Genomic DNA, 144,179 nt, shown 5'->3' on the forward strand with positions numbered 1-144,179 from the left:
AGCCCAGCAGTCCTGTTTGTCCTTGAGACAGTTAGCAGCACAGATACCACCCTGCTCTCAACACACCTAGCTTCAAATATGATGGAGAGAGATGCCAGAGGAGAAAATAAATAAATAAAATAAATCTCAGTAGAAAATTAAACAACTGTCTCTGCCAGGGTCTGAAAACTTCTCAGCCCTCTCTGACTTCCCACAAGACTACCCGACCCAGACAGGCCCTGGCAGACCCAATCACTATCCCACCATTCTGAGCCTCAGATGTCCTGGGCTCAGCCAACTTATGATCCCAAGATCTCAATGCCAGTAGAATTTGGAGAGAAATCACCAGGGATAAGAAATCCTGAGAGACAGTAACTAGATGGCAGCAACTCACACTCCCACGAGAAAGTCCCCAGTTGCAGCCAAACCTGCAGGCACCCTGACACTGAATCTCCAAGTCCTAACTGGTGTCCACAGACAGGGGTGGCAGTGACAGCAAACCGAATGGCACCCCAAACAAACCCCAGACTCTGGTTGGCATCTCAAAACGGATGTGACTGCATGCAACCAAACCTGGATTCTCCCTGGCAGTGGACCTCTGGGCAGTGGTGGAATCAGTAGTAGCAGGGGTTGGTGGCCACAGGTAGAGGGTCAGCAGCAGATGCAGTTGTTGGTGGCATTGGCAGTGGGTGGGAAGACTGTGGCAGCAGTGAAGGTGGCAGTGGTGGCTGTGACTGGAGCTGTAGCCACACCCAGAGAGAAGACCTACTGGTGACCTCGGGGGAGCATCAGCTTTGGTAGCAGCAGTGTCAGTGGTAGCAGCAGCAGCAGCAGCGTAGATGGCAGTCATACCCTGTGCCAGGAATGAAGACTTCCAGCTGTCCGGGTTGCACTGTGGGCAGCAGACCTCCAGGTGACTGCAACAGCATCTACAGCTGCACAGCGGTGCACCGGCAACAGCACCCAGTGAAAAGACCCCTGGGAACCTGTGGCAGTGCTTCCAGGAGCAGCTGTGCCCCAAGAGAAAGCCTCTGGGTGAGAGTCATGGTGAGTGGAGAAAATACCTTTGGACATTTGCAGTGGTGTGAGCAAAAGGGGCACACAGAGAATAGTCTCCAGGCCTCTTCAGCAGTGACTTCAGGGGCAGCTGTGTGTAGGGGACATTCCTCAAGCTTGTCTGATAGCAGTCACTGACACCATGGTCTAAGTAAGCCAAACAGTCTGGACAGAGAAACTGAGGTAATGGTAAAGACTCACCATGCCATGAAGGTTATTGCAGTTCCTGAGGCTGAGTTATGAGCTGAGGGAAGGCCACACTTATCAAGCATCCCAGCAAGCTGTGATGAGAACTCACGCACGCTGCCTTGCCTCATGCTGTGTGCTGGAGCTTACCATCCCCCAGTTCTTTGCCTCAGACTTGTTGCTGGGCAGAATTACTTCGGCATACTTGGTTTGTTTATACTACCTCAATATATAGTTCACCTATAGGCTGATTCTGTCATGCTTTAACAAGAATGTTAACCTGATTGGATACTGTGTCTATATATGTCTTGTACAATCATAAGTAAAATTAGATCTGTGCCTTCAGAGCCTGGTCTCCAATGTCTGAATGAACTGGGGTAGACATTGTCATCCTCACCCTCAGCGGGACCCCTAGTCTCCAAACATCGACAGCTGTGCCCAGTCTCAGAGAAGACCTCTGGGCCACAGCAGTGGCATCTCCTGGAACAGTGCCCAGAGAGCACAAAAGATTATTTCAATAAAGAGATAGTGATCTGGGGGCGGGGGAAAAAAACCAGAAATCTTTTAAATGAAGGAAACAATAAACCAAATTAAAAACGCAATAGGCAGCACTGTGAACAGACTAAATCACTTGGCAGACAGAACCTCAGAAAATGAAGACAAATATTTAATCTTGAAAATAAAGTTAACCACATAGAGAATATGGTAAGAAACTATGAACAGAACCTCCAAGAACTGTGGGACATCGTGAAAGGACCAAATTTAAGAATTATTGGGGTTGAGGAAGGAACAGAGATATGAACCAAAGGAATGAACAATCGATTCAAAGAAATAATATCAGTAAATTTCCCTGACCTGAAGAATGAAATGGAAAATCAGATACAAGAGGCTTACGGGACACCAAATGTACAAAATTACAACAGATCCACAACAAGGCATATTATAATAAAAATGCCTAGCAACCCAAATAAAGATAGAATTTTAAAGGCTGTGAGAGGAAAGTATCAGAGCACATATAGGGGGAAACAAATATGGATTTCAGCACATTTCTCAGTAGAGGCCCTAAAGCTAGAAGGGCCTAGAGCAACATATTTGAAGCTCCAAAAGAACATGAATGCCAACCAAGAATCTTATACCCAGCAAAACGTAACTTCATATTTGATAATGAAATAAAATCCTTCCATATCAAAAGGTTAAAGAATTTGCAAATAGGAAGCCTAAAGAATTTGCAAATAGAAAGCCTATTACAGAACATTCTCAGCAAAATGTTCCACGAGGAGGAAATGATAAACAACAATGAAAGTGAGCAAAGTGAGGAACTACTCTAAAGGAAAATTTGGTCAAAGGAGAAACTAAGTCAAGTTTAAAAACCAAAAATAAACCAAAATTGTTGGGAGAAATCCTAAGTCTTGGCTAGCAGTTGTGAATGTCTCAAGTGTGTAAGGAAAACCTTCACACATTCACACCCATCAGGAATACCTACGGAGAGGAGCATTTCACTCTGGTCACTTAAGAAAGTAAACAACTGGCCCCAAATTTACCTAGTGTTACCAAGGGAACCTGTATAGGGGCCTGGTGGTCTGATCCCCCGTGGCACATTGTGATTGGGTTAAAAGTCTATAAAACGTATGGTTTCTTCTGCAATAAATGAGTTTGCAGGTTGCTCACCACAAGCCTGCTTTTACCCAACTCCTGGGGTCTGGGTTATGACTCCATCGGCTCTTACCTGTGCCTGAGCTAGCCTGGCACACCCTACACAAAATGACAAGGAATACAAATCATATTTCAATAATAACTCTGAATATTAATGGCCTAAACTCATCAATCAAAAGACATAGACTGGCAAAATAGATTTTTAAAAAGATTCAAAAATATACTGCCTTCAAGAGACTCATCTCATACAAAAAGATACCCACAGACTAAAGGTGAAAGGATGGGAAGAAACATACCACACACACAGACTTAGTAAAAATGCAGGGATTTCCATCCTCATATCAGATAAAGTGAACTTCAAACCAAAGTTAGTCAAAAGGAATAAAGAAGGACATTTCATGCTGCTTAAGGGAACCATAAATCAATAAGACATAACAACCATAAATATTTATGCCACAAACTATGGAGTATCTGTGTACATCAAACACTTCCCAATTCCAGGAATTAAATGGACAACACAATAATAGTGGGTGACTTTAACACACCTATCTCACCAATGGATAGATCTTCCAAACAAAACCTGAACAAAGACCATAGAACCCAATAACACAATTAATAACTTAGACTTAACATATATACATAGAATATTCTATCAATGAGCAAATACACTTTCTTCTCAGCAGCACATATATCCTTCTCTAAAGTAGACCATATGTTATACCACAGAGTACCTCTTAGCAAATACAAAAATATAAAGATAGTACCTTGTATTCTATCAGATAATGGAATGAAATTAGAAATCAATGATAAAATAAGAAATAGAAACTACTCCAACAACTGGAGGCTAAATATTATGCTACTGAATGATATATGGATAGCACAAGACATCAGGAAGAAGATAAAAAAAATTTTAGGGGTCAAAAAGAACACTGATATGACATATCAATATCTCTGGGACACTATGAAAGCAGTACTAAGAGGAAAATTCATTGCATTGATCTCATACATTAAAGGATAAAAATTCAAGAAATAAATGACCTAACATTACAGCTTGAAGTTCTAAAAAAAAAAAAAAGAACAGATCAATGCCAAAAGTAGAAGACAGGAAATAATGAAAATCAGAGCTAAAATCAATGAAATTGAAACAAAAGAAACAATTGAGAAAACAAAGCGTTGGTTCTTTGAACAAAGTACAAAATTGATAAACCCTTAGCCACACTAACAAAGCAAAGAGAAAACCCAAATAACTAAAATCTGATGAAAAATGAAATATCATGACACACACTATTGAAATACAAAACACAATTAGAAGTTATTTTGAAAATCCATACTCCAACAAATTAGAAAATCTTGAGACATCAAATTTCTAGAGACATATGATCCAGATGAACTGAATCAGGAGGTCGAACACAATTTAAATAGATCAATTTCAAGTAATGAAATAGAAGAAGCTACCAAAAGCCTACCAACAAAGAAAAATCCAGGACCAGACGGAATCTCAGCTGAGTTCTATAAGACCTTCACAAAAGAATTAATACCAATACTCCTCAAAGTATTCCATGAAATAGGAAATGAGAGAACCCTTCCAAACTTAATCTATGAAGCTAGTATCACCCTGATACCAAAATCAGACAAGCACACATTAAGGAAAGAAAACTTCACACAATATCACTAATGAACATAAATGCAAAAATTCTTAACAAAATTCTGGCAAAGTGCATATAAAAACATATTTAAAAAGATAGTGTACCATGATCAAATGGGGTTCATTCCATAAATGCAAGGTTCTTTAAACATCTGGAAATCAACAAATATAATTCATCACATCAATAGACTTAAAGTGAAAAATCATGTGATCATTTCAATAGATGCAGAAAAAGCATTTGATAAAATATGGAACCCCTTCATGCTCCACACACTAGAAAGACTAGGGATAGTAGGAACATACCTCAACATTGTAAAGGCTATGTATGCTAAACCCACAGCCAGCATCATTCAAAATGGAGAAATATTGAAAGCATTCCTTCTAAGAACTGGAACAAGATTGGGATGCCCTCTTTCACCACTTCTACTTAACATTGTCCTTGAAACTCTAGCCAGAGAAATTAGACAGACCAAAGAAATTAAAAGGATAAGAATAGGAAAAGAAGAAATCAAACTATCACTATTTGCTGATGACATGATTCTATATTTAGAGGATCCAAAAAATTCCACCGGAAAACTTCTAGAACTAATAAGTGCATTCAGTAAGGTAGCAGGATATAAAATCAACACTCATAAATCTAATGCATTCCTTTCATAAGTGATGAATCTTATGAAAGAGAAATTACCCCAGTCACAAGAGCCTCAAAAGTAAAATAAATGGCTGAGGAGATAGCTCAGCTGGTAGAGTGCTTGCCTCGCAAGCACAAAGTCCTGAGTTCGATCCCCAGTACCGCCAAAAAAAAAAAAGTAAAATAAAATACTTGGGAATCAATCTAACAAAAGAGGTGAAAGATCTCTATAATGAGAATTACAGAACACTAAGGAAAGAAAATAAAGAAAACCTTAGATGATGGATAGATCTCCCATGTTCTTGGATAGGCAGAATTAATATAGTCAAAATGACCATGCTGCTAAAAGCACTATACAGATTCAATGCAATTCCTATTATATCCCAATGATGCACCTCATAGAAATAGAGGAAGCAATTATGAAATTCTTCTGCAAGAATAAGAGACCCAGGATAGCCAAAACAATCCTTAGCAGGAAGAGTGAAGCAGGAGGTATCACAATATCAGACCTTAAACTATACTACAGAGCAATAGTAACAAAAATGGGTTAGTGTTGGGGTTGGAGTTGGGTTTAGGGAGGGTGGCAGGAATGGAGGAAGGAAGGACTGTATAGATGGAGGGGAAGGGTGGGAGGGGAGGGGGGGAAGGGAAAAAATGGCAGAATGAATCAAACAACATTACCCTATGTAAATTTATGATTACACAAATGGTATGCCTTTACGCCATGTACAGACAGAGAAACAACATGTATCCCATTTGTTTACAATAAAAAAAAAAATGGCATGGTATTGGCACCAAAATAGACAGATATACAATGGTACATAATAGAAGACACAGAGTACAGTTATCTCATACTACCACATAAGTACAGTTATCTCATAACTAGACAAAGTACAGTTATCTCATAAGTACACATATGTACAGTTATCTCATACTAGACAAAGGTGCCAAAAATGCACAATGGAGAAAAGATAGCCTGTTCAACAAATGGTGCTGGAAAAACTGGAAATCAATATGCAGCAGAATGAAATTAAACCCCTATCTCTCACTCTGCACAAAACTCAACTCAAAATGGATCAAGGACCTAGGAATTAGATCGGAGGCTAAGTAGAAGAAAAAGTATGCCCAAATCTTCATCATGTTTACTTAGGACCAGACTTCCTTAACAAGACTCCCAACACACAAGAAATAAAAACCAGAGTCAAGAAATGGGATGGAGTCAAGCTAAAAAGTTTTTTTCAGCAAAGGAAACAATCAATGTTGTGAAGAAAGAGCCTACAGGGTGGTAAAAATTCTTTACCACATGCACTTCAGATACAGCACTAATTTCCAGAACTTATAAAGAACTCAAAAAACTTAACACCAAAAATCCAAATTACCCAATCAATTAATGGGTGAAGGAACTGAACGGACACTTCACAGAAGAAGTTATAAATTTGATCACAAATATATGAAAAGATGTACAACATCTCTAGTAATAAGATAAATGCAAATCAAGCCTACTCTAAGATTTCATCACACTTCAATTAGAATGGCTATTATCAAAAATACAAGCAACAATGGATATTGGCGAGGATGTGGGGAAAAAGGTACACTCATACATTGCTGGTAGGATTGCAAATTGGTGCAGTCACTATGAAAAGCAGTATGGAGATGCCTTAGAAAACTTGAAATGGAAACAGCATTTGGCCCAGCAATCCCACTCCTTGGACTTAAAATCAGCATACTACAGTAATACTGCCACATCAATATAGCAGCTCAATTCACAATAGCTAGATCATGGGACAAACCTAGATGCCCTTCAATAGAATAAATGGACAAAGAAACTGTGGTGTATATATACACAAAGGAATATTACTCAGTCATAAAGAAGATAAAACTTAGCATTTGCATATAAATGGATGGAGTTGGAGAATATCATGCTATGTAAGATAAGCTAATCACAAAAAACCAAAGGCCAAATGTTTCTCTGATAAATGGATGTTGATACATAATGGGGGCAGGGAGTAAGGGAATAATGGAGGAACTTTGGATTGTGTAGAGGAAAACAAGGGGAGGGGAGAGGGGAGGATGAAAGAAAGAAGGTGGAATGAGACAAACATCATTACTCTATGTACATGTATGATTACATGAATGGTATGACTCTATATCTTGTACAACCAGAGAAATTAAGTTAAACTCACAAAAATAAAATATATATCACAATGACAAAGTTAGATAAATAACCAAATACCGTGTATTTTCCCAACAATCCCATGTAGTTCTTATGAAATGGATGAGGATACCATGGTAGTGATACTGCTCTTTACTGGTGACGAGTCCTGCTTCCTCAGGTGTTGAAGTATAACGCCAGAAAGCATGCCGAGGCAAATGTAGAGTGGAAAATGCAGCTTTATTAAAGAAAAGTAAAAGCAGACTTCTCCCTGGTGGAAGAAGGGGACCCAAAGGCAGAATCCATGGGATGAGCAAATCTTGTCCTTTTTATGGGTTTTATTCTCCCATTCTTTCTCCCTTATCTCTTCCCTTCCTGCCTATGGGATTAGGCCTGGTTTTGCAGGTGAGATGTAAAAAGTGAAAAGCGGATGGGGCAGGGGGAGGGTCAAAGTGATTCAGACAGGCAAGGGCCCAGGGGGCATTAATCAGCACCTTCCTGCCTGTAGTCTCTGACAAGGGCAGTTAATTTGGTTATCAATGGGTTCTGCAGGTCCTTAACATTCCATTCTTTCAGGGGCAGTCTCCAACTTCCAGAGGTAGATGGCTTTATGGCCTCCATTTTCTTGATCTGACCCGATTTCCTATTTCTACACTAACTGTCTGTCCCCAATTGTAGGGGTGTGACTCACAATAGTGGTCACAAATGTAATGAAAGTAGAGGAGATTAATAATGGTAAGGGGCACCAATGGCATCCCTCAATCAATGAAAACCAGGGGATTCTAAGAACAAAGTTAGATGTTGCAATAATAAAACCCCAAATGTGAGAGGGCTTTGTAAACAGGTAGTATCTTTGAAGAATGGGTTAGATAAAAACTTAAAATTGTTTACCTGCAGTCCACAGAATTATTTAAACCTCTTAGTATAATGGAAATCTATGTGGCTGATGAAACAATCCAATGATGCCTGCTACCCCACTTTGACATACTGAAATTCAGTGAAGCACTATCTATTTTCAACCACAGTTATGAATATCAAAATTAGAGAGTCCATTGTGCATAGTGAATGCACATGTGAAGCAGTGGTGACATTACTTCTGCCTATTAAGAGTACTTTTCTCATTGCCTTTGAAGTTCTAGAGAGGTATGAGACTTCATGCCCTATACTCCTCAGAATAGAATTTCATGATATAAAAACATGCAGACTAAAATTTTATGCTCATCTTTGGGATATCTCATTTTATATTTACTCTGTCCATTGATAGCATCCTTTGTGTTTGTTGGAGGACAACATAGAACTGGCATCTAGATAGTATTCATTTCACCCTATAAAAAAGCTAACCTAGTTCATTTTATCTGTAATGTCTGCATCAGTCAGACTGTGATCTTCTGCTACAAGTTTAATAAAGAGACTAAGATTGACCTCTTGGAATTGATACCGCCGTTTACCGGTGACGAGTTCTGCTCCCTCTAATGTTGAACTCTGAACACTAGAGAAGCACACCAAGGCTAGCATATTAAGCAGGTTTTATTTAAAGGTAATAGTACAGACTTCTCCCGGCAGGGAGAAGGGGGCCATGGCTGATGTTCTAAAGTCCCAAGAAGTGAGCGCACCCTACATCTTTTATAGGTTAAGGTCTCTTTTGTTCTCCACTTCTCTCCCCCTTTATCTCTCCTTCCTGTTTACATGACTAGGCCTGATTTTGCATTAAGTGGGAAGCAATGGGCAGGCAGAGGGCCAAAGTGATTCAGCCAGGCAAAGGCCCAGGGAGCAGTAATTAGCAGCTCCATGCTTGCAGTCCTTGATAAAGGCAGGTAAATTTGGTAATCAATGGGCTCCGGAGATCCTTGACATTTCATTCTCCCAGGGGCAGTCTCCAACTTCCAGAGGCAGATGGCTTTCATGGCCTTCATTTTGTGGCCTTCATTTCCTCGATTTGACCAGATCCCCTATTTCTACACTAACTGCCTGTCCCCAATTCTGGCTTCAGTACTATACTTTGAACATGTAGGCTTTAAGGGAGACATTTCAGATCCAAACCATAAAAACCCCAAGGGTACATCCTGAGTGACATATTGCCTACAGGTTCCAACACTTACAGCAATCCATTAAGCAGTCAGTGAAGATATCAGAGCCCTCATGATCTAACCATTTCCCAAAAGCACCACCTCTGAACATTGCCAAGACTTCAACATATGATCCCTTAGGGGACATTTCAATTCAAACTGATAGGTATCAGATAGACATGAGTGGTGGAAACATTAGAGTTGTTTTTAGATATTTAGCTTGTCATTTTAATTTTATCATAATAGTACCCACCACAGGTTTTGCTTGGGCACCTCTGGGTAAAATCATGCACAGTAGGGGCTTAAAAATCTGTTGCAATCCTCCTGTCAGTCAAAAGTTGAGAGGTAGCACCTACCAGAACTGATACCGCTCTTTACCAGTGACAAGTCCTGCTTCCTCAGGTGTTGAAGTATAACGCTGGAGAAGCACGCCAAGGCAAATGTAGAGTGGAAAATGCAGCTTTATTAAAGAAAAGTAAAAGCAGACTTCTCCCGGGTGGAAGACGGGGACCCAAAGGCAGAATCCATGGGATGAGCAAATCTTGTCCTTTTTATGGGTTTTATTCTCCCATTCTTTCCCCCTTATCTCTTTTCTTCCTGCCTATATGACTAGGCCTGGTTTTGCATTAAGTGAGAAGCTATGGGCAGGGGGAGGGCCAGGGTGATTCAGGCAGATAAGGGCCCAGTGGGCACCAATTAGCAGCCCCTTATTTGCACTCCTTGATAAAGGCAGGTAAATTTGGCAATTAATGGACTCCGGAGATCCTTGACATTCCATTCTTCCAGGGGCAGTCTCCAACTTCCAGAGGCAGATGGCTTTATGGCCTCCATTTCCTTGATCTGACCCGATTCCCTATTTCTACACTATCTGCCTGTCCCCAATTCTGGCTTCAGTAGCACCTACCAGAACTCTCTAGAAACATCTCTAGGATTCCAACACAAAACTAGGAACAGAGGGGCACATAATCACCCTTCTCTTTGAGATGACCCATCCTCTCCCTTGACATCATCTTTCCTTTCTCTTCCAATAAATTTTCTAAACTTTTATTATATTTTGTGTCTTGCTTGATGTGTTCTCCTGAGAGGATACATGCATAGAAACACAACACAACCCCTCAGATTCCCTGATCCCTGCTAACACAAACCATAATTAAAGCATGCCAGGATGGGTAGCCTATTCTCTGAGAGATCAGAGGTTTCCACTCTCTTTTCCTCAGTTTTTTTGCTGCTGTGACCAAAAGACCTGAAAAAACAATTTTAGGGGAGGAAAAGTTCTTCAGGGACTTGTGATTTCAGAGGTCTTAGTCCATAGATGGCTGACTACATTGGTCTGGGCCCAAGGTGAGGCAGAATATCATGGCAGAAGAGTGTGTTGGAAGAACAGGATTCAGGATATGGTCACCAGGAAGGAGTGCTTTCCTTGAAAGCATGAGGCATGGGGTTCAATCACCAGCACCACAAAAAAAAAAAAAAAAATTTCTCTGGCACTCTGACACACACTTATGATCCCAGTGGCATGGGAGGCTAAGGCATGAAGACTGCATGTCTTCACAAGGAATGGTGTTCTATTTTTGACCCAGAATTTGTCCCTGTTGCTTGCATTTTGACATTCAACACAGGCAGTAGCTGGTTCAGACTTGAAGAGTGGGAGCCAATGCTGCTGGTCTTAGGCAGGGTCTCAATTTATGCTACTATTTGTACAAGACTCAATTACAGATTTTGGGGTAATGAATTAACCTTCCTTAAAATGTGGATGCACCTTTGAAATCTTGTGATGAGTACAGGCTGGAAAAGTTTTGATGTGCAGATTATTAAATGCTTAAATTGCCTTGAATGTATTGTTGCTGAAAATAAGTGTTAAAGATGATTCTCATGAAGGTTCAGGAAGAAAATGTGAGAATTGTGGGGAAAGTTTCTACCAATTTTGAAAATACATTTACAATGAAGTCAAAACATTGGCAGCGGTATGAACATAATTGATGATTATGATCTACATTGTGTCACTGGTATGGAGAACTAAGGTAATATTTCTAAACAATGTGCACACAGCCCAGGTGTTAGGGGCTATATCATGAGGATAGATCAGGAGTATAAGTGTATACTATTGCCCATACCATGTGAACATGAACTTCATTCTTTCTCATTTTTATTCTTAAGGAAAGCAAAGAACACATTCCATAAATAGTTTCACACAGCATGACGTGGGACCTTGTAAATTTGCAAAGTTAGATGGCACAGCAGCTCCACTGAGGCTAATGTTTGGTTCTATTTCTGAGAATCTATTGTGTACTCAAGAATCCTTCAACTCCTTTCGTATGGGCCATGGTGATGCATTAAATGAAGACACTCTGTGAATGAATGACTGCCCCCATGTCCTTGAGGCAGGTTAGGTGGGGGATAACCTCTGTTATTAACCAGAAATTCAGCAATATTTGACAGAATATCTCAGGTGTGTCCATTAGTGTCTCACTTTCCACTTGGCCTTTTCTGGTTTGATTGTTATTACTCCACTGGTCAAGGAGTTAATGTGAATTTATGTTAAGTCATTATTGATGTAGAAAATGACAAAATAATCAGTTTTTGATTCACAGATCTTTTGGATACACTGTGAGCAGGCCTTGGATATGTCATCCTTTATTTTCTGTTTCCACAAAAACATCAACACTGAGAAGGGTTAATGATTACTTGATTACTAGTAGTACCCATTGAGTATTAATTCCAGGTTTTCCATTTTCCATTTTCCCCCAGGGGATATTAACTGAAGTAACCAATGTTAAGTTCATTGGGAATAAATGTATGAGATTCCTGTTTGGAGCAGTGATTTGAATCAAAGTCTCTGATTGTCCTGTAGCAGGAGGGCCTGCACTGGGAACTTACTGTGCAGGTTAGGACTGCCCAGTTGCTATGGTGATGCCTGCTCAAGGGAGGTTCAGTGCTAGGCACAGCATTATCATTCTTGACACTGGGTTCAGACACCAGATGCCAAGGGTAGAGAATTATGAATCAAAAAGATAATTATGATTGAACATTGTCCTTAAGCTGACTTGCATTGCAAAATCTTTCTCACAGAAAACCCTTTTGATGTTAAAATTTAAATAATAAATGTGCTGATCTAGCTCTGGATCACTCATCTTCCATCAGAGGGTAAATTCCCAACTGGCCCCATCTTCCTCTCTTTGTGTGCTGTTTTTCTTTTCTCCATCCCCCTCCACCCCTCCCCAGTTACTGAATTAACAGCCATCAGATTGCTTCAGTTGACACCTTTGCAGGGATTGGACACAGAAGAACTTCAATTCTGAGATGGGAGAACCCTCCTGGGGATGCACATCAGATAAAGGTAAATGAGAAATGCAAGTTTATAGCCAGGTATAAAACAAGGACAGCTAGAATCCAAAGAAAGAGATCTCTATGTTCTATGCTTATGCTTAAGACTATGGTTAAATCATGAGAAAGGCCTTCAAAGAAGACATACTTGTCACAGTTTTAAAAACTTTATTACTGAAACTTGCCCATGGTTCCCTAAAGAGGGACTAGTAAATGTAGAGACATGTGCAATTTGTACCCTATTTAAAATAGTGCCTAATGCTCAAGGAATAAAAGTAAAAAAGGGGGTTCTCCAAAGAAAACTTAAATTACAGCACCATAGTTTAAGAGAATAATTTTACAACATAAAAATAGTTGAAATGCTCTATGCATGAGGTTTTGCCTATCAAACTCAAAACAGCACATTTCCTCACTTCTTAGCTTTTGCTAGATGTCTGTCTCTCCTAGAATTACATTTAAAATGTAAACTGTAGAAGCCTGCAATATTTGCAAGGCTTATAGAGAGTTGGTTAAGATGAAAGGAAGAAAACAGTGTTACTTTTCAATCCAAGCCATTTCTGGCTTCACTGCCTATATTTTCACATACTACCATGCTGTTTCCTAACAATTTCCTCCCTAATGCTATATAGTACTTGTATGTCCAAAATATATAAAATTTCTTTTTCTTACAAACCTTTTAATAAGGACTTTTAATAAGAGTTTTAATAAAACTCTCTTTTTTTATATTTAAACTGACTATAATCTAAGCTAAAAGTAAACTCTGATTCAATAAAGATGTTCTACATGCTCTTTACTTAAATGTTAGTGTCATGTAATTTTTTTAAAAAACTCTTGTTTAAAATTCTGTTTTGAGCTCATGATTTTATGGTACCTTCACATTTGATCTTTCATGCCTAAATTAATGTATCTTTATGATCAGTCTTATTTTATCAAACTATAGAGGATTTTACACTCTACCTTTGTTCAAAGGTCAATTCTCAAGGGTTGACTCTCAAGTACATTAAAAAATGTCCTCATACTAAATCCTAAAAGGGACATGGGCATGGTGGTGCTGGGAATAGATCTGATAGGCATCAATGACAAGTAACCAGCTACCCAAAACCTTTAATTTCAGTGTCCACCATGGCTATTGGATTTTACACCTGGCATTTCCAAGTGTACATGCCTGCTATATATTTAGTCATAATGTAAATAGGATCTATTCTAAATTCTAATAGAGACTTTAATAAACATCTGTAACATTGTAAAATCTAATAGAGACTTTAATAAACATCTGTAACATTGCCTACTACCTGTGGACCTCCACTTACAAAAAGTTACAAGCTCTTTGTTTCCTGTCTGTTGCATGTATATTGTGCACCTGTGTATTGTACTATTGTGTAAACATATGTGCTTATATAGGTCATGTACATGGTATATCATGTACATCATATCAAAATTGGCATATACATTAATGAGTGCTCACAAATCAAAATTTAAATTAGAAGTGGATCCAAATATCTTTTGGTTCACATGACTTTAAAAAGAAGGTTCAATTTAAAAACAGATAAAAATAAAGATGTCTTTAAAATTACTAATGCACAAGTTTTTCTAGGTGGTCAGACACCAAAGTGTTTGTTGGTTTCTAAAAAATGTCTAAAATGTAATACTCATTGCTTCTAGGAGTTTTCTTTAACAGGGAAGAAATGGAGCATACTGTTAATTACACTTCTTTGATATCTTTATTTTTATAGTTAAAATTCATAAATTAGATTTAATATCAACATCAATGGGATTAATCAAAATGTGTTTAGGAGACATCTGGTTAATTTACAATGTTAAGTTGCTAAAACATCAACTGCTAAATATAAAATCAAGAACTCCTGACTTCTTAAATTTCATAAGGTAATATATATAAACACTAAATATGTTATCATAAATTTGCATGTGAAAAAGATTTAAGATTACTTTGTTTCTGTGTCTTCCTTAAAAATACAGTTACAGTTAAGAGAATTCTTTCCAGTGTAATTTTATGTACAGAGTACAAATGTTCTAAGTTTCAATTAAAGAACTATAAAATATAAAAAATCACATCTTATTATAAGGGAGTACTTTCTCTGCATTCAGATATTTCATAAGATTTTTTCAGAATGTAAATTTCTTATTAAATGAAGTAATTTGTCTAAATGAAAATATTTCACAAGCAGTATTTCAGAATTTCAATTTAAAAAGGGACCAACAGTAAAAAGAGATAAAAGGGTTCTAGGCATGGCAATATATTTTAATGTGGAAAGTATAAGGAAAAAGTAAATGTTTCTTAATGAGAAAGTCTTTTGTAAGGCAAAGTAAAAAGTTGTGAAATGTCTAAGTTACAAAAGATTTGTGAAACATAAGTTTCAAAATGTTTCTGTGTAACTAAATTGCTTATATATAATTAGCATAATCAGTTCAAAATATTTAAGGCTTTTTCCTCTTTCAAAAGGAAAATTCTTAATCTGTAAGGTTGAATTGAATTTTGCACAGGGCCTCTGGCATGGACCTTTCATTGTTTATGGAAACAGATAAAAAGAAATGGGTCTTCTTGCAGACATCTGTTACATTTCAGGAGGGAGTAGTCAGACTCCTAGGGAAGTTATTTACAATACAAAAGGTAAGGACCCATGATTGATTAGCGTTTCTGGAGAAAGGCTGGGAGAGGAGAGGGGAACTGACCATTTCCTCAGACATAAGTCAAATATTAATGGACTTATATAAATCAAAGCTTGATCCTCTAGTTGTGAAAGTAGTAAGGATTTCTTAAAACTTGAACCTGCTCTTATCTATCAGGATAATTTTCTGTCTGTCGAGTTTTATTATTTAAAGAAATGGTTCTTCAAGAAATTAATGTTTGCACAACTGTGATTTAAAAACAACTGTTATTTTAATGTATTATGCTACATTACAGAGTTTAAATTTTTTGTTGAAAGCTAAACTTGGTTGATATAAAAACATCAGTGTAATCATGGTGCTGTTACTGGCCTCTTTTCATGTTGGATGCATTCATAGCTTCCAAGTACACAAGTCTTTAAAGTATAAGACTTAAGAGAACATTTGACCAACCCATTGCTCTTCAAAATAATGTTTGAAGTAAACATTTGGGATTTTAAAAATCATGTTTCTTGGTTCATTGCTATTATACAAACTCAATATGTTTTTACTCTTGTGAATCTCATTTTGCAGTTTCCTTACAAACTTTATAACTGTTGTCTGTTAGTGCCTTACAAAAGTACAATTTCTAATAAAACAACCCTTGTTACTTTGAGGTAATAGACTATCACCTACAAGACAAGATGTAAGTACTTATACTGACCCCATTTCATGATCTCATTGCTCAGCATATTATTAGAGATAGAAGTCAAGGCACACAACTGCTGGGACCTGAGCCCCCTTCACTGTATACCCCTTTCAGTTCCACAACAACTTGACTTTGACAATTCTCACCTGCTTAGCAGGTGGCTTTTGCCAATTTTCATGGCCAATTAGAATATACCCATCAAGTCATTTCTCACTGTTTAGCTACTTTTACTGTTCTAGGCCGTCCACTACAAATTAAAATGATAATGCTCCTGCTTATACTTTGAGAGTTTTGTGATCAATATCATATTGATCACTGAACTGATCCCTTATTATCCCCAAGACCAGGCCATTATAAGGTGGGCTCACTTGTCCCTTAAGTTACAATTAAAGTATAAAAAGGGGGAGATAGAATTCCACAAAATTGTTTGAATCCTGCTTTCTTTGTTTTAAATTGTTTGAATTGTGACACTAAGGGTTACATTGCTGCAGAGCAACACATGTCTCCCACTGCAGTAGGCATGTGAGGTTTAGTTTGATGGAGAGACATATAAACAGGACAATGGAATGGACCAGATCCAGTGATAATGAGGGGTAGAGTCCATGCTTGTGTATTTCCAAAAGGTGCCATTTATCCTATCTAGGTAGCTAAATGTACTGTTTATCATCATTATGGAGGATCTCAAGCCACAGTTCAGACAAATGAAGAACCTGACACATCAGGCTGAGCACGGTCACACAACAGGGATGTACTAAATCTCCAGCCACAATGTTTGGGGCTATGCTAGTTTTATTGAGTTGTCAGGTAAGTAGGGTTTGTGGCAAAACTTATTGGACTTATTTCCCAGATCCATCTTCAGTGCATCCACATTGACTGGAAAATCCATCCCAGTCTTTACTAATGATACACACATTATGGGAGGTTTTTCAGATAATCACATTGCCTCTGGTCACACAATTAGTTTTAGTTATACTGGGTATAGTTGGAATCTACCTATATGTTAGTTCCACAATGAGAATACTGGCTGTTTAAAAATGACTCCAGAAAAAAGGACAACATATAGGGAAGCCAGGGTAGTTAATATTATGGTCACTTGGATTTAAGATTGTTTGTCCAGCCAATTACACGTATGGGAGTTTCCAATCACATAATCATGTCTAAATGAAATAACATAGTTTGGGGTATGTGCACATTACTTATAGGCTAAGCACTGTTAGAATGCGAGATATTGCCCTCATAATTTTGAGTTTCATTCACCATTCAGTTTTCCAAGAGTCTACATTTCAAAAGAATTCCTCTTTGGAATTCTAGCTAGTGCTGTAAATTGAGTCCAGCCAAACCAACATCTTATTTTTAGTAAAAATGGGTATGTCTTATCTCCAATGTAAACCTTTTTAATGGAATTATAAAAGCTATATCTAACAAGCAGTGTATTGTGTGTTGTAACTATGATATTCTTCACCTGTGATTTGTGATTAACAAGAGAGTCAATGCTCTTGGACTCTGGAGCAAATGGGCTCTGGTGAATAAGACTCAACTAAATTCTACTTAAGTTTTCTGAAAATGATGATGATGAAGTCTTGTCATGGTAAAAGAGAGAGAGAGGGAGCTTTAATCAATTCTATGACTGGCGCACATGGACTAGATGTCTAGTTTTCACATAATTCCTCTTCCTTGACAAAACAACATCTCAAATTTCAGCAAGGTGGAAAAAGGACTCACATACAGCACTCTGTCTGTAGCCTTAAAAGGCCATGAAGACCTGTGATATATTCTCTACTATGGAACAACATATTTTATGAATTGGCCATTATATCTTGTTGTGATGTACAATTGATGTCATTGAGTTCTTCTCATGATGGATCATTAAACAAGTCTTTAGGTGGAAGGAGCAGGACGAGCCAACCATACTGATACATTTCTTTGGGTGGTCATTTCTGTGCCTTTTGATAACTTGGAAGGCATGTGGTAGGAGAAAACTTAAAGTGTTAAAGATTGATCAAATTTGCTTCAAAAAAGCTGAAGTCTCTTGGATAACTAGAAGGCATGTGAACTAGACAACAGAAAAGTTTGTAGAAAGTAGTGAGGATAGAGTAGTCTCTGTTAGTCCTCAGTGATCAAGGATCAAGAATTCCCATTGGCAGAAGCAAAAAACCTACAGCAGTGTGGGTGCAAAGGGAGCCAAGCAGACAGCCTGAAACTCAAGTAAGCATCCTGGAATCTCTGACCAGAGAACCAATACCCAGTGCAACCCTGCCTTGTTACCATCTCATCCCTTACAATAGCATGTGCTCCTGAATATAGATATCACTAGGATACAGCTTGTGGAAATAATCTCTCAAACTAACTGATTCACAATTCCCCACTAATCTGGAGGGAAAGAATAGTTCAAAATGAAATTTAGTTGCTAGTAAGAAACAAACATGTGATGTCACATACCTGCACACATAGAAAATTTCTGTTATATCTGTTATTATTCCCCATTGTTGTTTGCACTCCTCAAGTATCACAAAATATTGTTCAATTAATGAAAGGTTTTTAAAGTTCATCCACAATGACACCCATCTGTTTCAGTAGTTTATAGTATATATTCTTTTATAATTCCAACATTAACTAATGAGTTTCAGTTTTACTGCACTATCACCAACATTGAGAATTGACACAATAAGAAATTCTTAGGAGAGAACCAGGCAGAGCCGAGCACTTCCAGGTGAGATTTTTCACACCAGGAATGCAGGCCCAGAGGCCCAGGCCTAGACCAGCTGGGCCCTAGCCGTCTAGCGCCCGTGTGGCCATTGACCATCCATCAACACATGGAAGTGCCTCTGCCCACTAGCAAGGATTATACCACAGGTGGAGGCCACCATCCCTAGAGGGGCAGTATCCTTTTTGGATCATCACATTATCAAGTTCCTCCAAGACATCAGGCTACTGAAGACTAGGTTTGAAGAGTAGTGTATAATATTATTGTAGGTTTTTTATTAGTAATATTATAAAATTCTTATTATATCTATTATTCCTACTTTTCTTTTATAAATTTTTTTATTTAATTTTATTGTAAACAAATGGGATACATGTTGTTTCTGTTTGTACATGAAGTAAAGGCAAGTCATTTGTGTAATCATACATCTACATGGGGTAATGGTGTTTGATTCATTCTGTTATTTTTTCCTTCCCCCAAACCCCTCCCACCCCTCTTTTCCCTCTATACAGTCCCTCCTTCCTCCATTATTGCCCCCCTCCCACCCCCCATTATGTGTCATCATCCCCTTATCAGTGAGATCATTTGTCATTTGAATTTTGAGATTGGCTTATCTCACTTAGCATGATATGCCCCAATTTCATTCATTTGCCTGCAAATGCCATAATTTTATTATTCTTTATAGCTGAGTAATATTCCATTGTGTGTGTGTGTATGTATGCATATATATATATATATATATATATATATATATATATATATATCTCACAGTTTCTTTATCCATTCATCAATTGAAGGGCATCTAGGTTGGTTCCACTGTCTGGCTATTGTGAATTGAGCAGCTATGAACATTGATGTGGCTGTATCTCTGTAGTATGCTGATTTTAAGTCCTTTGAGTATAGATCAAGGTGTGGGATAGCTGAGTCACATGGTGGTTCCATTCCAAGCTTACTGAGGAATCTCCACACTGCTTTCCACAGTGTCTGCACTAATTTGCAACCCCACCAACAATGTATGAGTGTTCCTTTTTCCCCACATCCTCTCCAACACCTGTTGCTGCTTGTATTCTTGATAATCACCATTTTAATTGGGGTGAGATGGAATCTTAAGGTAGTTTTGATTTGCATTTCTCTTATTACTAGAGATGTTGAACATTTTTTCATGTATCTGTTGATTGCTTGTAGATCATCTTCTGTGAAGTGTCTGTACATTTCCTTAGCCCAATTGTCAATTGGATTATTTGTATTCTTGGTGTAGAGTTTTTTGAGTTCTTTATATATTCTGAAAATTAGTGCTTTATCTGAAGTATGAGTGGCAAAGATATTCTCCCACTCTGTAGGCTCTCTCTTCACATTGCTGATAGTTTCCTTTGCTGAGAGAAGGCTTTTTAGTTTGAATCTATCCGACATATTGATTCTTGCTTTTTCTTGTGCTATGGGAGTCCTGTTAAGGAAGTCTGATCCAAAGCTGACATGTTGAAGATTTGGACCTACATTTTCTTCTATAAGATGAAGTATCTCTGGTCTGATTCCGAGGTCCTTGATCCATTTTGAGTTGAGTTTGTGCAGGGTGAGAGATATGGGTTTAATTTCATTCTGTTGCATATGGTTTTCCAGTTTTCCCAGCACCATTTGTTGAAGAGGCTATCTTTTCTCCATTGTATATTTTTGGCACCTTTGTCTAGTATGAGAAAATTGTATTTATTTGGGTTTTCCTCCTTTCTGTACCATTGATCTACCTGTCTATTTTGGTGCCAATACCATGCCATTTTTGTTACTATTGCTTTGTAGTATAGTTGAAGTTCTGGTATTGCATACCCCCTGTTTCACTCTTCCTGATAAGGATTGTTTTAGCTATTCTGGGTTTCTTATTCTTCCAGATGAATTTTGTGATTGCTTGCTCTATTTCTTTAAGGTACATCATTAGGACTTTAATTGGAATTGCATTGAATCTGTATAGCACTTTTGGTAGTATGGCCATTTTGACAATATTAATTCTGCCTATCCAAGAACATGGGAGATCTTTCCTTCTTCTAAGGTCTTCCTCAATTTCTTTCTTCAATGTTTTGTAGCTTTCATTGTAGAGATCTTTTACCTCTTTGGTTAGATTGATGCCCAAGTATTTTATTTTTTTTGAAGCTATTGCAAATGGAGTTGTTTTCCTCATTTCCCTTTCAGATGTTTCATCGCTTGTGTATAAAAATGCTTTAGATTTATGTGTGTTGATTTTATACCCTGCTATCTTGCTGAATTCATTGATGAGGTCTAGAAGTTTTCTGGAGGAGTTTTTGGATCCTCTAAATATAGAATCATGTCATCAGCCAATAGTGACACCTTAACTTCCTCTTTTCCTATTTGTATCCCTTTAATTTCTTTAGTCTCTCTAATTGCTTTGGCTAGAGTTTCAAGGACAATGTTGAATAGAAGTGGTGAAAGAGGACATCCCTGTCTTTTTCTGCTTTTTAAAGGGAATGTTTTCAGTTTTTCTCCATTAAGAATGATATTGGCCATTGGCTTAGCATAAATAGCCTTTACAGTGTTGAGATATGTTCCTACTATCCCTATTTTTTCTAGTGTTTTAAGCATGAAGGGGTGTTGTATTTTGTCGAATGCTTTTTCTGCATCAATTGAAATAACCATATGATTCTTATCCTTAAGTCTATTGACATTATGGATTACATTTACTGATTTATGGATGTTAAACCATCCTTGCATTCTAGGATGAACCCCACTTGATCGTGGTGCACGATTTTCTTAATATGTTTTTGGATACATTTGTCAATATATTGTTAAGGATCTTTATATTTGTCAATATATTGTTAAGGATCTTTATATTCATCAAGGATATTGGTCTAAATATTTCTTTCCTTGATGTGTCTTTTCCTGGTTTGGGAATGAGAATGATATTAGCTTCATAGAATGAGTTTGGTAGGGTACCCTCGTTTTCTATTTCCTGGAATACTTTGAGAAGTATTGGAATGAGTTCTTCTTTGAAGGTCTTGTAGAACTCAGCTGAGAATCCATCTGGTCCTGGGCTTTTCTTGGATGGTAGGTTTTTAATGGCTTCTTCTATTTCATTGCTTGAAATTGATCTGCTTAAATTGTGTATGTCCTCCTGGTTCAGTTTGGGAGGAGCATATGTCTCTAGAAATTTGTCAATGTCTTCCATAGTTTCTATTTTGTTGGAATACAGATTTTCAAAGTAGCTTCTCATTATGTTCTCTATCTCAGTTGTGTCTGTCATGATATTTCCTTTTTCATTTTAGTAATTTGAGTTTTCTCCCTCCTTCTCTTTGTTAGTGTGGCTAAGGGTTTGTCTATTTTGTTTACTTTTTCAAGGAACCAACTTTTTGTTTTGTCAATTATTTGAATTGTTTCTTTTGTTTTAATTTCATTGATTTCAGCTCTGATTTTAATTATTTCCTGTCTTCTACTACTTTTGCTGTTATTCTGTTCTTCTTTTCCTAGGGCTTTGAGCTGTAATGTTAGGTCATTTAGTTGTTGACTTTTCATTCTTTTCTGGAATGTGCTCCATGCAATGAATTTTCCTCTTAGTACCACTTTCATGGTGTCCCAGAGATTTTGTTATGTTCTATCGTCATTCTCATTGACCTCTAAGAATTTTTTTATCTCCTCCCTGATGTTTTCTGTTATCCATGTTTCATTCAATAGCATATTATTTAGTCTCCAGGTGTTGGAGTAATTTCTGTTTTTTATTTTGTCATTGGTTTCTACTCTCAGTCCATTATGATCTGATAGAACACAAGGCAGTATCTCTATTTTTTTGCATTTCCTAAGGGCTGCTTTGTGGCATAACATATGGTCTATTTTCGAGAAGGTTCCATGTGCTGCTGAGAAGAAAGTGAATCTGCTTGTTGATGGATGGAATATTCTATATATATCTATTAATTCTAGGTTATTGATTGTGTTGTTGAGTTCTATGTTTCTTTGTTCGGTTTTTGTTTGGAAGATCTATCCAGTGGTGACAACAGTGCATTAAAGTCACCCAGAATTATTGTGTTGTGGTCTATGTGATTCCTGAAATTGAGAAGGATTTTTTTGATGTACAAGGATGCACCATTGTTTGGGGCATAAATATTTACTATCGTTATGTCTTCCTGATTTATGGTTCCCTTAAGCAGTATGAAATGTCCTTCTTTATCCCTTCTGACTAACTTTGGCTTGAAGTCCACTTTATCTGATATAAGGATGGAAACCTCCACTTTTTTACTGAGCCCATGTGCGTGGTAGGTTTTTTCCCATCCTTTCACAGTTTATGGATATCTCTTTCTATGAGATGAGTCTCTTGCAGGCAGCGTATTGTTGCGTCTTTCTTTTTAATCCAATCTGCCAGTCTATTTCTTTTGATTGATGAGTTTAGGCCAGTAATGTTCAGGGTTATTTTTGAGATATGATTTGTATTCCCAGTCATTTGGGCTTATTTTTGGTTTTTTAACTTGGCTTGGTTTCACCTTCGAGTGGGTTTTTCTCTAAGGTAGTTCCTCCCTTTGCTGACCTACATGTTTGCTTTTCATTTCCTCCTCGTGGAATATTTTGTTGAGAACATTCTGTGGCACAGGCTTTCTATCTGTAAATTCTTTTAACTTTTGTTAATCATGGAAGGCTTTTATTTCATCTTCAAATCTGAAGGTTAGTTTAGCTGGGTATAGGATTCTTGGTTGGCAGCCATGTTCTTTCAGAGCTTGAAATATGTTGTTCCAGGCTCTTCTAGCTTTTAGAGTCTGGTTTGAGAAGTCTGCTGCTATCTGTATTGGTTTCCCCCTATATGTAATCTGATGTTTTTCTCTTGCAGCCTCAAAATCCTATCTTTATTTTGAATGTTAGGCATTTTCATTATACTGTGCCTTGGTGTGAATCTGTTGTGATTTTATGCATTTGGTGTTCTGTAAGTCTCTTGTATTTGATTTTCCATTTCATTCTTCATGTTTGGAAAATTTTCTGATATTATTTCATTGACTAGGTTGCTCATTCCTTTGGTTTGTATCTCTGTGTTTCCTCAATCCCAATAATTTTTAAACTGGTCTTTTCATGATGTCCCATAGTTCTTGAAGATTCTGTTCATGATTTCTTACCATCTTCTCTGTTTGGGCAACTTCATTTTCAAGATTAAATATTTTGTCTTTATTGTCTGAGGTTCTGTCTTCCAAGTGGTCTAGTCTTTTGGTGATGCTTTCCATTGAATTTTTTTATTTGGTTTATCATTTCCTTCATTTCAAGGATTTCCATTTGGGTTTTTTTGAGAATCTCTATCTATTTGTTGATATGATCTTTTGCTTCCTGCAGTTGCTCTTTCAACTGCTTATTGGTATTATCATTCATTGCCTCCATTTGCTCTCTTATCTCATCCTTTGCTTCGCAAATCATCTTAATCATGTATAATCTGAAGTCCTTTTCTGACATTTCTTCTAACATACTGTCATTGGATCCTATTAATATAGAATCTAGATTTGTTTGGATCATTTTCTTCCCTTGTTTTTTCATGTTGTTCATGTATCTTTCCCTCTAGCAGTGCAGATATGGGGTATTGCAAATTCCCTCCTATAGGCTTATCGTGGCCCTGTAGGTTTCCAAAACCTTTAAGGGGAGATCAGAATTAGCAGAGCCCAGTTCAGACAGTATGCAATCCTAGACCAAATAGCCCCTATGAGGATATTAACAATATTGTCATAATAAACAGAATGAGTTCAAATGTTATCTTCAGTATAACAAACAGATTTGCAATAAGGTCTTCAGTTTCTAATGGAGGACAAAGAGGATGCAGAGGGATGTAGGATGTAGCTGTTAATGGGATAAGAAAAGAATATACAGAAGTTCTAGATTATAGAAAGGGTGAGAGTGTAATCAAAAGCAATTGGATGGTAGCATGCAAAAAAGGGAGAGAGACTCTGAGGAAACAGGTAAACAAAAGGAAAAGAGAGCCAAAAGAAGTAAAGAAATAAAAACTTAAAATTGTTCAATAAGGAGAAGAAAGAAAATCTACACTATAACAGTCATATAGTATTCAAACCTCCCAGTCTTCAGTAGCCTGATGCATGAGAGGTACCTGACAATGAGCTTCATGTCTCCAGCAGGCGTCTCAGGATAGGATTTGCCCCACCTAAAGATCAGAGCTACGGCTTCCAGGATTATCCAAGATGGCCACTCTGGCTTCTAAATGTGTTGGCATATGGGGAGCTGCAGCTCAGGGTGTGGACGTGGTCGGCTGTAGGTCCTGGATGCGGGGTGCAGTTGGTGAGGCAGGGGTCCTGGAGGTCGTGTGTGTTTGGTGTGGTTGTGGAATCCTGGAGGCCTGGTGCAATTAGTCAGTCTGGGGTCCCGGTGATAGGATGCAGTCAGTTGGTCTGGGGGTCCTGGCAGCAGGGAGCAGCCAGATGATGTGAGGGCCCTGGAGGCAGGGAGTGATTGGTCGGGCTGAGGGATTCTGGAGATGGGGCTCTGTCAGTCCGGCCAGGGGTCCTACAGGGCCTGGCTGTTGTCTCAAAATGGCGGCAGCCACATGTAACCAAACCTGCAAGTACTGTCACAGTGAACTTCCAGGCAACAGCAGACAGCTGGTGCTCCACTGGCGGTCAGTGATCAGCTTGCTGTCATCAGACGATCAGGAGGTGAACCTCGTGCAATGGGTGATGGATAGGTGTAAGGCAGGTGATGGACAGACAAGGGGCAGGCAAATGGCAGGTGATAGGTGCCTGACAGTGAGCAATATGCACTCAAAAAAGGCATTGATATGCTGGCAGACTACAGGTGATCACAGTAGACAAATGGGGTAAATAGCAGGGGATCAATAAGCAGCAAAAACTGCCTCACCAAGTAATAGATATCCTCTGCTTAAAACCAGAGTTATGGAGCGACAAGGAATGCAGCCTCCCTCTAGTCCACTATCTTGGATCCTCCTTATTATTTTCTTTCTCATCCTATTTTCCTCTTATCTGTCTGTCTCCTTGGAGACTCTCTCCCTTCTCACATGCTAACAACCAATTTCTTTTAATTCCACTTTTACTACTCCTATGATATAGTATCTCTATAGACACTCTTCTTATCTCATTAATGTTGTATCCTACACCCCTCCCCATACTCTATGTCCACCTTTAGAAATCATAGTTCTTATTCCAAACCTATTGGCTAAGCTGTAGGTAATAATGAAACTCATAATCTCTGTTTATTAAGACAATATTGTTAATATCTTAAAAAGGGACTATTTGAGTTAAGGATGCATATTGTTTGTATGATGTGCTGCTAATATTGATCACTCACTTCAAGGTGAGTTATTAGAAACCTGCAGGGACACTGTAAGTCTATAGGGGGAAAACTGCAGTACCTCAGATTTGTACTCCTAGAGGGGAAGAAACATGAGCAATATGAGAAAACAAGGGAAGAAAGTGTCCCACACAAACCTAGATGTTACATCGATAAAATTCAATGATAGCATGGCAGAAGAAATGTCTGAAAGGGAGTTCAGAATGTACATAATTAAAATGATCAGAGAAGCAAATGATGATATAAGAGAGTAAATGTAAGTAATGAATGATGGCACCAAACAACAGTTAAAAGAGCAAATGCAGGAAGCAAAGGATCATCTCAATAAAGAGATAGAGATTCTGAAAAATAAACAAAGAGAAATTATTGAAATGAAGGAAACAATAAACCAAATTAAAAACTCCATAGAAAGCATAACCAATAGGCTAGAACACCTGGAAGACAGAACCTCAGGCATTGAAGACAAAATATTTAATATTGAAAACAAGTTGATCAAAAAGAGAAGATGGTAAGAAATCATGAATAGAACCTCCAAGTACTATGGGATATCATGAAAAGACCAAATTTAATCATTATTGGGATTAAGGAAGGCACAGAGATACAAACCAAAGGAATGAGCAATCTATTCAATGAAATAATATCAGAAAATTTCCCAAATCTGAAGAATAAAATGGAAAGTCAAATGCAAAAGGCTTGCGGAACACCAAATGTACAAAATTACAACATACCCACACCAAGGCACATTATAATGAAAATATCTAACATACAAAATAAAGATAGAATTTTAAAGGCTGCAAGAGAAAAAAATCAGATTACATTCAGGGGAAAACCAATACAGATATCAGCATATTTTTCAATCCAGACCCTAAAAGCTAGAAGGGCCTGGAAGAGCATTTTTCAAGCTCTGAAAGAAAATGAATGCCAATGAAGAATCCTATACCCAGGAAAACTTACCTTCAGATTTGACAATGAAATAAAATCCTTCCATGATAAACAAAAGCTAAAAGAACTTACAAATAGAAAGCTGGCACTACAGAACATTCTCAGCAAAATATTCCATGAGGAAGAAATGAAGAACAACAATGTAAGTCAGCAAAGGGAGGAACTACCCTAAAGGAATAGCCAAATAAAGGAGAAACCAAGTTAAGTTAAAAAACCAAAACTAAGCCAAACTGACTGGGAATACAAATCATATCTCAATAATAACTCTGAATGTTAATGATCTGAGTTCATCAATCAAAAGACATAGAATGGCAGATTGGATTAAAAAGAAATACCCAACAATATGCTGCCTTCAATAGACTCATCTCATAGAAAAAGATACTCACAGAGTAAAGGTGAAAGAATGAGGAAAAAAAATACCATACACATGAACTCAGTAAAAAAATCAGTGGTATCCACCCTCATATCATATAAAGCAGACTTCAAGCCAAAATTAGTTAGATGGGATAAAGAAGGATATTTCATACTGCTTAAGGGAACCATCAATCAACAAGGCATAAAAATCACAAATATTAAAAAAAATTAAAATTTAAATTTAAAAAAAAATCACAAATATTTGTGCCCCAAACAATGGCTCATCCATGTACATCAAACAAATCCTTCTCAATTCCAGGAACCAAATACACCACAACACAATAATACTAGGTAATTTTAACACACCTCTCTCACCACTGGACAGAACTTCAAAAAAAATTGAACAAAGAAACCATAGATCTCAATAACACAATCAATAACTTAAACTTAACAGACATATATAGAATATATCAACCATCAAGGAGGAAATAAACTTTCTCCTCAGTAGAATTCATAAATTAATTCAGTAATGTAGCAGGATATAAAATCAATGATCATAAATCTAATGCATTTTTATTCATAAGTGATGAATCCTATGAAAGGGAATTTAGGAAAACTACCCCATTCACAATAGCCTCGAAAAAAAAATAAAATACATGGAAATCAATCTAACAAAAGAGGTGAAAGACCTCTACAATGAGAACTACAGAACACTAAAGAAAGAAATTTTAAAAAACCGAGAAGATGGAAAGATCTCCATGTTCTTGGATAGTCAGAAATAATACTGTCAAAATCGCCATACTACCAAAAGCACTAATCAAATTCAATGCAATTCCAATTAAAATCCCAATGATGTACCTCACAGAAATAGAGCAAGCAATCATGAAATTCATCTGAAAGAATAAGAAACCCAGAATAACTAAAGCAATGCTTAGCTGGAGGAATGAATCAGGGGGTATCGCAATAGCAGAACTTCAACTATACTACAAAGCAATAGTAACAAAAACAGCATGGTATTGGCACCAAAATAGGTAGATCAATTGTAGAATAGAGGACATGGACACAAACCCAAATAAATACAATTTTCTCATACTAGACAAAGGTGCCAAAAACATGCAATGGAGAAAAGATAACCTCTTCAACAAATGATGCTGGGAAAACTGGAAATTCATATGCAACAGAATGAAACTAAACCCCTGTCTCTCACCCTGCACAAAAATCAACTCACAATGGATCAAGGACCTTGAAATCAAACCAGAGACCCTGCATCTTATAGAACAAAAAGTAGGTCCAAATATTCAACATGTTGGCTTAGGATCAGACTTCCTTAACAGGACTCCCATAGCATAAGAAATAAAAGCAAGAATCAATAACTGGGAAAGATTCAAACTAAATAGCTTTCTCTCAGCAAAGAAAACTATCAGCAATGCGAAGAGAGAGCCTACAGAGTGGGAGAATATCTTTGACACTCATACCTCAGATAGAGCGCTAATTTCCAGAATATATAAAGAACTCAAAAAACTCTTTCACGAAGAATACAAATAATCCAATAAACAAATGGGCTACAAAAATGAACAGACACTTCACAGAAGATCTACAAGCAATCAACAGATACATAAAAAAATGTTCAACATTTTTAGTGATAAGAAGAATGTGAATCAAAACTATCCTAAGATTCCATCTCACCCCAATTAGAATGGAGATTATCAAGAATACAAGCAACAACAGGTGTTGGCGAGGATGTGGGGGGAAAGGTACACTCATACATTGCTGGTGGGGATGCAAATTAGTGCAGCCACTGTGGAAAGCAGTGTGGAGATTCCTTAGGAAACGTGGAATGGAGCCACTATTTGACCCAGCTATCCCACTCCTTGTCCTATACCCAAAGGACTTAAGATCAGCATACTACAGAGATATAGCCACATCAATGTTCATAGCTGCTCACTTTACCATAGCCATACTGTGGAACCAACCTAGATGTCCTTCAATTGATGAATGGATAAAGAAACTGTGGTACATATATACAATGGAATATTACTCAGCTATAAAGAATAATAAAATTATGGCATTTGCAGACAAATGGATGCAGTTGGAGAATATCATGCTAAGTGAGATAAGCCAATCTCAAAAATCCAAAAGGCGAATGATCTCACTGATAAGCAGATGACACATAATGGGGTATGGGAGGGGGGCAAGAATGGAGGAAGGAGGGACTGTATAGAGGGATAAGAGGGGTGGGATGGGTGGGGGAAAGGAAAAGAATAACAGAATGAATCAAAAACTATTACCCTAGGTAAATGTATGATTATACAAATGGTATGCCTCTACTTCATGTACAAACAGAGAAACAAGATGCATACCATTTGTTTACAATAAAAATAAATTTTAAAAAAAGAAAGCAACCATGAAATTCATTTGGAAGAATAAGAGACACAGAATAGCTAAAGCAATCCTCAGCAGGAAGAGTGAAGCAGGGGGTATCACAATACCAGAACTTCAACTATACTACAGAGCAATAGTAACAAAAAAGGCATGGTATTGGCACCAAAATAGACAGGTAAACAGAGGACACAGAAAAAAAAAAAACCCCACATAAATACAGTTTTCTCATACTAAACAAAGATGCCAAAAACAAAAAATGGAGAAAAGATAGACTCTTCAGCAAATGGTGTGGGGAAAACTGGAAATCCATATGCAGCAGAATGAAACTAAACCCCTATTCCTCACCCTGCACAAAACTCAATAAAAATGGATCAAGGATCTTGGAATCAGACCAGAGACCATGCACCTATCAGAAGAAAAAGTAGGTCCAAATCTTTATCATGTTGGCTTAGGACCAGACTTCCTTACCGTGACCACCAAAGCACAAGCAATAAAAGCAAGAATCAATAACTGGGATGGATTCAAATTAAAAAGTTTTTTTTCAGCAAACGAAACTATTGGCAATGTGAAGAGAGAGACTACAGAGTGGGAGACAATCTTTGCCACACATACTTCATATAGAGTCCTAATCTCCAGAATCTATAGAGAACTCAAAAAACTTTACACCAAGAACACAAATAACCCAATCAACAAATGGGCTAAGGAACTGAGCAGATACTTCAGAGAAGATCTACAAGCAATCAACAGATATATGAAAAAATATTCAACCTCTCTAGTAGTAAGAGAAATGCAAATCAAAACTATCCTAAGATTCCATCTCACCCCAATTAGAATGGAGATTATCAAGAATACAAACAATCGGTTTGGCGAGTATGTAGGGGAAAAGGTACACTCATACATTGCTGGTGGGGTTGCAAATTAGTGCAGCCACTCTGGAAAGCAATATGGAGATTCTTTAGAAAACTTTGAATGGAACCACCATTTGATCCAGTTATCCCACTCCTCAGCCTCTACCCAAAGGACTTAAAATCAGCATACTACAGTGATGCAGCCACATCAATGTTCATAGCTGCTCAATTCACCATAGCCAGACTGTGGAACCAACCTAGATGCCCTTCAATTGATGAATGGATAAAGAAACTGTGGTATATATACACAATGGAATATTAGCCATAAAGAATAAAAATATGGCATTTGCAAGTAAATGGATGCAGTTGGAAAATATCATGCTAAGTGAGATAAGCCAATCCCAAAAAACCAAAGGCCTCTGATAAATGGGGGATGATACATAATGAGGGGTGGGAGGGAGGCAAGAATGGAGGAAGGATGGATTGTATAGAAGAAAAAGAGGCATGGGGGAGGGAAGGAGGAAGGAAAAATAACAGAATGAGACAAACATCATTACCATATGTACATGTATAATTACACAAATGGTGCAACTCTACTTCATGTACAACCAGAGAAGCAACAGTTGTACTACATTTGTTTACAATGAATCAAAATAAATAAATTATTTTTTTTAATAAATGAAATCCTTCAAAATAGAAAGGTGGATCAATGGTACAGAATAGAGGACACGGACTCCAACACCTGGAGATTAAACAATATGCTATTATATGATGAATGGATAACAGAAGATATTAGGAAGGAAATTAAAAAATTCTTAGAGGTAAATGAGAACAAACATCATATCAAAATCTCTGGGATACTATGAAAGCAGTACTTAGAGGAAAATTTATTTCATGGAGTGCATTTAATAAAAGAAGTAAAACTCAACAAATAAACGACCTAACACTACAGCTCAAAGCCCTAGAAAAACAAGAACACACCAACACCAAAAGTAGTAGAAGACAGGAAATAGTTAAACTCAGAGCTGAAATCAACGAAATTGAAACAAAAGAAACAATACAAAAATTGACAAAATAAATAGTTGGTTCTTTGAAAAAATAAACAAAATTGATAATAAATGAAATCCTTGGTCTTTTGGAAAATAGCTGCTATTATTTCTTTTTTTCCCTTTTTTATTGTGCATTATAATTATACATAACAGTGGGATTCATTATACCTTCCCTATATGCACAATACACAATTAGGTCAATTTAATTACCCATTACCTTCCCTTTTCCTATCCTCCTCCCTCCCACAATCCACTTGCTATGTTCTACTGTTCTCCCTTCTATTTTAACTAGTGCATTGTAAGTACATAGATAATTATTCATTGGGGTGTATTGTATGTAGAGATAGTATATTTTGGTGGATTTCATTCTCCAGTACTTCTGATATTTCATTTCAGTTTATAGGGCTTTAATTTTCAATCAGTTCATATCATTTTTCATTAGTTATGTTAGTTAATGCTATTTATTAGTTAATTCTTTATTTGGATCAGTAATGTATTATCACTTCATAGTTGTTTATAGCCACTGTCTCTTTCCTGACTTCTTGTGACTTTAAAATGCAACTGAGATTCCTATTTTGAGCTTATCCTCCTGTTCCACCCTTACTCCATGAACTTCACTTTTCTGAATCACTGTGTCTACTTCGTTTGCATCATAAATGTCTCCCAAAGTTTCACAAATTGGTTGCTTAGGCCCCATCCAGTGGTGCTGTGGGAAGGTGGCAGAGACTTTAGGGCATGGGCTTACTTGGAAGACATTGAGTCACTGGGTGTGTGCCCCTGAAGGAGATATTAGTAGGCTGGTGCTTACCTCTCTTTTTTTCACTACCTGGCTGCCATGAGGTAAGCAACTCTGTTCAACCATGTGCTTTTACCAGGAAGTTTATCCTTGCAACAGGCATAAAAGTTATGAGTCCAAGCCTCCATGATCTGAACCCCCTAAAACCATGACCTGCAATCAATTTTCCTCCTTTTTAGGTGCTTATCTCAGGTATTTTGTCACAGCAACAAAAAACTGACTAACACAAAAATTTGGTACTGATAAGTAGACATATTGTATCTATATCAGATGACATGGTTCAGAAAACTTTGTAACCAGTTTGTGGAAGAAGTTTGGAAAACACTTGAGGAATGGGTTACAGAACCCCTAGAATGCCATAAACAATCTCAACAGGTGACTCCAGTGGAGGCTCAGAAGACAAGAATATGGATAGAAATGTGGACAGTAATGGCTATGCTGATGAGGTTTTGGATAGAAATGAGAATTGTGTTGGAAATTGGGCAGGGGTATGCATTTTATATCCTAGAAAAAAACATATCTACATTTTGTGCATGCCATGAGAGTATGGAAGGCTGTTTAGAGTTCACAGACTAATTAATAAGATGGAGGAAACTTCAAGGCAGCACAAATTTCAAGCAGTTTCATGGGTATTGCTGGATGCTTTAGTCATGTTTACAGTAAGAAGCAGTAGTAAAAACTAAAAAGTAAAAATTTTTTAAAAAAAAGCAGAAAGTTTTGAAAAAACTTGCAGTTTGGCAAGAAAAGAAGCATATTAATTGTGGTCAAGGAGACCGCAGTTGCTCAAGAGATGAGTGACATTCACAAGAAATCATGTTCAGTAGAAAAGATGCTTTGTGGACTTCTCAGAAATTGACAAGGCCCCACCTATTCCAGGATGAATGGCATAAATATATGAACTCATTTCAAAGTTTGCTTTGAGAAGTAAGCCCCAGCGTGTCCTGGTCAGTGATCTAAGAGAGTGGCCTTTTGGGCTGCCACCAGACAGGCCATAAGGATAGGTCTGCTCCAGTCATTTTGAGCTCATATCACACCATGTGTCTGAGATACTGGACATAGGATTTAATCTATACTTTGATGAATGTTAGGAAGTTGTAGAAACATCAGGAGGTTGTGCCTAGTTGGAGTGATTTAAGTCACTGGGAGTGTGACCTTGAAGGGACATCAGAACACTGGTACCTTCCTCTCTTGTCTTCAATGAGGTAAACAGGTTTGTGCCACCATGGACTCCCCACCATATTTTCCCTTTTCATAGGCCCAATGGATGAGGGTCAAGCAACCATGGAAAGAAACTTTTGAAACTGTTTGCAAATATAAATCTTTCCTTGATTTAAGTTCTTTACCTCAAGTACTTTCTTGTGAGATATAGAGCTACATCAATACTGGTATTAATTTTTAGATTTACTTGGAAATATGTTTCAAGTTGTTTCAAGAGTGTGGAGTTCTTTGTTGTAATTGTCCCGTAAAATAATATTCCTATCAAGTCAGAAAGAAAACTGATTTTAACTAATTCCATCTTCCTATCTAAAAACATTTTAGATATCAACAACTATGTGAATATTCTGTCATGATTTTAAATATTGTAGTTTCTTTGAACTTCTTGTGATTCATAAAGTATCTTCTATACAAAACCTTAGTATCACAACTGTAAATGGGATTTATTATTTCTATGGCACTTATTTCAATTTTTTTTTTTGCTAGAGTCCAAGAGTGATCTTGATTTTTCTTCCTTATTCTTGCTCTTTGATCAGTAGTCAATTCCTGGAATTCCTTAGAAGCGTGTCACTTTGATGGAGAGATCTTCCTGCTTCGTTTTTCTGGAAACTTTCCCCCTAGAACAGATATGGTAAAAACCACAATGAAATAAACACAAACATGAAAGGACACGGAGAAAGAATGTATGTCCTGCATTCTTTAGAGCAGGCTGATCCTTTCCCCACTGACCTTGGTAAAAAACATGACACTTGCCCGAGGACTTAAGTAAATCATATGAAGTAAAAGACAAAACTTCTTAGGAGTATTTGGAAAGCAGCTTTGATAGTTTCTACTGCCATCCTTGGGTATCATGTCATTCTCTGAAATTGTCTTTGGAAAAACCAGGGAAGTACACCAAAGTTTAAAAACCTTCCCCAATCCTTCATCATTATATACTTCCTTTATTTACCATGGCATTCTGCTCTTTTGTGAACACTTTCAAACCTAGTGAAAACTAGGTGGTCTGAATCTCACAGGCAACACAAAAAGACTCCTTCCCTTAGATATATTGTCACCTGTGGAAGGGGCCCTAGTCCTGTCCATGATCTCCCCTGGGTTCTGCAGTGACCAGGGAACAGCTCCAGCCTATAAGAAATGATAGTGCCAGACAGCTTACCAGCACTCAGTGGGTTGCATTATAGTAAGACACGAGGGTGCTATTTGACATTAACATTGGGCATATTTGTAAAATACCTGCAGGAGTCTGTGTCTCACTGGGATGGGGAAGGCAGGGGAAAACTAATTTTGTACCATTTACCATGGAAACTACTGGTATAGGCTGGATAAACATGGTCTGTACGATCTAGAGGTCTGCAGGGGGACATCTGAGATCACTGGTGAAAGGATATTGCTTTTACTAAACTAAAGGCACTGACCACCTGGAAAGGGTGTAGGTCTAAGCTTTCCAGAGATAGAGTGGCCCCAGTGGAATCCATATTCCCATCTCAGACCTATCACACATGACTCCTCTAAGGGACCATGAGAGGTTTCACTCACTCTTTCTCTATATCTTGGAGGGAGTCAGGCAGAGGCTGATTCCTGGTTTCTGGAAGGAGAAAGACAACAAGACCAGAAAAGAAGGAGGAGGCTCCATAGATGATCCAGGGCAAGGGTGCAGAATATGTCTCCAGGATCATCAACAGGGGTGCCAGGGCTGCCCCCAAGCTTCCACAAACTCCAATGATTCCTAAACCCGTTGCCCTTTGAGCACAAACAACAATGCAAAATTAATCTTTTGAAATTTTGTTTGGTTTGCTAGCAATTTTTCTCAAGTTCACAGACTATTAGGACATGTTTTATCATTTAAAAATATCATTACCCATTTATGATATTTTATTTTATTACCCACTTATTTTATTGCATTACCCATTTATTTTATTTTTATTGGTATATTACAATTATACAAAATAATGGGATTTGTTGTGATAAATTTGTATATGAACATAATATGGTCAAGTTCACTTATACAGTTCCTCTCATCCAATCCACATTCTCTACTCTAGAGGTCTTCCTTCACTTTTAATGAAAATTCATGTTCCCCACTTTTTTCTTTCTATCTTCCACATATGGGAAAACACTGAACCCTTGAGTTTCTGAGTCTGGCTTATTTCACTCAGCATGGTCTTCTTCAATTACATCAATTTACCTGAAAATGACATAATATTATTATTTTTTATGGTTGGATAACACTCCAGTGAGTAAAATGTACCATATTTTCTCTATACACTCATCTGTTGATGGGCACCTAGACTGGTTCCATAACTTCACTATTGTGAATTGCACACTAGCATCTCCAATTTAGGTGACTCCAAGAATACATGACATGTACATGAATTGTATATTAGCACTCCTACAAGTACCTAGCATAAAGATAACTTTGGAGAAACTCTGGCTATAATGCTTATCATCACCATTATTACTTTTGTTTTCTTCCCTTGATAAGTCATTGAGTTAAAAGGGATGTTTTAACCCTGAGAGGGAACTTGTGAGACTTTGTACCTGATGATGGTGGGGAGCAGTTCATTTGTATGAGTAAAACAACAGGAAACAGAGGCAAAAGAAAGTCCTCCTCCCAATGTTGTCAAAATCATATGCATGGTCTGCATTTCTAGAAAGAGGAAGACCCAGAAAAGTCAGGAAATCTGAGATGAAGGAATCTGCATCCCCCAAATTACAAACAGAAAACACCCTTATTGGAGATCTTCACAGTATAATGTATACTGTGGAGAAACTGTACTGAGGTGAAATTTGTGACTGAGAGATGTGACTTATCTGCATAGTTTGGTTTATGGTGAATAAAAGGTTCTGAATAGTTGTATTCACTCACCTTGTCCCAAGATTGGTCAAAAAAGCAGAGAAGATGCTGAATGCAGGAGGAACTCACTTTCTTAATCCATCCAGTCTCCTCTACCCTTCATGTGGAAGGTAAGGCTGTCATGTGGGAATTACTAGGGGGTAATTCCCCCCACCTAGGCACTCAAGGAGTTCCCAACCATGGTCCATGGGTAGTATTGACATGAAGTGCAGATTGTAGAAGACAGCCATAAAAGGACAGAATCCCATATTAATGGACAAGCTGGAAAGTAGCCTGACCTAGAACCATGTTTTAAGACTCAAGAGTAAGGACTTCTGTTATGAAAAACATATCATACATTGCAAATCACTGAAGGAACCTTTTATAGAATCAGTTTTCTACTCAACTAAAAGAAAATCTCATAATAGCTTTAAACTTTCCAGTGGACTTCATTACAGGCCAGTAAACTAACATCATTGTTCACATTCAAGAGGAGTGGAGCCTATAGCCAGGCATGATGGTGTGTGCCTGTAATCCCAGTGATTAAGGGTGCTAAGGCATGAGGATTATGAGTTCAAAACCAGCCTTAGCAACTTTATGAGATCCTAAGCAAATTAGCAAGAACTTGTCTAAAAATAAAACAGGCTAGGAATGTGACTCAGTTGTTAAGTGTCTCTGGGTTCAATCCCTGCAACCAGAGAGAGAGAGAGAGAGTAGTGGAGCCCAGCAATGTGGGATTTTATAAAACACATTATAACACAAGAAGCTGAGAAAAGCATGGTGATTGATATGTTGTCACTGCTATACACCTCTTCTCTACTTGTACATAAGGAATTTTATTTCTTTAAGTCAAGATGACTCCCAAAACCAGTTTTGCTTTTCTGGTGACCTAAGATGAGACTCATGTGTAGACAAATAGAGTTCAGGGAAAATTGTCACTGAAGGTGAAGTAATAAGAGAGTCATGCAGAAGTGACAGTATGGTGTGGTCATGTTAGCTCATAATGCTGAGTCTAGTCCTACATGTTTGCAAGGAAGTGTCTTTGTCCAATGAGCAAATGATGTATGCTGACCTAGAGAAATGCAGGACTCAGTGGCACCAGTTTCTGGGTATTTCTTGACCATAATGATGACAATTACATTATCTGAGCCAAACTGTATAGGCCTTCAGCTGCTTTCCTAGTAACTCAATGGCAGAATCTGTCCTAAATGCCCAACTGGTGTCAGGGAACCCTTCGAACCCAATTCTTGTGATTCCTATAGGTTCATCAAGAAAAGTTCTCAGGAAAGTGGGAAAGATAGTTCCTTTTTTACCCTGTGCTCTTTCCTCACCTTCAGGCACAAATGTTTTGGCCAGAAAGGAGATTCCCAGCATGGACATGAAAATAAAATGACTTATTCGACGACCCTTGTAATTGAGTGCCAAAAATGAAAGATAATTGGCTGGGAGGGTGACTACACCAAGGAGAATCTGGACCAGGAAAACATTGCTTCCCAGGTGCTGGAGGTGGATAATCAAGCCAAAAGTGGGTAGCCAAGTTGCAAATCTGTAGCAAACAAACAGGTAAGACACATGTCATAAGAGTTAGCACTTAAAGTCTTTAGAGATGGTAATACTGGATCAGTCATTTGTTGGTGTTTGAGTTTTTCTGCTCTGATCAGAGTGATGGATATATCTTTACTTATGTAAATACTCATTGAGTTGCATATTTTATGTAATTCACTCTTTCAAATATTACCTCCTTTAAAACAAAAGTAAACCACGAAGAAAATCAGGGACAAAGGCTGTACAGGATTGAAGTTTGCAGCACCAGTCTCCAGTGTGAACCTGGCAGTGTGATAGGATGAACAGAACTCCTCACTATGCAATGGTTCTGTGTCAGTCTTTCCTTCACCTTTTGACTTCAGTCATAGCAAGCTTTTTATGTCCTCCTCACCTTTTGTCTCCAAAGCTGTACTCCCCACATATTGTTCACATTGAAATAAGAAATACACTCCTTCTCCACTACTTTCTAAGGCATGGTGTGAAGCCTACCTGATCAAGGACAGGAGACAGATCCGTTTACACAGGTTGGGTGTACGGAACAAGTCACACAGAGAATGCTTTTTCTGTGCTGCCTTCAGCTCCTCCTTCATTGTGGATCTCACAACCTTCAATAATAAAAGAGACAACTTGTTCAGTTGTCAGAAAATGACAGGTATTGTGGATGCACTGAGCACACACAGAGGATAAGGTGGATAACTATCCTATCTAGTGGAAAATATAGACATTGAAAGCATAGCAGGCATAGAAGTGGTGTGATAGGAGAACTCAGGAGTTCAAGGAACCTCAGGGAAATTGTGCAAGGAGGACATATTAAGAAGAAATTGGAGAGAACTATAGAGCATTGAAAAGAGAGTGTATGCCAGAGATTTATATGAGGAAGGAAACCAAGTGATGAGTTAGTGAGATTACAATTCAAATCCCCATTCATACCAGAGGGTTATAGAAGAGTTAGTGATGGAGTTTTGTTCTCCACTAGTTACTAATGGTAGGAATACAGATTTCTTGTCTCAGGAAGAAAAATTATTTCCTGGTAATTTATGTTTTTTATTTTTTATTTTGTATTTTAGTTTTTGAGTTGTCCTAGTTTGTAGAATACCTTGCAGGTTGTGTCTCCATGAAAGAGGAGTCTGGAATTAAACTTGAGTTTGGAATCAGGGGATGTCTTAGTTTAATTTGATTTAAACTCAGACTTGGTTTTATACTGAAGTGCTACATTTGCCATGCTACTTACTAGTGGTATACCCTGGGCAAGGCGACTGATATTTCTATACCTCAATTTCCTTGTCATTGAAAGAAGAAATAAAAGAATCAGGATCAGGAGAAGTAGGAAAACAAACAAAACAATAATTCCTTTCTCCCAAACATTTTCTAGGCCATTTAGTAGGTTATAAATGTGCATATCAGACTACTTCTAGCAGAACACTTCTACTTGTTAATTCATTAGTTATTCAGAAATACTAACTCCATTGTCATGCCTCCTCTACAAATGCAATAATACTCTAAAGGTCATCAGAAAGCATTCATGATGAAGGGAATTCTGAGAATTGGACCTACTCCCCTGTCTGAGGAACCCTACACCACCAGGAATTGCCTTACAGTTTCTATCCCTAGCTGCAGCAGCAGAATGCAGAATTTATGCTTGTGTTAGAAAGGCAATCATGGGGATGCATCCCAAACATAAACCCATGACTACTGTCCATTTTTATTGTGGTTTATCAGAATTGGCCCCAGGAAGACCTAAATCCATGTCAGATGAGGGCTGTAGTGAATGACACATTTCAGACACTACAACTTTCAAGATGCATTCAGAGCCTCCATCCTTACATTTTGGTTAGGTTTCCAGCCTTGGAATTCACTTTGCTCCCTTACTTGACTAGTCAGGGGTTTTCAAGCCCACTGACCTGGTGAGGGTTGGTGATATTTCTGAAGACAGGAGTTGTAAAAGTTTCTGCCCCCTATCTGTCAAAGAATTTGTCATGGGGAATCATGAAACATGCTCAGAAAGGAAGTGCCAAGAAGGAAAAAAGGTATGGGAAGGAGGACAAAAGGCACAGACCCAAGGCAGAATGCATTTGGAAGCCTAGTGAGCTGACATTCAAGAACCAGTAGAGAAATAAAACAGATCAACTGAGCTTTGGGCTGTTTGGGAACATAATCATAGAGGATGTCAATATCTATTTTTTGCTCCACAAATTACTTTATTAATATATAACTAATATTTTAAAGCTGCCCATATTTAACAAGGAATCCTAATGATTTTGGACATAACTGCATACCTGTCACCAAAACCTACCCATCAATATATTGACTCCCTTAAAAATTTCTTCCTGCCCTCTGTATTCATTTTTATTATTTAGAAATTTAGAAAGTTTTTAAGAACATACAGAATTGTTTGTTATTGTCACCATGCCTTACAGTGGCTCTCTAGAACTTACTCATCTCATGTATTTCCACAATAATCATGGGAATGCAGATATCTCCTTGCGATCCAAATTTGAATTCCTTCAGATATATACCAAGAGGTGGGACTGGTGGATCAAATAATTCTATTTAAGTTTTTGAGGAATTCCCATATTGTTATTCATAGTAGTGGGATCAATTTACATTATTATCAACTGTATGCACAAGGGTTCTTTTTTCCTCCCCATATTCACCATTATTTGTCCTTGACTTAATAATACCTGTCCTAATAGGTAAAAGGTAATATCTCAATGTGGTTTTGATTACTAGTTCCCTGATGTTTAGTGATACTAAGCATTTTTTCACATAGGGCTTCCCTTTGTGTCTTTCTTAAGACTTGTCCATATTTCAAGACAATAGAAAACAGAAACAAGATAAAAAAAATTTATGGAATATAGCAAAATCAGTAATAAGAGGGTACAGGAAAAGCATCAGATGAAATTCAGCATTCTCTCACCATAAAAACTCTCAACAAATTAGGTATATAAGGGTCATACCTCAACAGAGGAAAGGCCATTTGTGAGAAACTCACAGCTAACATTACACGGATTGGTGTCAAGGAAGTTGAAAGCTTTCTTGGTAATGTCTAGAACAAGACAGGGATGCCAGTCTACCATTTCTATTCTGTATAGTACTGGAAGTACTCAGAGTAATCAGGAGAGAAAAAGAAATAGAAGGCATCCAAATTGGGAAAAAAGAAGTTAAATTACCCTGCTTGCAAATGACCTGAGTTTATAGAGAGAAAATGCTAATAACTCTATCAAAAAGCTGTTAGAAGTCATAAACAAATTCAGTAAATGTGCATGATATAAAATCAACATGCAAAAATTAGTATTATTTCTATAAATAATAATAAAATATGTAAATAAAAGAAGTCAAGAAAATAATTGCATTTATAGAAGCTACCAAGAAAAGTATCTAGGAATAAATTTAACCTTGAAAGTGCAAAATCTGTACAATGAAAATTATAAAACATTTTGTGAAACAAATTGAAAAAAACACAAATAAATAGCTATATGTCCTGTGTTCATGTACTAGAAGAATTAACATTGTTACAATGTTCATATTCTCCAAAAGTAGCCACAGACTCAATGTAATCTCTACCAAAATATCAATGACATTTTTCACAGAAACAGAAAAATATTTTTCCAAATAAATTTCCAAAATACTTTGAAAACAGGAAAGATCTTGAATAACCAAAAAAAGGGGGGGAAGGGGAACAAAAACCAAACCAAACACAAAAATCTAGAAACAAAGCTGGAGGTATCACACCACCTGACTTCAAAATATACCACCAAGTCTTAGTGATCAAAACACCATGGTACTGGCAAGAAAACAGACTCAGACCAGTGGAGCAGAGCAGAAAGCCCAGGAATAGATCCACACATTTCCACTGAACTCATTTTCAACAAAGGTGCTGAGAATACAAACTGGAGAAGAAAAATTCTCTTCAATAAATGGCTAGGGAGACTGGATACTCACATGATTAAGAAGGAAGTCAAACCCATGTCTTCACCACATAGGGACATCAACCCCAAACAGGTGGAAGACTTAAATGGAAGGCCCCAAACCATTACACTACTAGAAGAAAACATGGGACAAATCTCCATGAGGGCAAGGAATTTTTAGAGGAGACCTCAAAAGGAAACAAAAGTCAAACTTAATAAGTAGGATTAGGTCAAACTAAAAAATTTCTGCACAGAAAAGGAAGTAAGGAACATAGTAAAGGACCAATATACAGAGGGAGGAAGATATTTGTCAACTATGCTTCTGGCAAGTCATTTTTCTCTAATATGTATAAGGAACTCAAATGATTCAATAACCAAAATTTAATGGAAAAAAATAAAACCAATCTGATATTAAAATGGGAAAACAATCTTCAAAACCATCTGTAACACTTCAAAATACAGCTCCACCTTCCCCCTCCCCAACATATACACACAGGGATTCTTATGAGCAGTCAGGAGTGGGAATGGGAACCATTGCTTTTTAAAAAATTGTGCAAAAGATCTGAACAGATACCTCTCAAAGGAATACCTGTGAATGGTCTATAGGTACAAAAAAAAACACTCACTATCACTAAACATGCAGTAAATGCACATCGGTCTTACAATGAAGCACAGCATGGCGGCATGTGCTTGTAAGCCCAGCCACTAAGAAGGCTGAGGCAGGAGAATTGGGCAATTGAGCTTGGGCAATTGAGTGAGCATTCTCTCAAAATAAGAAAATGGAGGAGATACTGAGGATATAGCTCAGTGATGGAGCAACGCTGGGTTCAATCCCTAACATCAGAAAAAATAATTACAATGATATATTGACCTCTCCCCACTTAGAATGGTTATTACCAAAAAATCAAAGGATTACCACTGTTGATAAGAATGTGAACAAGAGGGAACCCTTGCACACTGTTTATGGAAATGCAAATTAGTTCAACCATGATGGGAAATAGTATAGAGTTTCTTCAAAAAAATAAAAATAGAATTGCTATATTCAGAGTACATTTCCAAAGGAAATTAAATTAGTGTGTCAAGGAGACATTTGTATTCACATGTTTATAGAATCATTATTTATCATAGCCAAGATATGGAATCCAACTTAAGTGTTCGTCAATAGATGAGTGAATAGGTTGGGCATGATGGTGCATGCCAGTAATCCAAGCAAACCAGGAGGCTGAGGCAGGAGGATCATAAGTTTAAGGCTAGCCTCAACAACTTAAACCCTGTCTCAAAATAGTGCTCACTTTGGCAGCACATATACTAAAATTGGAACAATACAGAGATTAGCATGGCCCCTGCGCAAGGATGACGGAAAAATTTGTGAAGCGTTCCATATTTTAAAAATTTGTTTACAATAAAAAAAGAAAATGTTTAAAAAAATTAATTAATTAAAAAGAAAATGACTGGGGGTGTAGTTCAGTTGTAAAGTATCCCTTAGTTTAATTCCCAATATTAAAATAAATAAATAAAAACCAGATGAGTGAATAAATAAACTTGATTATATCACAACTGAAGATGATTCAACTTTGTCAGAATGCAAAAGCAATATACTTTCTATAGAAACTACACTTCGAATTGTTATCTTTTCCAGTGGGATACTGCATGATATTCATTCAACATGTTAGGCAGCTGCAGTGAGCCATAGTTCCCACCAGCCACATGATCTTTAGGGTAACAACCAATACTCCATCAGGTACTGTGTTGCTAAGCCAAGATATTCAGTAAGTTAAATTATTAAATGCATTTTTGACTTGTGACATTTAAACTTTTTATTGGTTGTTATGGTTTGGATTATGAGGGGTCCCCCCAAAGTTCCTGTGTGAGGTGATGAAATGTGTGGGAGGTGAAATGATTAGATTATGAGAATCATACCCTAGCCAGTGGATTAATCCTTTTGAATGATTAAAAAATTTGAATGGATTACGAAGTGGTAAGTTGTAGGCAGGTGAGGTGTGGCTGGAGGAAATGGGTCACTGGCAACATACCTTGGGGCTTATATGTTTTGTTTTTGACTCCTTCTCCTTGATATTGTTTTCCTGGTTACCATGAAGTGCACAGCCTTCCTCTGCAATGCCCTTCTGCAAAGGATGCTCCATCCTACCTCTGGACCAGACCTTTAGAGTCAGCTGATCATGGACTGAGATCTCTGTAACTCTGAGCCCAAAATAAACTTCTCCTGCATGAAATTGTTCTTGTCAGGTGTTCTGGTAACTGCCACAAAAAGTTGACTAACATGTTAGTTTGCTAAGATATAACTCTAGAACATATAGAGAAGTATCTCTCTACAGGAGGTGGAATACTACTCATTCATGTGAAAGGATGAGTCCTGTTGCTTGTGACAACAGAGTGAACATGGGGGACATTACTTGAAGTGAAGTGAGCCAGAAGCAGGAGATTAATGCCATATAATGTCACTATATGTAGCATCTAAGAAAGTTGATCTCATAAAAGTAGAAATTATGATGATTTCCAGAGGCTGAAGTGACTGGGGGTGAGGAGGAAGAAGGGGATGAGGAGATGTTGGTCAAAGATGACATAACTATACTAACATCAATGACAATATACTCTACTCTTTTAAAAATGTAAAGTGGGGCGGCCTAGAGGGAGACTGCACCTCCGGTCGCTCCACAACCCAGGAGTTAAGAAGGGGAGGCATTGAGAGACTCGGACTGAAGTGGAGCCACGGGTGAGTCTGCCCACTGGGTAAAGCTCGGCCCGGGTGGCAGGCCCAGATAGAGGTGGCTTATCGGAGCCGGGCAGGGCAGCTAGAGTCATCCACAGGCAGTCCTGCGCACTCCGGCGGTGGGCCCCGCCCACACAGCCAGCTTCTCCAGGTTCTCGGAACGGAACTGGCCCCCTAGTGAGAGCCTGTCTGAACAGAGCACGCTCCGAGTCCCGGAGCCCCTGCAGTGCAGTGTACTCCTGCAAAGAACCAGCGGAGAGCCTCGATCTGCAGTCAGCCTCAGGGATAAGGGCAGGGCAGCCGGAGACCTCTTCAGGCGGCTCTGCCCACTCCGGCTGCGGGCTCTCTTCACGGGGCGATCCAAGATGGCGGCCTAGAGGGAGACTGCACCTCCGGTCGCTCCACAACCCAGGAGTTAAGAAGGGGAGGCATTGAGAGACTCGGACTGAAGTGGAGCCACGGGTGAGTCTGCCCACTGGGTAAAGCTCGGCCCGGGTGGCAGGCCCAGATAGAGGTGGCTTATCGGAGCCGGGCAGGGCAGCTAGAGTCAGCCACAGGCAGTCCTGCGCACTCCGGCGGTGGGCCCCGCCCACACAGCTAGCTTCTCCAGGTTCTCGGAACGGAACTGGCCCCCTAGTGAGAGCCTGTCTGAACAGAGCACGCTCCGAGTCCCGGAGCCCCTGCAGTGCAGTGTACTCCTGCAAAGAACCAGCGGAGAGCCTCGATCTGCAGTCAGCCTCAGGGATAAGAGCAGAGCAGCCGGAGACCTCTTCAGGCGGCTCCGCCCACTCCGGCTGCGGGCTCTCTTCACGGGGCGATCCAAGATGGCGGCCTAGAGGGAGACTGCACCTCCGGTCGCTCCACAACCCAGGAGTTAAGAAGGGGAGGCATTGAGAGACTCGGACTGAAGTGGAGCCACGGGTGAGTCTGCCCACTGGGTAAAGCTCGGCCCGGGTGGCAGGCCCAGATAGAGGTGGCTTATCGGAGCCGGGCAGGGCAGCTAGAGTCATCCACAGGCAGTCCTGCGCACTCCGGCGGTGGGCCCCGCCCACACAGCCAGCTTCTCCAGGTTCTCGGAACGGAACTGGCCCCCTAGTGAGAGCCTGTCTGAACAGAGCACGCTCCGAGTCCCGGAGCCCCTGCAGTGCAGTGTACTCCTGCAAAGAACCAGCGGAGAGCCTCGATCTGCAGTCAGCCTCAGGGATAAGGGCAGGGCAGCCGGAGACCTCTTCAGGCGGCTCTGCCCACTCCGGCTGCGGGCTCTCTTCACGGGGCGATCCAAGATGGCGGCCTAGAGGGAGACTGCACCTCCGGTCGCTCCACAACCCAGGAGTTAAGAAGGGGAGGCATTGAGAGACTTGGACTGAAGTGGAGCCACGGGTGAGTCTGCCCACTGGGTAAAGCTCAGCCCGGGTGGCAGGCCCAGATAGAGGTGGCTTAGCAGAGCTGGGCAGGGCAGCTTGAGTCTTCCCAAGGTAGTCTTCCACACTCCGGCAGTGGGCTCTTCCCACACGGCCAGCTACACGGTGCAGGCCCACAGTGAGAGCATTTCCGCACAGAGCCAGTTCCAAAACGTGGAACCAGTAGGAGGCTAGGGGCAGTATTCTTCGAATGAGCTGCTTTATCAGATTCCTCCAAGACATCAGGCTACTGAAGGCTGGGAGGTGATACACTGGAAATCTACTGGGACACTATAAGCCAATAGTGGAAAACTGCAACATCTCAGGGTCCCACTGACAACTGACCATTATGAGAAAACAAGGGAAGAAAATGTCCCAAACAAACCTAGATACTACATCAATAAAACCCAATGACAGCACAGCAGAAGAAATGTCAGAAAGGGAGTTCAGAATGTACGTAATTAAAACGATCAGGGAAGCTAATGAGGAGATGAAAGAGCAAATGCAGGCATTGAAGGAGGAGATGAAAGAGCAAATGCAGGCATTAAATGATCGCACCAATCAACAGTTAAAAGACCAAATACGGGAAGCAAGAGATCATTTCAATAAAGAGTTAGAGATACTGAAAAAAAACCAAACTGAAATCCTTGAAATGAAGGAAACAATAAACCAAGTTAAAAACTCCATAGAAAGCATAACCAATAGGATAGAACACCTGGAAGACAGAACCTCAGACATTGAAGACAAAATATTTAACCTTGAAAACAAAGTGGAACAAACAGAGAAGATGGTAAGAAATCATGAACAGAATCTCCAAGAACTATGGGATATCATGAAAAGGCCAAATTTGAGAATTATTGGGATTGAGGAAGGCTTAGAGAAACAAACCAAAGGAATGAACAATCTATTCAATGAAATAATAACAGAAAATTTCCCAAATCTGAAGAACGAAATGGAAAACCAAGTACAAGAGGCTTATAGAACTCCAAACATACAAAATTACAACAGACCCACACCAAGGCACATTATTATGAAAATACCTAACATACAAAATAAAGACAGAATTTTAAAGGCCGCGAGAGAAAAGAATCAAATTACATTCAGAGGGAAACCAATAAGAATATCAGCAGATTTTTCAATCCAGACCCTAAAAGCTAGAAGGGCCTGGAACAACATATACCAAGCCCTGAAAGAAAATGGATGCCAACCAAGAATCTTATACCCAGCAAAACTTACCTTCAAATTTGACGATGAAATAAGATCCTTCCATGATAAACAAAAGCTAAAGGAATTTACAAAAAGAAAGCCAGCATTACAGAACATTCTCAGCAAAATATTCCATGAGGAAGAGATGAAAAACAACGATGCAAATCAGCAACAGGAGGCGCTAGCCTAAAGGAATAGCCAAATAAAGGAGAAACCAAATCATGTCAAAAACAAATATGAGTCAATTGACTGGGAATACAAATCATATCACAATAATAACCCTGAATGTTAATGGCCTGAATTCATCAATCAAAAGACACAGACTGGCAGATTGGATTAAAAAGAAAAATCCAACAATATGCTGCCTGCAAGAGACACATCTCATAGAAAAAGACACCCATAGACTAAAGGTGAAAGGATGGGGAAAAACATACCATGCACACGGACACAGCAAAAAAGCTGGAGTATCCATCCTCATCTCAGATAATGTGGACTTCAAACCAAAACTAGTCAGAAGGGATAAAGAAGGACATTACATGCTGCTTAAGGGAAGCATAAATCAGCAAGACATAACAATCATAAATATCTATGCCCCGAACATTGGCTCATCCACGTACGTCAAACAAATCCTTCTCAATTCCAGAAATCAAATAGACCACAACACAATAATACTAGGCGATTTTAACACACCTCTCTCACCACTGGATAGATCGTCCAAACAAAAATTGAATAAAGAAACTATAGATCTCAACAACACAATCAGCAATTTAGACTTAACGGACATATATAGAATATACCATCCAACAAAGAATGAATACACTTTCTTCTCAGCAGCACATGGATCCTTCTCTAAAATAGACCATATTTTATGCCACAAAGCTACTGTTAGTAAATACAAGAAGATAGAGATACTACCTTGTACTCTATCAGATCATAATGGATTGAAATTAGAAATAAATGACAGAATAAAAAACAGAAACTTCTCCAATACCTGGAGACTAAATAATACACTATTATATGATGAATGGATAACAGAAGACATCAGGAGGGAAATAAAAAAATTCTTAGAAGTAAACGAGAACAAGGACACATCATATCAAAATCTCTGGGACACTATGAAAGCAGTACTTAGAGGAAGATTTATTTCATGGGGTGCATTCAAAAAAAGAAGTAGAAATCAACAAATAAACGAGTTAACACTACAGCTCAAAGCACTAGAAAAAGAAGAGCAGACCAATACCAAAAGTAGTAGAAGACAGGAAATAGTTAAAATCAGAGCCGAAATCAACGAAATCGAAACAAAAGAAACAATCGGAAAAATTAATAAAATAAATAGTTGGTTCTTTGAAAAAATAAATAAAATTGATAAACCCTTAGCCACACTAACAAAGAGAAAGAGGGAGAAAACTCAAATTACTAAAATTCGGAATGAACAAGGAAACATCACAACAGACACGAGTGAAATACAAAACATAATTAGAAGCTATTTCGAAAATCTATACTCCAACAAAACAGAAAACCTTGAAGACATCAACAAATTTCTAGAGACATATGAACTACCTAAACTGAACGAGGAGGACATACACAACTTAAATAAACCAATTTCAAGCAATGAAATAGAAGAGGTCATCAAAAGCCTACCAACAAAGAAAAGTCCAGGACCAGATGGGTTCTCAGCCGAGTTCTATAAAACCTTTAAAGAAGAGCTCATTCCAATACTCCTCAAACTATTCCATGAGATAGAAGAGGAGGGAACCCTACCAAACTCGTTCTATGAAGCCAATATCACCCTGATACCTAAACCAGACAGAGACACATCAAGGAAAGAAAATTTCAGACCAATATCCTTAATGAACATCGATGCAAAAATTCTCAACAAAATTTTAGCAAATCGCATACAAATATATATTAAAAAGATAGTGCACCACGATCAAGTGGGTTTTATCCCAGGGATGCAAGGTTGGTTCAACATTCGGAAATCAATAAATGTCATTCACCATATCAACAGACTTAAAGTTAAGAATCACATGATTATTTCAATAGATGCAGAAAAAGCATTTGATAAAATACAGCATCCCTTCATGCTCAAAACACTAGAAAAAATTGGGGTAATGGGAACATTCCTAAACATTATAAAGGCCATCTACGCTAAGCCCATGGCTAATATCATTCTAAATGGTGAAAAACTGAAAGCGTTCCCCCTAAAAACTGGAACAAGGCAGGGATGCCCTCTTTCACCGCTTCTATTCAACATCGTCCTTGAGACTCTAGCCAGAGCAATTAGACAAACCAAAGAAATTAAAGGGATACGAATAGGAAAAGAAGAACTCAAACTATCCCTGTTCGCTGATGACATGATTATATATTTAGAGGAACCTGGAAATTCCACCAGAAAACTTTTAGAACTCATAAGTGAATTCAGTAAAGTAGCAGGTTACAAGATCAATGCTCATAAATCCAACGCATTTTTATACATAAGTGATGAATCTTCAGAAAGAGAAATTAGGAAAACTACTCCATTCACAATAGCATCGAAAAAAATAAAATACTTGGGAATCAATCTCACAAAAGAGGTGAAAGACCTCTACAATGAGAACTACAGAACACTAAAGAAAGAAATTCAAGAAAACCTTAGAAGATGGAAAGATCTCCCATGTTCCTGGATAGGCAGAATTAATATCATCAAAATGGCTATACTACCTAAAATTCTATACAGATTCAATGCAATTCCAATTAAAATCCCAATGATGTACCTCGCAGAAATAGAGCAAGCAATTATGAAATTCATCTGGAAGAATAAAAAACCTAGAATAGCTAAAGCAATCCTCAGTAGCAAGAGCGAAGCAGGGGGTATTGCAATACCAGATCTTCAACTCTACTACAAAGCAATAGTAACAAAAACGGCATGGTATTGGTACCAAAATAGACAGGTAGATCAATGGTACAGAATAGAGGACATGGACACAAACCCAAATAAATACAATTTTCTCATACTAGACAAAGGTTCCAACAATATGCAATGGAGAAAAGATAGCCTCTTCAACAAATGGTGCTGGGAAAACTGGAAAACTATATGCAATAGAATGAAACTAAACCCCTATCTCTCACCCTACACAAAACTCAACTCAAAATGGATCAAGGACCTCGGAATCAGACCAGAGACCCTGCATCTTATAGAAGAAAAAGTAGGTCCAAATCTTCAACTTGTTGGCTCAGGATCAGATTTCCTTAACAGGACTCCCATAGCACAAGAAATAAAAGCAAGAATAAACAACTGGGATAGATTCAAACTAAAAAGCTTTCTCTCAGCAAAGGAAACTATCAGAAATGTGAAGAGAGAGCCTACAGAGTGGGAGAATATCTTTGCCAACCATACCTCAGATAGAGCGCTAATTTCCAGAATCTATAAAGAACTCAAAAAACTCTACACGAAGAATACAAATAATCCAATCAACAAATGGGCTAAGGAAATGAACAGACACTTCACAGAAGAAGATGTACAAGTAATCAACAGATATATGAAAAAATGTTCAACATCCCTAGTAATAAGGGAAATGCAAATCAAAACTACCCTAAGATTTCATCTCACCCCAATTAGAATGGCGATTATCAAGAATACAAGCAACAATAGGTGTTGGCGAGGATGTGGTGAAAAAGGAACACTCATACATTGCTGGTGGGGTTGCAAATTAGTGCAACCACTCTGGAAAGCAGTGTGGAGATTCCTCAGAAAGCTTGGAATGGAAACACCATTTGACCCAGCTATCCCACTCCTTGGCCTATACCCAAAGGACTTAAAAGCAGCATACTACAGAGATACAGCCACATCAATGTTCATTGCTGCTCAATTCACCATAGCCAGATTGTGGAACCAACCTAGATGTCCTTCGGTTGATGAATGGATAAAGAAACTGTGGCATATTTATACAATGGAATATTACTCCGCAATGAAGAATGATAAAATTATGGCATTTGTAGGCAAATGGTCGAAATTGGAGAATATCATGCTAAGTGAGATAAGCCAATCTCAAAAAACTAAAGGACGAATGATCTCGCTGATAAGCGGATGAGGACATATAATGGGGGGTGGGAGGGGCTAGCATTAGGTTTAGGGTTAGGTTTAGAGTTAGGCTAAGGAGAGCAGTAAGAATGAAGGAAAGAAGGACTGTGTAGAGGGAAAAGAGGGGTGGGAGGGGTGGGAGGGGTGGGAGGGGTGGGGGGGAGGGGAAAAAATATAATAAACATCATTACCCTATGTAAACGTAAAAAAAATAAAATAAAAAAAAAAAATTAAAAAAAAAAAAAAAAAAAAAAAAAAAAAATGTAAAGTGGATGTTATTTGCTCTCTCTGCAAAAATGTTAGGTAATGCATCTATTAATTGGCTAGATTTAATCATTCCACAGTGTATATATGCTTCAAAACATCATATTATAAAGGTAAAAACATACAGTGTTATCTGTCAATGTAAATAGTAATCAAATATAAAGAATAAAATCCTGTGGAGGGAGATGTCTGCATTGAGTTTGAGGCGCAATAGTTTAAAAACCAAGGCTCTTTGCCTCCTCTGAATAAAATGTCTGCATCCAGGCTTTTCAGTGACAGCATATTGCCTCCTTGGAAACCATTTAATAGTATGTCAGGCTATGTCTTCTCTGCCTCATAAGCACCTCCCATCCTGCTCACCTCCATGGTTAGGGCATCTGCAGAAGTCTCCATTCCATTCACCCGTGCAGCTTTTTTAAGTTTCTGTAAGCCCTCCTCAGGTTTGTTGTTGATAATCAGCCACCGAGCTGACTCTGACACCCACCTGATCAAAGATGAAGGGAGTGTAGTCAACTCTCACATGGTATTTTCCACAATGCCTTCATTCTCCTTCAATCAAATACCTATCACTTACTAAGTTAAATTGAGAAACATACTGTCATGTTGCCTGGTACCATAACTGGGCCAGTGGGAAATGATGCCTGCATGCAGTACACCTGCAAGCTGGGAAGGCAGACATGAGCCCTATCACCTCCCCTCTTGGTTGGATACACATTGACTATGGAGCTCAGAGCACTGGAGCATGAGGGGCACTTAGATGTTCAGACCTTCTCCAAGTTCCTTGTAAGGGCATAAGAAATACTTACTCATACAGTGTTCTTTTCCTAAAATAGCACCCCAAAAGAGTTTTGCTTATTGAAGGTCCCATACTGACTAGAAGCACTCCTGTTCCTACCACTGTGATGGAGTCTGGATACACAAGCAGCTTCATCTGCCTCTATGCTCTTATCCCTGTAATGGGAACAATAACACCACCCAGGTTGCAGATTTGTTATGAAGGTGATTGGCATCATGGATGAGTGCACCAGAGGGCACACCCTCTTGTCTGCCTGAACTCATCTCACTCTATTAATCTGTAATCATCTCTCTGGGAGTCATTTCTCACCAAATAGGCCTCCTCCCTGGACCAGCCTCTTGGGAGGAGGAACATCAAAGCCTGTTTTAAGACTTTCTAAAGAGAGGAAAGGAAGAAGAGTCATGGAACAAATGTTGTAAGGTGTCCAGTCTGCCTACACTTTCCAACTGGAGAAACAGTGCTGCTCCTTCATTAAAGAACTCTGGAGGTATGCGTGTATGATTTTGTCTAGATGAACCCAATTACTATTCTTAACTGTAATGCTCTAATACAAAAATGGCATTTCAAATACAAAAACGCAAAAAAGTACTTAAGGAAGGAAATTTCTTCTTTCTCTCATTCTTTATCAATTCCATGGATGAAAATTGCTCAAATCTCTGGGCATTTTTTTTGCAAAGCCATACACACAAATACATGGCAGAGTGGTGGCTACCTAATCTCCAGGTGCTCTCCTCTGTGATGGAAAATGCTTTTATTGTTTCATTGTTTTATATTCATTCAATACTTTTAGTTTTTGTCAAGCACCTTCATAGTAACTATGTAATTTCAATCAAAAAAGTACAGGCATAGAGCATACCAGTGTGCTGTTACCATAAATCGTACTAAAAATAATACTAATTTTCTCAAGTTCCTAAGAATGGAAGTGGCAGAGTCATACTAAAACTTAAATTTTTTATGATTTTATCAATTCATTATAATTATATACAATACTGGGGACCATTGTGACATAGTCATACATGCACATAGCATAATTTGATCAATTTATTCAATTTTATTCAATAAATTTATTCAATTTATCATAATTTGGTTGATTTCATTTCCTAGTACCTACTCCCCCTTGCATTACCTTTAGATTTTCTTCCACTTGATCTCACTTATATTTATGAGATCCCTCTTTTATTCCTTTTTTTCTCTCTCACTTCTGCATATGAGAGAAAAAAATTGACCCTTGACTTTCTAAGTCTGGTTTAGGTCACTAAGCTTGATGATCTCCAGTTCCATCCATTTACCCGCAAATGACATAATTTCATTTTTTAATGTGTGAGTAAAATACCATTTTGTATATATACCACATTTTCTTCATCCATCTGTTGATGGACATTTAGGATGGTCCCATAACTTGGCTATTGTTAATTGTGTTGCTACAAATATGGGTATGCATGTATCACTATAGTATGCTGATTTTAGTTCTTGTGGATAAATACCAAGGAATGGAATATCTAAGTCACATGGTGATTCCATTTCTAGTCTTTGAGGAAACTCCATACTTCTGTCCACAGTGTTAGTATGAACCTACAGTTACACCAACATTGTATAAGTGTACCTTTCCCCCACATCCTCACCAGCATTGTTATTTGTATACTGATGATTGCTATTCTAACTGAAGTGAGATGAAATCCCAGTGCAGTGTTGATTTGCATTTCAATGATTACTAAGGATTTTGAACTTTTTATGTATTTGCATTTCTTCTTTTCAGAAATGTCAGTTTAGTTCTCTTACCCATTTATTGATCATGCATTTTTCTGATGTTAAGTTTTTGGGGGTTCTTTATGTATTATGAATATTAATTCCCTGTCAGAAGAGTAGCTGACAAATATTTTCTCCTATTCTATAGGCTCTCTATTCATGTTCTTGTTTCCTGTGCTCTGCAAGTTTTTTAATTTGATACCATCCCACTTATTGATTCTTTGTTTTATTTCTTATGCTATAGGAGTCAATACCTGCACCAATACATTGGAATGTTGACCTCATGTTTTCTTCCAGCAATTGCTGGGTTTCTGGTCTAATTTCTATGTCCTTGAGCTAATCTGATTTGACTATTATATAGGATGAGAGGTAGGGATGTAATTTCATCCTTCTACATATGACTACCCAGGTTTCCCAGCACCATTTGTTCAAAAGGCTATTTTTCTCCACTGTATATTTTCAGCACCTTTGTCAAGGATCATAACTGCATCTATGTGGATTTGTCTCTGTGCCTTCTGTTCTGCCTAATTGGTCTTCATGTCTGTTTCTATGCTAGTTCCATGCTGGTTTGGTTACTATAGCTCTGTTACATAATTTGAGTGGTGCTGTGATGCCTCCAGCATTGCTCTTATTGCCCAGAATTGCTTTGGCCATTCTGAGTCTTTTATTCTTCATTATGAATTTTAGGACTGTTTTTTTCTAGCTGTGAAGAATGCAATTGGCATTTTGATGAGGATTGCATTGAATCTGTAGGTCCCTTAGCAGTATGAAATAACCTTTGTTTCTTCTGATTAATTCTGGGTTGAAGTCCACTTTGTGTGATATGAGATACATCAAGGATGTTGGTCTGCAATTTTCTTTCCTTGATTTTTCCTTACCTGTTTGGAGTAGTACGGTGATACTGACTTCATGGAATAAATTTGAAATGCTACCCACCTTTCTATTTCATGAAACAATTTAGAGAGAATTGAGAATATTTCTTCTTTAAAGATCTCATGGAATTCATTCAAAAATCCAACTGGTCCCAGAATTTTCTTTGTCAGAAAGGTTTTTATTGTTGCTTCAATTTCATTGCTTTTTATTGATCTGCTTAGCTTTTCTATAAACTCTTGGCTCTATTTGGGTAAGTCATTTCTAGAAATTTGTCAACACTTTCTAGATTTTCCAATTTATAGGAAAATAAGTTTTCAAAATAGTCCCTAATGATCCTCTATATTTCAGAAATATCTGTATTTATATGTCCCCATTTAGTTCTAATTTTGTTGCTACGGGGTCTTTTCTTTCTTATAATTGGTTTGGCTAAGGGTTTATCAGTCTTGTTTATCTTTCCAAAGAAACAACTCTTAATTACATTGATCCACTGAATTAGGTTTTTTTTCATTTTCTATCCCATTAATTTATATTTTAATTATTTCCTTTCATCTAATGAACATAGAATTAGTTTGATCCTAGTTGTCTATGGTCTTGAGATGAAACATTAGATTTTTTATTTGGGATATTTCTGTCTTTTAAATGTAAGCACTGAAAGCTATAAATGCTCTTCTTGGAACTGCATTCTTAGTGTCCCAGATATTTGGTATGTTCTTGTTTGGTTCTAGGAATTGTTAATATTTCCCCTCATTTTTTCTATTATCCATCCCTTGTTCAAAAGGGATGTATTGTTGGGCTGGGGAGATAGCTCAGTTGGTAGAGTGTTTGCATTGCAAGCACAAGGCCATGGGTTCAATCCACAAAACCACAAAAAAAAATGTATTTTTCAGGGGCTCCAAGATGGTGGATAGAGTAAACAGGCACTGCTGCTTTGCTGCTTGGAATTGAAATAATAGTAATACTGCTTCATTACATGGTGGGTGTATGAAGAAAATCATTATAAATGAATAAATGGGTATCTGTCTGTCAGAGATTCAGAGAAGCCAAGAAATGCTGGTGTTTGTGAATGAAGGACATAAGTAAACACACCAAAGTCTGGCAGCAGCAGTGGTGCTGTGCCACCACAAAGGGAGGGACAACACAAAGGGAAAGAGAAACACAGTGGACACATTTGACACATAAACAGCTGTAAAAGGCAGTCTAGACTTAGCAGATAAAAACACTACAGAGTGAACTGGTGTTTAAAATATGCTCCATGTTTTTCAACATGTAAATGAAGAACAGAGATGGAGATCCAACTGGAGGACTTTTAGTTGAATCTCATTCCTACAGGACATCAAGATTTTTAGCAAAAACTTCTACTTTGTCCCTACTGGTGCTTCAGATATGAAGTTTGCCTGAAAAATCATGATTCCAACACAGTTATGGTGAATAGCAGATCCAGGGGGATTCATGACAGAAGCACAGGGGAGTGCAACCTGCTCTCCCTTTGGGCCCTGTGGTGTCAATGATCAGCTAAAAAAGACAGGAAAATTGAACAGGTGGACAGGATTACATTTAGGGATAGAGAATTTAAACTGCATATTTGGTGAACAATGGAGGGAGTAGCTACAGGAAACCTTCCATGCACCATCTCCCCATAGTGGTCAGCTACCAAGACCTATGGGTAGAATTCTGGGGTGATGCTAGAAATCCAGATGCCCAGTTGAGAACTTTATCTACTCAATCCTAGGGATATGAGAATTTAGGGTGCAGAGCAATACCCCACACAAAGGTCCAAAGCCAAAGGTAGTTTTAAAACAATTTTGTTTTCTTATTAACTAATTTATCAACCAATTAAAGAAAATGACCCCCATTTATCACTTGATTAGTGGACTTCTAGAGGTCATGTGTAATAAGTTTTTAAAGATTTATGAGTATGTTGTTCTGAAGTGACTGTAACTTCTTGAAATTAATACCTCTGTTCTCTCATTGTACTTGACATACTAGCAAGTTTAACTGAGTGAAATGTGGACACTAAGGCATTCACCCAACCCACAGTATAAAATAAGAAAGTGTCCTTCATATAAAAGTAAAAGAGATAACTATTCCTTAAGGAATACTAACAATATGAAAAAGTAAGGGAACAAGTCACTCCAAATAGCTCACAATACATCTGGTCCCATGGACATCACAATGAAGGAAATATCAGAAAAGGAGTTTTAAAAGTTGATGTTATGCCATTCTGCCAAAAGTGCTATACAGATTCAATGCAATTCCAATTAAAATCTCAATGATGTACCTTACAGAAATAGAGCAAGAAATCATGAAATTCATCTGGAAGAATAAGAAACCCAGAATAGCTAAAGCAATCCTTAGCAGGAAGAATGAAGCAGGGGGTATCACAATACCAGAACTTCAACTACAAAGCAATAGTAACAAAAACAGCTTGGTATTGGCACCAAAATAGACAGGTAGATCAATGGTACAGAATAGAGGACACAGATACAAACCCAAATAAATACAATTTTCTCATACTAGACAAAGGTGCCAAAAATATGCAATGGAGAAAAGATAGCCTCTTCAACAAATGGTGCTGGGAAAACTGGAAATCCATATGCAACAGAATGAAACTAAACCCCTGTCTCTCACCCTGCACAAAAATCAACTCACAATGGATCAAGGACCTTGAAATCAGACCAGAGACCCTGCATCTTATAGAAGAAAAAGTAGGTCCAAATATTCAACATGTTGGCTTAGGATCAGACTTCCTTAACAGGACTCCCATAGCACAAGAAATAAAAGCCAGAATTAATAACTGGGACAGATTCAAACTAAATAGCTTTCTCTTAGCAAAGGAAACTATCAGCAATGTGAAGAGAGAGCCTACAGAGTGAGAGAATATCTTAGAGCACTAATTTCCAGAATATATGAAGAACTCAAAAAACTCTACACCAAGAATACAAATAACCCAATCAACAAATGGGCTAAGGATATGAACAGACACTTCACAGAAGAAGATCTACAAGCAATCAACAGACATATGAAAAATGTTCACCATCTTTAGTAATAAGAGAAATGCAAATCAAAACTACACTAAGATTCCATCTCACCCCAATTAGAATGGTTATTATCAAGAATACAAGCAATGATAGGTGTTGGAGAGGATGTGGGGAGAAAGGTACACTCATACATTGCTGGTGGGGCTGCAAAATTAGTGCAGCCACTCTGGAAAGCAGTGTGGAGATTCCTTAGAAAACTTGGAATGAACCCACCATTTGACCCAGCTATCCCACTCCTCAGCCTATACCCAAAGGACTTAAAATCAGCATACTTCAGAGATACAGCCACATCAATGTTCATAGCTGCTCAATTCAGCATAGCCAGACTGTGGAACCAACCTAGATGTCCTTCAATTGATGACTGGATAAAGAAACTGTGGTATATATATACAATGTAATATTACTCAGCTATAAATAATAATAAAATTATGGCATTTGCAGGCAAATGGATGAAATTGGAGAACATCATGCTAAGTGAGATAAGACAACCTCAAAATTCCAAAGGATGAATGATCTCACTGATAAGCAGATGATGACACATAATGGGGGGGTGGGAGGGGGAGGGGGGCAAGAATGGAGGAAGGAGGGACTGTATAGAGGGAAAAGAGGGGTGGGAGGGTTTGGGGGGAAGGAAAAAATAACAAAATGATTCAAACATCATTACCCTATGTAAATGTATGATTATGCAAATGGTATGCTCTTCCTCCATGTACAAACAGAAACAACATGTATCCCATTTGATTACAATAAAAATAAATTTAAAAAAGAAAGTTGATGTTATGGTTTGGATGTGAGGTGTCCCCGCAAAACTCATGCATGAGACAATGCAAGAAGGTTCAGAGGAGAAATGATAGGTTTGTGAGAATCTTAACCCAATCAGTGAATTAATTCCCTGATAGGGGATTAACTGAGTGGTAACTGAAGTGTAGGGTGTGACTGGAGGAGGTGGGAATTGCGGGCATGGTTTTGGGCATGGTTTTGTATCTGGAAAGTGGAGACCTCTCTCTCTGCTTTCTGATCATCATGTGAGCTGCTTCCCTTTGCACACTCTTCTGCCATGATATATAGCCTCACCTTGAGCCATGAGGAATGGAAACTGCTGTCTATGGATTGAGACCTCTGTAACTGTGAGCCCCAAAATAAAATTTTCCTCCTCTAATTTTGTTCCGGCAAAAAATTTGACTAAAACAGTTGATAATTAAATTGTTTACTGAACTGAAGTAAGATGTATGGAATGAACTAAGAGATAATATACCAGGAATGAAATAGCATTTAAATAAAAAGATAGAAATTCTGAAAAAGAACAAAACAAATTCTGGAAAAGGAATAACAAATCAAGTTAGAAATTCAGCTGAAAGCATCACTAATATATTAGACCACATATAAGACAGATTTTCTAACCTCAAAGAGGAAGCATACAATCTTGAAAAAAAGTTAACAATAAAGAAAAGATAACAGACCATTACCAGAATATTCAAGAAATCAGTGATAACATTAAGAGACCAAATCTAAGTCTCTTTGGTGCAGAAGGCACCAAGACATAAACTATTGAAATACATAAAATTTTCAGTGAAATTATATCAGAAAGTTTTCCAAACCTTGGGAATGAAGTGGAAATCCAAATACAGGATGCATTTAGAACCACAAATAGATAAGATGAAAAAACATCCTTACCAAGACACATCATAATTAAACAGTCTACTACACAGAACAACAAAGACAGAATTTTAAAATCTGAAAGAGAAAAATGGCAGGCACATTTAGAGGTAAGCCTACTAGAATTTCCACAGATATCTCAACCCAAATACAAAAAGTCAGGAAGGCTTGAATATTATCTGCCAAGCTCTGAAAGATAACATATGTCTACCAAGATTGCTATATCCAACAAAGATATCCTCCAGAATTGAATGGAATAAAAACCTTCTCTGATAAGCAGAAATCAAAAGAATTCCTAACAAGTAAGCCAGGACTACAAAGCATACTTAATGAAATATTACACCAGAAGAAATAAAAAATAAACATCAAAGTGAATGAATAAGTGAATTTCACTAGAACAATAATCAATTAAGGAATAATCAAATCTGAATTACATGACAGAAATAAATCAAAAGGACAAGAAATAAATTATCTCTCAATAATTACACTAAATATAAATGGTCTCAACTCTCCTATCACAAAACACATTGAGAGAATGAATTAAAAAACAAGACCATAACTTGATATAACAGACTCACAGGCAAAGATATCTGCAGTCAAAATGTGAAAAGATGGAAAAAATATGCTATAAAAATTAAGACCAAAAGTAAGTAGAAGTAGCTATTATCATATCTAACAAAGTAGACTTCAAGCCAAAAATCATCAGAAGAAACAAAAAAGATCACATGCTTTCATGCTAGCTAAGAGACTCATCCATCAATAAGATATAATGATTGTAACTATTAGTGTCCAAATATTAGTACACCTATGTTTATGAAACAATATACTCAATACAAAGATTCAATAGACCCAAATGCAATAATACTGGGTGATTTCAACACAACTCTCTCACCAATCGATAGGTAATCCCAATATAAACTAAGCAAAGACTCTTCAGTACTTAAAATATTACAAATTAAATGAGCCTAACAGACATCTGTTGAATATTTCATCAGTCAACCAAATTCACTTTCTTCTCAGTTGCACATGGAACCTTCTCTAAAATAACATATTTTAGGATACTAGAGCAAGTCTTAGCAAATATGAAAGAGAGAGAGAAAGAGAGATACTCTTGCATCCTATCAGATCATAATGGAATAAAACTAAAAGTCAACAGGATAAAAAGCAGAAATTAACAAGGATATTGAATAATATGATTTTTGAATGAGGAGTGGATCATAGATGAAAACTGGAGAAAATTTTAAAAATTTAGAAACAAATAAGAACAAAGATACAACACCAAAATCTATGAACAGAAGGAAGACAGTTCTAAAAGGAAATTTTATATCACTGAGTGCCTATATTAAAAAAGAAAGATCCCTGCAATCTAAGATCATTTCTAGTACATCTTTACTAACATCACTCTTTAAAAGTCAGGGAAGAACAAAGTGTAGAGGTTGTTACTTTCCCCAACATCCTTTTCTTCAATACTTTTCTGTCATTCTACATACTATGTATCTACAAATTCTTTTTTTTTTTCCTTAGAAAATGTTTTGCTAAATTGTAACTAAATATTTTGTATTTTTCTTTGACAATTATCCTTATTCACTGGTATGCTTATATTTTGTGACCAAAGCTTGTACTGATTATTTTATATTGTAAAAAAAATACAATCTTATGTGTTACTGCCTTAAATGTTCATCTAGATTTGAAGAACCAGGTTACATGTCTAAACTCTTTTTAAGATCTTATAAGTGGGGGAGATCCAAGATGGTGGACTAGAGGGAAGTTGCATTTCTTGTCGCTCCGTAACTCGGGTTTCAAGTTTATATCTGTTTCTTGGTGAGGCAGTTTTTGCTGCTTATTGGTCCCCTGCTGTTTACCCCATTTGTCTACTGGAATCACTTGCAGTCTTCCAGCATATCGACACCTTTTTGAGTGCAGATTGTTCACTGCCTGGTGCCTACCATCCACCATTTGCCTGCTGCTTGCCTTTCCATTGCCTGGCTTTCACCTACACATCACCCACCACCCGAGGTTCACCTCCTGATCATCCAACAGCAGACAGCAACCTGAACACAGACAGCCAGTGGAGCGCCAGCTGCCTGCTGTTGCCTGGAAGTTCACTGTCACAGTACCTGCAGTTTTGCTTACATGTGGCTGCTGCTATTTTGAGACAAAAGCCAGGCCCCATAGGACCCTGGCCGGACTGACTGAGCCCAGTCTCCAGGATCCCTCAGCCTGACTGATCACTCCCTGCCTCCAGGGCCCTCACATCAACTGATTGTTCCCCACCATCAGGACTCCCAGACCAACTGTGCCCTATCACCAGGACCCCCAGACAGACTGATTGCACCCCACCTCCAGGATCCTGCAACCAGACCAACCACACCCCACCTCCAGGACCCACCAGACCAACTGCACCCTGCCTCCAGGACCTCCAGTCAATCATGACCACACCCCAAGCTGCAGCTCCCCCTTTGCCAACACATTTGGAAACCAGAGCAGCCAACTTGGATAATCCTGGAAGCCATAGCTCCAGTCTTTAGGTGGGGCAAATCCCATCCTGAGATGCCTGCTGGAGACTTGAAGCTCATTGTCAGGTACCTCTCATACAACAGGCTACTGAAGACTGGGAGGTTTGAATACTATGTGACTATTATAGTGTAGATTTTCTTTTTTCTTCTTATTGAACAATTTTAAGTTTTTATTTCTTTACTATTCTCACTCTCTTTTCCTTTTATTTACCTGTTCCCTCAGAGTCTCTTTCTCCCTTTTTGCATGCTAACAACCAACTTCTTTTGATTATAATCTCACACTTTCTATTATCTAGAACTTCTATATATCCTTTTCTTATCCCATTAACAGCTACATTCTATATCCCTCTGCACCCTCTTTGTCCTCCATTAGAAACTGCAGACTTTATTGCAAATCTATTTGTTATACTGAAGATAATTGAACTCATTCTGTTCATTATGACAATATTGTTAATGTCCTCATAGGGACTATTTTGTCTAGGGTTGCATACTGTCTGAACTAGGCACTACTAATATTGATCTCCCACTTAAAGAAAAGGTTTTGGAAATCTATAGGGTCATTATAAGCCTATAGGGGGGAATCTGCAATACCCCATATCTGCACTGCTAGAGGGGAAGACACATGAACAACATGAAAAAACAAGGGAAGAAAATGATCCAAACAAATCTAGATTCTATATTGAATAGAATCCAGTGACAGTGTGGTAGAAGAAATGTCAGAAAGGACTTCAGATTATACATGATTAAGATGATTCATGAAGCAAAGGATGAGATAAGAAGCAAATGCAGGCAATGAATGATCATACCAATAAGCAGTTGAAAGAACAACTGCAGGAAGCAAAAGACTATATCAAAAAGAGATAAAGATTTTCAAAAAGAAAAAAATGGAAATTCTTGAAATGAAGAAAACAAAAAACCAAATAAAACACCCAATGGAAAGCATCACCAACAGACTAGACCACTTGAAAGACAGAACCTCAGACAAGGAAGACAAAAATTTAATCTTGAAAATAAAGTTGCCCAAACAGAGAAGATGGTAAGAAATCATGAACAGAACCTCCAAGAACTATGGAACATCATTAAAGGACCAAATTTAAGAATTATCAGAGGAAGGCACAGAGATACAAACCAAAGGAATGAACAACGTATTCAATGGAATAATATCAGAAAATTTCCCAAACTGGAAGAATAAAATGAAAAATAAAATACAAGAGGCTTCCAGAAAACCAAATGCACAAAATCACAATAGATTCACACCAAGGCACATTATAATGAAGATACTTAACATGCAAAATAAAGATAAGATTTTGAAGGCTGCAAGGGAAACCAATACACATATCAGCAGATTTCTCACCCCAAACCCTAAAAGCTAGGAGGGCCTGGAATGACATATTTCAAGCTCTGAAAGAACATGGTTGCCAACTAAGAATCCTATACCCAGCAAAACTAACCTTCAGATTTGAAGATGAAATAAAATCCTTCCAAGATAAACACATGTTGAAAGAATTTACAAATAGAAAGCCAGCACTACAGAATATTATCAACAAAATATTCCAAGATGAGAAAATGAAAAACAACAATGTAGGTCAGCAAAGGGAAGAACTACCTTAAAGGAATAACCAATCAAAGGAGAAACAAAGTCAAGTTAAAAACAAAAAATAACCCCCAATGACTGGGAATACAAATCATATCTCAATAATAACCCTGAACATTAATGGCCTAAATTCATCAATCAAAAGACATAGACTGGCAGAATGGATTAAAAAGAAAGACCCAACAATATGCTGCCTTCAAGAGACTCGTCTCATAGAAAAAGACATCTACTGACTAAAGGTGAAAGGATGGGAAAAAACCTACCACACACACGGACTCAGTAAAAATGTGGGGGTTTCCATCCTTATTTCAGATAAAGTGGACTTCAAGTCAAAGTTAGTCAAAAGGGATAAAGAAGGACATTTCATACTGCTTAAGGGAACCAAAAACCAGGAAGGCATAATGATTGTAAATATTTATGCCCACAAACAACAGTGCATCCACGTGCATCAAACAAATCCTTCTCAATTCCAGGAATCAAATAAACTACAACACAATAATTCTGGGTGACTTTAACACACAGCTGTCACCATTGGATAGATCTTCCAAACAAAAACTAAACAAAGAAAACATAGAACTCAATAACACAATCAATAACTTAGACTTAACAGACATATGTAGAATATTCCATCCATCAATGAGCAAATTCACTTTCTTCTCAGCAGCACATGGAACCTTTTCAAGAATAGGCGATATGTTATGCCACAAAGCAGCCCTTAGTAAATGCAAAAAAATAGAGATACTACCTTCTGGCCTATCAGATCATAATGAAATGAAATTAGAAATCAGTGACAAAATAAAAAACAAATTACTCCAAAACCTAGAGACTAAATAATATGCTATTGAATGAAGCATGGATAAAAGAAAACATCGGGGAGAAGATAAAAAAATTCTTAGAGGTAAATGAGAATGAAGACACAAAATATCAAAATCTCTGGGACACTATGAAAGCACTACTGAGGAAAATTCATTGCGTGGAGCACATTCAAGAAAAGAATAAAGGCACAGATGATGGCACCATCACTGGTCGGTTGCAGTCACGGAGCAAGCTGGCAGGTGAATCAGGCCACCTGCATCATGAAGTAGCAGGTGGGCACCCAATCCACCTGCCTTGCAGAGCTAGGCCACAGCAGGCAGCCAACCCACCCAACCACCAGGCCAAAGACAGACACCATCTCTGAGCGACCCTGCCCAACAACCATGCTGAGGTCTGTCGCCATCGTGGAGCAAGCCGGCAGATGAGCCAACCCGCCTGCATTGCAGAGCTAGCTAGAGGCTTCTTTATAGGCTGGTACAGGCATTTTGAATTATTCCTGAGGGTGTGGCATCATCATTGAAAGGGCAGCTCTCTTCCTGAGACACCTACAGGAGGCTAGAGGACCTTTGACAAGACCGAGGAGTCAAGAAGAGGAGGTATTGAGAGACTCGGGACCAACTCAGAGCCACAAGGTGAGTCTCTCCCATTGGTTGGGCTCCCCAGATGGGGCAGTAGTCCAGAAATGCAGGGAACTTCATGGAGTAGAGTGGCCCAGTGAGACTCCACTGCTGGAGCCGTGTACCCAGTCAACCAGGAGCATTGCAGAGGAGGGCTGCATGGTGAGAGGATTCAACACAGAGTGAGGGTTCAAGGCCCAGGCAGTAGCTCTGATCCCCAGAGAACATAGCAAAGGAGGGCTGTTCAGAGAGGGAGTCCCTCACAGGGACAGGCTCCCCAGTCCAGGTGGTAGGTCAGGACCCCTGAGAACATCGCAGAGGAGGGTTTCCCAGTCTAGGTGGTAGTTCTGGACTGAAGGGAACTTCTCGGATGTGAGCTGCCCAGTGAAACATCCTCACCAGGTAAGTATTCCCCACTGGGCAAGGCTTTCCCACCAGGACAGTAGAACCAGAGACACAGACCCAGATCAGATGTGCCCCAGTCTGCAGTCTAGTCCCCTTTTGACTGACCATCAGTCAACAAGTGGAGGCACCTCTGCCCACTGACAGGGAATATACCCCTCCTGAAGGCCACCACCCCTAGAGGGGCAGCTTCATAGTGGAGCATCACATTATCAAGTTCCTCCAAGACTTCAGGCTACCGAAGGCTAAGAGATGAGTTATTGAAAATCTACAGAGACCATATTAGTCAATAGAGGAAATCTGCAATATCCCAGAGTTTCACTAAAGAGGGGTAGATACCTGAGCAATATGAGAAAACAAGGGGAGAAAATGTCCCAAAAAAACCTAGATGGTATAGCAATAAAATCCAATGACAGCATGGCAGAAGAAATGTCAGAAAGGGAATTCAGAATGTACACAATTAAAATGATCAGGGAATCAAATGAGGAGATGAAAGAGCAAATGCAGGCATTGAATGCACCAATCGACAGTTAAAAGAGCAAATACAGGAAGCAAAAGATCATTTCAATAGAGTTAGAGATATTGAAAAAAAATCCTTGAAATGAAGGAAACAATAAACCAAATTAAGAACTCCATAGAAAGCATAACCAATAGGATAGAACACCTGGAAGACAGAACCTCAGATATTGAAGACAAAATACTTAATCTTGAAAACAAAGTTGACCAAACAGAGAAGATGGTAAGAAATCATGAAGAGAATCTACAAGAATTATGGGATATCATGAAAAGGCCAAATTTGAGAATTATTGGGATTGAGGAAGGCTTAGAGAAACAAACCAAAGGAATGAACAATCTATTTAGGTCTATATGATTTATAGTATTTTTAAGTCAGAAATATCTTTATTGATTTTGTGTCTGAGTGAAATATCTATTGGTGAGGTGTTTCAGTTTTTATTTGTCTAGTTTTGGTTTATTTTTATTTGTTTTAGTAAGCTGTTTCACTGCTGTGATGAAAAGACTGACCAGAACTATTTTAGAGGAGGAAGAATTTATTTAGGGGCTCATGGTTTCAGAGGCCCCAGACTATAGACAGCCAGTTCCATTCCTCAGGGCTTGAATTGAGGCTGGACATCATGGCAGAAGAGTGTGGTGGAGGAAAGCATCTCACCTGATGATCAGGAAGCAGAGAGACTCCACTCCCCAAACCCATGCCCCAAATGACCCACCTCCTCCAGCCATACCTTCCCAACTTCAGTTACCACTCAATTAATCCCATCAGGTGATTAATTCGCTGATTGGGTTAAAATTCTGATAACCCAATAATCTCTCCTTTAAACCTTCTTGCATTGTCTTACACATGAGCTTTTGGGGGACACCTCACGCCCAAACCATTAGTGTTTGAAATCATCAAGTAAGATTGCATTGGCATCTATCCAAGACTTTAGGTCATGAAGTACTTATTTTGTGTACTTATATGCACTCATGTTTGGTACATAAATATTTACTATTGATATATCTCCCTGCTGGCTTGTTCCATTTACTAATATGAAGTGATCTTTTTTGTTTCTTCTGATTGATTTCTTTTGCTTGAATTTTGTTTGTTGAATATGAGAGTAGCTACTCCTGGCTTATGGAATCCCTTTGGATATACTGTCCTTTCTAAGTTTGGATCTTGTTTTTCAGTCTATATGACCACTTTTTTTTTAATTGGAGAATTGAGATCATTTGCATTCAGGTTATGGAGAAATGTATATTATTTACTGTCATTTTTATTTGTTTCATAAATCTAGTTCTTGCTTGCCTAACAACTTGTCTAATAAGTTTCATCCATTTGGGAGTTATGGGGTTTATTTTAAATTTTTCCTGTATGTAGTATTTCTTTGAGGATTTTCTGTAGTGCTGGTTTAGTGTTCATTAATTCTTAGTTTATCCTTATCTTGGAGAATTTTTATTATCCAATGATTCTGAAGGATAATTTACTGGATACAGTGATGTTGCTTTGCAGTTATTTTCTTTTGGGGGTTGGAATCTTGTTCTAAACCCTCCTGGCTTTTATGGTCTCTACTAAGAAATCAGAAGATTATCCTTACTGGTTTACCCAAAAAGTGACCTGAATTCTTTTTCTTGGGGCTTGTAGGATTCTATCTTTCTTGTCTATGTTAGCATTTTAATTATGAGGTGATATGGAGAAGTTCTTTTATGATCTTGTCCATTTGGATTTCTATAAACATCCTATATATGGATATCCATCTCAATCCTAAGTTTGGGGAAAAATTGACTATTTCTGCTATTATTTCACCAAAAAGGTTCTTAATGCCATTAGCCTATATGGTGGTACCTCTTCAACTCTAATGACTCTTCATATTGATCTCTTAATGTTGTGCCTAACTTCTGTATATTCTGATCATGGTTTTCTTTCTTTTTTCTTTATTGTTGACTGAGTGCTCAGGTTCATGTACCCTGTCTTCAAAATCTGAAGTTCTATTTCTATGTAGTCTAATCAATTGGTGTGACCTTTATAACTGAATTTTTATTGAAGTAGTATAATTATACATAATAGTGTAGTAAATTGTGCCATACTTTATTTGTACATAATATAATTTAGTAAAGCTCATCCCCTGTATTTTACTATTCATTCCCTGTCCCTGATCTGCTTGCTCTAATATATTGATCTCTTTTTTATATAGTTATAATTTTAATTAATGCATTAAAGTTATATATGAAGGTAGAATTTACTGTGGTAGATTTCTTTCTCCAGTGCTTCCCCAAGCCCTCTCCACTCTTTTCTTCTTGTTCCCCTTCCTCTATTTTATTGGTCTCTCTTATATTTTCAGGATATTTCTTTTTTTATCCTTTTCTTCCCCTCTCACTAGCTTTCACATATGAGAGAAAACATTTTCTCTTGACTTTCTGGGTCTGGATAATTTCACTTAGCATGATGTTTCTCAGTTTAATCCATTTACCAAAAAATGACATGATTTTATTCTTTATAGGTGAGTAAATCTCCACTGTATATATAAACCACATTTGCTTTATACATTCATCTACTGATGAATTCTAGGCAGGTTTTATAACTTGGCTATTGTGAATTGGCTTGAATAGTGATATGCATGTATCATATAGAATGCTGATTTTCATAAATTTGGATAAATACCAGGTAATTGGGATAGCTGGGTCATATGGTGGTTCCATGCCTACTTTTGGAGGAACCTCCCTACTAATCTCGATAGTTGTTGCACTAGTTTGCTGTCCCATCAACAACGTATAAATGTAACTTTTCCAATAAATCTTTGCCAACACTTATTGTTATTTTCATACTTGATGTTTGCCTTTCTAATTGGACTAAGATAAAATTCCTGTGTGTTTTTTATTTGCATTTTCCCCATGGCTAAAGATGTGGAAATTTTTAAATTATATTTGTTGGTCATTTGTATTTTTATCTTGAGAAATATTTGTTTATATCACTTGCCTGCTTAGTCATTTTTTTCTTGGTGTTTTCCTTTTTTTACTTTTTTAATATATGCTTGATATTACTCCCCTGTTAGAAGAGTATGTGGCAAAGATTTTTTTTCCATTCTGTGGGCCCTTCCTTCATGTCCAATTGTTTTTTTTTTTTTTTTTTGCTGTTCAGAAACTTTTTAATTTGATGTCATCCCACTTATTGATTCTTGGTTTCACTTTATAAGTCCTATTAAGGAAATCTGCAACTACATATTGCACCTATATGCCTGTTCTTATATATTGAAGTGTTGACTCTATGTTTTCTTTAGCAGTTTCAGTGTTTCAAATCTAATTCCAGGGTTTTTTCAACTTTGAGTTGATTTTTGTGCAGGTTGAGATAGTGATCCAGCTCCATTCTTCTACATATGGAGTTTGCCCAGTACCCTTGTTAAAACGGCAGTCTTTTTGCCAATGTGTATTTTTGTCACCTTTATTAAGATGTAGATATATATATCATACATATTATATATGTGTGTGTGTTTGTCTGTCTTCCATTCTTTTTTATTGGTCTACGTGTCTGTTTTTATGCCACTATCATGTAGGCTTTTTTACTATACTTCTCTCTTATAATTTGAAATTGGATATTGTGATGCCTCCAGCATTTCTTTTTTGGTTGAGAGTTGTTTTGGTTATTATGGGTCTTTTTTTCTTCCAAATTAAATTTAGGACTCTTTTTTTCTAAGTCTGTGAAGAATGCCACTGATATTTTGATGGGAATTGCATTAATTCCTAAATGGGTTTTGCTAATATGGCCAATAATAATTTTGCCTATCCAAGAATATGAAAGGTCTTTCCATGATCTAAGTTACTCATTTTTTCCTTTGATATGCTATAATTTTCACTGTAGACATCTTTCACCTGATTTTTTTGTATATTGTGGTACTAAGTAGTATTTTATTGTCATTATATAAGAAAATAGCATATTGTTATTGCCATTAGTGCAGCTAGCATGGAGATTCAGACTTCAGGAATAAACCCTGATGGGGTGATCTCTGATTGATGTTAACATTTTACTCTCAGCAATACATACTTACAAACAAAACAGCATGTATTTACTATGACCTTGGGGAAACATCAGTTTCCTGCAGATAAATTGACCAACACATAAAAAAGGCAAGTAATTCCAAACTAATCAAACATAAAATAACTTAAATAACTGGTACTCAGGAAATGAGCATAATAAAAAGACTACAGAATCATGTCCTTATCTTGAATCTCTTTTATAAAAGTTGCAAGTGTTAGAAGGATGACTATTGCTTGCACAGTGCTTCAGTATTTTTTGCTCAAGCTGTTCAGAGCCTCTAAGGCCTTCCATTCGAGCAGAAATCTCTAGTGTGGTTCCTTCTGATCCTGCCTTTCCATGTTTGTCTCTAGGTGAATGTGAGAGAGAAGTAACAATGAGGTCTACACTAAGCCAGGGTTCCTTAGAAAACCTGGTGAATGAACGGCAATTAGTAGGGTTACTAGCAAGGTACAATGCAAGCAACAGTGGGTAACTCTGGCCCCCGATTCAGTTCCTGATTCTCCCTACTTTGTCTCACCCACTAGCACATGTCTATCACTCCTTAAGTTCCTCCCTGCTTTCCAGAAAGAAAATTATACCTTGCAAACACAACACAGAGTCATCAGACTTAATGAAACAGATTTGGGTGATTTATTTTTAATACAGATAAATGTAAAGAATGAAGTAGATGTTCTTGAGTTCATATAAAGTAAGATATTTCTTAAAAAGAAAATGTATATATGGAAAATCAATTTGTTTAGCATTACTTTTTGTGCTTTAACCTCCAAAATTACAATAAAGAAGAATACATATGCTGAGAAATCTTCACCTGTTTAGATTAATTCCCAGTACTTTATTTTGGGGGAGAATTACAAATGGAATTGTTTATTGATTTCTTTCTCAGTAGATTCATTATTGGTGTATAGGAAAGCTATTGATTTTTGTTTGTTCATCATTTATCCTGTTACAATGTTGAATTTGTTTATTAACTACAGAGTTTTCTGGTGTAATTTTGGGGGCTTCTAAATATATGATTATGTTATCAACAAACAGACTATTTGACTTCATCTTATACTGTATCTCTTTAATTCCCTTCTCCTGCCTTATTGCTCTGTGGTTTCAAGCTCAATATTGAATAGGACTGGTGAGAATGATCATCTTCGTCTTTTTCCATGTTTTTTAGTGGGAATACCTTCAGTTTTCTTTTCAACTTAAGATGGTGAATTTGGGTTAACATGCTATATGATGTTAAGGTAAGTTCCTTCTATTTCTAGTTTCTTCAGTGTTTTTAAAATGAATGCATGCTGATGTCAAAGATCTTCTGCATCTATTAAGATTATCATGTGAATTTCCCCTTAATTCTATTTATCTATAGAATTATACTTTTTAAATTTACAGATGTTCAAATAACCTTGCATCCCTGGGTTGAAACCAAATGATCATAATGAACAATCTTCATTTGTTTTAAATGTTGATTGAAAATATTTTAAGGGATTTTTTTGCATATATTTTCATCATGGGCATTCTTCTATAGTTTCCTTTCCTTGAGGTGTCTTTTTTGGGTTTTGGTATCAGGGTGATACTGGCTTCATAGTATGAATTTGGGCATGTTCCTCCATTTCTATTTCATGGAATAATTTGAGGAGGTTGATATTAGTTCTTCTTTAAAGATCTGGAAGAACACAGATCAGAATCCATCTGGTCCTGAGCTTTCTCTTTTGGAATGCTTTATAATACTGCTTCAATCTTATTGCTTAATGTTTTCATTTAAGTTTAAATTATTTTCTTGGTTCAATTTTGATAGCCTGTGTATGTCCAGAAATTTGTCAGTACCTTCTAGATTATACAAAATAACATTTTCCTTTTTATATTTTTCAGAATGACTTTTCCAAATTGTCCCTAATGATTCTGTGAATTTCAGATATATCTGTGTTTATGTCTCTATTTTCTTCTCTAATTTTTATTTGGGTCTTCTTTTTGTTTTATTGACTGAGGTTTATCAATCTTATTATTCTTTACAAAGGTCCAATTTTTTCACATTGATTATTATGCTTTATTTCATTAATTTCATCTCTAATCTTATTTCCTACTTTTTATTGGTTATAGAATTACTTTCTTTCTGCTTTCCTAGGCCCTTGAGATGTAATATACAATGATTTGTTTTGACTCTTTTTGTTTTTAAATTCAGAGTTATTATGAAGAGATGTTTATTCTTTCTTGATATTTTGATTTATTTAGTATATTTTATGCAGTCTTAATTTTTTATTCAATTACTGTCTAGTGAGTTTCATCCATTTAGGAGCTCTGGGGATTATTTTTAGATTCCTCCATGGGTAGTATTTCTTTTAAGTATTTTATGTAGTTCTGGTTTAGTAGTCATGAATTCTTTTAGTATATACTCATCTTAGGAAGTTTTTATTTTTTATTCAATTCTGAAGGACGGTTTTGTTGTATATAATGATCTTGGTCTGAAATTTTCTTTCAGAACTTGGATTATCTCATTCTATGCCCTCCTGGATTTAAAATGGAGTGAAGAACTGAGGAATTATCCTTATTGGCTTACCTCTAAGTGTATCCTTACATTTCTCTGTCTCTCTCTCCCTCTCTCTCTCTCTCTCTCTCTCTCTCTCTCTCTCTCTCTCTCTCAGTACCAGGGGCACTCAAATACTAAGCCACATTCCCAGTCCTTTTTTGTATTTTATTTAAAGACAGGGTCTCACTGACTTAATTAGTGCCTTGCTAAGCTGCAGAGGCTGACTTTGAACTCACGATCCTCCTGCTTCAGCCTCCCAACCTGCTGGGAATACAGGTATGTGCCACTGTGCCTGGATCTGACATTTTTCTCAAGGCTTTAAAATTATATCCCTATTCTCTACATTAGGCACTCTGATTATGATGTGTCTTAGAGAGATTTTTTGATATTGTATATGTTTGGTTCTATATGCCTCCTGCATGTGTATGTTCACCTAATTCTTAAGGTTTGAAATTTTTTGCTATTATTCAATTGAAAAGTTCTTAGTACCATTAGCTTGTATCTCCAAGCCCTGTTCAATTCCAATGACCCTTTTTAAAATTTATTCATTTTAGAAATACATGACATTAGAGTATATTTTGATGTATTATACATACATGGAGTATAACATTCTAATTTGGATCCCATTTTTGTAGTTGTATATGATGTGGAGTTTTACTGGTCATGTATTAATGTAAAAACATAGAAAAGTTATGTCCTATGTTCATTTTACTGTCTTTCTTATTCCTATCTTCTTTCCCTTCACTTCACTCCCCTTTGTCTAATCCACTGAACTTCTATTCTTCCCTTCCCACTTGTGTGTAAGCATCTGCATATTGAGAGAACAACTGACTTTGGTTTTTTGGTGATTGGCTTATTTCACTTAACATGATAATCTCCAGATCCATCTATTTACCAGAAAAAGTCATAAAGGCAGTGTGGTCTTAATGTTTTCTCATAGTTCTTGCATATTCTGAAAATGATCTCTTGTTTTCTATTTTACTCCTTATAAGTGTTCAAGTTCATATAACCTGTCTTCAAGGCCTGAAGTTCTCTTTTCTACAAAATCTAATCTGTTGCTCACACTTCCAAATTAATTTTTATTCTATTTATTGTGTTTTTAATTTCCAAGAGTTCTAGTTATGTTCTTCTCATAATCAATCTCTCATTGAAATTGTTTTTCATCTCCTGAATTTTCTCTCAATTTGTTCCTTAGATCTTCTAACTCATAAATCATTTTAATAATCAACTTTTGTTGTCTTCTTCTGTAATTTCATCCCTTTCAACATCTGTGGGGGTTTTTTGGAGGGGGAATTGTACTACAAATGTAATTTATTTTTTTCTTTACCATACCAAAATAAAATAATGGTTTATTCTACTGATTTTAATAATATTTTTATTATTGGTAAATATAAATGCTGATTACATAATTATTCTTAATATAATATTATTGTGCAAATCCAAATCACATATAAATGTAATCTCTAATGATCTCTCCAACTCCCCTCTTCCCAGAAGAATGCCCATGAATAGTAATATAGAATAAGATGAAAGGGCTACACATTCATAATTGCATACTCCATTATAATTTAAAACATGGTACAAAATATAGAAAATAGAGAAAAAAGGGAAGTCAAAGAAGGAAAATGATGGGTAAGAGATAAAGTTAGAGTACAAGAGGAAACTGAAGTGGAATATTTATATGGGGAGACAGTAGGTATTAATTATTATTAGTCAGTTACTCCATAAATTATCATAGAGAAGTTAAGATTATTTGTTGAAGTTTTTAAAAATTCATCCTTTTTAGATATACACAACAGTAGTGTATTTTTACATACATACATACCTGGAGTATAACTTATTCTAATTAGTATCCCTTCTTGTGGTTATACATGATGTGGAGTTTCACTGGTAGTGTATTCATATATGAACATAGGAAAGTTATGTCCAATTAGAAGTTTTTGAAATAGGCTTTTATATCTGTTTCAAATTTTAGAACCTACAAACTGTGAAGAAATTATTCAAATGTAAATCTCATGCTTTTTACTGATTTTGATTCTGACTCAAGCCAACCAAGCTTATTAAATCACACATGAAGGCCAATGGAGAAGAATAGAAGACACAGATACAAACCCACGCAGATAAATCTGATCCTTGACAAAGTTGTCAAAAACATACATTGGATAAAAGATGAGATTGTTAATAAATTTTGATGAGAAAATTAGATATCCACGTGCAGAAAAATAAAATTAGATCCCTGTCTCTCACCCTGCACACAGAGCAACTCAGAATGGATCAAAGACCTAGGAATTAGATCAGAAATATTGCAACTAAGAGAACAAGTATAGGGATCACATTGCAACATTTATGTGCAGGCAGTAACTTCCTTAATAAAACTCCAAGAACTCAAGAAATATAACCAAAAATCATTAATTGGATGGCATCAAATTACAAAGCTTCTGCATAGTAAAGGAAAGTGTGAAGATTGAATTCACAGAATGGAAAAAAACCTTTGCTTGTTATTCTTCTTTTTCCATTTTATTATTACATTGTATATCACAGTGGGATTTGTTGTTATATAACAAATACATAATACATGTTTTTTTCAAGATGGCAGAATAGAGGAGGTTGCTTTCCTGACTGCTCCATTGCATGAAACCCAGAAAGCAGACAGGCAGCTTCTCAGCAATGTTGGTGAACATATAAAAAGGAGAGGGACTTTACTAGAATTTAAAACTGGACATTAAAAGAAGATCAGGGACTCAGGAAGTTGAGTATAATAAAATAAGGAAGAAATCCCAGCATCACAGCCACTGCCCCAGCTGGGAAGGAAGCAGCAGACAAAGTGGTCCCTTCATGTGCAAAGTGGGGGGACAAGGAAAATAAAGAACAAACATTTTAGGAGGCTTGAGGCATGTCTGGGTATAGAGCACTTAGAGATCAAAGACATTGCCTGACTCAACTGAAAGACATGGTACACAATATCCTTGTGCAGGAAAGAAGCCACCATATCTCCCAACAGCATGCAGAGGACAGAGAAAGGAAACATTTTACAGCTGCATTGTGGGGGCCGGCAGCTGCAGGAGCTAATTCCTGGCAAACCTGACTTTGGCCTGAAATACAGGCCCAGTAAACACATACTACATAACATAGAGTGTGCTTAAGCAACCAGGAGAAAATCAAACATAGAGAGAGGTTTACACAGGGGACAGATGGTCATGGAAACCCACCCAGTTCTCCCTTTCCCCCTCTAATCTGGCTGCTTGCAAGACCAGCTAAGAGAGACATATCCAGTCAGGAATTCAGAAGGACATACGCAGAAGGGATTGAGTTTGGAGACTGAACCCAAGAACAGGAAACATGGGGTCCACAGGTAACATAGTGGACTAAGAATTTGCTCCTCTACCACTCTAGTGGGACCTAGGGGAGTTCCTGCAGTACAGTCTTCCAGCATGGACCAGAAATTGCTGAGCCCTGGAGGTGTACTGATTTAAAATCTTCAGACCAACTGGCATTCAGTGAAGAGTGTGGAACCCACCTAAGCCTAAACCCTGCCTCCAGAAATTCCACTTAGGAGATTACCTCTCTTGTTCCAGCAATCTGAGGGTGAAGCATCACACTTAAGATGACCCCATCTAAAACTGCTAAGAGGAGAAGCTGAAAATATTTTGAATGCTGGTGAAAAGAATTCTTTAACTTTTCATCAAGATTTTTTGCCCTTTCTTTTTCTTTTCTTTTTTTCTTTCCTCTGTTTAATTGTGACCTTAATGGTTCATGGACATCTATACATACTCATGTTTTTTCCTCAGTTCTACCATTTTTGAAGCCAGTTATTTTTCATGGATCAGGTTTCCAGGGACTAGGATGTCTGATCAGTATATTTTAGTTTTGCTTTGTATTTTTTAATTTTTTTAAATTTTTATATATATTTTCTTCTCTCGCCAAGGATGCCCCTGTATTCCCTTTCCCTCTTTTCTTCCACTAGCAATCAATCACCATTATTCTCTATTTCACTCTTTCTGTAATTTTTTCTCTTTTCTCTCCTCCTCCCTCATAATCATTACATCCCATTCTCCCCCTATCTACCATTTGAAATTGTAAACCCTTTGCAAACTTACTGTTTTTATTATAGACAATAACTGATCATATCATTTCTGTTCATTGTGATATTTAACACTGTAGATGTCATAGTAGGAACTATTTGGTTTAATGCTGTATATTGTTTGCATTGGTAGTTGTTATTATTTGTCTCCCACTAAGCCATGAACTACTGGAAACCTTATGGACACTGTAAGTCCACAGGGTGTAAACTCTACTGCCTCAGATCCAAACTGTTAGATGGGTAGATGAAAAAACAACATGAAAAAGCAAGGTAACAAATCATCCCATGCAAACCAAGATACTCCAATAACAGAATCCACCCACACAACAGTGGAAGAAATGTCAGAGAAGGAGTTTAGAATGTACATGGTTAAACTGATCTGTGAAGTAAAGGATGATAAAGGGGAGAAATCACAGAGGAAAATACAAAGAGTAAAATATTACTTCAATAAAGAGATGGAGATTCTGAACAAAAAGACAAGCAGAAATCCTTAAAATTAAGGAATCAATAAACCAAATTAAAAATTCATCAGAAAGCATCACCAACAACTAGACCAGTTGGAAGATGGAGTTTCAGGAAATGAAAACAACATATAATATTGAAAAGAAAGTTTACCACAGAGAAAAGATGTTGACAGACCATGAACAGAACTTCCAAAAAATATGGGATACCTGAAAAGACCTAATTTAAGATTTATTGGGACAGAGATACAAACCAAATGAATGCACAATCTTTACAATGAAATAATATTTTAAAAATTCCTAAACCTAAAGAATGAAATAAAAATTTGAATACAGGAGACTTACAGGACCCCAAATATACAAAATTGCAACAGGCCCACACGAAAACATATTATTAGGAAAATGCCTAACATACAGAATAAGGTTAGAGTTTTAAAGGCTGCCGGAGGAAAACAAAATTACAGGTTACATTTAGAAGGAAACCAATCTGGATCGCAGCTGATCTCTCAACTGAGACTCTCAAAGCTTGTAGGACCTGGAGTAATATATACCAAGCTCTGAAGGAAAATGGATGCCAGGCAAGAATATTATACCCAGTAAAATTAAGCTTCAAAATTGATTCTGAATTAAAAACCTTCCATGATACATAAAATTTGAAAGAATTCACAACTAGAAAGCCTGCACTACAAAACATACTCAATCAGACACTTCATGAAGAAATGAAAAATAAAAGTGAAAACCAGCAAAGGGAGGAACTACACTAAAAGAACAGTGAATCAATAAATTACTTCAAAGTAAAAACCAGAAATAAATCAAATGACCAGGAACACAAATCATATCTCAATAATAACACTGAATGTTAAAGGCCTAAACTCCTCTATCAAAAGACATAGGTTGATAGATTGGATTAAAAAACAAGACCCAACAATATGCTGCCTCCAAGACACTCACCTCATAGGAAAAGACATCCACAGACTGAAGATGAAAAGTTGGGGGAAAATATATCATCCACATGGATCTCTTAAACAAGTAGGGGTTTCTATCCTCATATAAGATAAAGTGAACTTCAAGTCAAAGATAATCAGAAGGGATGAAGAAGGACATTTCATACTGCATAAAGGAATTATACATCAACAAGACATAACAATCATAAACACTTATGCCCCAAATGATGGAACATCTATGTACATCAAAGAAACCCTTCTCAATTTCAAGAATCAAATAGACCACAACACAATAATACTGGGTGACTTCAACACACCTCTCTCACCATTGGATAGATTGTCCAAACAAAAACTAAACAAAGAAACTATAGAACTGAAAAATACAATTAATAACTTATACTTAACAGACTTATATAGAATATTTTGTCCATTATTGACTTAATTACTTTTGTCTCAGCAGCACACAGACCTTTCTCTAAAATAAACCATATCATAGGCCACAAAACAACTCTTAGAAAATACAAAAAACAGAGATAATATTTTGCATCCTATCAGATTGTAATAAAATGAAATCAGAAATCAATGATAAAATACAAAATAGAAGGTACTCTAACACCTGAAGACCATGCAATATATTATTGAATGATGAGTGGAGAGCAGAAGAAAGCAGAGATGAAATTAAAAAAAAAAACTTAAGAGGTAAATGAGAATAGGAATACAACATATTAAAATATCTTGGACACCATGAAGGCAGTACTAAGAGGAAAGTTCATTGCATTGAGTTCATTCATTAAAAGAATAGGAATTCAACAAATAAATAACATAACATTACATCTCAAAGCCCTAAAACAAATCAACACCAAAAACAGAAGACAGGAAATTAAAATCAGAGCTGAAATCAATGAAATTGAAACAAAGGAAACAATTCAAAAAAGTCAACAAAAGTTTGTCCTTTGAAAAACTCAATAAATAAAAATGATAAACTTTTAGCCAAGCTAACAAAAAGAAAGAAAAAAAACTCAACTTAATAAAATTCATGATGAAAAAGGAAATATCACAACAGTCATTACTGACAGATGACAACCAGATATTACTAAATTTGTACTCTTATAAAATAACAAATCTTGAAAACAGCAACAAATTTCTAGAGACATATGATCCACACAAATTGAGGCAGGAGAACATATAAAATTTAAACAGACCAATTTCAAGCAATGAAATTGAAGATGCCATCAAAAGCCTACCAAGAAAGAAAAATCCAGAACCAGATATATTCCTGGTTGAGCTCCACTAAACCACAGAAATTACAACAATCCCCCTCAAATTACTCCATGAATTAGAAAAGGAGGGAACCCTTCCAAACTCCTCCTATGAAGCTAGTATCACCCTGATATCAAAACCAGACAAAGACACCCCAAGGAAAGATAATTTCAGACCAATATGTCTGATGAACATAGATACAAATATTCTTAATCAAATACTGTAAATCACATATAAAAATGTATTTAAAAGATAGTCTTACCATTTGACCCAGCTATCCCACTCCTCGGCCTATACCCAAAGGACTTAACATCAGCATACTACAGAGATACAGCCACAACAATGTTCATAGCTGCTCAATTCACCATAGCCAGATTGTGGAACCAAACTAGATGCCCCTCAATTGATAAATGGATAAAGAAATTGTGGTATATATATACAATGGAATATTACTCAGCTATAAAGAATAATAAAATTATGGCATTTGCAGGCAAATGGATGCAGTTGGAGAATATCATGCTAAGTGAGATAAGCCAATCTCAAAAAACCAAAGGATGAATGATCTCACTGGTAAGTGGATGATGACACATATGGGGGGGAAGGGGGCAAGAATGGAGGAAGAAGGGACTGTATAAAGGGATAAGAGGGGTAGGAGGGGTGGGAGGAAAAAAATAATAACAGAATGAATCAAAAACTATTACCCTAGGTAAATGTATGATTACAAAAATGGTATGCCTCTACTTCCTGTACAGAGAAAGAGATGTATCCCATTTGTTTACAGTAAAAATGAATTTAAAAAAAAAAAAAGACAGTCCTCCATGACCAAATGGGGTTCATCCCAGGTATGCAAATTTGGTTCAACATATTGAAATCAATAAACATAAATTGATACATCAATAGACTTAAAGACAAGAATCACATTATTATCTCAATAGATGCAGAAAAAGCATTTAACAAAATGCAGCATCTATTCATGTTCAAAACACCAGAAAAACTAGGGATAGTAGAAACATACATTGACATTGTAAAAGATATATATGCTAAACCCAAGACCAACATCATTCTAAATGGAGAAAAATTGAAAAAAAATTTCCCTCTAAAAACTGGAACAAGACAGGGATGCCCTCTTTCACTACTTTATTCAACATTATCCTGGAAACTCTAGTCAAAACAATTAGATAGAAGGAAACCACTAAAGGAATACAAGTAGGAAAGGAACTCAAACTATCACTATTTACTGACAACATGATTCTATATTTAGAAGACCCAAAAAACAACTCCACCAGAAAATTTCTAGAACTAATAAATGAATTCAGCAAAGTAGCAAGATATAAAATTAACAGTCATAAATCAACTGTGTTCTGGATAGAGTTTCAAGAGCCATATCATATAGGAGTTGTGAGAGTGGCTAGTCTTGCCTTGTTCCTGATTTTAGAGAAAATGCTTTCTACTTTTCTCCATTCAGTATGATTCTGGCTTTGGATTTTTCACATATAACCTTTGTGGTGTTGAGGTAAATTCCTTCTATCAATAATTTCTTCAGTGTTTTACCATGGATAGGTGCTGAATTTTGTCAAAGGCTTTCTCTGCATGTATTGAGATGACTGTCCTTAATTCTATGTGGTAGGTTACATTTATTGATTTTCATATATGAACCATCCTTTCATTCCTGGAATGAAGTCAACTTTTTCATGAGTACAATCATCTTAATGTGTTGTTGAATTCAATTTGCTAATGTATTTTGAGGATTACTATCTCTATGCATATCTGGGATATTGGCCTGTAATTTTCATTCCTTGATGTATTCTTATCTGGTTTTGTTATCAGGGTGATACTAACTTCATATAATAAACTTGGTAGTGTTTCACCCCTTTCTATTTTATGAAATAATTTTAGGAGCTTGGCATTACTTCTTTTTTAAAGGTCTAGTAGAGTTCATCTGAAAACCTATCTGGTTCTGACCTTTTTTGTTGGAAAGATTTTTACTACTGCCTCAATATAGTTGTTATTGATCTGCTTGGGTTTTTTGTATCCTCTCAGTTCAACTTTGGCAGGTGATATGTGTCTAGCAATGTGTTCATTTCTTCTAGATTTTTCAATTGCATGGAGTATAAGTTTTCAAAATAGTACCTAATGATAATGATCCTCTGGATTTCTGTAATGTCTTTGGTAATGTCTTCTTTTTCCCTTGAATTTTATTAATTTGGTGTCTTCTCTCTTTCTTTTGGCTAGTTCAGCTGTTTATCATTTTGTTTAATCAATACTTCATTTCATTGATACTTTTTCCTTTCTTTTTTTAATTGACTCTATTATTTCCTTCCTTCTATGGGTTTTGGAATTTTTCTTCTTGTTTTTCCAATGCCTTGGGATGCATCATTGGGGTGTTTAGGATCTTTCCAATTTTCTTTTGTAGGCACTTATAGCTATAAACTTTCCTCTTAGAACTGCCTTCATAGTGTCCCAGATGGTCTGATATTTTGTATGTCTATTCTCATTTGATTCTAGGAATCTTTCAATTTTTCCCCTGGATTTCTTCTATGACTCATTCATCATTTGACAGTGTAGTATTCAATATCTATGTGTTTCTGCAGTTTCTGTAGTTTTCTTGGTGTTTATTTTTAATATTATTTCATTTTGATCTAATAAGATGAAAGAATTATATTGATGATTTTTTTTGTATTTTGTAAGACTGGCTTTCCAGTCTAAACTATGGAATATTTCAGAGAAAGTGCATTGAGCACTTGAGGGTAAAATTAATTTGATTGTTTTGGGGTGAAATATTCTATTGATGTTAGTTAGATCCATTTGACTCATAATATTTTTTAGGTCTAAAGAGACTGCTGAGTTTATAACAAGACAACCTATCTATTAGAGAGAGAGGTGTGTTAAAATCACCCAGTATTTTTTGTATTGGGGTCTATTTAATTCTAGTAGTCTAGTAGTGTCTGTTTCATGTAGTCAGGTGCACTGGAATTTGGGGCATAAATATTTACTATCATTATATCTTCTTGTTGGTCTGTTAACTTTACCTTTATGAAATGATCATTCTCTTCTGATAATTTTTGCTTGAAGTCTGATTTGTTGGATATGAGCATTGCTACTCCTACTTGTTTAGGGGCTCAATTTGAATGGAATATAATTTTTCATCCTTTCTAAGCATGTTGCTATCTTTTCCTGTAAGATAAGTCTCTTGCAAACAACACATAGATGGGTCTTGTCTTGTAAACCATTCTGCCAATCTATGTCTTTTACTTAAGAGAGTTGAGACCACTCACATTCAATATTATTATAGAGAGGTATTTATTAACTTCTGCCATTTTTTCTAAAGTTTAATTTGGTCTTATTTCTAATTTTCTTAGCTGATCTTTAACTGAGATTTGTCCACTTGTGAGTTTGGGAGTTTGTTTATGGTTTCTTCTGTGTGTGTAGAATAAAAGTATTTTTGTAGTTATCTTAGTAGCTATGAATTACTTTCTCCTTATCTTGAAATATTTTTATTTTTCTTTAATTCTGAATAATAGCTTTTCTTAGGATATAGCAATCTTGGTTAATAGTTATTTTATTTAACATTATTCCAAGCCATCCTGGATATTAGCTTTTGTGCTAATAAATCAGAAGTAACCTGATGTTTTTCTCTTGAGGATTTTAAAATTCTATTCTTGCTTATATTTTAGGCATTTTAATGATATGTTGTGGCAAGTTTCTCTTTTGATTCTATTTGAGGTTCTGAATGCATCCTGTATCTAATGTCCAACTCATTTACAAGATTTGGAAATTTTTGTTATTATTTCCCCCAAGAGGTTCTTCATGTCATTAGCATGCATCTCAAAACCCTCTCCAATTCAAATAATTCTTAAATTTGGTCTTGTAATGTCTCAGAATTATTGTATAATCTGTTCATTGTTCCTTTTTCTTCCTTAATACTGTCTGAATGTTTGAGGTCAGACACTTCCTCTTCCAACTCCAAGATTCTATCATCTGCATAGTCTACTCTATTGGAGAGACTTTCATCTGAATGTTTTATTTGATTTATGGTGCCTTTCATTTCCAAGATTTCTGTTTGGTTCTTTTTCAGTATCTCTGTCTTTTTACTGAATTTATCTTTCATATCCTGTACTGACTTTAATTCATTCAGTTACTTTTCTGTGTTCCTGCAGAACTTATCGATCATTTTTATAATTATCCTTTGAATTGTTTATATGGTATTTTGTCCACTTTAATATCTTTAGAATCCATTTCTGATGAATTATGGACCTTAAAGGGTGTCATGTTATCTTGCTTTTTCATATTTCTTGTTTTCCTCTTTTGAATTTTTGCATCTATTGGAATAGATTTCTCTTCTGTTCTTACATGTTGGCCTTTATAGGGCACAGCCCTGTCCTGGAAAGTTGTTCTGTAATATCAGGTTGTTGTGAATTGTTCCATGTACTTCTAGGTGTGTTTTGTAGTATCATTTAGTGTACTTTCGAACAAAGTGTATTGTGTTGGGACTTGAGAATTGGACTTTTTTATAGGTCTCACAAAACTGAGGTCCTTCTGTAGATAGCAGTTGTGTTGTATACAGCAGTGTGTACAGGGTTCACCCTCTGTGATTTATCTTCTAGATTCAACAACTCTGTATTCTAAAAGGACATGGGAAAAGTATAACAAGACCCTTGTGGGTGTGGTGTCCAGAGTCTTTGTGTTATTTCTCTGTGTTTTGCTTTAGGAGCAGATGTTCAGAAGTGGCACTTGAGTCTTCATCCCAGCCATTCCTACTTAGGGCCTGGTTATCAGTTTGGGAATTTTGTCTCCTTTATTCTTTATATTAAAGTATTGGTAAAGTTTGAGAGGTGGTAGTTTGTGTGGGAGGCAAAGTGTGTTGTCTCTTGGCTGGGTTGTGGGTGTAACTTGGTAGCAAAGTCTCTGCCCCATGAGCTTGTAGTGTCCCAGGAGATTCTCAGCACCTCACAGAAAAGAGGGAAACAACAGCAAAAAAAACAGCAAAAAGAGCAGTGAGCCTTAGGTATTTATTACAGCCTTAAAATAAATACCTAAAGCCCTCTGTGCTATCTACAATACCACAGAAACAAGAATGGTGGTGTCAGCAACAGCAAAAGAAAACTGTAAACTAGCTCTAGCATTAAAGAGCAGTTGTTGTCTGTGCCATCCACAGTACTAAAAATCACAACAGCAAGAATAGCAGGAGAAGAAATTATGCAAACTAAATAGTTCTAAAAGGTAACAAGAACACATTTCATTAAAAGAAAATAAAATTGAGTAAGAAGAAAGTTTGGAATAATCTGCACATGAACAGAGAGAAAGAAGAGAGAGAACATTGAGGGCTAAAATGGTAGAAAAGAAAAACATAGATAAGAGAAGCAAAACAAATGAAAACTAGAGAGTAAGAGAATGTGGCTATTAGATGCAGAAGAAAGGAAAGAGTAAAAAGAGAAACAAAAACAAAAGAGATCAAACAAAACAAATAAAAACCTTAATCCTCAAAAGATAAAATGAAGCAAAGTAACAAATGGATAATTTTTTAAATGATAAACATAAAAAAAGGAAAAAGAAACAAATATGTGTACGTGTGTATATCCACAAACCTATCAGCAAATGCAAAAACAACACACACACACACACACACACACACACACACACACACACACAAAATCTTCATGAAACTTGAAAGAATATTCCCTGTGGAGGTGGTCAAATTTTGATAAGGATAGATGTTCCCTATAATGGACTGACCTTTCTTCCATTTGTCCTGGACTATATACTCCTTAGATGGAGCAAGGACTGGGGTTGTTAAATCCTTCCTTTTTATGTTGGTCACCAAGATGCCAGCTAGATTGTCCTGGAATCAAAACTGGTTGAAATAACTCTTAGTTTCTCTTCTCACCAGTATAAGGTAGAACCAAATTGGGAGTACATGCAGTAGCATTTTGTCTGAATAGATTAGGTCAATGCATTCTCAGGGTAAGGATAACATAGAGTTTAAAATGGGATGTTCTGATGGTTGGAGTTTATCTCTACTCCAAACTTAGGAGCTTTGTCAGGTAGTACTGTTAGGGGACAGATGATGAAGATGGTAGGAATATGAGGTTCAGAGAATAGGTCTATAAAAAGTTCCATTGTGTTGACCCCCACATGCTTTCTTTTTTAAGAAGCAATTTACCTGCAGCAAAGTACCTAAGTGAACAGGATATGTCACGTTCCTCAGCAAACTACCTGTTAACTACAGGAAAAATGCAGGCCCAAGATAATGTCAGTGAGAGGAACTCAAGTTTCCCTGAAGGGGGAGATATTTGTGACCAGATCCTGAAACCCTGAAGATAAGAACAGTCCCTCCTAACCATAAATCTGTAAAAATGTATGGTAAATTATACTCCATTCATGTACAATTTATCAAAATGCATAACTGCATTCTACTGTCATGTATAACTAATTAGAACAAATAAAAACTTTAAAAAAAAAGAATCCAATTAGAACTGGTCAGCATGGGCCTGGGTGGGACTCCTAAAAATTTTCTGGGATCCCCAATAAAACTGGAGTACTGGAGAGGAGTGTCATCTCTCTCCTCTTTGGGAGGACCCACTCTCTCCCTTGAGAGTGTCCCCTTTCCCTTTTCCTATCCTTTCAATAAAGTCGTTCCTGTTACTGTAGTGACATGTCTGAAATCTTTCTGACTTGATCACAAGAATCCAGCTTGAAGGTGAGGACCTTTGCATTGTCTCGGTTTCTTGGAAGGCCCAAGCTCTATAAGAGTACCTGTTGTGGAGAGATTAGGTCAACACAAACCTAAGTTCATACAGGTGCTTATCTGTGCTGGAAGTCTTAGTTTCAGGGGCCTTCTAAGAATTGTACATAGAATTGGGTAACCCTTCTCTACAATTCTTACACACTCTGCACTCTTGAATATGGGCTTTCTAGGTTTGGACACCAAGTGTAATCATGCCAACCTGTTCAGTTTCCTGACCCATTTTATCTAGTCCTTTAAAGGTTTTGCTTGTCTTTGAAGATTTCAAAGATGAAACTTTTGAAATAGTAAGTTTCTTCTATCTTCCTTCACAGCTGGTTTTGCATAAAATAAACTTTCCTGCCAATTTGATTCTAAATATTTCTGGGGAAGTGCATGTTGCAGCCTAGCCTTGTCCCCCAGGCTGACATTGGTTCCCCTTGCAACAGGAGTTCCTCAGAGCAGTTATCTCTTCATAGTAAGCCTTGTACTTGGGGTATATCATAGCTTCACATCAGATCAGCATAATCAGAATGGTAATTTCAATTTCCAATGCCTCTTTGAAAGGAAAAATGTATAAGTAAAAGTGGTAATTTAAGAGTTAACCACATATCAATATATGCTATGTATATAATTACTAATGATCTCTATAACTCTATTAACCCAGGAGGAACACAGGTAAGGAGTAATACAGAATAAGCTCTAAAGATTACATATTAACAATTATAGACTAAACTGAATTTGAAGTTGGGATTTAAAAGAAGAAAAATAAAAAGGAAAGAAGAAAGAAAGTATGGAGGAGGGATAGAAGACATGAGTTAAAATGGGGAGAGAATAATGGGTAGGATGGGGACTGAAGTAAAGATTGGAGAGAAGAAAAAAGTTGTGTATGAGAGATTGTGTTGTGTATAGGTATTGTTAATATCAATAAGGTAATGCAATAATTATCATACAGGGGTTCAGATCACTTTTTGTTGAAGTTTCTGAAATGGAGTATTTTGTATTCAGTGTTTCAATTTCAGAAACTGCCAAATGTGACATTTGCCAGTAAGTGGATGGATATGGAGACTATCATAAGTGAAATAAGTCAATTCCAAAAGGCCAAAGATCAAATGCTTTCTCTAATATGTGGAAGCTAATCCAAAATAAGGGGGAAGGGGACAAATAGAGATTCAGTAGATTAGACAATAGGAAATGAGGGGAAATAGGGGAAATAGGAAAAGGAAAGACAGTGGAATGAATCTCACATAATTTTTCCATGTACATATATGAAAACATCACAGTGAATCCCACCATCATGTGCATCCACTAGAATGAGATCCTAACTAGCACAAGATATAATCCATGCTTGAAATTATATCAAAATGGATTCTACTGTCATCTATAACTAAAAAGAACCAATAAAAATTTTAAAAAGGAAATCTCTATTATAAGGATCTCAGAACCTTTGTAGTTTTCAGGACTGATCCAAACCTGCCAAAGTCGTTAAGTTAGTCTGAATGCTGAATTCTGCTACCTCCTTGCCTGGCCACCTCTGCTGGGGGTGGGGATGAGACAAGTAGTTTTCACTCACAAAATGGTTTTGTTGTTGTGTCTACAGGTGGGAATGTAAGTCTGCCAGGGCTCCTGACCAGCTCCTCCACTTGCTTTGTCCATAGACCAATCTAGGTTAAATTGCATCCCTCTCTCCAAGAGTTCCTGCTCATGTGCTAGGGAAAAGTGTAGGAACATCACTCTTATCTTCCAGCCTCTCCTCACTTGATGAAGGTGGGACTTTTTGTCTCATCCTGATCTGTTCCAGTCCCCACCCCCTTCAGTACACACTCTTCATTGGAAGATCACATTGTCAATTTCAAAGGCACGTGCTCTTTTTTCTTCTCCACTCTGCAGACTGATGGGTCATTCTGAGTTTATCCCCACACTGAATCGTGGTCTCTCTTCTATGCTCAAATTGGCTGTCAATATGGAACTCACTGATCCAGTGAAAAGTAGACCCAAACTAACTGTTTGGTCTTAGATATTCAAAATACTTATATCCCAAGTGCAGGACAAAAAGAAGAAGAAGGAAGAAGGAAGAAGGAAGAAGAAGGAAGAAGGAAGAAGGAAGAAGAAAGAAGAAGAGAAGAAGAAGAAGAAGAAGAAGAAGAAGAAGAAGAAGGAGGAGGAGGAGGAGGAGGAGAAGGAGGAGGAGGAGGAGGAGGAGGAGAAGGAGGAGGAGGAGGAGGAGGAGAAGGAGAAGGGGAAGGAGAAGAAGAAAGAAGAAGAAGAAGAAGAAGAAGAAGAAGAAGAAGAAGAAGAAGAAGAAGAAGAAGAAGAAGAAGAAGAAGAAGAAGAAGAAGAAGAAGAAGAAGAAGAAGAAGAAGAAGAAGAAGAAGAAGAAGAAGAAGAAAAAGAAGAAGAAGAAAAAGAAGAAGAAAAAGGAGAAAGAGGGAGAAATAAGGCAAGAAAAACAGGGAATGATTTCTGGAAAACAATGGAAAAACTGCAGAAATTCCTAGTTGGGGGCTCTAGAAGGATAATTAACAAGTCCATTTAAGCTGTCAGGACTTCCCTGATCCAAACACCTCTGCTAGAAGGCTCCAATGCCTCTTTGGGGAGTGCTGATTCACTCTCCAGCCAGAGACATTGAGAATTTTCTCCTGAGTTCCCAGAGGCTCAGCTTTCCTGAGTTTATTAAATGTTCTGAATGTGGATATGTTGTTCTGTGTCTGTTTTTCTGAAGCTAGATGGAAAAACGTCTTTGGCTTATTGAGAAGTACTTCCCCTTGGCCACTGAGTCATTGCATAACTGGCTCTTCCACTGCCTTTATTAATTCTCATTCTATCCTGAAAACCAACACTTTCTCTTTTCTCCTGGTTGGTAGCCCACTGAGTTGCCTACCTCACTTTGCCACTGTGAACTCCTCAGGACTTGCTCTGATACTCTGCATTCCTCTGAGCCACAAAACTCCAAAGCAAAATATTTTTGCGAGAATTTGTTTAACACATTACCAAATAAGTCTTATATCAAGGACAAACCAAAAGATCTAAAATATTCAGATAAGGATTCATTGATAATTTTTTTCAGGGTTTTTGTTTTAGTAAATACTAGAGTGAGCATAGTTGATTTGAATTCCAAATAGCACATAAGTTTTTTTAAAAACTATGTCCTATGCCTTAAAATTGTTTGTTATCTATAATATGAATATAATGTCATATCTTATATTTTACCTACTTAGTAATTACAATATATAACAGTTAAAGAGAAATTCACAAAAACAGTGAACAATATTCAGTATCTCTTGCAACACTTCAAATATAATTTTACAAAATATTTCTAGTTATCACAAATTGAAAGATTATTCAATATCCTCAATTTCATCTGACAGTCCTACTTACCATGCTCCTCAAATCACACACAGACAAACAACTCAGAAAGGCATATTAACCGAGACCCCCTCAGATACCAGCGAAGCCTTTGTTCTGTCTTCACTGCACCCTCTAACATATATTGCTCCAATAATCTCTCCTAGCTGCTAAAGAAAGAAAGAGATATAATTCAGAGATCATCTGACAGTCCTACTTGCCCTGCTTCTCCATCACACAGACACCTGTTCCAAGAGCACATCCTCAGGTATAGAACTAAGACAAAATGAATGCTAATGCCCTAATGCCACCTACATTCCCATCCCATGATCCTGGAAGAGAAAGAGGAAATTGGGCTCATACCTTGAGGAAATAAATAAGAAGAAAATGGGTATAGACACAACCAGCTGGAGAGTATGCCAGTTTCGAATACCATAAGCCAGGCTCCCCAACATGATCTGTCCAACACTAATAGTGCAGATAGCTATTGTTGTTCCCATAGCTTGGTATTTTGGAGTTGTCCATTCTACAACTGAAAGAAAACATCACTGGGTGTTTACTTCAAGCAAAGGTAGAATATCAAGGTCAAAGTCAAAGTTCAGTAAATGTCCAAGAATCAGTGTTGACTTACTAAGAAGAACAGTATTTGTCAGGATGGTTGAGGTGGACATGCCAGCCAGGAGGCGGAGTGAGCAGTAAACCAGGAAGGTGGGAGCCAATGCAGCACAGGTGTCGGTAACAGCCAGCTGGAATAGGCTCCATGTCATAAGTAACCTCCTACCAAACCTATGGAAAAGGGAAAGATGGGATTATGGGAACAATAACAACTGTGGTAAAAATTGGGACAAAGAAGTTACTTCACACCTATAAAAAAAAATCCATAAAGAACCAACAGAAGATATTCTCAAAAGCAACTCTCCCTCCTTTTAAATAGAAACCATGTGACCAAAATTTCTTCAATTTGTTACTAGTAGTTTAATACCAATTCAAGCTGTTTAAGACATGCTGCAGTGCTAGAGATATTAACACATCATAAATATCTCTGCACTAAACCACACACTTAGCATAGTGGAGAGTCGATGTTGTTTGTAAAGTATTAAAATCAGCCTTTGGAACTCTAGAACTGCACAGGTTATGACTAACATGATATAATGGGAACATCTGTGAAGTGGTACATCCAAGTTGCTGATGGGTTGGGCAAGAGTCCCCATCTGCTGAGTTTGGCTTTGTTGGCCTTGGGCAACAAACAGATACGTAAAAATATAACATGTATTTTCTCACAGGGAAAGGTCATATAAAATTGACCTTTTCCTTAGTTTGGTATGGCAAGCAATCAGTGGTAATCTGGTATTTCTTTCCCAAAAAAGGCTCATGAGCACTGTTATGGATCCCCAAAGTGAAGCACTATGTAGCAATTAGAAATGTGAACTAGAAGTACAAAGAGCAATGGGTTTGTATCCCAAAAACTTAAGGGTAAGTACACAAGAAAGAAAGAGACAGCACATTTTAATTACATGTAAATTAAGATGCATAAATTCAACTGTCTAGTTTTATAAAACATGATTTCACAGATGCATTGATAACACAGTAGAATGACCCTTAGTGGGGGAGGGGGGTGCTTCCATGTTTTCTGAAGAAAAATTATCGAATATTCTATTGAGGATTCATTGTACATGAAAAAGCACTCCTTTCTTGCTTCATTGGAGATTCTCTTTCACTCTGAGATAAAAATTTTTTTTACTATGTGTCATAGGGAGGGTCTTTGAATTCACCTACCTATATTTTATTGAGACAGTTGGATCTGTAAATTGTGAGAGTTCTTCAGATAATCTCTGAGCCCACTACTCTCTCTGTTCTTCTGAGACTCCCATAGTGCATATGTGGGTGCATTGCATGGTGCTCCATAAGTCTCTTGAATCCCATCACTTCCTCCAATCTAGATTTTTAAATTTTTTATTTTATTTTTTGGCTCATTACTTGATGATTCCTACTGGTCTTTATTTAAGTTCAGATTCATTCTTATTCAGCTATTGTTCTTTTCACCTGCAGATTTCCATTTGGTTCCTGTTTCATAATTCCTATCTTATTATTGATTGTCTCTTTTACCATACATTGTATCACTAACTTTCTCTATCTCCTTTTCCATGATCTCTTTTATTTTTTGAGCATATGTAAACCATTTATATGAGTGATTTCCTAGTAATTCTGATGCCTCAATTTCCTTAAAGAACATTCTTATAATTCTTTCCCATTTGAATGAGATATTGCCTCTTCCACAATATGAGAACACATTCTTGATTTCCTCTGTTATGTGAAGGTGCAGCAAAAAGGAACCATCTAAGAAGCAGAGAGCAAGACTCTACCAGTTACCCAATCAGCTGGTACCTTTATCTTGAACTTTCCAGTCTCCAGATCTGTGAGACAAAAAATTTACTATTTACAAATTACCCGGTCTCAGGTATTGTGTTAGACCTGCAGAATAAATTAAGACAACTTATTCTCCAGGGAAGATTAGATATCAAATTCAAAATCTTTCATAAGAAAAGCATTCAAAAAACTAGAAATAAAAGGGAACTTCCTGAAACTTAATAAGGAAACCTACCAGAACTCTATATAGTTAATATCATACTCAGGAGTGAAAAGCACAGTACATTCCCTGAAGATCATCAAGAAAGCCAGGATGACAGCTCTCACAAGTTTCATTTAGCCTTGTACTGTAGGTCCTAGCTAATGTGGAGAAAAGAGTCAAAGGCAGAAGAGACAAAAACAAAAAGTTAAACTATCCTTATTTGCAGATGATATAGTCAGATGGTAGAAAATTTTAGAATTCTAAAATAAAACTTCTAGAACTACTAATATTTGTATATTGCAAAACTTTTTAAAATAATCTCTCAGCCCATTATTTTCTCTCTTCTTCTGAGATTCCCATAGTGCCTATGTGGATGCACTGATTGGTGCTCCAAAAGTACTTTGCATGATAGTGACTATTTTCAATCTAGTTTTTTTATTTATTTTATTTTATTTTATTTTTTGGCTCCTCAGACTTGATAATTCCTAGTAGTCTTTATTCATGAATTTGTTCTTTATTTATGAAGTAGTTCTTCATTTATGAATTTATCAGAAAGGCAGTTCATCAAGTCAGTATATAAGTAAATTAAAATTAAAATTCTATTTGAATAGTTTTTATAAGGCAAGGAATAAAAAATTAGACAAAAATACAAAGGATGCCTGGGATTCATAAGAAATGGCTCTAGTCACAGAAGTGCTTGCTTATATGTAATAACATGTCACTGTTGAAACATTTTATTTTAAAGATTGCAACCTTATTTATTGTACATGCACAGAAACTGACCTAAGTCAAATTTCACTTGTGAGATTAAAATATAAGATGCCTATAATCTCAGGATATGATAAAGGTCTAATAAGACACATGAAAGAGTGACTACTGAAATGTCAAGAATACTCTTAATATTCAATAACTTTATTCCCAATTCCTTAAAAAAAAAGAAATTCTACATAGCAGTGATTAGTACAAGGCAATTAAATTTACAAAAGACTACTTCATAGCCTCAAAAAGTAAGTTAATTGGCAATAAAAAAAAATGAAGGCAATGGTTGTCTGTCATTTCAAAACAGAAATTTAAAGGCACAGAATCGAGATTCTTGTACCACAAACCACAACACCAGTTCTCATTAGCTTAAATACCCTACATGGTTGAAAAAGTCATCTTTAAAAAGCTGCTTAGACAAAAGCAAAATTGAAGGTGACTGGTATGACCGCCCCAACACCACAAATGACATGTTGCTATGGACTCTACAGAAGGAATGGGATGCCCCACCCATCCCACATTGGCCACTTGGCCATGATGACCATTCCCTGGGCACCAGAAGCATTCAGTGCAGTATCCAAGAGGAACTGAGCATGATGCCCCTGAGCAACACTGACATTTTTCTCCCTACCAGCATACTCAAGCAGGCTGGATCCAATGTGGTGGGTGACACATCTTCCTCTGTGTCCTCATTGTTAACTCTTTGTGATCTTTCAAACCACATGTTGTGGTATCTTCTTTCCAAACCCTGTAGTAAAACACCTCCACATCTTATGGTGATGTTCTGCACTCAGGACTCAAACATTTAAAAGTAGCACTCATCACACAGAATGAAATTTTGCATTTGTGTTTGCAGATCCCTGGAAACAAATATACCCCCAGGACAGTGTAACTTGCAATAAGTTTTTTCAAATGTACAAGTGATTTATAAACTGATAAGGGTACCTACTGGTTGAGAGAGCTGGGAACCAGAGACACTCACCTGTCTGTCAAACAGCCATATACAATGTTTCCCATCAACATTCCAATCATGAAGAAGAATTTAGCCACTGAATTCAGTGACTGAGATTCACACACCAGGTCCCACTGGAAGACAAGGAAACCAGCATAACAAAAACACCTTCGCACCACCTGCAGTTTTCATTAGATCAGGCCCCTGTCCTTTTCTACAGCTTCCCTCTTCAAAAATACTTGAATCATACCATCCAGACCTCAGTTAAAAAATTTTATCTAAGGAGATTGCCTTCCACCTCTGGGTTATATTAATGATCACTTTTAACCTATAATGATAAGTTCTCAAATTTGGCCACTTACCATGACCATGCAAGGACCCTGAAGATTGTACTGAACCCTGAACATCAGTGTATACCTTCTCATGGGATTACTCTAGGAGTTCAGTCTGGGTATTCAGGTTTTCATCAACATACAGATGTGTCTAATTGGCCATCAAGGTTGGGTATTACTGACTTAGCCTAACATTTTTAACAAGAACACGATTTACTTGCTTAAACTGTGATATTCACGAGAATAAAAGTACCATGACAGTCGGTTCATATTTATTATTTATAATTACAGTAAGGTTGTGTCCCATGTTGCATAAAGAATCAATAGGTTCTGGAAAAAAAGAAGAACCAGCACCCACATGGCAATTAAAGGCTCAAAGCATGTTCATTATTTTCATTGTTTGTACACACCCAGGTCAAGCACTCCTGAGAGGAAATGAAGCCTATTACCTCAGTCACGGTGGTGGAGAGGAAGGAGCTTCGGTCATATACCCAGCCATCCATGCAGGGCTCCGTGTCTGGCTCACTCATGTTTGAGAAGGTCCCGTTTTGATGAAGGAACTGCCATTGTGGGTGGATGAAGCGCTGGCACTTCTCTGGCCTCAGGTTTGAGTCTAGTGGGATGGAGATCCTCAGGAGGGTGTCCTGGCTGAGGGTCCCAGTGGCATTGTCAGAGACTGTGTCATTGTCGAGGATGTGGACCCAGCAGCGATGACCAATGATGACAGCAGTGAAGTTCTCCAATAGAACATGAGTGTTTGCCATGGTATTGTAGATAAGAAGAAAAACCATCTGAATTATCTGGAACCTCCCCATACCACCAACTTGATCCAGGAGGTCCTGAAAGGCCATGGTGGTTGAATGACTCTCCCTGACTGAAGGCAAAGTGGTTGTATCTAGATAAGTTCAAAGAAAATTGTTCTATTGTCTTTCCCTGTGACACAGCAAGGGGTGTTGATCCTGACCTCACTTTCTCCTTAATGGTCCCCTCTTCAGCTCTGCGGCAAGTCCATGCAGCTAGTATCCCCTAGTCATCATGAGGTTATTTAGGTGGCTGTTTTCTTTAAATCACTGAGGGAGATATTTTGCTGAGCTGCTTTCTGCAATTAAATGTTAACGATCTACTTTGTGAAAATTCTTGTTGTTGGCAAAGAACTGCAGTCATCTTTGGACATTGATCTGCAAATACTCTGCAAACGAACCAGAGTTACCCTGCTACATGGTTTGTAGTTTGTTACAGTTATGCAGTTTGTGAGTTCTGCAAAGCATTTTTTTATTTTTATGTGGAAGGAGGTAGGAGTATCTTCTTGGTTTCACACTAAATTTTAATTAATATCGCTTATGAAAATGGTACCATGTAAAATTAATGCAAGGGAAATATGCTGACTCTCTTCTTGAGGTCAAATCATATCACTGGAAATTAGGCAGTTTCTTGAAGGAAGAATGCCATATTAGATGTACATAACTCTCACATGCTTCTCCAGGAGACTGAACCAAAACAACCAGTGTGTAGCTGCATGTGGCTAATAGGAAAAGAGTTTCATAAGGAAGACTGAGGGCAGTAGTAGAAAGTCAATGACCAGGAACAACCTGGAAATATTGGTCAGCATTGCTGTCAGGGAAGTGGAGCACCCCAACACTGGGTGCTCTGTGGCTCAATACAAGGAGGGACAGTACCCCACGATGGAATAGAGAGAATCCTGGCAATCTGCACAAGTGCAGGATCTGGAAACTTGAAAACAAACAATTGAAAGAGACAGGAGACCTTAGGATCTCTGCAGTACGCTGTTACTGGAGAAGAAACTCACATTTCCCAGCATATTAATGAAATGCTCCATCAGGGAGGGCCACAGCCTGCATGGTGATTACTCAATTTTCTGAATGGGGGCAGCAAGAGGATTGAGAAAAAAGATAAACAAATATACATGGAGAAAGTAAGACCCAGTGGACCAACCAAACTCCTGGTGAGACAGAAACCAGTCATGAGCAGGCACCACACATTCATTATAAAGGCTTAAACATCAAGGGGATTTATTGTGATAAAAGCTTCCTCAAGATAAACAAAAATAAAGTTTGTGAGTGAAAACAGCCCAATTAAAGCCTATAAGCTTGCACCCATATCTCTTCTCCCTCCAGGCAACCCCTTTGAACTAATCAATTCTGTGACAAGCACAGAATTCTTCCTCCTAACAGGCACCACCAAAATGGGCAATTTTCTCACCACATTTGCATCAGAAATTCCCAAGGGAGATATCACCACTGTCCAGCACAATTCAAAATAATGATTCATTCACCAATCCCAACATCTACCCCTTTTTTTTATTTTTTAAGCACAAGTGATAGGCTGTTATTTGATGTTCCCAAATGTCTTCTCTGAGGATACAGCAACCTCTTATCATAACACAAAAGAGAACTATTAGCACACATATGATTCCAAGAATGTACCACATAGAACGTTTTCACATAATTGCAGGATTAAAGCCAATAATCATGAAGTATTTGTTCAGCAAATGACACAGGAGCCATAAGAGCATTCCTGCTTTCCCAAATATTATAGATGTGATGATATAACTCCATAAAGTCTAGACTGTCATTATTTCTGTGCCAAATGCCCATTAAATGATTCTTCATATTTTCCCAATCCCATTGGAAAGCATTATATTTGACTGCTTCAACACAAACAAATTTGTAGACATCATGGCATCGAAATCTTTGTTTAAATTTGAGAGTGGCAAGTTCATTTCCTATGTTTATATCCAAAGCATTTAAGATAGTCTGAATCTTTTCATACCTATTCACCTAATTCTGTAGGACTTTGGAAGTATTTTGACCTAAATTATTTTTAAAAATGAGCATTCTGAATGTCTTGTAACATTCAAGACTACGGCAGATGTCACAGTAGAAACAAAAATAGATATCAAAGTAACTACATCAAGTACAATAAGATCAATATCACACTGGTGTCTATTTAGCTGGGCATGCATCTGTTGCAGGACTTGAACTCCAGCATCAGAATACCAGGGTTCTCAAATGTTAGCTGGGAGTAAAACAAAAAAGTGTTGATATAACACAAGTACTTCCTTTCTTCTATCATACCTAATAATGCAGTTGGTCAGATTACATCTTTGACAAGTTACATGATATCTTTCTCCTATTCTTTTTACTCTTACTTTTCCAGAAATTAAAAATAAGGAGATTGGACAAAGACCTGCAGGCTATAGCAGAAAGCTGCTTTATAGAGCCTGTGTGCAAAAGCAGGTAGGGGGCTGTCAGCACAACTGATGAAATCTGAGGCAGCTATTAAATGCCACAGATCTATTTGCATGCCACCGTCACTGTAAGTCAGGACATTGCTAACAAGTCTTCCATGAGTCACAGAATCCTGATGTGTTTCTTATTAATTCTAGGAGACCAATCCAAAATATGTTTATTACTGCCAGGAACTTTATGTCATACTTGTGGAATATTAGTACATTCCATCAATTTAAGAAAGGTACCCAATTCTAATATAGTATGATTAGAGTGATAAGGTATTTGTGGATGTTCCATAGGAAAGGCTATACTATCATGGGGGACTCCCACTTTAGTAACTATATGGACATCCAATTTTGAGTCCAAGGTGCCAGTAAGATTGACTACACTGACTCTCCTATATGCTGACTTTTCCTCTAAGGCTATTTTTAAATAGCCAGCACAAGGATCATGGGACCAACATATAGGGAAACTCCCACTATATCCAGTAAATCCAATTGAATGAGCAGGTATAATGTGTTTATCCACACAACCTCCATAAGTATCATTAGTAAATACAGGAATGGATTTTCCAGTCCATACAGCTGGGTGTACTAAAGGTGGAGCTGGGAAATAGGTCCAGTAAGTTTCCCCATGAACTCCACTCACCTGGAAGCTCAGTAAAGCCAGCATAGCCACAAACATTGTTATTGAAGACTTAGTACCTTCCTGTTATTTGACTCTCTGCTCAGCCTGAGGTGCCAGGTTCTTCATTGGTCCCCAAGTTGGCAGGTTGGTCTTCTGGTTCCATAGATTTGTCATCTTTTTCTCCTTTTTGTTCCCATTGGGGGTCAAGGTTAACACCTCTGGTCTGAGCCTCAGTCATTTGAACTTCAGCTCCAGGTCTTCCATGATGATGACAGGTGGCACATTCAGGTACCCAGATGGGATGAACCAGATCTTCTGGAAAGATATAAGCATGGCCTCCACTCATCACTGGATCTGGTACATTCCATTGTCCTGTTTGTAAGTCTCTCCACCGAACTAGGCCTGACAGGCCTGTTGCAGTGGAAGACGTGTGTTGCTGAGCAGCAGTGCAACCTTCAGAATCACAATTTTTAAAATAAAAAACAAAGAGAGCATGATTCAGACAGTTTTGTGGGGTTCTATAACCTCCTTTTGTTTTTGGAATTGTAGTAAAAGAGACAAGTGAGTTCAGTCTACAATAGCCTAACCTTGGGGGGTTATAAGAAATACCTGTTCAGTGATCAATATGTTATCAATCAGTCACAAAACTGCTGAACTAGTATAAGCAGGAGCATTGTCAGTTTTAATTTGTAGAGGGCAACCCAGCACTGAAAAAGCAACTAAGCAATGATAAATAACTTGAGTATTTTCTCAAGTATGAGCAGTGGTGAAAATTAAATAAGAACAAGTATCAATAACATGAACATAACAGTGCTTGCCAAATGGAGGGATGTGAGTCACATCCATCTGCCACAATTGGTTTGGCTGAAAACCATGGGGTTTAACCCCAGTAGGTGAAGATGGAATGTGCACTACACAATGAGGACATAGATGAACAATTTGGTGAGCCTGTTCTCAAGTAGTATGAAATTTCTTGTACAAACTGGAACCATTCTGATGATGTAAAGTATGAGAGACTAGAGCGCAGTCATATGGAGACAACTATTGACAAGTTGCAACATGATCAGCCATTGCATTGTTACCTGATGTTAAGGATCTGGAAGATTGGAATGAGCTCTAATATGACCAATAACACAAGGATACTGATGCACTTGAATTGTTGGAATAAATGAAATAACTCTTCTGACTGTGTGTCCAGTGGTAGCTGTTTCAATGTGCATAGCAACACCTACTGTATAGGCACTGACACTGTAAATATTAATTGGCTCATTAGCACAATGAGGTAAAGCACAAATGAGAGCTTGAAGCTTTGCTTGCTGTGCAGAGGTATAGGGAGTCTGCACCACCTTAGTATGAGCATGGCTGTAGAAACCAGCTTTTCCTGAGCTGGAGCCATCAGTAAACACTGTGACTGCCCAGCTATTGGTTGAGTACGTACAATGTCTGGAAAAATAAATGAGGTTAAAGTAGCAAATTGAATAAGCTTATCACAAGGATAATGATCAGGAAAATTAGCAAAAGTTACTTTTAAGACTGTGCAGCTTGCTAGAATTAATTTACAGGAGTCTATATATGTATTGATATTTCCCACTATCTGTACTCTCACAAGCAATATGGCAGTCTTCAAGAATTATTGGAGAGCTTCACCTTGCTCATTCTCCTCCAATATCTTTAACTCCATTTCATGATTTTGTTGCTCAATTTGTTATCGAAGGCAGAACTTGAGTCATATAATTGGTGGGAGCTGAGCCTTCCTTTCATTGTGGTACCATTTTCTGCAACAACAAAATTGGCCTTTTCAATCTTCAAATGCTTGGCAATATCAAATAAAGGGCTTAAATCTAGAGTGAATAATTTAACACTAGGTTTCAGCCAATTGATGTCCCCCAACAATTTTTGAAAATCGTTAAGGGTATGTAATACATTCATTCTGATTTGTAAATTCTGTGGATGAATCATGTGTCCTTCAATTAAGCTGCCTAGATATCAAAAAGGAGAAGACTTTTGTACTTTTTAAGGTGCTATGCATAAACCCACTGTGGTAAGTGAGGTTTCTAAGTGAGGAAAAATTTTAAAATTGTATCTGAATTAGAATGTGCCAAAAGTATGTCATCCATATAATGAATAATATATGCATCAAGATATTGCTCTCTCAATGGCTTGAGTTACAAAAGTCTGACATAAAGTAGGACTATTAGCCAATCCCTGTGGCAAAACCTTCCAACAATATCTCTTAACTGACCTCTCAAAATTAGTAGCTGGAACACTAATGCAAAGTGCTTACAATCAGCTGGGTGTAAAGGTATAGTGAAAAAACAATCTTTTAAATCTACAATTATTAAATGATAATCAAAAGGAATAGTTGTAGGAGAGGAAAGTCCAGGCTGTAAAGTACCCATTAATTTCATTGTCCAATTAATTGTTCTGAGACCTTATAACAAACTCCATTTACCAGATTTTTTTCTTTATTAAAAAAAAATAGGATTATTCCATGGGCTAAAGTAGGTTCGATATGACCAACTTGAAGCTATTCTTGGGTTAGCATATGAGCCACTTGAAGGTTCTCCCCTATAAGGGGCCACTGATCAACCCAGACATGATTATCTGATAACCAATTAATTTTTTCTGCATTTTCTGGGCCAGAGAAGAGATCAATATCCTTACCAAAAAGGCAGATTAGGTAAATACCCCAATCCGTGTTGTCCTTTTTGAGAGAATTGCACCACAGGTGAACAACTTCCTTGTTGATTTTTCCCAACTCCCTAGTGGGGATAAATCCTTGATTAAGAATTTGAAAAATAACCACTGAGCTAGGACTCATTAATAAAACTCCCATGCTGCTTAATACATCACAGCCCCATAAACTTACTGGCAAGCTCTCAAGGGCATAATGTTTGAAAAGTCCTTTGTTACCCTCAGTATCCTGCCATTGAAGATACTGAGCACTCTGTGCAAGCTGACAAATATGACCTGTACTTTTTAAATTGACAAGGACCCTATGTAATGGCCATCCTTTAGGTCAATGCCTTGTGGCAATTGACCTAAAGGTATCAATCATGCCCTTAAATATCTTTCAATTTATCTCATCATCCAGATGGGGTCACTCTTGCTTAACTAATTGAGCCCAGTATGCCCTGTCTGACAACCCAAAGCCTTTATTGCCTCTTAGTTTTTCCAATAAAATTTTTCCTGTTGAATGATCAGGTAAAAGAAGAATTTGAGGTATGGTGTTCTCTGGTTGTACTTGAACAATGGAACTGTTTGAGTGATAACTTTTATCTCCCCAGTAAAATCCCATCGATCAATTTGAAGTCCTTTCATAGCCAAACTACTTCCCAATATAAGTCCCACTGTGCCAGAAGGAAAAGGGTCATAAATTCCAGTAGGAATGTCCTGAGGCCCCATCTCCAGGGTTAATACCTATTTGATGGTGGAACCAAGGTCCAATCCTGTGCTCCCAGCTGTGGCCCTGTAAAGGTCTAGAACAGAGAGATGTGGGGCTGTAATATATGACTACTCTGGAAAAAGCAACAGCCCTCCCACTGTTTGACTGGACCAGGGGAGGCCCTGTCTCCCATTCTCTGACTGGAGGGACAAAGATTGTCTCTTCATATGACTAATTTGCATTTGTTGGCCCAATTCTGGCCACAGCAACAATGCGGACATAGATCTAGCTTATTCCTTTGTCCTGGCAGCTGCTAGCAATCTCTGGCTAAGTGTCCAGGCTTGCCACAGTTAAAACACTCCTGCTCAGAATTTTTAGTCTTCCAGGAACTAAAAACTTTCTTTCAAAGCCTCAGCCATTGCCGTTCCTTGAGAATGTGCAATTCCTATTTCTGCATAGAAGTGGATGAACTCTGACACCATACATTTCTTTCTATGAGGGCAGAGGACCTCCTGGCAGGTCTCATTAGCATTTCCAAAAGCCAGTTGTTTAACTAATAATTCACCAGCATCAGGGTCTCCTATTACTGATTTACTGCTTGGTACAATAGCCCCATGAAATCTGTGTAAAGTTCATCAGGTCTTTGGCAGATCTGAGAGATGTCCAGAGTTTTCTCTTCCTTAGTAAGTACCTCTCTCCATGCCCTTTAGCACATGTACTTGTTTGTAAAGAGGTTTGTAAGTCAAAATTTAGTTGATGCCCTAAATCAGCAAGTTGTCCAGTTTCAGTCGACATCTCCAGAGTAATAACCACATGAGCTTGATTTCTTTCTGTTCCACATTAATTCCATCCAATGAGATTTCCACAATAAATAATCACTATCTGGGCTGGGGAGATAGCTCAGTTGGTAGAGTACTCGCCTCGCAAGCACAAGTCCCTGGGTTTGATCCTCAGCACCGCAAAAATAAATAAATAAATAAATCACTATCTGAGAGACAAGTTTTAGCTAGCATGATCCAATCATTAGGCAGTAAGTCTTCATTAGTAAGAGTTTCTAACAAACTCTGAACGAAGGGAGTTGTGGGCCCATGTATAGAGCAGGCAGACTTAAAGCTCCTTAAGAGTTTTAAAAGGAATGGGCTCATTCCTGTTCAGGATTGTTCTGATCAGGTCATTCAATGATTGGATATAACCAAAAGCTTCCAATGTCCTCTCCGGCTGCTCTTTCAGCCCAGAGAACCTGCTGAAGAGCGATAACTTTACAAATTCAGATACATTGAATTTTAATGTAGCCCAAGTCATTCATTGAAGTACAGGGGCAGAAACTGTCATATAACATTTCCTCCTCAGAGTCCTCTCTAAAATCCTCTTCAAAATCCCTTCTCTCTTCATCCCAAATCCCTGTCTGAACCAACTGTCTTCACCCCCTCCTCCTCTTCCCACCTGTTCTCCGGATACAAAGGGTATGGTAAAGGAGACGAGGGAGGTGTGATCAGCTGAAGACTTTTGTTAGCTGTTTGTAACTTTTAAGTGCATTCTTAAAGCCAGAAATCATGTCATAAGCTGACTGTTTTATGCTGTGCTGAGATGGATCAAGACAATCTCATATTAAGGACCACAAAGTAAGTTTCCATGGAAATCTTGTCCAAATCTCCAGCCACATACCTAACATGCAGCTTTTTACCAAGTCTCTCCCAGATTTTAAACCCATGGTCCACCCTCCAGAAACCATGGGTAGGTTTCACTAACAAGTTCTAAAAACTGTGCCAGCTGCGCCTTCTTTGTGGGGCTCCCCCATGATTTTGGCATAGTTTTAAGCATTGCAGCACAAAGTTTTCTACCTTTCCGGTTAGACTGTCCCATTTCTTTACACCAAGTCATACAAAATTTCACTCCTCCCCTTCCTCTAAAAGACGTCTAATAGTACGTCTCTTTTGGAGGAGTGTCCTACTCACCCAAATAAAAAATGCGAGTTCCCACTGTAGTGGGTCACTGACCCAGGCCTAGATACAAAATAAACTAAGGACACTGTAAAAATTAGTGCCCAGGAAAAGGAGTGAGTTCCCTTCCCCTTGCCCACCAGCTGGTTTTCCGGGAACCTAATTAGCACCATTCACTCCTTCCTTTTGGATTGTAAAGGACTTTACCTAGGATCTAACTACTTCCCTTTGAAGTGTAAAGGCCCCTGTGAAGGCTCTAGGCCCAAGGCTAGAGCTTTCCTAAAGGCCTTGTGAGAGAAGCCAGTCCCCTTATCACACTCTGTTTTGTAAACACACTTCCATATATTGTTTTTGGAAACGTTGTGCACAACTATGTATCATTTTAGACCAGAAAATTTATGACATTAGATCGCCTATAAATGTTGTGAAAAACTGGTCAGGGGTGTTCAAACTCTGGAGCGCTGGTCTCCTCTGCGCTGCAGGTGTAAAATAAAGTTTGGTTTCTCCCACTCTTTCAGTACCGTTTAGGCTTCTCACCTGATTTCCATAACACCACAAGTGTTCAGGTCCCTGTTCAGGTGCCAACTGCCATGGCCCATGCAGCATTTACTCAGTAGGCAGTGAGAGGATTGAGGAAAAAAATAAAAAAGACAAGCACACGCAAAATATAGAGAAAGCAGGATTCGGTAGACCAACCAAAGTCCTGGTGGGAGAGAGGCAGCCCAGAAGGGGCTCTGCACATTTATTTTATAGGCTTAAACATCAAAAGGATTTGTAAGAAAGCTTCAAGGTAAACAAATGAAGTTAGTGACTGAAAACAGCCCAATTCAAGCTTATCAGCTTGTGCCCATATCTCTTCTACCTCCAGGCAGCCTGACCTTTGAATTCAAGATTATTGAAATAATAAATTTCATAACAGGCACGGAATTTTTCCTCTTAATAGGGGACACCCCAAATGGGCCATTTTCTTGGCACCTTCACACCAGAAATTCCCAAGGGAGGTGTCACCACTGTCCAGGAGAGTTCAAAGCAATGATTCGTTCACCAACCTGACAAGGGAACCCTCTAAAAAGGGTGGCATCATCTGAGCTTACTGATTAGTGGATAAGAAGTCCCTGAAACTTTGTATCTCAAGATCTAATGGCCTCCTCTTTTCATTGCTCAATGGGCTTCCATCCCAAGTGCCAGTTTCACCCAGTGAAGTGAGTTTGATCCATATCTGAGAAATCTATGGAGTAGGAAGTCCAGTGTGCAATGTGGAGGGAGGCTGGAGACATTGCATTTAAAATGAGAAGTTCTGCCTTTCTGATGGGAATTGAGTCCAGCACACGTGAATTCCTGTGTGAGCCAGGTCAGTGATTGCCATGGCCTGAACTGGCAGATCACTTGGTTCCTGTGGTTACCTCAGCACAGATCATGTTTGGTCACTTCAATCTCTGCTCAGAAGCACTTAAATGAGATGCGACTGTGACTTGGATAGTTGTGGCTTAGACTTCCAATGGTAGGACTCAGGTCAAACAGATGTAGAATTTAATAGAAACACCATTAATTGGGCCACATGAGCAAAAGTTCAGTGATAGCAAAGAGGTTGAAAGTGGAGACTTGTGCAAACTGGAGATCGTGACTTTCTCTATTTTAAAAGTTAACCCCTGGAGAGAACACCCCTGCAAATGGAAATTGATTTTATAGAGTCAGAAGGTCATACTTTGGAGAACTATCTAGTTGGTAAGTCCTATTAATCTAATGTTATGGGCCAGGTTATATGGGCAATGATCAAACAGACAGCATTTTATCCTGAGACTCCATGTAATACAAGAAAAGTTTCTCCTATCAAAAAAACCCTGCCTCTGTACCCATTGACAGTTACTTGGCATAACATGTTTGGCAACACAAAATGGCAATTCTTATACAATGTAAAATTGATCTCTTTTTGGTTCCCATTTTTCTTGGGCAATGTATCCTAACAACATAGAATGTTAATGTTTGTCTAGATGTTAATAACCATTCTTTAACTTGTACTCAAGAAGTGTTGTTTTTACCCACTTCCCCTTCTGCTAATGATTTTTGTTTATGGTTTTGAATCATAACAACAGTCACTTATGATTGATGAACTTACATGCTTTACTTACGGTATAAAAGGTGTGCTCTAACCCCTGGAGGGGATCGAAAAGTGCAAACTTGAAGCTTGCCCTCATCCTGCCAGTTGATAAATCTGGATGGCCTGCTGGTGAATAAAGATGGTTCCATCTCCTGCATCAAGATTGATTTGGTGATTTATTGCAATCTCACCATAACATTAACATGCTCTGTAATCAAATATAATCCTTCAATGAGTAAGGCAAAGAACACTTCCTATACCCACCCATTGGGATGCCTCTCTTGAGCTTTCCTTCCTGTTTTGATTTGTTGCAGGTTTCAAGCATTATAGAAAGAACTTCCTTTAAATTTTAAAATATTTTCCATATTATATTTTATATATCTCCAGTCAGAAGTTCATATGTACTTTATCTTTTGCTGTTGTTGTTACTCAAGGCCTCTAGTTTAGCATAAAAGAAACCAATTTAGTAATATTAAATGCCCCCCCCACACACACACACACACTTTGCCATTGCAGTTTAAAAATTATCACCAAATTCTGCTATGTGGAAGCTAATTCACAGTGGCAATGGCGGGGGAGATAGGGAAGAATAGAGTTACTTTACCTTATGTAGAAGGGAGTGAAGGGAGGGGAAGGAGTATGGGAGAAGGAATGATAGTAGACTTGAACAGACATTATTACCTCATGTACATGTATGACTGCATGACTGATGTGATCCTGCAATATGTACAATCAGAAAAATGAGATTACACTCTGTTTATGGATGATATATCAAAATGTATAAATGCATTCTACTGTCATGTACAACTAATTAGAACAAATAAAATTTTTAAAAAAATTTAAATCATTCACAGGGCACTTATTTTCATATTTTTTTAAAATAAAAAGAAGCTCCCAAGAAATATTTTATCTCAGGCATGCCAGTCAAATAAGCATGGGGAACCCAAAAGTGAATTCACCAAAAACACCATAACATGCTAATGAGCTCAATTAATAGTTCAAGAAAAAGTCCTGCCAAAAGTGAAGTGGCTACAGGTACCCCAGTCAAAATATTCCTAGGAATTCTGGGAATAGTTTACCATGGAGAGTTTAATTTATTAGTTAATTAAATTAGTACATAGTAATTGTACAAATCAATGAATTTGTTTGTGACATTTTTGTACATGGTTACAACATGTTGTTTTTGTATTCCTCTCCCTACAACTTTTTACCACTCCTGCACACATCCCCTTTGTCCCCTTCCTCTTTCATAAAAATTCTTCTTCTTTAAGGTCTTTTTCTTTTTCATTAATTTCCACATATGAGAGAAAACACATAAAACTTGTCTTTAGGAGTCTGGCTTAGTTCTCTTAATAGGATTATCTCCAGTTCCATCCATTTTCCTGAAAATGGCATGATTTTGTATTTCTTCATGGGACAATAATACTCTGTGTGTACTTATACTACATATCCTTTATCCACTCATCTGTGGATGTGCATCTAGGCTGGTTCCATAACTTGTCTCTTGTGAAAAGTAGCACAAAAAAATGGATATACTGGTATCTCTTTTTTATCCTGATTCTTTTGGAGATCAAAGGAATACCCTTGATATACAAGGAGTGTACCTAGATCATGGGTTACTTCTATTTTTAATTTTTTGAGGAACTGCTATACTTTTTCCATGACTGCACTTATTTATATCTTTGTCAACACTGTGTAAGGGTTCCTACAAGGAGTGTACCTAGATCATGGGTTACTTCTATTTTTAATTTTTTGAGGAACTGCTATACTTTTTCCATGACTGCACTTATTTATATCTTTGTCAACACTGTGTAAGGGTTCCTTTTTCCCCACATCCTCAACAGCATTTGCTATTTTTTGTTTTCTGACTGGGGTGAGGTGAATCTCAATGTAATTTTAATTTGCATTGCACTGATGGCTAATGATGTTGAGTAAAATTTTTTCATAAATTTATTGGCCATTTATACTTCTTTTGAGAAGTATCTGATCAGCTCATTTGCCCATGTATTCAGTGAATTGCTGTTCCTTGGTGTTAAATTTTTGAGTTCTTTATATATTCTGGACATGAATCCTCTGTCAGATGGATAGTTGGTAGAGATTTTCTCCCATTCTGTAGGCTGTATTTTCTCTCTGTTGATTGTTGCCTTTGCAGTGCAGTTTCTTTTTAATTTGATGCAGTCCTATTTGTCAGTTTTTGCTATTCTTTTTTTTTCAATTCAAGATATTTTATTATCAGCTACTACAAATAATAAGATATCTCAATTAGATTACCAAATACAAAACCAAAATACAAAAATCAGTAGTTTGCATATATTCAACCAATCTTTTGGAAGATTTAATGGAAGAAAAGATTTCATATATAACAGTAACAAAAAATATATTAATATAATTGTCAAGAAAAATGAGAGACCTATTAAAAATAAAAATTAAAATACCACAGAAGTGAAGTTTTCAAGATGGCAGACTAGAGGGCAGCTGCACTTCACGTTGCTCCAGGACACAAGATTCAAAAGACGAGATAGTGAGAGACTTGGGATCAACTCAAAGCCGCCGTGTGAATCTCTCCCGTTGGGGAGGCATCCTGGATGGGGCGGTAGCCCCGGACAGCAGGGAACTTTGTGAAGTAGAGTTGCTTGGCGAGACGCCCCTCCCCCAGCTGGAGCGGTAAACACGGACAACTGGGAACATCGTAGAGGAGGCGGCTCAGCACAGCGCTTGGACTCGGAGCAACCACTGGAGCTCCGGGTGGCTGCCTGAGGAGGAGCTGCGTGGCGAGCTGTTTGGACTCAGAACGACCACTTCTGAACACCGGGGGGCTGCCCAGAGAAAGAGGAGGAGCACGGCAGGTCGCTTGGTCTAGGAGTGACTGCATCAGAGCCACAGGTGGTTGCCAGAGGAGGAGGCGAGTGGTGAGTTGATTGGACTAAAAGCGACCGCTCCTGAACACTGGTGGTCTGCCTGGAGGAGGAGCGCCGTGGGTCACTTGGTCTCGGAGCCACCGCTCCTGAACACCCGGGGGGCTACCCTGAGGAGGAGGAGGAGGAACAGGGTGGGTCACTTGGACTTGGAGTGACTGCCTAGGGCTAAGGGTGATTGGCGGGAGGAGGAGACGTGAAGTGAGATGCTTGGACTCCTAGTGACTGCATCGGAAACCGGGAGGCTGTCCGGAGAAGGAGGTGTGTGGTGGGTCTCTGGGTCTCGGAGCTATTGTATGGGGCTCCAGGTGGTGGCTCAGAGGAGGGGCCGCATAGCCAGGTGATTAGGTGCAGAGCAGGGTCCCAGGAGCTAGGTGGCTTCTTGCTGGAAGAGCCACACGGAGACATGCCTAGGGGCGGAGCGAAGTTGCCAGGACTGCGGGCAAATTCTCTGGGAGAGGCAGCCTAAAAAGATTCGCCTGCGAAGGGTGAGGATCCCAGGCCCAGGAGGTAGGTCCGGGCCCCTGTGAACATTGCAGAGGAGACAGCCCAGCCCTGGCAGTAGTTGTAGATTGAGGGGAACCTCTAGGAGGGGAACTGACCAGCGAGATTTCCCCACCGGGCGAGTCTTCCCTGCCGGGTGAGGTTTTCCCACAGGGACGGTAAAACCAGAGACACAGGCACAAACAGGCCTTGCCTCAGCCCACAGCCTAGTTCCTCATTGGATGACCATTGGTCAACAAGTGGAGGCACCTCTGCCCACTAGCAGGGAATATACGCCACCTGAGGGTCACCACCCCTAGAGAGGCAGATTCTTCGTGGAGCTCCGCATTATCAACCTCCTCCAAGACTTCAGGCTACTGAAGGATAAGAGGGGATATACTAGCAATCTTCAGGGACATTATAAGTTGATAGAGGAAATCTGCAATATCTTAATGACCCACTGATTCCTGAACAATATGAGAAAACAAGGGAAGAAAATGCTCCAAACAAATCTAGATGTTACATCAATAAAATCCAACGACAGCATGGCAGAAGAAATGACAGAAAGGGAGTTCAGAATGTACATAATTAAAATGATTAGGGAAGCAAATGATGAGATGAAAGAGCAAATGCAGGCATTGAATGATCGCACCAATCGACAGTTAACAGAGCAAATTCAGGAAGCAAAAGATCATTTCAATAAAGAGTTAGAGATATTGAAAAAAAACCAAACAGAAATCCTTGAAATGAAGGAAACAATAAACCAAATTAAGAACTCCATACAAAGCATAACCAATAGGATAGAACACCTGGAAGACAGAACTTCAGATATTGAAGACAAAATATTTAACCTCGAAAACAAAGTTGAACAAACAGAGAAGATGGTGAGAAATCATGAACAGAATCTCCAAGAACTATGGGATATCATGAAAAGGCCAAATTTGAGAATTATTGGGATTGAGGAAGGCTTAGAGAAACAAACCAAAGGAATGAACAATCTATTCAATGAAATAATATCAGAAAATTTCCCAAATCTGAAGAATGAAATGGAAAATCAAGTTCAAGAGGCTTATAGTACACCAAATACACAAAATTACAACAGACCCATACCAAGGCACATTATAATGAAAATACCGAACATACAAAATAAAGACAGAATTTTAAAGACTGTGAGAGAAAGGAACCAAATTACATTCAGGGGGAAACCAATACGGATATCAGCAGATTTTTCAATCCAGACCCTAAAAGCTAGAAGGACCTGGAACAACATTTTTCAAGCTCTGAAAGAAAATGGATGCCAACCAAGAATCTTATACCCAGCAAAACTTACCTTCAAATTTGACGATGAAATAAAATCATTCCATGATAAACAAAAGCTAAAAGAATTACAAAAAGAAAGCCAGCATTACAGAACATTCTCAGCAAAATATTTCATGAGGAAGAGATAAAAAGCAAAGAAGCAAATCAGCAAAGGGAGGAAATACCCTAAAGGAACTGTCAAATAAAGGAGGAACCAAGATGTGTCAAAAAATAAATAAATAAATAAATAAAATTTTAAATATGAACCAAATGACCGGGAATAAAAATCATATCTCAATAATAACCCTGAATGTTAATGGCCTGAATTCGTAAATCAAAAGACATAGACTGGCAGATTGGATTAAAAAGAAAGATCCAACAATATGTTGCCTGCAAGAGACTCACCTCATAGAAAGAGATACCCATAGACTAAAGGTGAAAGGACGGGGAAAAACATACCATGCACATGGACCCAGCAAAAAAGCTGGAGTATCCATCCTCATTTCAGATAATGTGGACTTCAAGCCAATGTTAGTCAGAAGGGATAAAGAAGGACATTTCATACTGCTTAAGGGAAGCATAAATCAGCAAGATATAACAATCATAAACATCTATGCCCCAAACAGTGGCTCATCCATGGATGTTAAACAAATCCTTCTCAATTTTAGAAATCAAATAGACCATAATACGGTAATACTAGGTGATTTTAACATGCCTCTCTCACCACTGGACAGATCTTCCAAACAAAAATTGAACAAAGAAACCATAGATCTCAATAAAACAATCAATAATTTAGACTTAACAGACATTTATAGAATATACCATTCAACCAAGAGCGAATACACTTTCTTCTCAGCAGCACATGGATCCTTCTCTAAAGAAGACCATATATTATGCCACAAAGCTAATGTCAGCAAATACAAGAAGATAGTGACACTACCTTGAATTCTATTAGATCATAATGGATTGAAGTTAGAAATAAATGAAAGAGTAAAAAACAGAAATTACTCCAACACCTGGAGATTAAACAATATACTATTATATGATGAATGGATAACAGAAGATATTAGGAAGGAAATTAAAAAATTATTAGAGGTCAATGAGAACAAAGAAACATCATATCAAAATCTCTGGGACACTATGAAAGCGGTACTTAGAGGAAAATTTATTTCATGGAGCGCATTTAATAAAAGAAGTAAAACTCAACAAATAAACAACCTAACACTACAGCTCAAAGCCCTAGAAAAAGAAGAACAGTGTCGGGGGCTGCAGACCCCATCCTAGCCTAGCCTGGCTTGAGGATTTCAGTGTGGCCCTGATGCAGGACATCAGTGTAGCCCTGATGCTGAGACAAAGAATTGCTACAGACAGCTGACATTGCTTGTAGAAGGAGCCCCGGCGCTGAGCCAGTTGGCTAACACTGATCAAGGACTGTACCCTGGCATTGAGCTGGGGCAACACAGATTGCAACAAGGACTGTACCCTGGCATTGAGCCGGGGCAACACAGACTGCAACATTAAGGACTGGCACTAAGCCGGGGCAGCCTGGTTTGCAACATATGACTGATACTACCATAAGAACTGGCCCCGGCACTAAGCCAGCAGCAGATGCTATCTAAGAAAGCGGCCCCGGCATTAAGCCAGGGACAAGAAGAACTGCTTTGATTAGACAAAAGTAACTCATGCTTGCACGCGCTCTTTAATTACTCTGATTGTATTATATTGTAATCTTGCTCTCCCTGCATATTCTATAACTGATTGTTCTTCTGTACCTTCTTGTATCTGTGCCCACTATGTACCTTTTGATATGTAATATTGTAATCTTACTATTGTACTCTGTAACCTGATTGTCTCATGATTCATATAAATATGACTGTAACTGCCTTGTAAATTCATTCATCATCATGATCATCTGAGGATAAAGAGCTCTGATGAACAACTGAGGTGTCGTGTTTCTCTCTGCGGGCAGAAGGAACGCGACATTCTGGTGCCGAAACCCGGGAACAAAGCAACTACCTAGGTAAGTTTTTAAGATTAAAATTATAATAAATTTTTTAACATTAAGTTTTTAAGATTAATATTATAAGTTTTTAAGTTTAAGTTTTTTAAGATTAATATTATAGTAAGTTTTTAAGTTTAAGTTTTTTAAGACTAATATTATAAGTTTTTAAGATTAAATGTTTTTAAGGTTAAAGTTTTTAAAATAGTTTTTAAGTTTAAGTTTTTTAAGATTAATATTATAGTAAGTTTTTAAGAATAAATATTTTTAAGGTTAAAGTTATAATAAAGTTTTTAAGATTAAAGTTTTAAATAGTTTTTAAGATTAAATTTTTAAGATTAATGTAATTATAAGTCTTATAGATAAATGATATAAAAGAAATAAAGGCAGCCTTAACATTACATTATAATTATCAGGACATACGAAAAGTAGTCCAATTAAAGTGAAAGTTCGCGACAATTAGGACACACGGAGGGTGGTCCGGGGACATTACAAAGCAATTAAACAGAGAAAGGTAGTCCAGGGACATTATAATAATTAAAAAAGGACACGTGTAAAACGGTCCAATTAAAAGTAATAATAAGTGATTACAATCGCAAAAAAGCGATCAGGACTTATTAAAAAGTCCAAGGGCACGCAAAAGGCTGCCATAATAGCTATAGAATAAAGGAACAAAAAATAGGAAGGACGCAATAAAACTGATTTATTAAACTGGTGTCTCTTTTCTTTGCGCCGATTCAATTAGACAAAACAACTAGAATATGGGTTCAGAAATGTCTAGAGCTCGTATGGAAGGGCCTTTAAATGCTCTTTTAAGAATTAATGGTACACCTTTAAAAGCCTCAACGGCAAGGAAATTTTTACAAACAGTAGAAATTATATCTCCTTGGTTTTTAGATACAGGATTATTAGATATCCCACAATGGGAACAATTGGGTGAAGAATTATTTAAAATTGATCAACAAGAAAAATTACCTGCTGGCACTTTAGCTATATGGTCTCTTGTAAAAGACTGTTTAACTTCAAAGAAAAAAGAGAAATTTCAACCCCCTCTAGATGAAGGAAATAATATCCTAGAGGAAGTGAAGGAACAAAGGTCATTGTGTTCCTTTCCTCCCATTAAATCTAACCATTCTGAGTCAGGGGAGGAATTATCAGATGAGGAACCTAAACCAAGAGCCGACAATATACAGTCGGCACCACCTAGTGGTAAGAAATTGTATCCTTCACTTAAAGACTTTAGTTTTAAAGTGCCACAATTAGTTCCACCATCCTATGGTTCTAATATACAGCCCAATTTCTTTCCTCCTGCCCCCTCGGGACCTGAGGAACCTCCTAAGGTACCTCTTCCTGAATATAATCCATATTACCCAGAAAACCCCTCAAAGCAACCTTGGTGGAAACATGAACCCAATACTAATTCTTGTTTTCCTGTATTTGAAAATCCACAAAATCAGAGGTATCATCAACCATTAGATTTTAAATTAATAAAGCAATTAAAAGAAGCAGCTAGTACTTATGGTCCTCAAGCTGCATTCACTATGTCACTTGTAGAGACTATTTCATCTTCAAACTTGATCCCTAGAGATTGGGAGAATTTAGCTAGGGCTACTTTGACTGGTGGGCAATATTTAATGTGGAAAACAACTCACCAAGAGATTTGTTTAGATACAGCCAGAAGGAATGCAGCAGCAGGAAATCCTGCATGGAATATAGAAATGCTCACAGGGCAAGGACAATATGATGATATTCAGGCTCAAATTCAATATCCTCCCGCGGTGTATCAACAAATTGCTACTGCCGCAGTAAGAGCCTGGAGAACTCTTCAAGGCTCAGGGGATTTACAAGGTCAATTATCTAAAGTAATACAAGGTTCTAATGAACCATATGCAGATTTTGTAGACAGGTTAATACAAACAGCTGGTCGAATATTTGGGGAAGCTGATCAAGCTATGCCCTTGATCAAGCAATTAGCATATGAACAAGCTAACAAATGGTGTAAGGAAGCCATTAGACCCTGGAAAACTAAAGATTTATCTGCCTATTTAAAGGTTTGCAGAGATATAAATGATTCTACTATTCAGGGACAAGTGTTGGCTTCAGCCATTGTACAAGGGTTACAAAAACCCTATAATACCAACCCATCATATAAAATAACCTCCAGAACTTGCTTTCTTTGTGGACAATTTGGACATTACAAAACTAATTGTCCTAATAAAACTCAAAATAAAAATCTAAAACCAGGGCTATGTCCTAGATGTAAAAAGGGTAATCATTGGACAAGTGTATGCCAATCAGTTAAGGATAAAAATGGTAATTATTTAGGACCTAACCCAAGACTGACAAAAAACGGGAAGCAGGGCCTACCCTGGGACCCACAACAAATTTACAGGGTAATTCAACAGGTTCTAAGGCAATGGTACCCCCCTACGGAGAAAGGAGGGAATCCAGAGCTACTAAAGGGAACGCAGGACTGGACATCTGTGCCACCTCCAGACTGGTCTTAACTCCTGATATGGGAGTTCAAATGATAGATTCAGATTGGAATGACAAAATACCACAAAATTCGGTTGAACTTTTATTAGGTAAAAGTTCACCTACCCTAAAAGGACTTATAGTTCATCCAGGGGTTATTGATTCTAATTTTGAGGAAAAAGTAAAAATTATGGTTTCATCTCCTAGAGGAATTACAGTAATATCTCCAGGAGATCAAATTGCTCAAATGTTAATTCTACCAAGTAATCATACCCTATGGTCCAGAAACGATAAAATTAGGGGATCTCAAGAATTTAAATCTACTGGGGATCCTTTTGCTTGCTTCACTATGAATCTTGGGGACCGTCCATTATTAAAACTTACCATAGGGGGAAAGGAATTTACAGGATTATTAGATACAGGAGCAGATAAAAGCATTATCTCTTCCAATGACTGGCCAAAAGGCTGGCCACTTGTTACAGCCAACCAGACCCTAAGAGGACTGGGCGTAGCTTCCAGTCCTGACCAGAGTGCAGCTTCCTTACAATGGAAAGATAATGAAGGTCATTCTGGAATATTTCAGCCATATGTATGTAATTTACCCATCTCCCTATGGGGAAGGGATATTTTACAACAAATGAATGTTAAATTAACTACTGATCAAATCTATAAAGGTACCCCAATTAAAAATATGTTACAACATATGGGGTATAAAGAAGGAAAAGGATTAGGCAAGCACAATCTAGGTAATACTTCCCCTCCAAGTATACCTATTCCAAAAACTAATACCACAGGACTGGGTTTTTCCTAGGGGCCACTGAAACAGATAAAATTCCAATAATTTGGAAAGATGATAAGCCTCGATGGATACCTCAGTGGCCCCTGACCAAAGAAAAATTAGAGGCTGCCCAAAATCTAGTCAGAGAACAGCTTGATGCAGGTCATGTCCAACCTTCTACCTCTCCTTGGAATACACCTATTTTTGTTATTAAAAAGAAATCAGGGAAATGGAGACTGCTTCATGATCTCAGAGCAATTAATGATCAGATGTACCCTATGGGGCCCATTCAATGTGGCCTACCTTTAGTTTCTGCTCTGCCCAAAGGATGGCCTACTATTATTATTGATATAAAAGATTGTTTTTTCTCCATACCTTTACATAAAAATGATTGCTGGAGATTTGCTTTCACCTTACCCTCTATCAATCATGCTCAACCTGATCAAAGATTTGAATGGGTTGTATTGTGTCGGGGTTTCTAGAGCCCCCAGCCTTAGACATGGTCAAGATGGCGCCTGACGCTGAGCCAAAAGCGGCCAGCTATACAGTAAACAACCAGCGAATTCCAATGATTGGCTAGTCAACGATGTGATTAGAGCATGCCCCCCCTCGTGTACCCATCCTGTGCCTGCAGCTGTCCGCGTTTATCTCGTGTGCTCTCCCCTGATTGGTTGAAGTGTATATAAGCCTGGTGGGTGGGAGAGTAGGGGGAAGAAGCTGGGGAACGGAACAGAAGAAGCGGAAGCGGCGGCGGCAGCAGCAGCAGCGGCAGTAGCTGAAGCCGGGAGTAGAAGGGAGTGCGAGCGAGGGCGAGAGCCGAGAAGCGGAAGAAGCGGCCGGAGCGGGCGAGAGCCGAGCGGGAGAGGAGTGGAGTGCAGGAGAGGGAAAGAGAGCGAGAGAAGGGGACGGAAAGGAAGGAAGACTGTGCACAATAAACTTCCAAAGCTTCAGACATTTGCCGTGTCTCTCTCTGCGGGCAGAGGGGACGCGACAGTATTGCCCCAAGGTATGGCTAATAGTCCTACCTTGTGCCAAATTTATGTGGATAAAGCTTTAAAATCTACCCGAGAAAGATTTAAACAACTTTTAATTTATCATTACATGGATGATATCCTCTTATGCCATAAAGAAATAGCCCTTTTAAAAGAATCTTTAATATTTATTACCAAAGAATTGGCATAATGGAGTCTAATTATTGCCCCAAACAAAATACAAACAGGAAATTTACAAGACTATTTAGGAACTAAATTATCAGCTACTACAGTACAACCTTTAAAACTTACCATAAGAATAGATCACTTAAAGACACTTAATGATTTTCAAAAGTTATTGGGAGACATCAATTGGATTAGGCCTTATCTGAAACTATCTACAGGAGAACTAAAGCCTCTCTTTGATTTGCTCAAGGGAGATCCTAACTTAAATTCTATAAGAGTTCTCACACCTGAAGCCAGACAGGCGATTCAGCTAGTTCAAGAACGTCTAAAATCTTGTCAGGTATCTCGCTGTGATTTAACTCAACCCCTGTCATTTATTGTCATTCCGGAAGCACACAGTCCATCAGGTATTATCTGGCAAGGGGGTCCCTTATGTACCCTTAATTTGCCTAGTTCTCCCTCTAAGGTGCTTCAATCCTACCCCAATGCTGTGTCCCAGCTAATATTTAAAGGCATAGAAAGCTGCATTTCTACGTTTGGGACACATCCAAGGTTTATTATTACTCCCTATACTGTTAAACAATTACTATGGTTGATTAATAATGATACAGACTGGGCTATACTTCAATGTACTACAAATGCAAAATTTGATAATCATTATCCTAAACATCCCTGGATTCAATTTTGTTTAAACACTCCTGTTATTTTCCCAAAAATAACGAAGGTTAATCCCATAATAGAAGGTGTTATAGTGTTTACTGATGGATCCAAAAATGGATCTGGAGTTGTAATAATTAATAAAGAAGTACATACTACTATTATTCCAGCCTCTTCTGCCCAAATTGCTGAATTAGCTGCAGTTATACTAGCTTTTAAATTATTAAAAGATAAACCATTTAATTTACTTACTGATAGCTGTTATGTTAAAAATTCATTAGCTGTGTTAGAAACAGTGCCTTATATTTCTCAACACTCTACCATTACCTCCTATTTTAATAGCTTACAACAATTGATCCATGAGTGATCCCATCCCTTTTATGTAGGTCATATTAGAGCTCATACCAAACTGCCTGGACCTTTAACAAAAGGCAATAACTTAGCTGATATAGCCACTAAAGCAACCTATGTATTCTCTGTTACAGAACAGGCCAAACTTTTCCATGATAAATTTCATGTAAATTCCACTACCCTACGCAGAAAATTTCCTATTTCAAAAGATATTGCCAGACAAATAGTCAAAAATTGTCAAAACTGTGCACCTCTTATTCCAGTTCAATCACTTGGAGTAAATCCACGTGGTCTTTTGCCTAATCATATTTGGCAAATGGATGTCACTCATATCCCTGAATTTGGGAATCTAAAGTATGTCCATGTGTCTATTGACACATATTCAGGAGTTATTATGGCCTCTCCTTTAACCGGAGAGAAAGTAAACAATGTTATTCAACATTGTTTACAAACATTTGCTTGTTGGGGCATTCCAAAAATTATTAAAACAGATAATGGACCTGCTTATACCTCTAAAAGTTTTAAACATTTTGCTGATACATTTGCCATACAATTGGTAACTGGAATTCCCTACAACCCTCAAGGCCAAGGTATCATTGAACGCGCCCACCTTACTCTCAAAAATCAATTATTAAAACAAAAAGGAGGCATTGGAGTCTCCTATAGATCCCCCAGGGATAAACTTAACATAGTTCTCTTCATTTTAAATTTTTTAACATCAGATGACAATGGGCGTTCAGCTGCTGACCGTCATAGTTCTCCTAATTCCCCTCCTCAACCATGGGTCAAGTGGAAAGATGTCCTCACTGGACAATGGAAGGGTCCAGACCCTGTTCTCCATAGGGTCCGAGGGTCTGTTTGTGTTTTTCCACAGGATCAACAAGTTCCAGTGTGGGTCCCAGAACGACTGATACGAATCACCACGGTGCCTGCACAAGCCTCCACTGAAGATGACACCTCTGATACTGTTCCGGAGGGTAATCCTACATCTACTACTTCCCTTCCTGACATCAGGAATTAATCCCCACATCCCTATATCTCTCACATGGCAAGTTTATTCCCAGACTGGTAAAGTAGTCTGGTCAGTGGAGGGTGTACATGCCCTCGGAACATGGTGACCAACTCTACACCCAGACATATGTCAACTAACTATTGGAGTGGACACCTGGGATTCACCAGAAAATAAAAATCCCAATATTAGGATAAAAAATTATCCCCATAATAATTTAGGAGAAGGGTGGATCCATAAGGGGTGTCAAAACCCACAACATAGATGCTTTCTTGGAAACACAGACTTTTATGTTTGCCCCAAAGATGGCCGAAACCCCCAACAAAAGAAATTATGTGGGGACATAGAGTCCTTTTTCTGTGCTGCCTGGGGATGTGAAACTACAGGGGACACATATTGGAACCCTTCGTCCACCTGGGATTGGATTACGGTACACCGTAATTTTACCCCTTCAGGTAAAGATAATTGTTATGCATCCAAATTATCACAAACCATTTGCGGCTCTAATTTTCTCTGCAATCCATTAAATATTTCCTTTTCTAATCAAGGAAAAAATGAAAATAATTTACCCCACTGGCTTAAAGGAAGAACTTGGGGTCTCCGATTTTATGCTCCTGGATATGATTTTGGCCTTTGGTTCACTATTAAACTACAACAAAATACTGTTCTGATAGCTGTAGGACCTAATACAGTACTTATAGATCAAAGACCTCCTTCTCAATCTATACTTCATTTATTTAAACAACCAATTGCCCCAATTATCACTCCTTCTATTTATCCTAAAACTGATATTTCACTCAAAACTATGCCTGCCACTCTTAGTTCTGAAAATCGTTTATTTAACCTAATCAATAGTGCTTTTTATGCTCTTAATCATACTTATCCTAACCGAACCAAAGAATGCTGGTTGTGTCTTACTTCCAGTCCTCCTTATGAAGGAATTGCCATAAATATTTTTTGGAATTATAGTAGTAAACCTGATCCTAAATGTGCCATTTTACCTAGCTCCAAGCTTACCATCACAAAAATCTCCGGACAAGGACTTTGGATAGGGAATATACCCCCTTCTCACTCACATTTATGTAGTATTAATTTTACTTTAGCTAATAATAATAAAGATAACCATTATCTTTGGGGCCCAAGTGGAACTTATTGGGCTTGTAGTACAGGACTAACTCCTTGCATATCTACCACAGTTTTAAACTTTAGTTCCGATTTTTGTGTATTAATCCAATTATGGCCTAGTATTTCCTATTTAACATCCGACTATGTGTTAGGGTCACTTGAAGGACGTAATCGATACCCTAGGGAACCTATTAGTATGACTATAGCCCTCCTTCTGGGCATAGGTGGGATAGCTGCAGGCATAGGGACTGGAACTGCCGCCTTTGTACATGAGAACCAATTGTTACTTCTGCAAACAGCTATGAATGAAGACTTAGCAGCTATGGCAAAATCTATTTCTGCACTAGAAAAATCTCTGACCTCCCTGTCAGAGGTTGTTTTACAAAATAGAAGAGGCTTAGATTTACTCTTCTTGCGTGAAGGCGGCCTTTGTGTAGCTATAAAAGAACAATGTTGCTTCTATACAGACCATACTGGAGTAGTCAGAGAAACCATGGAAAAAGTCACTGAGAGATTAGCTAAGAGACAAAAAGAATTTGAATCCCAACAAGGATGGTTTGAGCATTGGTTTTATAAATCTCCTTGGCTCACCACCCTCCTATCCACTATAACTGGCCCCCTTATCATCCTACTCTTAATTCTGATTTTCGGGCCATGTATTTTTAATAAATTAATCCATTTCATAAGACTTAGACTTGACACTATTCAGGCCATGATGATAATTCACCAACACAAAGTTTAATCTTCTTTTGATAACTATTTTCCAGCTTCAGTCTCTCCTGCAGGTACGGCCTTGCCTCTTCTTTTTTCCAGCCACAAAGAAAAGCTCCGATTTTACTTATGTGCCTTCAATAATGCTGACCTACACCATCGCCTTGTCCAGCATCTTCATCTGTTACCTAACCTACCTGCAGTGCTAGACCGGAAGCCGATAACGGGTAATGTAGGAGGTGGCCATGTACCAACCTAAGACAGAAGCTGTAGCATGCTCTACGGTATTCAAAGATGGGTGCTGTAGCATGCTCTACAGTATTCAAAGACGGGTAAGGACGTGCTCGACCCCTCAACCTAAGACAGGCACGGTCTCAAGCCTTTTCTTTTTTAATAAAAAGAAAGGGGGAGCTGTCGGGGGCTGCAGACCCCATCCTAGCCTAGCCTGGCTTGAGGATTTCAGTGTGGCCCTGATGCAGGACATCAGTGTAGCCCTGATGCTGAGACAAAGAATTGCTACAGACAGCTGACATTGCTTGTAGAAGGAGCCCCGGCGCTGAGCCAGTTGGCTAACACTGATCAAGGACTGTACCCTGGCATTGAGCCGGGGCAACACAGATTGCAACAAGGACTGTACCCTGGCATTGAGCCGGGGCAACACAGACTGCAACATTAAGGACTGGCACTAAGCCGGGGCAGCCTGGTTTGCAACATATGACTGATACTACCATAAGAACTGGCCCCGGCACTAAGCCAGCAGCAGATGCTATCTAAGAAAGCGGCCCCGGCATTAAGCCAGGGACAAGAAGAACTGCTTTGATTAGACAAAAGTGACTCATGCTTGCACGCGCTCTTTAATTACTCTGATTGTATTATATTGTAATCTTGCTCTCCCTGCATATTCTATAACTGATTGTTCTTCTGTACCTTCTTGTATCTGTGCCCACTATGTACCTTTTGATATGTAATATTGTAATCTTACTATTGTACTCTGTAACCTGATTGTCTCATGATTCATATAAATATGACTGTAACTGCCTTGTAAATTCATTCATCATCATGATCATCTGAGGATAAAGAGCTCTGATGAACAACTGAGGTGTCGTGTTTCTCTCTGCGGGCAGAAGGAACGCGACAGAACAGACCAACACCAAAAATAGTAGAAGACAGGAAATAGTTAAACTCAGAGCTGAAATCAACGAAATTGAAACAAAAGAAACAATACAAAAAATTGACAAAATAAATACTTGGTTCTTCGAAAAAATAAACAAAATTGATAAACCTTTAGCCACACTAACAACGAGAAGACAAGAGAAAACCCAAATCACTAAAATTCAGAATGAACAAGGAAATATCACAACAGGCACGACTGAAATACAAAACATAATTAGAAGCTATTTTGAAAATCTATACTGCAACAAAATAGAAAATTTCAAAGACATCAACAGGTTTCTAGAGACATATGAATTACCTAAACTGAACGAGGAGGACATGCACAATTTAAATAGACCAATTTCAAGTAATGAAATAGAAGAAGTCATCAAAAGCCTACCAACAAAGAAAAGTCCAGGACCAGATGGGTTCTCAGCCGAGTTCTACAAAACCTTTAAAGAAGAGCTCATTCCAATACTTCTCAAAGTATTCCATGAAATAGAAGAGGAGGGAACTCTCCCAAACTCATTCTATGAAGCCAATATTACCCTGATACCTAAACCAGACAGAGACACATCAAGAAAAGAAAATTTCAGACCAATATCCTTCATGAACATCGACGCAAAAATTCACAACAAAATTTTAGCAAATCGCATACAAAAACATATTAAAAAGATAGTGCACCATGATCAAGTGGGTTTCATCCCAGGGATGCAAGGTTGGTTCAACATCAGGAAATCAATAAATGTAATTCACCATATCAATAGACTTAAAGTCAAGAATCACATGATTATTTCAATAGATGCAGAGAAAGCATTTGATAAAATACAGCACCCCTTCATGCTCAAAACACTAGAAAAAATAGGGATAGTGGGAACATTCCTTAACATTGTAAAGGCCATCTATGTTAAGCCCATGGCTAATATCATTCTAAATGGTGAAAAACTGAAAGCATTCCCCCTTAAAACTGGAACAAGGCAGGGATGCCCTCTTTCACCACTTCTTTTCAACATCGTCCTTGAAACTCTAGCCAGAGCAATTAGACAGACCAAAGAAATTAAAGGGATATGAATAGGAAAAGAAGAATTCAAACTATCCCTATTTGCTGATGATATGATTGTATACTTAGAGGAACCAGGAAATTCCACCAGAAAACTTTTAGATCTCATTAGTGAATTCATTAAAGTAGCGGGATATAAGATCAATGCACATAAATCTAAGGCATTTTTATACATAAGCGATGAATCTTCAGAAAGAGAAATTAGGAAAACTACCCCATTCACAATAGCTTCGAAAAAAATAAAATACTTGGGAATCAATCTCACAAAAGAGGTGAAAGACCTCTACAATGAGAACTACAGAACACTAAAGAAAGAAATTCAAGAAAACCTTAGAAGATGGAAAGATCTCTCATGTTCTTGGATAGGAAGAATTAATATTGTCAAAATGGCCATACTACCAAAAGTTCTATACAGATTCAATGCAATTCCAATTAAAATCCCAATGATGTACCTTACAGAAATAGAGCAAGCAATCATGAAATTCATCTGGAAGAATAAAAAACCCAGAATATCTAAAGCAATCCTTGGCAGAAAGAATGAAGCAGGGGGTATCGCAATACCAGATCTTCAACTCTACTACAAAGCAATAGTAAGAAAAATGGCATGGTATTGGTACCAAAATAGAAAGGTGGATCAATGGTACAGAATAGAGGACACGGACACAAACCCAAATAGATACAATTTTCTCATACTAGACAAAGGGGCCAAAAATACGCAATGGAGAAAAGATAGTCTCTTCAACAAATGGTGCTGGGAGAATTGGAAATCCATATGCAACAGAATGAAACTAAACCCATATCTCTCACCATGCACGAAACTAAACTCAAAATGGATTAAGGACCTCGGAATCAGACCAGACACCTTGCATCTTATAGAAGAAAAAGTAGGTCCAGAGCTTCAACATGTCGGCTTAGGACCAGACTTCCTCAACAGGACTCCCATAGCACAAGAAATAAAAACAAGAATTAATAACTGGGATAGATTCAAACTAAAAAGCTTTCTCTCAGCAAAGGAAACTATCAGCAATGCGAAGAAAGAGCCTACAGAATGGGAAAAAATCTTTGCCAATCATACTTCAGATAGAGCACTAATCTCCAGAATCTATAAAGAACTCAAAAAACTCTACACCAAGAATGCAAATAATCGAATCGACAAATGGGCTAAAGAAATGAATAGACACTTCACAGAAGAAGATCTACAAGCCATCAACAAACATATGGAAAAATGTTCAACATCTCTAGTAATAAGAGAAATGCAAATCAAAACCACCCTAAGATTCCATCTCACCCCAATTAGAATGGCGATTATCAAGAATACAAGCAACAACAGGTGTTGGCGAGGATGTGGGGAGAAAGGTACACTCATACATTGCTGGTGGGGATGCAAATTAGTGCAGCCACTCTGGAAAGCAGTGTGGAGACTCCTTAGAAAACTTGGAATGGAACCACCATTTGACCCAGCTATCCCACTCCTTGGCCTATACCCAAAGGACTTAAAATCAGCATACTACAGAGATACAGCCACATCAATGTTCATAGCTGCTCAGTTCACCATAGCCAGATTGTGGAACCAACCTAGATGTCCTTCAATTGACGAATGGATAAAGAAACTGTGGTATATATATACAATGGAATATTACTCAGCCATAAAGAATGATAAAATTATGGCATTTGCAAGCAAATGGATGGAATTGGAGAATATCATGCTAATTGAGATAAGCCAATCTCAAAAAACCAAAGGAGGAATGATATCGCTAATAAGTGGATGATGACACATAATGGGGGGTGGGAGGGGTTAGTGTTAGGGTTAGAGTTAGGGTTAGGGAGGGGGGCAAGAAGGGAGGAAGGAAGGACTGTATAGGGGGAAAAGAGGGATGGGAGGGGTGGGGGAGAAGGGAAAAAATAACAGAATGAATCAAACAACATTACCCTATGTAAATTTATGTTACACAAATGGTATGCCTTAAAGCCACGTACAAACAGAGAAACAACATGTATCCCATTTGTTTACAATAATAAAAAAAATACCACAGAAGCAAAAAAATAACTTTCTACAAATAGAAGGACCATATTATTGTGTAAATTAATTTGTAAATTTAACAAAATCTCAGTGAAAACAGTTTTAAGCTATATCACCTGATGCTAAATTTAGTGAAAAAAATAAACATAGAAGTGGGACCTGCACTAAAACACATTAAAGCATTTTTTAAAGCCTAATTTTAGAGTATAATACTGGTCTATTAGCAAAAAAGAATGCCCAGATGTAAGTACACTCAGATACATATATAAAGTGAATGTATAAAGAGGACATCATCTCAAATCACTGGGAAAAAGAAGTAGTCAATAAATATTACAGGGATAAGTAAAGTAATATCCCTGTTTTACTTCATATACCATGATAAATTCCATATGTACCAAAGATATTTTTTAAATAACACAATCATTAAATAAGAAAAAAATTCAAAATTTTTTTCTTTACAAATCCAGAGTTAGCAAGAACTATCTAACATTTCATTACTCAAAATCCCCAAGTCATAAATTATTTCACTGTTACTTTTTGTTACACAAAAATCATTTTTTATGGACAGAAGCATCATAAAAAAACTTTTTTAAAAAGACAAATAAAGGAAATATTTACAGCTCATATCACAAAGAGCTATTCTCCCTAGCATGTAAATTGACAAAATCATAACCCTTCCAGAACATAGAAAAAGGAAATAAAATGTGCTATTAGTAACAAGATAATTAACTTCACTCATTAAAAAAGAGAAATGTAAAGTAACACCATGATGAAAGACAATTTTCTCTCTCTCCTTTGGCAAAAATCCAAAGCTGGCTAACATACTCTATTAATAGGACTCTGGAGGTGAAAACATTTTCACATGCATTCTGACAACGGTGTATTAAAGTCACCCAGAATTATTGTGTTGTGGTCTATTTGATTCCTGGAATTGAGAAGGATTTGTTTGATGCACATGGATGTGCCATTGTTTGGGGCATAAATATTTATGAACATTATGTCTTCCTGATTTATGGTTTCCTTAAGCAGTATGAAATGTCTTTCTTTAGCCCTTCTGACTCACTTTGGCTTCAAGTCCACTTTACTTGATATGAGGATAGAAACCCCTGCATTTTTACTGAGTTCAAGTGTGTGGTGTGTTTTATCCCATCTTTAGTCTGCAGATGTCTTTTCCTATGAGATAAGTCTCTTGAAGGCAGCATATTGTTGGGTCTTGCTTTTTAAACCAATCTGCCAGTCTATGTCTTTTGATTGATGAGTTTAGGCCATTAACATTCAGGATTATTATTGAGACATGTTTTGTATTACTGGTCTTGGTTTATTTTTGGTTTCTAACTTGACTTGGTTTCTCCTTTGATTGACTTTTCCTTTAGGGTAGTTCCTCCATTTGCTGACTTCCATTGTTGTTTTTCATTTCCTCCTCATGGAATATTTTGCTGAGAATGTTCTGTAGACCAGGATTTCTATCTGTAAATTCTGTTAACTTTTGTTTATCATGGAAGGATTTTATTTCATCATCAAATCTGAAGGTTAGTTTTGTTGGTTATAAGATTCTTGGTTGGCAACCATGTTCTTTCAGAGCTTGAAATATGTTGTTCCAGGCCCTTCTAGCTTTTAGGGTCTGGACTGAGAAATTTGCTGATATCTGTTTTGGTTTCCCCCAATATGTAATCTGATGCTTTTCTCTCACAGCATTTTAAATTCTATCTTTATTTTGGACATTAGACATTTTCACTATAATGTGCCTTGGTGTGGATCTGTTGTAATTTTGTGCATTTTGGTGTTTTGTAAGCCTCTTGTAGTTGATTTTCCATTTCATTATTCAGGTTTGGGAAGTTTTCTGATATTATTTCATTGAATGGGTTGTTCATTCCTTCGGTTTGTACCTCTATGCCTTCCTCAATCCCAATAATTCTTAAATTTGGTCCTTTCATGATGTCCCATAGTTCTTGGAGGTTCTGTTCATGATTTATTACCATCTTCTCAATGTGCTCAACTTTATTTTCAAGATTAAATATTTTGTCTTCATTGTCTGAGGTTTTCTCTTCCAAGTGATCTAGTCTGTTGGTGATGCTTTCTATTGAGTTTTTTATTTGGTTTATTGTTTCCTTCATTTCAAGAATTTCTGTTTGGGTTTTTTTCAGAATATCTCTTTATCAAAATGATCTTTTTCTTCCTGCAGTTGCTCTTTCAACTGCTTATTGGAGTGATCATTCATTGCCTGCATTTGCTATCTTATCTCATCCTTTGCTTCATGAATCATTTTAATTAAATATGTTCTGAACTCCTTTTCTGACACTTCTTCTACCATGCTGTCATTGGATTCTATTAATATAGAATCTTGGCTTGTTTGGAACGTTTTCTTCCCTTGTTTTTTCAGGTTCTTCATGTATCCTCCCCTGTAGCAATGCAGATCATGATTATTGTAGTTTCCCCCCTATAGTCTTATAGTGACCCTGCAGGTTTTGAAAGCCTCTTCTTTAAGGGGGAGATCAATATTAGCAGCACCCAGTACAGACAATATGCAGCCCTAAACAAAATAGCCCCTATAAAGAAATTAACAATATTGTAATAATAAACAGAGAATGAGTTCAATTAGCATCTACAGTATAGCTGATAGATTTGCAATGAAGTCTACAGTTTCTAATGGTGGACAAAGAGGATGGGGGTGTAGAATGTAACTGTTAATGGGATAAGAAGAGTATATACAAGTACAAGATCATAGGAAGAGTGAAAATGAAATCAAAAGAAGTTGGCAGTTAGCATGAGAAAAGGGAGAAAGAGACTCTGAGGAAACAGATAAACAAAAGGAAAACAGAGAAAGCAAGAAAAATAAAGAAATAAAAAAATTTTGAAAAAGGAGAAAACAAAATCTACACTATAACAGTCATATATTATTCAAATTCCCCTGTCTTCAGCAGCCTGATGCATGAGAGGTACCTGACAGGGAGCTTCCAGTCTCCAGCAGGTGTCTCAGGATGGGAGTTGACCCACCTAACGATGGTGTCTTCCAGGATTATCCAAGATGGCTGCAATTGCTTCCAAAATGTTGGCAAATGGGGAGTCACAGCATGGGTGCTGACTGGGCCCAGCTCATGAGGGGGGTGAGCAGGTCAGGGGTCCCGAAGGTGGAGCCTGGTAAGTCAGACCAGGGTGCTGCAGGACCTGGCTGTTGTCCCAAAATGGCAGCAGCCACGTGTAACCAAACCTGCAGGTACTGTGACAATGGGCTTCCAGGCAATAGCAGGCAGCAGGCAATCCGCTGGCAGTCTACAGATGGTCTGCAGACTAAAAGCAGATGATTGACTGGTGGACCTCAGGCGGGGAATGATAAGTGAAAGGCAGGCGATGGGCAGGCAAGAGAAAGGCAAATGGGCAAATGGGGGATGATAGGGGGGAATCAGTAAGCAACTTGCACTCAAAAAACAGGTGATATGCTGACAGATAGGGGTGGTGATACTGGTGGACAAATGGGGTAAATTGCAGGGGATGGAAGAGCAGCAAAGACTGTCTCACAGAGAAACAGATTTTCCTCTGCTTGAATCCTGAGCTACAGAGCAAAAAGGAATGCAGTCTCCTGGTCCACCATCTTGGAGCCTCAACTGTGATCATTTTTCCCAATAAGGACAGCTTATGATTGGCTCAGATTCTAAAATTCAGGAGGGCTTGGCATTCCATAATCCAAACTCTGAAATAAATGTCAATCAAGATTGCTATATTCAACAAAGAAATCATTCACAATTGAAGTAGTAAAAACTTTTCAAGATAAGGATAAAATAATTTATGATCCCTAAGCCAGAAGGACAGAAAATACTTAAATAAGTACTACACAAAAAAGAACTCACACAAAAACTACAAAGCTCCTGAATGGATGACACCCACTAGAGGAGAAAAAGTAAATGAAATTTATTTTTTTTTAATTTATTTTCATTGTTTGTTCTATTTAGTTATACATGATAGCAGAATGCATTTTGATTCATTGTACACAAATGGAGTACAACTTTTCACTTCTCTGGTTGTACACCATAAAGAGTAACACCATTCCTATAATCATACATGTACATAGGGTAATAATGTTTGCCTCATTCCACCATCTTTTCTTCCCCCTGCCCCATCCCTTGCCCTCATTTCCCTCTACACAATCCAAAGTCCCTCTATGTCGCTCCCGCCAGCAAGAACGACCCGGAGACGTGATGGGTGGCAAACTTCCCTATTAACAGCTTTTTCTTCTTTTTATTTCTCCCCTCTGGGAAGTTATTGTCACTTATATAGGTTATATCAACTAATTAGAATATTCACGACATGTGGGGAAAAGATAGACGTATATGGGTATAACTTGAAGCACCTAAGAATCACGCAAGAATCATGCAGAGGCCTTGACCAATTACTGAGACTTCCTCAAGGTGAAGTTAGTTGTATACGTGCAGAATAGCAGTTTTTCAACTGCACTGGCAGCTTGCCAGGCGCCATCTTGGCCAGGCTCCACCTAGGGCCAGGGGTCCGTACGCAACCCCGACAGCTCCCCCTTTTTTCTTTTAAAAGAAAAGCTCGGGACCAAGCCTGTCTTAGGCGGAGTGGTCAACTACCGTCCTTACCCGTCATCGGATAACTGTAGAGCATGCTACAGCTCCTGTCTTAGGTTGGTACGGCGTTACCTACTACCTTACCCGTCTGGTCAATGGTCCAGCCTCGCGAGCCACACTTGTGGGGAGCTGCCGGCCTCTAGGGCAGCCATGGCCTGATGGAAGATGATACGATCTCTCGCTTGACTCTGACGCACACGCATGATAGTGCGTGAGAGGAAGATAACAGCAATGATCATAAGCATGCATAATGCTCCCATACCAGCCCACTGCTTAATAAAACTGAAAGAGGAGGATAACCAATTTAACACTTCAGACATTGGAGCTACATCAACTCTAGTAGCATTAAGGCTAACAATTTGAGATCTAAGAATAGCAGTAAGATTATCAAATTCATAAGACCAGTTGGTACGTAGCTGAACAGACAAGATTCTAGACAAATCTGCTGCATAGCTGAGGTTATGGTAAGATACAGGTGTAACGCACAGTCCCGCCAGATGATAAATACATCCCACGTTTAACAGTTCCTGTAAAATGTCCATTTGTTCTTGAAGTAAGTCCACTCGCTGGTTCACTAAAAGAATCCCTGCTTTTAAGTGTTGATCCACTGTCTGCTGAGTAGATAAGGCAGTAGCAGTCTGTTGAACCACCTTATTGATTGTGGCTGCAGATTGTACAGACGTAGTTAAGGCTACAGCTGCTGCAGTGGCAGCTGCCGCTGATGCAACTATAGCGGTAATGACTGCTGCGGTGATTCCAAAGTCTCTCTTGTTCCTGGAAAGCAATACTGGCAATTCATCATCTGTAACAGAAACTGGCATAGGCAAGAAGGTAGGAATACGCATAATGACAGCTCGGCAATATTTGGTTGCGTTCCAACACTGAGAAAGATAGCAGTCAGTTCCAGAGCAGTTGAGAGTCGTGCTATTGAAAACATTAGTTAATAGGAACATAAAAGGAGGGTAGACACACACAGGAGTGGAATACAATGTTATTGTATTGTTACAAGCTATCTTGCTGACCTGGGAAGGGCCTGTGCCAGTATAGTCTGAAGTGCGATACCAATAACAGGTCTTAAATGAACCCCCTTTCAGAGCAAACAAAGGTTGAAGATTAGTATATCCTGCTTGGGAGGTAAATAGGAACCAATTATCAAAAGGATTTATACGTAGAGAACTAAGGCGAAAGCCAGAATAGACAAGGTTTTTGATAAAATCATTCACAGATTGTTGGTATGTAAAGTTTGGGGTGAAATAAAATCCATGTTGAATAGGAGCTGCTTTTTTAGCATGTTGACAACCTGTCCAAATGGGAGGACTAGAAAATTTGGGATCACAAGGAGGGAAAATGCGAGGTGTACGAAATCCAGTAGATGGCAATTTCAGTCGCTTTGGAATTAATCCTTCAAGAAAGACAACCTGCCCTGAAGTAGTAATCTTACTTGTCCCTGTAACTTCACCCTGGGTAATAGTCATGCTTTCTTGGAAATCAATCCCTTCAGTAGACTGTCTTAAAAATAACCCTTGCACTTCACGCTGTAATTGAATGCAAGGCCTAAGAGAAGTGTCATTAACAAATTTGTTATTGGTAGAGATATCAAAGCAAAGGGTGCCTGGCAGAGAAAGGGTAGAAAAATTATAAGGTTCTTCCTTGGGATCCATGATGACAGTTGGCAATCCAGTCCTAGGTCCTGTAGAAAACAAAGGTGGAAGGGTAGAGGAGGTGTTAGTTAACGGTAAAGGATATGGCCAAGCTTTAATTATTGCCCACAGGTCTCGAGTCTTCACCGGTGTCAATGTCATCATTAATAGGGCGCTTATCAGCACGATGTTCTTCATCGTTGTTTTGATGCACCAGTCTAGTCAACCTTTCAGGTATCCAGATTGGTGTTTGCTGCTCCTGTGGGAAAACACAAACAGACCCTCGGACCCACCGAAGAACTGGATCTGGGCCTTTCCATGTTCCTGTGAGAATATCTTTCCATTTTACCCACACTTGAGTACTTGTGGGATTAGCATGCCTTTCTGCAGCCGTATGTCCATTCTTATCCACATTTAAAAAATTTAAAATAAAAAGTACTAGATTTAGTTTATCTTTAGGTGCTCTAAAGTCAGCACCTATTCCCCCTTTTTGTTTTATTAAACAATTTTTTAACGTTAAATGAGTGCGTTCCACTACACCTTGTCCTTGAGGATTATAAGGAATTCCTGTGATGAGTTGTATATTAAAAGTTTGTGTAAATTGTAAGAAACTTTTGGATGTGTAAGCCGGCCCATTATCAGTTTTAATGATTTTTGGGACGCCCCAGGCTGCAAATGCTTGTAAGCAATGTTGTACAACATCTTTAACTTTTTCTCCAGTGTGAGCAGAGGCCATGATCACCCCTGAAGCGGTGTCTACTGAAACATGAATATACTTAAGGTTTCCAAATTCTAAGAAATGAGTAACATCCATTTGCCAAATATGATTAGGTAATAGTCCCTTTGGATTTACTCCAACAGACTGTACTGGCAATAGAGGAGCACAATGTTGACATGTTTTAACAATTTGTCTAGCAACATCTTTAGAAATATTGAATTTTCTTTTAAGGGTGGTGGAATTAACATGAAATTGGGTATGGAACATTTTAGCCTGTTCTAACATAGTAAAAGCAAAAACAGTTTTTGTTGTCTTATCAGCTTTAGCATTAGCTCTGGCAAGTGGGCCAGGCAGCCCAGAATGAGCTCTAATATGTCCTATATAAAAGGGATACTTGCGGTCCAAGATTAAGGCACGTAAAGTACGAAAATAAGGAGCAACAGCGGACCCATCAGGGATATAAGGAACAGTCTCCAAACAAGGCACTGATTGTACTATATAATGACTGTCAGATAATAGATTAAAAGGCTGTTTTATCATAATGTTAAAAGCTAAAACTACTGCAGCAAGTTCTACTACTTGGGCAGATGAAGGAGGAAGAATTATAGTTTCTGTTTTATTTCCAATTATTACAGCTCCAACTCCATTTTTTGAACCATCAGTAAAGACCGTTTGGCAATTTAGCAAAGGCTGTGCTCTGGTAATTTTAGGGAATATAACAGGAGTGTTTTTACAAAATTGTATCCAAGGATGTTTAGGATAATGATTATCAAAAGTTGCTGTAGTTGAACAGTGTAAAACAGCCCAATCGTCATCATGTTGAACTAACCACTGTATTTGAAGTTTGGTATAGGGGACAATAACAATCTTAGGGTGGCTTCCAAATACTGTAACACAGGCTTCCAACCCCTTATATATCAACTGAGCTGTGGCTTTTGGAAATGTCTGTAACTGTTTTGTAGGCGATGCCGGGAGATTAATACTTTGTAAAGGTCCTCCTTGCCATATAATTCCATATGGACTATGTTGTTCTGGAATAATGATTAACATTAGAGGCTGGGATGGATCACATCTTTCTGTGTGATTTAATTGTAATCTTTGTTCTATCAAATTAAGAGCTCTTTGTCCTTCTGGAGTAAGGGTCCTAGGAGAACAAAGATCAGGGTCTCCTTTAAGTATGTCAAATAAAGGTTTTAATTCCCCTGTGGTAATTTTTAAATATGGCCTAATCCAATTTATATCTCCAAGAAGTTTTTGAAAGTCATTTAAAGTTTTAAGTTCACTAGTTCTAATAGTTAATTTTAGTGGCTTTACTATAGTAGCCGTAAGTTTAGTGCCCAGATATTCTTGAGTTTCTCCCATCTGTAACTTTTCTGGAGAAATGTTTAAACCATATTGTTGTAGAGTAGATACTAAGAATTGCAATGCCTTTTCTAAAAATTGCTTCTCTTGATGACAAATTAAAATATCATCCATATAATGATAAATCATTAGCTCAGGAAAAGCCTCCCTAGTAGGTTTTAAGGCTTTGTCTACATATATCTGACATAAAGTGGGACTATTAGTCATGCCTTGAGGCAGTACAGTCCATTCAAATCTTTGATCTGGCTGAGCATGATTGAGAGAAGGTAAAGTAAAAGCAAATCGCCAACAATCCTTTGCATGTAATGGAATCGAGAAAAAACAATCTTTTAAATCTAGGATAATGGTAGGCCAATTTTTTGGTAAGGCTGTAACTAAAGGCAAACCACATTGAACGGGGCCCATGGGGAACATTTGTGCATTAATGGCTCTTAAGTCATGTAACAATCTCCACTTGCCAGACTTCTTTTTTATAACAAAAATTGGTGTATTCCATGGAGAAGTAGAAGATTGTAGATGCCCCGTTTGTACTTGTTCTTGAACAAGTTTATGAGCCGCTTGTAACTTTTCTGCAGTTAAGGGCCACTGTGGAATCCATTGCGGCTTATCATCTTTCCAAACTATTGGAATAGGTGTAACAACAGTGGCCCCTACATAAAACCCATCCCTTTGAAATCATTTTTTGGAGGAGGAAGAGGGGTGGGTTGTGAAGACCCTTGTTGTTCTTTCCCTAATCCTAGGCCTTCTGTATACTTCATTTTCCTCATCATCTCTGTCACAGGTCCCGAAATATTTGTTGTTAATTTAGCATTCATCTGAGTTAAGACATCTCTTCCCCATAGGGAAATAGGTATTTTACAGATATATGGTTGAAAAACCCCCGAATGGCCTTCATTATCCCTCCAGGACAGCGAAGCAGCACTCTGATTAGGTGATTGAGCCACACCCAAACCTTGTAGGTTTTGATTAGCTGTAACTACAGGCCAACCTTTGGGCCAAACTGCTTCACTTATTATACTTTTATCAGCTCCTGTATCCAATAATCCTATAAAAGGTTTATGTCCTATTGTTAACTGCATAATGGGCCTATCCTGAAGGTCCATAGTAAAATTAGCCCAGGGTCCGCCTGTAGACCCGAATCCTTTATCTCCTCTTGTTGTCTCCTTACTAGGCCATAAGGAATGCTGGCTAGGCAAGATTAACATTTGTGCTATTCTGTCTCCTGGAGAAATGACTGTAATCCCTTTAGGTGAAGAAACCATAGCCCTAACTTGTCCTTGAAAGTCTGGATCAATTACTCCTGGGTGGACTATAAGACCTCTTAGAGTAGAAGAACTTCTGCCTAGGAGCAACCCTACTGAGTCTGTGGGAATATTGCCATTCCAGTCTGTATCTAATATTTGTACACCCATCTCGGGCGTTAATACGAGTCTGGAGGTGGCACAGATGTCCAGTCCTGCGCTCCCTGAGGTGGCCCTTCTGGGACCTGCATGGACTGTACCTTCTGATCTGATGGCGGATAAGTCCACCTGGGTTTGGTTGGTAAAGACATTGCCACCCCGTACATTTGGTTTGGGCCCCGAGGTGCTGGGCCCGGTCTCCCGTTTTTTGAATTCCCCCAATTATTAGGTGGCAATGAATTTCCATCAATGTCAACAACAGATCTACAATCACTCGCCCAATGGTTCCCTTTTCTACATCGGGGGCATAATTGAGGTTTAGAAGGCTTAGGTCCCCCCATATTTCTTGAGGATGATGTAGTTAGCGTTCTCCCAAATACTCTTTGAGGACACTGTTTTTTAATGTGTCCCTCTTGTCCACATTGAAAGCATTCTTTGGGGCGAGCTTGTATGGCTTGAGCAAATGCTGCAGCCATAACCTGACCCTGAATCACTGGCTCTGTTATCTCTCTGCAGATTTTAATATAGGCAGAAAGATCCTTATTTTTCCATGGCCTTATAGCTTCTCTACAGAATCTGTTTGCATTTTCAAAAGCCAATTGTTTTATTAAAGGCATAGCTTGGTCTGCATCCCCAAACATCCTACCCGCTACCTGCATAAGTCTGTCTACAAAGTCCGCATAGGGCTCATTAGGTCCTTGTACTATTTTTGATAATTGACCTTGTAAATCCCCAGGGCCACGCAGTGTCTTCCAAGCTCTGGTAGCGGCTGTAGCTATCTGTTGATAAACTGCCCCTGGATACTGACTCTGCATCTGATTCCCACTGAACTGACCAGTACCCGTTAGCATTTCTAGATTCCATTGTGGATTACCAGCAGCAGCATTTCTGCGTGCAGTTTCCTGGCAAAAATCCTGATTTTGAACCTTCCATTCGATATATTGCCCTCCACTCAAAACTGCTCTTGCCAAATTGCTCCAATCGTCAGGAGTAAGAAAGAGGGTAGACACAGATTCTACAATACATACTGTAAATGCTGCTTGTGGTCCATAAGTACTAACTGCTTCTTTAAGCTGTTTTACCAATTTAAAATCCAAAGGCTGGTGAAACCTTTGTTGATTTTGATCTTCCATAACAGGGTAAAACCCTCTTTCAATCCCATAGATTTCTTTCCATCTTTTTATTTTACACTCTGAACAAGAACATTCCTTACTGTGATTTGAGTTAAAGGGCGGAGGCCGTCCATAAGGTGGCGCTGAAGGAGCACAAGTCACTTTCTGAGTTACTTCCTCATTTACTTTGAAGTGCGCCACAGGCTTTGCTTTCTCTTTGTGTCCTATCTGCGGTTTCGTTAGCACTTCCTCCTTCTTTTTCCACTGCGCCATTGCATATTTTTGTAAGCTCAATTCCTTTAAAGCCTCTTGTAACGCCTTTTCTTTGTCTTCTAGCTGTTGTCCTATGCTCTCCAATTCCCTCAGTGCCTGTTGACTAATTGAACCAGCTTGGGAACACTTTGTTTCTTCACTAATTTTATTTAACTCCTTCTCTGAGAGTCCCTCTTCGCTCTCATCAGAATCTGACTGAGCGCTAACAGAGCCCTTTTGTGACTCTTCTTTTACCTTTTCTAACACTTCCTCTCCCTGTGCAACTGCCTTTTGTAACGCCTCCCGAGGGGAGCGCAGGCAAGTTCTGACCAAAGACCAAACTGCTAACGTCCCCGGGAGTGTGACCGGACAACGCTTTAAATCTTCCCCCAGGTGTTCCCACTGTGGGATAGTTAGCAATCCTTCCTCCAGAAACCAAGGTGAAATCTCCTCTACCTGCTTTAAAAATGCCCGAGCGGTTTTTGTCTTTAAGGGACTGCCGTTAGCTTTAAGAATTTCTTTCAAGGGACCTTCCATTCGATATCTAGCAACCTCGTTCCCCATTTTTTGAGGAAACTTTCACCTCTCGTTCCTAGGAACTTTATCACAATCACAATATTATCGTCTCTAGGAAACCTCCCTGTCCACTGACAGATCTGGGTGCACACTTTCACCGATCCGTTGCTCACCTCACTCACCTCTCCGCGGCACGTAAGATTCCCGGGGTTCAGCACCACTTGTCGCTCCCGCCAGCAAGAACGACCCGGAGACGTGATGGGTGGCAAACTTCCCTATTAACAGCTTTTTCTTCTTTTTATTTCTCCCCTCTGGGAAGTTATTGTCACTTATATAGGTTATATCAACTAATTAGAATATTCACGACATGTGGGGAAAAGATAGACGTATATGGGTATAACTTGAAGCACCTAAGAATCACGCAAGAATCATGCAGAGGCCTTGACCAATTACTGAGACTTCCTCAAGGTGAAGTTAGTTGTATACGTGCAGAATAGCAGTTTTTCAACTGCACTGGCAGCTTGCCAGGTGCCATCTTGGCCAGGCTCCACCTAGGGCCAGGGGTCCGTACGCAACCCCGACACCTCTATGCTTCCCTAACCACCCCCCCACACCCTCCATTATGTATCAATATCCATTTATCAGAGAAAACATTTGGCCTTTGGGTTTTTTTTAATTGCCTTATTTCACTTAGCATGATATTCTCCAATTTCATCCATTCACATGCAAATGCCATAATTTTATTCTTCTTTATGGATGAATAGAATTCCATTGTGCATATATAGCAGAGTTTCTTTATCCATTCATCAATTGAAGGGCATATAGGTTGGTTCCACAATCTAGCTACTGTGAATTGAGCAGCTATGAACATTGATGTGGCTGTATCTCTGTGGTATGCTGATTTTAAGTCCTTTGGGTATAGACCAAGGAGTGGGATAGCTGGGTCAAATGGTGGTTCCATTCCAAGTTTTCTAAGGAATCTCCATACTGCTTTCCAGAGTGGCTGCACCAATTTGCAACCCCATCAGTAATGTATGAGTGTACCTTTTCCCCACAACCTTGCCAACACCTATTGTTGCTTGCATTCTTGATAAAATTCTAATTGGGGTAAGATAAAATGTTAGCATAGTTTTGATTTGCATTTCTCTTATTACTACAGATGTTGAACATTTTTTCATATATCTGTTGATTGCTTGTAGATCTTCTTCTGTGAAGTATATGCTCATTTCCTTAATCCATTTATTGATTGGGTTATTTGCATTCTTGATGTAAAATTTTTTGAGTTCTTTATAGATTCCAGAGATTAATGCTCTATCTGAAGCGTATGTGGCAAAGATTTTCTCCCACACCATACACTCTCTCTTCACATTGTTGATTGTTTCCTCTTCTGAGAAAAAGGTTCTTAATTTGGATTTATCCCAATTATTGATTCCTGCTTTTCCTTCTTGTGCTTTGGAAGTCATGTTAAGGGAGTCTGGTCCTAAGCTGACATGATGAAGATTTGGACCTACTTTTTCTTCAATTATGTACAGATCTCTTGTCTAATTCCAAGGTCCTACATCCATTTTGAGTTGAGTTTTTTGCTGGATGACAAATAGGAGCTTAATTTCATTTTACTGCATATGGATTTTCAGTTTTCCCAGCACCACTTGTTGAAGAGGCTATATTTTCTCCATTGTACATTTTTGGTACCTTTGTCTAGTATGAGAAACTGTGTTTATGTGGGTTTGTCTCTATGTCCTCTATTCTGTACCATTGGTCTACCTGTCCATTTTGGTGCCAATACCATGCTGTTTTAGTTACTATTGCTGTGTAGTATAGTTGAAGGTCTGGTATTGTGATACCCCTTGCTTCACTCTTCCTGCTAAGGATTGCTTTAGCTATTCTGGTTTTCTTATTCTTTCAAGTGAATTTAATGATTGTTTTCTCTATTTCTATGTGATACATCATTGGAATTTTAAGTGGAATTGCATTGAATTTGTATAGTGCTTTCGGTAGTATGGCCATTTTGACAATATTAATTCTGCTTTACCAAGAACATGGGATAGTTTTCCTAATTTCTCTTTCAGAGGATTCATCACTTATGAATAAAAATGCATTAGATTTATGAGTGTTGATTTTATATCCTGCTACTTTACTTTTTATGAATTCATTTATGAGTTCTAGTTTTCTGGTGGAATTGTTTGGCTCCTCTAAATATGGAAAAATGGTCATTGGTAAATAGTGATAAGTGGGGTATCACTGGAGAAGGTGGGTCATTGGGGGCATGCCTTTGGGTATATATGTTATATCTGGCAAATGGAGTCCCTCTCAGCTTCCCTCTGCCACACACTTCCACCATGATGTTCTGCCTCACATTGAACCCTGAGAAATGGAACATGCTATCTATGGATTGAGACCTCTAAAACTATGAGCCACAAACTCTTCCTCTTCTAAAATTGTTCTTCTCAGGTCTCTTAGTCACAGTAGCAAAAAAGACTGACTAAAACAGAAAGTGATACTTAGAAGTGAGGTCTTTGCTGTGACCACTATTTCAGAAGTTTGGGGAGCTTTTTGCAATTTAGGGGAGGAATTTTGAGATGTTTAGTAGTGCAAACTGGAAATATTTTAGATTGCTATAAGCAGAATGACTGATTCTGGTAGGAGTGCAGAACACCAAAATGCCAATAAAACCATGGACAGAATAGACAGGGCTCAAGAGGGTTCAGAGAATTGGAATTTGGAGTAGACACCATTTGGGTTATGTTCTGACTGAGAAGTTGTCTGCATTTTGCCCATGTCCTGAGACTTTCTGTGAGACTGATTTTAAAAGTGATGGACTTCTTCTTATATTTTTACTTTTTTCCTTTTTTTTAAATTTGTATATTTTTTTCTCACTTATCTGTCTCCCTGGATTCTCTTCCTCACTTCCATCATGCTAACAGTCAATTTCTATTAATTCCTCCTTCACTCTTACTATAAATTTTTACTTGTCTTTTCTCCTTCTCCATCATAAATATCACATTCTACACTACTTCTGTTTCCTCTTTGTCCCTCATTTGAAATGGTAAATGCTTTTAGCTATCTTACTGTTTACATTGTATGCAAAAATTGAACACATCATTTCTGTTTACTGTGACAAAACTGTAGATGTCTTAATAAGGTTGTGTATTGTTTGCATTGGATGCTATTAATATTGATCTCCCCCTTAAGAGTGAAGTACTGGAAGCCTTCAGGGACACCATCAGACTACAGGGTAGAAACTGCACTGACTCAGATCCATACCACTAGATGAGAAGACACACAAACAACATGAAAAAAACAAGGGAATAAAGTGCCTCAAACAAACCAAGATGTTCCAACAATAGAATCCATAGACAAAACAGTAGAAGGAATGTCAGAGATGGAATTTAGAGGGTACATAGTTAGATTGATCTTTGAAGTTAAGGATGGTATTGGAGATAAATTACAGGAAGTGAAAGATCACTTCAATAATGAGGCAGAGATTATAAAAAAGGAATCAAGCTGAAATCTTTGAAATGAAGGAAACAATAAACCAAATTAAAAATTCAATGCAAAGTATCACCAGCAGCCTAGACCACTTGGAAAACATAACCTCAGGCAATGAAGACAAAATATATATTCTTGAAAATAAAGTTGACTGCACAGAGAAGATGGTAAGGCACCATGAACAGAACTTCCAAGAAATATGGGATAACATAAAAAGAACAAATTTAAGATTTACTGGAATAGATAAAGGCATAGAGATACAAACCAAAGGAATGCACAATCTTTCGATGACATAATGTCAGAAAACTTTTCATATCCAAAGATTGAAATGGAAAATCAACTACAAGAGGCTTACAGGACCCCAAATGTACAAAATTACAGCAGACCCACACCAAGGCACATTATAATGAGAATGACTAAGGGAAAAAAATCAAATTACATATAAGGGGAAACCAATTCAGATCTCAGCTGATTTCTCAATCCAGACCCTCAATGCCAGGAGGTCCTAGAATAACATATATCAACATCTGAAATAAAATGGATGTCAAATGGGAATTTTACATCCAGAAAAATTAAACTTTGGATTTGAAGATGAAATAAAAATCTTCCATGATAAACAAAATTTAAAAGAATTCACAAATAGGAAGCCTGCACTACAGAACATTCTCAGCAAAATATTCTATGAGGAGGAAAATTAAAAAAAAAAAAAAAAATGAAAACCCCCATGGGAGGAACTACACTAAAGGAAAGATCAATCAAAGGAGAAACTAGGTCAAGTTAAAAAAACAAAAATAAACCAAAATGACCAGAATACAAATCATATCTCAATAATAACCCTGAATTTCAATGACCTAAATTCTTAATCAAAAGACACAAACTGGCAGATTGGATTTTTTAAAAAGACTAAACAACATGCTGTCTTCAAGAGACTCACCTCCTAAGAAAAGACATCCACAGGCTGAGGGCAAAAAGGTTGAGAAAAAACATATTACTCACATGGACTGGATAAACAAGCAGGGGTTTCCATCTTCATATCAGATAAAGTTGACTTCAAGCTAAAGTTAGAGGGGATAAAGAAGAACATTTCATACTGCTTAAGGAAATCATACATCAACAAGATATAACAATTATAAATATTTATGTCCCAAATAACAGAGCATCTATGTACAACAAACCCTCCTCAATTTCAAAGGTCAAGTAGAGGAGATCGAAGATGGTGGACTAGAGGGTAACTGCATCTCCTGTCGCTCCAGAACTCAGGATTCAAGAAGAGGAGGAATTGAGAGACTTGGACCAATTTAGAGCCATGGGGTGAGTCTCTCCCCCCGGGTGAAGCTCAGCCCAGGCATCAGGTCCAGACAGTGGGCAGCTTCTTGGAGCAGGGTAGCAAGAGTCTTCCCCAAGCAGTCTGGCTCCCTCCGGCAGCAGGTGCGATCCACAGCCAGCTTCTCAGAGCAGGCCCACCCAGTGAGAGCTTTTCCACACAGAGCCAACCCCAAGCCCCGGACCCAGCAGCGGGCCCTGGCCTGCAGGCGGCTTCTGGGACCAAGGCAGAACAGGGAGAGGTTTTCCCAAGCAGCCTGGCTCCCTGCTGTGGATGGCTCCCTCCTGTGGCAGGCCCTATCTACAGCCAGCTTCTCAGAGCAGGCCCACCCAGTGAGAGGATTTCCACACAGAACCAGCCCCAGTCCTGGACCCAGTAGCGGGCTAGGGGCAGCTTTCTTTGGAAGCACTGCATTATCAAGTTCCTCCAAGACTTCAGGCTACTGAAGGCTGAATCTTAGAAATAAATGACAGAATAAAAAATAGAAACTTCTCCAAAACCTGGAGATTAAATAATACACTACTATATGATGAATGGATAACAGAAGACATCAGGAGGGAAATAAAAAAATTCTTAGAAATTTGTCAAGAACAAAGAAACATCATATCAAAACCTCTGGGACACTATGAAAGCAGTACTTAGAGGAAGATTTATTTCATGGAGCACATTCAACAAAAGAAGAAAAAATCAACAAATAAACGACTTAACACCACAGCTCAAAGCCCTAGAAAAAGAAAAGCAGACAACACCAAAAGTAGTAGAAGACAGGAAATAGGTTAAAATCAGAGCTGAAATCAATGAAATTGAAACAAAAGAAACAATCAAAAAATTGACAAAATAAATAGTTGGTTCTTTGAAAAAATGCACATAATTGATAAACCCTTAACCACACTAACAAAGAGAAGGAGAGAAAAAACCCAAATCACTAAAATTCAGAATGAACAAGGAAACATCACTACAGAGATGAGTGAAATACAAAACATAATTAGAAGCTATTTTGAAAATCTATACTCCAACAAAACAGAAAACCTCAAAGACATCAACAAGTTTCTAGAGACATACGAATTACATAATCTGAACCAGGAGGACATACGCAACTTAAATAAATCAATTTCAAGCAATGAAATAGAAGAAGTCATCAAAAGCCTACCAACAAAGAAAATTCCAGGACCAGATGTGTTCTCAGCCAAGTTCAACAAAACCTTTAAAGAAGAGCTCATTCCAATACTCCTCAAACTATTCCATGAAATAGAAGAGGAGGGAACCCTTCCAAACTCATTCTATGAAGCCAATATCACCCTGATACCTAAACCAGACAGAGACACATCAAGAAAAGAAAATTTCAGACCAATATCCTTAATGAACATTGACACAAAAATTCTCAACAAAATCTTAGTAAATCACATACAAAAATATATTAAAAAGATAGTGTACCACGATCAAGTGGGTTTTATCCCAGGGATGCAAGGTTGGTTCATCATCTGGAAATCAATAAACGTCATTCACCATATTAACAGACTTAAAGTCAATAATCACATGATTATTTTGATAGATGCAAAAAAAGCATTCAATAAAATACAGCATCTCTTCATGCTCAAAACACTAGAAAAAAATAGGGATAGTGGGAACATTTCTTAACATTGTAAAGGTCATCTATGCTAAGCCCATGACCAATATCATTCTAAATAGTGAAAAACTGAAAGTATTCCCTCTAAAAACTGGAACAAGGCAGGGATGCCCTCTATCACCACTTCTATTCAACATCATCCTTGAAACTGTAGCCAGAGCAATCAGACAAACCAAAGAAATTTAAGGGATATGAATAGGAAAAGAAGAACTCAAACTATTACTGTTCGCTGATGACATGATTATATATTTAGAGGAATCCAGAAATTCCACCAGAAAACTTTTAGAACTCATAAGTGAATTTAGTAAAGTAGCAGGTTACAAGATCAATGCTCAGAAATTCAATGCATTTTTATACATAAGTGATGAATCTTCAGAAAGAGAAGTTAGGAAAAATACCCCATTCACAATAGCCTTGAAAAAAATAAAATACTTGGGAATCAATCTCACAAAAGAGGTGAAAGACCTCTACAATGAGAACTACAGAACACTAAAGAAAGAAATTAAAGAAAACCTTAGAAGATGGAAAGATCTCCCATGTTCTTGGATAGGAAGAATTAATATTGTCAAAATGGCCATACTACCAAAAGTGCTATAAAGATTCAATGCAATTCCAATTAAAATCACAATGATGTACCTTACAGAAATAGAGCAAGCAATCATGAAATTCATCTGGAATAATAAGAAACCCAGAATAGCTAAAGCAATCCTTAGCGGGAAGAGCGAAGCAGGGGGTATCACAATACCAGATCTTCAACTCTACTACAAAGCAATAGTAACAAAAATGGCATGGTATTGGCACCAAAATAGACAGGTAGATCAATGGTACAGAATAGAGGACACGGACACAAACCCAATTAAATACAATTTTCTCACACTAGACAAAGGGGCCAAAAATACACAATGGAGAAAAGATAGCCTCTTCAACAAATGGTGCTGGGAGAATTGGAAATCCATATGCAACAGAATGAAACTAAACCCATATCTCTCACTCTGCACAAAAATCAACTCAAAATGGATCAAGGACCTCAGAATCAGACCAGAGACCCTGCATCTTATAGAAGAAAATGTAGGTCCAAATCTTCAACATGTTGGCTTAGGATCAGACTTCCTTAACAGGACTCCCATGGCACAAGAAATAAAAGCAAGAATCAACAACTGGGATAGATGCAAACTACAAAGCTTTCTCTCAGCAAAGGAAACTATCAGCAATGTGAAGAGAGAGCCTACAGAGTGGGAGAAAATCTTTTCCACTCATACTTCAGATAGAGCACTAATTTCCAGAATATATAAAGAACTCAAAAAAACACTACACCAAGAATACAAATGGTATAATTCAATCAACAAATGGGCTAAGGAAATGAACAAACACTTCACAGAAGATTTACAAGCAATCAACAGATATTTGAAAAAATGTTCAACATCTCTAGTAATAAGAGAAATGCAAATCAAAACTACCCTAAGATTCCATCTCACCCCAATTAGAATGGTGATTATCAAGAACACAAGCAACAATAGGTGTTGGTGAGGATGTGGGGAAAAAGGTACACTCATACATTGCTGGTGGGCTTGTAAATTAGTGCAGTCACTCTGGAAAGCAGTATGGAGATTCCTCAGAAAACTTGGAATGGAGCCA

At 37.9% G+C, this 144,179-nt stretch overlaps 1 protein-coding gene and 1 non-coding gene across 3 annotated transcripts; one reads left to right on the plus strand and one right to left on the minus strand.

Annotated features, from left to right (window-relative positions):
• Window positions 1-31,537: 31,537 nt before the first annotated feature.
• Window positions 31,538-95,133, minus strand: LOC124975498 (solute carrier family 22 member 9-like). 2 transcript variants are annotated; one of them, XM_047538186.1, is made up of 10 exons: window positions 94,479-95,133; window positions 93,728-93,831; window positions 90,049-90,203; window positions 89,781-89,949; window positions 51,875-51,998; window positions 38,435-38,550; window positions 37,732-37,946; window positions 36,106-36,214; window positions 35,104-35,152; window positions 31,538-34,184 (listed from the first exon to the last, which is right to left on the minus strand). In XM_047538186.1, the coding sequence occupies exons 1-9, from the start codon at window positions 94,878-94,880 to the stop codon at window positions 35,128-35,130; spliced, it is 1,419 nt and encodes a 472-aa protein (XP_047394142.1). In that variant the 5' UTR covers window positions 94,881-95,133; the 3' UTR covers window positions 31,538-34,184; window positions 35,104-35,127. The 2 variants fall into 2 exon arrangements, with proteins under 2 accessions (XP_047394142.1, XP_047394141.1); XM_047538185.1 differs by having other exon boundaries at window positions 35,104-35,307.
• LOC124975501 (U6 spliceosomal RNA) lies at window positions 43,138-43,241 on the plus strand. Its single transcript, XR_007106899.1, has one exon. It is a non-coding gene; the product is annotated as a U6 spliceosomal RNA (small nuclear RNA).
• Window positions 95,134-144,179: the final 49,046 nt, after the last annotated feature.

The sequence above is a fragment of the Sciurus carolinensis genome, unplaced genomic scaffold (genome assembly GCF_902686445.1).
Source record: "Sciurus carolinensis unplaced genomic scaffold, mSciCar1.2, whole genome shotgun sequence".
Classification (NCBI taxonomy): domain Eukaryota; kingdom Metazoa; phylum Chordata; class Mammalia; order Rodentia; family Sciuridae; genus Sciurus; species Sciurus carolinensis.

Excerpts from the sequence above, each read along its gene's own strand:
- LOC124975498 (XM_047538185.1), bottom strand. The coding sequence starts at position 94,880 with ATGGCCTTTCAGGACCTCCTGGATCAAGTTGGTGGTATGGGGAGGTTC. Across the intron at positions 90,204-93,727 it reads TATGGCTGTTTGACAGACAG|GTTTGGTAGGAGGTTACTTA; the intron begins GTGAGTGTCTCT and ends CCTTTTCCATAG. Across the intron at positions 38,551-51,874 it reads CAGATGCCCTAACCATGGAG|GTTGTGAGATCCACAATGAA; the intron begins GTGAGCAGGATG and ends TTATTATTGAAG.